The sequence below is a fragment of the Heteronotia binoei genome, chromosome 15 (genome assembly GCF_032191835.1).
Source record: "Heteronotia binoei isolate CCM8104 ecotype False Entrance Well chromosome 15, APGP_CSIRO_Hbin_v1, whole genome shotgun sequence".
Classification (NCBI taxonomy): domain Eukaryota; kingdom Metazoa; phylum Chordata; class Lepidosauria; order Squamata; family Gekkonidae; genus Heteronotia; species Heteronotia binoei.
Window position 1 is genome coordinate 38,472,102 of NC_083237.1, and position 144,179 is coordinate 38,616,280.

At 45.7% G+C, this 144,179-nt stretch overlaps 7 protein-coding genes and 1 pseudogene across 7 annotated transcripts; 6 read left to right on the forward strand and 2 right to left on the reverse strand.

Moving 5' to 3' along the window:
- The first annotated feature begins 3,662 nt into the window (after positions 1–3,662).
- Positions 3,663–15,076, forward strand: LOC132583452 (olfactory receptor 6M1-like; annotated as a pseudogene).
- A 7,063-nt stretch (positions 15,077–22,139) lies between these two features.
- LOC132583453 (vomeronasal type-2 receptor 26-like) lies at positions 22,140–29,679 on the forward strand. The gene is made up of 4 exons (XM_060255090.1): positions 22,140–22,175; positions 27,255–27,482; positions 28,260–28,386; positions 28,769–29,679. The coding sequence occupies exons 1-4, from the start codon at positions 22,140–22,142 to the stop codon at positions 29,677–29,679; spliced, it is 1,302 nt and encodes a 433-aa protein (XP_060111073.1).
- A 28,797-nt stretch (positions 29,680–58,476) lies between these two features.
- LOC132584492 (olfactory receptor 6N1-like) lies at positions 58,477–59,415 on the forward strand. Its single transcript, XM_060256382.1, has one exon. The coding sequence runs from the start codon at positions 58,477–58,479 to the stop codon at positions 59,413–59,415; it is 939 nt and encodes a 312-aa protein (XP_060112365.1).
- Positions 59,416–69,355: 9,940 nt separating this feature from the next.
- On the reverse strand, positions 69,356–70,288 carry LOC132583454 (olfactory receptor 11L1). Its single transcript, XM_060255091.1, has one exon. The coding sequence runs from the start codon at positions 70,283–70,285 to the stop codon at positions 69,356–69,358; it is 930 nt and encodes a 309-aa protein (XP_060111074.1). The 5' UTR covers positions 70,286–70,288.
- A 19,344-nt stretch (positions 70,289–89,632) lies between these two features.
- LOC132584180 (olfactory receptor 5V1-like) lies at positions 89,633–90,572 on the forward strand. The gene has a single exon (XM_060255985.1). The coding sequence runs from the start codon at positions 89,633–89,635 to the stop codon at positions 90,557–90,559; it is 927 nt and encodes a 308-aa protein (XP_060111968.1). The 3' UTR covers positions 90,560–90,572.
- Positions 90,573–102,911: 12,339 nt separating this feature from the next.
- LOC132583455 (olfactory receptor 5V1-like) lies at positions 102,912–103,829 on the forward strand. Its single transcript, XM_060255092.1, has one exon. The coding sequence runs from the start codon at positions 102,912–102,914 to the stop codon at positions 103,827–103,829; it is 918 nt and encodes a 305-aa protein (XP_060111075.1).
- Positions 103,830–131,261: 27,432 nt separating this feature from the next.
- On the reverse strand, positions 131,262–132,197 carry LOC132584026 (olfactory receptor-like protein OLF3). The gene has a single exon (XM_060255798.1). The coding sequence runs from the start codon at positions 132,195–132,197 to the stop codon at positions 131,262–131,264; it is 936 nt and encodes a 311-aa protein (XP_060111781.1).
- A 9,925-nt stretch (positions 132,198–142,122) lies between these two features.
- LOC132583456 (olfactory receptor 5P51-like) lies at positions 142,123–143,088 on the forward strand. The gene has a single exon (XM_060255093.1). It carries the CDS (start codon positions 142,123–142,125, stop codon positions 143,086–143,088), a length of 966 nt encoding a protein of 321 aa, XP_060111076.1.
- Positions 143,089–144,179: the final 1,091 nt, after the last annotated feature.

Below are 144,179 nucleotides of genomic sequence, written 5' to 3' on the forward strand. Positions count from 1 at the left end.
GCAGCTAGCACCATATGTATCCCCCCAGGACCTAGCTACAGTGATCCATGCAATGGTCACTTCCAGACTAGACTACTATAACTCGCTCTACACTGGCTTACCCTTGAGACTGATCCCGAAACTGCAGCGGGTGCAGAATGCGGAGGCTCGCCTGCTGACTGCACCACCTTTACGGGTGGGCATTCGGCTGGCGCTTCGCACTCTGCACTGTCTGCCCATTGAGCACCAGATCCGACTTGCAGGGCGCATTTGATTCAATAGATAGAGCCCAACTATGGATTAAGCTAGGTTACCTGGGAATGGACCCTCGTCTGCTGTTTCTCTTGAGGAAACTTCATTCTAATACTTTTTTGCCAAGTGAAATTTTCTTCTAGTGGTGACTTGACTAGCAAAATTCCCATCTTAAAGGGGATTAAACAAGGTTGCGTGCTGGCCCCGCATCTTTTTAATTTATTTTTAACTGTCCTGGTACAATTTTTGAACCCTATTAATGGTCATCCGCCTAAACTAGCAGGCCGAGCAGTCCCCTTATTACTTTATGCCAATGATACTACTATCCTCCCTTGCACGTGTGGGCCTGAAAAGGTATTTGAATGCCTTCTATGACTACTGTAATTGTAATTCATTCTCTATCAATTACGCCAAATCTAAAGTAGTTGTCTTTTCAAATTGCTGGCACCCACAGAGATGGTTTATTGGCAACTCAACAATTGAGCAAACAATTTTTTTTAAATACTTGGGGATCACTTTTAATCACAAATTAAGCTGGGTTTCACATCGTAACAACACCGTCAACTTGACTAAATTTTCGGTTGCTCAAATTAAACAGTTTTCCTTTGCAAGGGGCAACCAATTAGTTCCGGCAGCAATTAAGGTGTTCAAAGCTAAAACTCTAGCCCAAATTCTCTATGGTATCCCTATATGGATCTCAGCATTTAACAGGAAAGTGGAGGGCATTCAAGCCTCATTCTTTAGACAGATTCTTGATATGCCAAAATGTGTGTCCTACTTTGCTCTCTGCTCTGAAGTGGATCAGTTTTTGGTGGAGACAAAAGCCTGGATTGCAGTGTTTAAATTCTGGCTCAAAATTCACTTTAGAACAGATCCTAACAGCCTTCTTGATTGTATGAAAAGATACCCATATATTTCATCCTGGTCAGCAGTTCTCATGTCCAAACTTAACCAGTTGGGGATAGATGATTTTTTTTTTTACTTCTTATGAGTCATATATCTTCAGATGTATTAAATTGAGACTGTTGGAGTTGGAGGAAACGAAACTATGGCCAACAGACCCTTATATTTGCTCCCCAGCTTCCTTAGGTTTTTATGCTTTCTGCGGCAAAATACCCCATTATCTATCAGACTTAACCATTCCAAGTAATTGCAGGGCATTTATGTTGACTAGACTAAATGTGTTTCCCTCCAAAGTTTTACAAGGGAGATATCATCGAGTCCCTTTAGGTGAAGTGAATATTCCTGTGAAGTGAATATTCCCGACTCAGTTCAGCATATATTGTTTGATTGTTCCTTTTATCATAATCTCCGTAAAGATTTATTTTGCAATCTTTCTTTCTCCCCAGATTTGTCTATTCTGCCACCCTGTTATTATTTATTGAATGATACTGAGGGGGAGGTTAGCGAGGCTGTGGCAAAATTTTTGGCTGACATCCTTAAATTTAAATCTGACCATATATGAATGCATCTGTAAGCTGGGTTATCTCCAATGTTTACATTTTTATATTCTGTGTATTTTTATTTGCAACTTTTATGCCATTAAAGGTTTGATATGGAGCACCGGATCCACTTCAAGGTTTTTGTTTTAAAGTTTAAAGCCTTACGCGGCCTGGGACCAACATACCTGCAGGACTGTCTCCTTCCATATATGACCGGGAGATCGTTACATTCGGACTCCCAACATTTGTTGGTCGTCCCTGGCCCAGAGATGCTCACCTTGCCTCAACTAGGGCTAGGGCTTTTTCAGTCCTGGCCCTGACCTGGTGGAATCAGCTTCCTACAGAGATCCGGGCCCTACCTGGCTTATTAGCCTTCTGTAGGGCCTGTAAAATGGAGCTGTTCCACCAGGCTTTTAGTTGAGTCTGTGGGCGTCTATTCTTGATCTCAAAGATTTCAGGTTTTCACGGCTGGTAACATCATTAGGGTTTGTAGAATCTTTCGGGCATCAAACAAGGGTTGAGCTCTGCCTGTCATCCCCAGATGGACAGGCAGATGGAACGCGTGAACGCGTTGTTGGAACAATACTTACGGTGCTATGTGAACCACCAGCAGTCTAACTGGGTGGATTTATTGCCATTTGCCGAGTATGGTTACAACAACAGCGTGCACAGCTCAACCAAAGCTTCCCCATTTCAGATTGTAAATGGGTACAAGGGGAATCCTGTTCCTTTACTACCGGGTGGGGAACAAACTCGTGATCCTACTTTGTTTGAACAATGGTGGGGAAAACTGGGGAGCAGTTGGAAGGGAATTCAGGAAAATCTGGAAGCAGCCAAGGAGGCGTACAAAAAACAGTACGATGAATCCCATGTGCCAGTCTGGGATATCAAAGTGGGGGATTCTGTGTTTGTGTCAACCAAGAACCTCCCGTTGAACCAACCCTTCAAAAAGTTGGCCTATAAATTCTTGGGCCCCTTTAAGATCAAAAGGGTAACAAACAAGGTGACGGTGGAGTTGGAATTGCCCAAAATGTTTAGTAAAATGCATCCTGTCTTTCATTGCAGTCTTTTGCGAAGAGACCCAGGGGGTTTACCCTGACACCCTCGACCCCCAGCTCCACAACCTATCCAGATTTGGAATCAGAGTCATCATGAAGTGCAGGAGATATTAGATTCAAAAATGAAACGTAGGACTTTGTATTATTTGATTGAGTGGAAACACTTCCCAGCAAGTGAAAATGAATGGGTAGCTGAAAAAGATGTATCAGATCCAGATTTGGTTAATAAATTTCATCGAGCTTTCCCTCAGAAACCCCGAGGCTGATTTTAGGGGGGGGGGCAGTATGTCAAGCATGGTTGATTACTATTGATAATTGATTTGTTTTAAGGTCCTGCCTAAACCTAGTCTGTGAATTGTCATGGAGGACCTATTCCTATTAGTTTGTTATTCTTTCCCTTTTCCGCGTCCCGCTTTATGGCTGTTAATTAAGAATAGTGAGAAGGGAACCAAGTAATCAGCACCTTCCCATATATCCTCCTAAGGGAGGACGAGATATCTGGAAAAGGCAAGGACAAAGTCCTGATAACGCCATGGGAAAGTAGACAGTTTTGATAGTTTATGTGTGAATGCTACCCCACAGCCCCATCCCTTTTGAAGTAAGCCTTAAAAGTATTGTATCAATGTATCAGTTTCATTACTCTCAGGAAATGGCTTTGCCTAAAGTATCGGTCTATCAATAAACGTAGTCTTTGTATCAACTTCGACTCATCATAGAACCCGCATGCTTGACAGCGACATCAAGTAAGCATTTCACTTGTTGCCAGTACACCCGGAAGATTTTGATCTCCTGGGATTTTCCTTTGAGGGAAAATATTACATGGATAGGGCCCTACCCATGGGATGCTCGGTATCTTGCGCCGCTTTTGAGCGGTGTAGTTCCTTTGTGGAATGGGCGCTTTGGATTAAGTCTGGGTTGAACAACATGGTGCATGGATGACTATTTTTTCGTGGGCTCGGCTGGGTCTGTGCAATGTGCTAGGTTATTATGGTCATTTGAGAACCTGGCAGGGGAGCTAGGGGTCCAGTTGGCCCATGAAAAAACAGAGGGGCCCAGCTCAGTGATTACCTTTTTAGGTATCAAGCTGGACACTATTCAGCAAGCTTCACAGCTGCCTGCAGATAAAGTGGAGGGTCTGAGGGATCGTTTAGCTTCTCTTAAGAAGCAGCACAAGGTGTCGCTTTTGGAGCTGCAGCAGTTAGTGGGGCACCTCAACTTTGTATGCAAGGTTGTTGTGCCTGGTAGGGCCTTCTTGAGGCGGCTATGTGATGCCATGGGGTCCCTGCGGCTTCCTCATCATAGAGTTTGGATGACCACAGGTATGCGGAGGGACATGGAGGTTTGGGAGGAATTTTTGGAATCCTTTAATTGGATTTCATTTTGGCGGGAGGAATTGAAGATAGAAGTGGAGCTTCAAATTTCCTCTGATGCAGCGGGTGCCACTGGTTTTGGAGTATATTTCCAGAGACACTGGTGCGCTGAGCAGTGGCCCGCTGCTTGGTTGGCCAGTGGACTCTGGCAGTTTGTCTTTGGGGGGAGCAGCTGGCCAGCAATACAGTTCATTTCTGGTGTGATAACATGGCTATTGTACATGTTATCAACTCCCTGTCATCCAAGTCTCTAGCGGTTATTAATCTTGTGCGGGCATTCATGTTGCAATGCCTTCGTTTGGACATTCTGTTCCTGGCAAGGCATGTTCCAGGAGTGTGCAATGGGGTGGCGGACGCTCTATCATCAACAGATCGAGCGTTTTCGCCAGCTTGCTCCGGAAGAAGATCTGCAGCCAACACGAATGCCACTGGACCTTTGGCAGCTTGGGAAGCTGAAGCCGGTAGAGCAATTCAATTAGCTCTGGCACCGAGCACTCGGAAAGCTTATGATAGGGCGGTGGCGCAATTCCGGGTTTTTAGGAACCTGTCGGGGCTTCCGGATAGCTGGAAGGTCCCGGTGGCTCACATATTGCAATTCTGCATTCATCAGAAGGGCAGAGGGTTGGGGCTCAAGTCAATTAAGCGACAATTGGCTGCTCTTTCATTTATAAGTAAATCGCAGGGCCTTGCTGAGGGCACTGGCAACTTCAGAGTGAGGAAGATGCTGGAAGGCTGGGCAAGGGAACGCGGGCCGCGGGTGGATGCCCGTCAGCCCCTATATCCTTCAGTGTTGAAGGGGCTTTACAGGGTTTGGCCTGATGTATGTTTATCTTCCTTCGAGGGCCTCTTTGGTGGCCTTTTTCGGCGTACTGCGGATTAGTGAGTCGGTGGTGCAGTCGAAAAAGGATTCCTCGGAACGGGTACAAATATCCCTCTGGTCCCAAAAGATGTTAAAAACAAGAATTCCTCATGTACCAGAACTTTATTTATTAAATATTTGTCAAATCACATTACCCAAGAAAATAAAAAGGCTGTTACTGCATATTATAACTATAGCTAGGATATTGTATGCGAAGTACTGGAAAAAGCCGCAAACGCCAAACAAGAATGAATTTTTGTCTAAATTAATGGAAGCAGCTGAAATGGATATGTTAACCTGCAGACTGAAAGGAGGAAATATGGAAGAATGTAAAGAGACATGGAGTCCGATGTATTTATGGGCTAAAACATTAGGATTCGAAACGATATGAAAATGTTGAAAGTTATAGTCTTTTATTGACTCAATCGCTCCATTAGGTGTTGTATGTTAGTAGGTTGTATGTTAGTAGGTTGATGTTGATGTTGATATGTAAATGTATATATTTAGTATGTAAGGTGTATGTCTATGTTAAATGTTTAACAATAAAAAGTAAATTCTTTTCAAAAAAAAGAAAAGAAAAAGGATACCTCGAAACGGGTGCTTCAGGCTGAGGACGTCAAACTTGAAGGTGGGCAAGCTCGGGTGACAGTAAGGCGGTCCAAGACGGACCAGCATCAGAGAGGCACAGTAATTACAATTGGGCGGTATGTTTCACCAGAGCTGTGCCCCGTCACTGCATTAGAGCGGTATATATTGCTCAGGGGGGAGGGCGATGGCCCCTTGTTTTGCCATAGTGGTGGTTCTCCCCTAACTATATACCAATTTTGGGCAGTGACAGGGAAGGCACTGGCAAAGTTGGGGTTCGGGGGGGTTTAAATTCACTACTCATTCATTTCGAATTGTGCCACATCCACCGCGGCAGCTATGGGCTACACCCCTCTGGCCATACAGTGGTTGGGCCATTGGCGGTCGGCTGAGTATCGGTCATATGTTCGCCCGTTGGCCTTTCAGTGAGATCGGGGGTGGGGGGGTGGGGGGGTGGGCAGATAGTTGCTATGTTGCCTGTTGGCATGTATTTTCTGGGTTGTGACTCTTTTCTGTTTTTCAAGTGCTGTGGCTCATAGGGAGAGGCGTCGAATCCTCATCTGCGGGCACAGTATGATTTTTTGGGCTGCCCACCAGGCCAGGAGATCACCAGTAGGCACCCAGCTGGGTCTCAGTGAGTGGGCGACTGTGGAGTGGCTGGGTTGCCGCAGCCTGCGTTGGCCAGGGATCATGCCACTGTTGTTCAGTGGGAGGTGTGCACCTCCTCCACACATTTTGGTCATCCACCTTGGTGATAATGACCTTGGGTTTATGAAAGGGAAGGCCCTTTCGTTACAGGCGCAGGATGTTATGCGGGCCATTAAGCAGAGATGGCCAGGAGTTCTGTTGGTGTGGTCAGCAATTCTGCCACGCAGAGTCTGGCGGTATGCTTTGTCCCCTGCTGGGATAGAACGCGCCAGGCGTAAGGCCAATAGGGCCTTGCAGAAATCCCTGTGACTTTCTGCAATTTATAGTCTGTAGGGTGTTTCGCAGAGCTGGGTACCAAGATTGGTGGATGAAAATGCCTTCTTCCTTTCTGTTAAAATTGTGCTGGTGTTTGTAAATCTCAATAGCTTCTCTGTTCAGGCAGGTATGATAATGTGAGACCGTAGAAAGGACTTCAGTTCTTTCAAAGTGGATGACGTGGTCTCCTTCTTGAAGTGCATGTTCAGCTACAGCTGATTTTTCTGGCTGAAACAAGCGACAGTGTCTCTTGTGTTCGGTGAGTCGGGTGTTGATACTGCGTTGGGTAGTGCCAATGTAGACTGCACTACAGGAGCAGGGTATTTTGTAGACTCCAGGGGTTGAAAGTGGATCTCTCATATCTTTGGCCGAGCGCAGCATGTGGCGGATCTGTTGTGTAGGCTTGAAGACTGTGTCAACATTGTGGCGTTTGAGAATTTTGCCAATGCAGTCGGTGACAGATTTTATGTAGGGCAGGAAGGCTGTACCTACATTTGTGTGTGGCTCGGGATTTGGTGTGGATGGTCTCCTGGGATGGAGGGCTCTTCTAATTTCTTGTTGGGAGTATCCACTGGCCTGCAGTGACTGGTTGAGGTGGTGTAGTTCCTGCTGGAGTTGGCTTGGTTCACAGATGCGTGATGCACGGTAGATGAGGGTTTTTACAACTGTACGTTTTTGGCGAGGATGATTATTGGAATTCTTATTTAGATAGCGGTCAGTGTGTGTGGGTTTCCTGAATACAGTGTGGCCGAGTTTTCTGTCATCCTTCCTGGTAATGAGGACATCAAGAAAGGCAAGTTGACCATTGTTTTCTTTCTCCACGGTGAACTGGATACGAGGATGGACTGAATTCAGATGAAGGAGAAAGTTATTCAAAGCAGCCTCTCCATGACTCCAGATGGCTCTCCATGACTTCATCCACCAATCTTGGTACCCAGCTCTGCAAAACACCCTACAGGCTATAAATTGCAGAAAGTCACAGAACAACCAGAACATTCCACAGAACAATCAGCACAGTCAACAACCATCTTCCTTATCTTCACACCCCTTCCAACCCTCCCAGCAATTAACATAGAAGAATGGTCACATTCAACAGCCAGTTTCCTTATCACTACCCTTCCAGGAAGCCCCACCAAACAATGGGCACATCCACAAACCAATTGCCGTTTCACCACACCCCCTCCAGCCTAGAAATAGCAGCTCTCCAGCAGTCCTGGCCCAACTCAATGCACAACAGCCAAGAAGGTCAGAGCGCCTGCTCCAGCTGCAACGCCACTGAGGATGTTCTCCGCAGCTGAGAACGAAATGTCTGGAAGGAAAACTTTCTCCAGTAGAACACGGCACTTGAGCCCGAAAGATTCTACAAACCCTAATGATGTTATCAGCCGTAAAAACCTGAAATCTTTGATAAAAAAAACTTCCTATTGGTGCTCATGATTTATGACCGCTACTTAGCCATTTGTAACCCTTTGATTTACACCACTCTAATGAACTCAAGAACTTGCAGAAATTTTTCTTTTGGGTGCTGGATTGGAGGGTTACTGGCACCAATATCACCAACTATTATGCTCTGTAGGCTGCCATTTTGTGGACCAAATATAATCAACCATTTCTTCTGTGATCTAACTCCAGTCCTGACTCTTCCATGTGGAAACAAGTCATTCACTGAATTTTTCTTCTTTTTGTTCATTTGTTCAATGGTATTAGGCTGCTTCTCTTTGATAGTGGTGTCTTATGTTAACGTCATTGTTTCCATATTGAGGATGCCATCCACTGGAGGAAGACAATCGTGAGCCTGCTCTGTTTACCTCCTTGGGAGGGAGGAGTCAGAGCTCGCCCATTTGGGCGTGCAATGTGGGGGGTGGGGCTAGCCGCTTTAACAGCTAGCTCCACCTTCCCCCCTGGCAGTCCTTCGATGATTGGGTGAGGGATCGGCTGTGGGTCGTTGTTGGCGTGGTCGGGAGCCAGAGTGGTGTCAGAGGAGTCCTTTTCAGGGTGAGGGGAGTTCGGACGGCGTTGCGGCGGCGTTGGGAGCGCAGAATGGAGTCGGAGGCTTCATTGTTGGCCGAGGAGCGGGCAGACAGCATGCTTGGCTGTGGCGTTTGCGGAGCTTATGAGTGGCTGAGTCTTAGCTGGGCTGGGGTGGTTGGTTGAGTAGGGGAAGGGCCATTGGGCCCCCCCTTTTTATTGCAGCTCTGGCCTGGCTGCCTGTACTGGTTTTTATTAGATAGGTGTTGGCGTTTATGTGGGCTTTGGCTTGGGTTTTTTTTTTACTTGGGAGTTGGGGAGGTCTGTTTCCCCCCCCCCCCTTTGTTTAGTGGGAAATAGATGGCCTGAGAGAGTTAGGGCTCATTGGTAGAGCATCTGCTTGGTTGGCAGATCATCACAGGTTTAGTACCTGGCATCTCCAGCTGGAAAGGGTTCAGGCAGGCTGTGAGGAGAACATCAGCCTGAGACTCTTGAGAGTTGCTGCCAGTATGGGCGGGCCGATAGGGGGCCATTGGTGTCTCATTTTAATTGTGTCTCTGGGCAGAAAGTGGGTGGTGGCCATTTTAAACCTCTGCTTTGAGGTAAAGAGCTATTGAAGGCATTGGAGGGCGGCCATTTTGAGGCCCGTTCTGGTTTGAAGGGCAGCAGCCATTTTGGGAGGTGGCAGTGGTGTCTTGGTTTTCTTGGTTTGTAATTGGGGGTTTCTGCTTGAGTGGAGGCCATTTTAGGTTCCTGGAAGGGGAAGGAAAGGTGTGAAAGGCAGTTGGGCGGCCATTTTAAGTCCCTTTTCAGTGGAGGAGGGTGGCGGCCATTTTAGAAGTGTTCTTAGGCATTAGTTGGCGCAGTTAATCTTGTAAAAGATGGCTGGGGGTAAGGGCTCAGGTAAGTCTAAAGAACTTTAGCAGGTAAGAAGCCTGCGCCTAGGCCATCTAAGGTACCTCCTAAGAGACCATCTCCCCCATCATCTTCTTTGGATGAGGAGGGTGAAGCAGCGGTGGATTCTAATATTTTAAGCAGGTTGAGGGTGCTGGAACAGGCGTTGGGTGTCCCTTCTCTGGGGGGGGGGGAGCAGAAAGCAATCCAAACAGGCGAGGCAGGCTAATATTCTCACCAGACTGTCTATGCTTGAGGGCAGGTCTGGTGGAGTCATGCCTGGCTGGGATGTTGGTCCCTGTGGTCCTGATGCGGGTTTGGTGGCAGCGGCTGGAATGTCTGGTGGCGGTTTGCCATTGGTGCCTGCTGGATTTGGAGGTAGTTTTGGTGATACCTTGCAAATTGGGTCTAGGCAGGATTGGCCATGGGGGCCTGCTTCAGCGGCCGGGCAGGGTACTTCAGGGGTGCACTCAGGGGTGCCTGCATCTTCTGGAGTGGGATTAATGCAAAATTGGGCATGGCCAGGGGGGCAGGGTATACCTTGGGCGTGTCCAGCTGCAGGGCAGATGAATTTGGCAGGTCCTGTTATGGGGGCACCTTCTCTGTATGGGATGGTGCCTTTTGCAGCCTTGCCCTTTGGGGAGGTTGCTTTGCTGCTGGGGGATCACCTGATACCGGCCACCAGGGAGAAGATTTTAAAAGGGGAATATATAGACATATTTTCTCTTCTGTATTGTGAGCTAGAGAAAAAGGATAAGGAAGAATTAGATGATAAGGAGAAGGAGAAGTTAAAGAAGAGGAAGGTGGACAGGACCTGGGTGAATTGGCTTCGTGGGTTCTATATTTATGCCGGGGTGATTGCCAGGGCACAGCCGTGGCGGGCGGCGTCCTTGTTCCAGTACCTGGACATAATATATAAAAGGCTATACTGCCTTTAATGGACCAGCCTGGCTGCAATATGACCAGGAATTTCGGATGAGGGCTGCCCTGTATCTGTCTCTTTAGTGGGATCGGATCCATCAGCAGCTTTGGCTGCAGGTGATGTCCCTGGCTAGGCCTAGGTGATGTTGCTGGCTAGGTCCCTGGCTAGGCCTAATTTGGGTGATCGCTCTGACCTACTTGGTAAGTATGTCGTCCACTGCTGCTTTGGTTTCATCAGGCTCTCCCCGCGGTACAGCGGGGCAGGCTGTTCAATCCCGCTTGCTCTGCTGGGATTTTGGAGCCTTCGGGGTATGCAATAGGAAAGCGTGCCAGTTTAAGCACGAGTGCCCCATGTGCAGGGTATCCCACTCTTTTGATGAAAGCCCTAAAGCCCGGGAGTGCAGGAATTCAAAGAAACTTGGAGGGAGCGGGGTGGCCTTTCTGGCCAAAAAAGTGACCCAGCCCAGTAAGGGTGGGACCTCTTGAGCAGTGGCTGGCAAGGTATCCTAGACGGGTTGATAGGTTGTATTTGTTGGAAGGTTTTAAGTTTGGGTTTAGGATCCCTTTTCAGGGGTCTAGAGTTCAGTTTATGTCTGGAAACCTTAAGTCAGTTCAGGGTTTGGAAAAGGTTGTGAGGGACAAGATTGCCCAGGAGCTGGCTGAGGGAAGGATTTTGGGCCCCTTTTCACATCCTCCAGTGAGCACTCTTAGAGTCTCACCTTTGGGTGTGGTCCCTAAAAAGACGCCTGGTGAATTTAGTCTGATTCATCATTTTTCTTTTCCTAAGGGTAGGTCTGTGAACGATGGGATTCCGGAGCACTTGTGCTCTGTACGGTACACCAGCTTCGACCAGGCTATTGCCGTGGTCAGGCGTTGTGGGGTGGGGGCAGAATTGGCAAAATGCGATATTAAGTCTGCATTTCGCCTTTTACCTGTCCACCCCGATGATTTTGAGCTCTTAGGGGTTTTGTTTGAGGGCCAATTTTACATGGATAGAGCACTGCCAATGGGCTGCTCTGTGTCATGTGCTGCTTTCGAGCGTTTCAGCACATTTTTAGAATGGGCTGTACGGGAGAAAGTGGGTCTGCAGGATGTCGTTCATTATTTGGATGACTACCTGTTTGTGGGTCCCGAAGGGATGGGGCGCTGTGGGCGGCTGCTGGCTGGTTTTGCTGAGCTGGCTGCTGAGCTCGGTGTACCTTTGGCGCCTGAGAAGACTGAAGGTCCGGCCCAGAGGCTGACCTTTTTGGGGATAGAGATCGATACTATAACACAATTGTGCCTTTGTAGAAGATAGTGGAGTTGAGGTCTAGGATTGGTACCTTTCTTCTTAAGAAGAAGGTTACCTTGTTGGAATTGCAGCAGCTAGTGGGGCACCTCAACTTTGCATGCAATGTGGTTGCTCCTGGAAGGGCTTTTCTTAGGAGGCTGTGTGATGCTATGGCAGGGCTACGCCTGCCTCAGCACAGAACAAGGGTTACCTGCAGCATGAGGGATGATTTGAGGGTTTGGCAGGAATTTTTGGAGTCTTTTAAAGGAGTCTCCTTTTGGAGGGAGGACTTGAGGCTCGAGGCCGAGCTCCAGGTCAGGTCTGATGCTGCTGGTTCTTTGGGTTTTGGGGTTTATTTCCGCGGACATTGGTGCGCAGATAGTTGGCCTGATTCGTGGGCACAGGTAAGAATGAACCGGGATCTCACGTTTCTCGAGTTCTTTCCCATTTTAGTTGCGGTTTGGCTGTGGAAGAAGGATATGGCCAATCACACCGTTCATTTTTGGTGTGATAATATGGTGGTGGTCCACGTCATTAATTCCCTCTCATCCAAATCTGGGCGGGTTATGAGATCGGTGAGGGCGGCTGAATATTTTGTTTTTAGCCAAACATGTTCCTGGGGAAAGTAACAGGGTGGCTGATGCTCTATCTCATAAACAGATGGAGAGATTTTGTCAGCTGGCACCGAAGGCAGACGGAGAGCCATTGCCAATGCCCCAGGAGCTTTGGCTGATTGGAGAGCCGAAGCCTGCCAAGTGATAGGTCTAGCCATTGCACCTAGCACTCGGGAGTCTTATGAATGGACTGTGCAGCAGTTTGAAGACTTTAGGGCTGAGGTAGGGTATCGCAGGGTTTGGCCCCTTCTGGTGGAGGAATTGCTCCATTACTGTGAGTTGCTGAGAGGTAAGAGGTTGGCAGTACGATCCATCAGGGGGCGCTTGTCTGCTCTGGCTTTTGCCAGCAAGGTGCTGGGTTATAGGGAGGATTCAGCGGACTTTCGTCTGCGAAAGATGTTGGAGGGGTGGTCTAGAGAGGCCGGTCTCAGGATTGATACGCAGAATCCTGTGTCTCCGTTGATTCTGAAGGGGCTTTACAGGGTTTGGCCTGATGTATGTTTATCTTCCTTCGAGGGCCTCTTTGGTGGTTGATTCTGCGTGGTTTGAAGAGGGTATGGGTCTTGGTGTGTGCTTCATCTTTCGAAGCATGTTTGTTTCATGTTGCATCCTTGTTGGCCTTTTTCGGGGCTCTTAGGGTGAGTGAGCTGGTGGCTCAGTCTAGAAATGACGTCTACGGAAGGGCTCTGTGGTTGGGGGATTTGCAGCTGTCTGGGGGTAAGGCAGTCATTACTGTCCGTCGTTCCAAGATGGATCATTTGCAGCGTGGTACTGTGCTTGAGCTTGGTAGTTGTTCGGAGCTTGAGCTGTGTCCGGTTACCGTGTTGGCTGCTTATTTAGCAGTCAGGGGGCCCAAAGATGGGTTTTTGTTTTTACATTTGGATGGTAACCCATTAACGAGACACCAGTTTTTGGCCATGACATCCCGGGCTTTGGGAGAGCTGGGGTTGTCAGGAGTGCTGTTTGGGATCCACTCCTTTAGGATCAGGGCGGCTTCTACGGCGGCTGCCATGGGGTATCTTTCCACCTCAATTCAGAGGTTGGGCCAGTGGCATTCATCGGCCTATAAGGCATATGTGCGACCTTTTTTCAGGCTGTGAGTGACTTGGGGGTTGGAAGCCTATTGGTTCTGTTTGTGTTTAACTGTTTTTTTCTCTTTAGATGCTGTTGTTCTTGGCCAGAGAAGCCGGAGCCGAGTTCTCATCTGCGGCCACAGCCACGTATTTTGGGCCGCTCTTCAAGCATGGAGAACTGCGGCTGGCTCTCAGCTGGGACTCAGCCAGCATACTGTTATCGAATGGCTGGGGCGCCAGGGCCTTCAGTGGCCGGGCCTGCTGCCTTTATTGTTTAATGACAGAGCGGGTCCTCCTCCTCAGATCTTAATTGTTCACCTGGGAGGTAACGATCTGGGGGTTATTGAAGGGCAAGGCCTTAGTTTGGCAAGCCCGTGACGATTTCCAGCACATTCGGGAGTGTTGGCCAGGGACCATCTGTCAGAACTTGTAACTTTCCTATATGCCGTTAGCCTAACCGACTCCATATTGAAAGCAAATACTAACCCAGGCAGCTTGCCCAAAATACTAACCAGTTCCCTTGCTGTGTGTGCCTGTGCATTTCAAACAAACTGTGATCACTGAAGTGTAACAGATAGCCCAGGGTCAACATCTGCAGATGGCCTTTGAAGCCAGGCCGGCCCACACTTTCTCAGCGGGATCCCATCCTCCTTGCCTGATAACAACCCTGAGAAACAGACTGTTGTCTCTACCCGTGTGAGCGATCGGTTTATTGTTGTCAACAGAATCACATAAAGTGTATCGAATACTGGCTGTCTGTTATCAGTGTTATTCTGCACCTCAAGCTCTGGAGTTCTCTAATAAATGCCTATACTTGCAACTAAGTCTTGGGCCTTTCTTGAAGTTCTGCCAGTTCTGACATTATAACACTGATAACAGATCATGTGGTCAGCCATGCTGCCCCGCCTGGTGTGACGTTGTGTTTTGGACCCTGCAGCTATAGAAAGGCCAACAAGGCTAACAAGGAGGTTAAAAAGGTGCTGGAGAGGGGGTTGGGCCACTTTTTGGCTCATCCGGACATTTCGGTGAAATGTCCTGACCTCTACAGGGGGTATGGGGTCCATCTCTCGAAAAAGGGTAATATGCTTTTCCTGAGAGATTTGCAGCAAGGGTTGCCGGTGGCTTTGGGCCTCCCGGTGGGCACTAAGCCCTAAGTAGAGACTTGGCCTTAGTACTGGAAGGTTTTTGGGGTTTAGGACACTATATGGCTAGGGGAGGACTGTGAAGCATCCCTCTTTTGGGAAATTTGGGTTCTGGCATGATCAACCTTGGGGTTTGGAGACCCGGGTTGGAGATTGCAGACTGTCCAGGAGGCTCGGCTAGAGGGTGCCTTTCCGTCGAGATGTGCATCTGGGTTTGGGCCCTCTGGTGTGGGCCTCCCTGCTGGGCCTGCCTGGAGGGAGCTGAGTTGCCCAGCTCTGGCTGGGGGGCTGGGTCTCTTGCCCGTTAATGGCAGGGGAGTGGTCGTGGTGACCCCTAGCCCTGGCCAGGCCACTGGTGGGGTGCCCTTGCTGTTTATGCTGTTAATTAATAGTGGCCCAAATTTTATTCCAATGCATTGTGTCTGACTCTTCATTTCGACTTTGGGGAGCAAAAAGCATTTTCAACTTGTAGTGCCCATCTTATTGTTGTATCCATATATTATGGCTATGTCATGTATATGTTTGTTAGGCCTTCAGTAAGGAACATCTTTGATTCAGACAAAGTAGTATATGTCCTTTATTGTGTGGTGACACCATTTCTGAACCCTTTAATTTACAGCCTGAGGAATAACAAGGTTCATGAAATGTTTAAATTAATGATTGCTAAGACAAAAGCTATAATCTGATTATTCTCTTATTTTCATTTTTTAATTCCCTCTACACTCTTTTTCTAGAGGTCGCATGATGAAATGCATTTTCTCATTAACAGCAGCCCATCTTTGCAAGACTTTACCATGAGATTGACAACAGACAGTTAATTATTCTTGCTGGCTTTTCAGAATTTTGCAGCAGCTTTTGAATTGGCTTCTTCTCTCAGAAGAACATTTACACTGATATGTGAAACTGAAGTGGTTCTTGGAGTATCAAAATGATATCCTGTGTAAATAGACTTGTTCTTGAAGTATCAAAATGATATCCTGTGTAAATTTTAATAGAAAAAATGGAGCAAATGCAGTATATAAGGTATAGTGCAATAGCACCACCTCCATAGATATTTGTGCAAGTGTTAAAAGCTTTGGAAAACAAATGTTTAATGTGCATTCCTTTACAAGAGATATAAGTATTTGTGTAAACATTTTTCCCATGAGATATTTCTCACAGCACCTCTGGTAGACTGTGATCCAAGCATATAAACATTGATATGGTACTTTGATATGGTACTATATTAGCCTTAAGTGGTAAACACCAGCATTATGAATTTGGAGGCACAGCAGAAGGAAAAACACTAAAGGTACACACTTTTCATGGCTAGCCTGTTCTCATCAGATCTCAGAAGCTAAGCAGGATCTGTTCTGGTTAATAATTGGAAGGGAGACTACCAAAGAATACCATAGTCATGATGCATAGGCAGACAATGTCAAACCTTATCTGAATATCTCTTGCCTTGAAAACTCTATGGGGTCACCAAATGTCAACTGTGACTTGATGGCAACAACAACATTACTGTCAGAACTGGAGAACTTCAAATGAGACGCGTTACTTTGTTTCAAAAGTTGAAGCGTTTATTGAGAACTACATTCAGCAAAGAAGCAAAGTGACTCTGATAACCAGTATGGCTATCAGCGCATTCTTTATACAGGAGTAACAGAAACAATAAAGCCTTTTCTCACACTTAGGGAGACAGTTGTCTGTTCCCAGGCCCCTTATCTCCAAGGCGGAGGAAGGAACCCTGCTGCTTTGCTCTGGCAAGCCGGCTTCAAAGGACACCTGCAGATGCTTCCCAGAGCCTATCAGTCACCCTTCAGTGGTTTGGGTTTGTTTGAAATGCAAAGGCATTTGGTTAGTAGACATAAAGACAAAAGCACTTGGTTAGTAAACCTTTCCAATATGGAGTCGGTCAGGCTAACAGTACCCAATTCAGCATACAGGAAAGTTACACGTTCTGACAATTACAGTGAATTTCAAATCCACTTTGTGATGTCTGTGCTATTAACTATTATAAAAGATAAAAGCGTTTAGTAATGTTTGTTACAACAGCTATATTATACATGTTTGATGGATATATTATTAACATCCTGCTTCATGTAGGCTACATGTAGTAGAAGGTCATAGGAGATACAACCCACTACTGGACACTTTTGATTGTTGACTGGGCCAACTATTGCTCAGGACTAGAGATTCAGGAGTTGGATCCAGATTAAATTTTCCAGTGCTGGAATAGTACCTTTCTATCTCTATCCTCACACTCATTTCCATAAAATACTGCTTCTTAGGAATAGGAGATCCTGAGGAATAAGAAAGATCCTGAGAAATTGTGTGTGTGTGTGTGGGGGGGGGGTCTGCCCCAAGAAGGGAGAAGAATTGGAATTTGCCAGTTTATCTCAGATCCAATCCATGTTGCTCAGTGTTTTAGCTCTTATTGTTCAAAGCAAATTAGATATATCAAATTATGCAGCAAAAATGGAATTTAAGGTAGGCATTACCTAATGATAATGTGATGTTTATTGCATCATGATAGGGACTTCTATATTCATTATTTACTTAGCACAAATAAATCATGTTCAATTGAACTGGTGTTCCATTAAGTGCTTTGTAGCTTAGAAGATGTTGGAGTGCCCTCTTTCATCAACAGTATTCCACAACATTGATGTCATGATAGATATATATCATCACCAGTATTTGTCTAGTTCAGAAGAATATGGAAATCAACATTAATATATATATATATATATATATATATATATATATATATATATATATATATATATATATATATATATATATATATATATATATATATTACTGTGTCTACTTAAAGTTGTTCACTTAAAAAAAAGAACTCTATCAAATTGTTATAAACTTGCTTTCCCCCAGAATTTCTGTTTCCTACATGCTGGCAGAAACTAGACTCAGGGAATAGAACCTGCCTTGCAATTATCACAATGATTATCTACACAGCTAGACTTGTCCTCACCTGCCATGCTAATAACAACATATATAATGAATGCATATAAAGGAACTAAGTTGCTGGACATTAGGTCTATAAATGCACTATCCATGTTTTTGAAGAGGAGCTTCCTTTTGACTTATGTGGAATTATGTCAGTTTCTACCTGACATTCAGTCCCCAAAGGGTCTGCTATAGCTTGAGTGCTGGAACATTAGATTCAAGTGAGCTACCTTGATTTTGGTAATCATGGGAGGACAGTTCTTTGGACTTAGTATGGCATTTTTTCTACTTTTATTGCAGCTTCTTCTTATGCCTTCCTCTGTGTGCAAAATATACGGGAACACAAATCACATGATAATCAAAGCCTTTGAGCATGAGCATGAATATTATGCTTCAGGGCATCATATTGTAGGTGGAATTCTCTCTCACATAATATATATATTTGAGAGGGATGATTTCAAGCAATTTCCCAAGCCAAATTATAAGCATTTAGTATCGTAAGTATTTGGTTTTGTTTCACTGAATGAACAGGGCAAAAGTTTTATCTCTCCATATTGTAAAGATTTTATTCCATTGCATGTTGAATAGTATCTATGTTGTAAAACAGCATGCTACTTATATACGAAGAGTCCAAGGAAATTGCAAGGTATTGATTTTCTGCATGGCATTTCATGCCAGGCTCTTAGAAAGCACTGATCTGCAACTTAATTCCAAATCCTCAATAACAAAAACTGCATTGTAGTTATACTGCTTCCATATGGTCTTAAAATATTTCACAGGGATCGAATGATATATATTTCTCCCCAAACCTCCCGAAAAGTGTTGGAAGTTCCCTTATCCCAAACTAATGGGATTCTGAAATTTCAATAGGCAAATTTTCATTTCATCTTATCTTTAACATTCTGTTATCTGGTCTTAAAGACAATGTACAGATATTTGGTGAATATATATTCCCTTAAAAAAAAAAAAAACCTTTTGAAAGAGTGGAAAAGCGGTGATGAGTTGCACCAATATTCCCACTGCCTGTGCCAAGTAAACAGACCTATCCTTGTGAATGGTGAAGAGTGTGGAATCCTTACTGGAGAGGGGAGGATGGACACTTTGTCCATATGACTTTATCTGGAAATGACAACCCTGAGCAAACTCAGGAGCAATGTTTCCCCTTTGGGAACATGGAATCTATTTTTATGCTGAACTGAATTGGAGACAGAAAATTTTTTATCCTTCATAGAAGGGGGGGGGGAAGTCAACTTCCGTGCTCAGGATGTAATTTCCAATTAAGGCAACTCCAACACCCCTTTCTATTCTGAATTGTAAGGTACATCAATAGAAAGATTGGCAGATCAATGGATGGCAGAGAACAGGTAAAGATATTTAAATATAGGTGTAGCATTTCAATTGACATCTTCAAGGAGGGCTCAGATGACCCAGATTACCAAGAGTGTCCTAAAACTGGTATCAGCTATTCTAAGATTTTTCTACCTAAAAGGGGGGGTTACATATTCCATAAACAATTAATGATTTCCAAGGTAGAATGACACAATCTCCTGTACAGTTCGGAAATCTATTTATATGAAAACTTTAATCCTTTGGAAGGCATTCAAACTAAATTCCTTTGATGTGAACTTGGTTGTTGTACACCACATGCAATATTTAAATTAGAATTGGGGCAGATGTCACTTGAAGCTCATAGTTGGCATCAAGCTATAAGTTTTTGGCTTAAGCTAAACCTTAGTCCATTGAGATTAATCCCCTTAATTCTTTTGGATAGCTACATTCACATTGGGTGGATGCAGTTAAGAATAAAATAGAACTTCTCAGCTTTCCCCCCATAACAATATGCCATCTTGCGTTCTTGGGAGCTAAAGATATACTTAAATAACAAATATGGGATACCGCTCTTCAAGATCTGATTTCTGGCACATCTCTATCAGATGGTAGAGAATCACAGCCACAATGCTGTGCCAGCAAACAATCGTTATGGTTTAGAAGTCCCAAAATACTGCAGAACTTTCACCCTACTCTGTTTTAACTGACTGTTCTCAGTCAGTATCTCCCTACTGGAAGGAAGATACTCACACACTCGTTGCTTTCACTGTCTGTGCTCCTACCAATTGAACACAGTCAAAACAGTGGCACATATGTTATTATATTGTCCATTTTATAAAGACATTCATTCCACATATCTAATCTCACCCCTTCTCCATCTAAGTTCCCAGGAAGATCTGAAAAATTCTACATAGTCTCCTTGCTGACCACTCTAATGAAACCACTTCTAAAGCGGCCAAATCTTGTGTTGACACTTTGTCTGTTTAAAACAATTCATTATACTGTAATATATTGTAATAGCACATTATCATTTGTTATTAAAAATTAATACATATACATTACATTTTCTCCATCCCTCCCCCTCTTTTGGTGACCCCCAGCAGTTTATTTTATTTAATTTGTTAAAAAGGTAAAACTTTATCTACTAAAGAATCTTACTTCATAAAAAAACATCAAAAAGAAAAGAAAAAAACCCATAGTTTATAATTATAATCCATCTTCATAATAGTCCTTAAATCATTAACAACCCCCCCGAAAAGGATATATTCCAATAATCTCGCTTTTTTACTATAAACCATATAAAATTTCTTTAGAGATTAACCATTGTCAAAAATCGCCAAATATCCTTTAACATTCCATTGTTTTTCAACATACTTTTGGAACTTTGCCCATTCATTTTTAAACTTCTCTAAATCTTGTTCTTTTAAGACTCTTATAAACTTGTCCATTTCACTCCAATAAATAATTTTCAAAATCCACTCCCACATTTCTGGTATTTTGTCTTGTTTCCACATCTGCGCTTATAATGTCCGTGCCGCTGAAAGCATATACCAAATTATCATTCTATCTTGTTTTAAAAATGTTTCCATTTGTAATCCCAACAAAAGAATGTCTGGTGCCTTCTTAATATTATATCCCAAAATTTTCGAAATCTCTTGCTGAATCATTTGCCAAAATTGTTTTGCCTTTTCACAAGTCCACCACATATGGTAGAAAAATCCTTCTTGTTTTTTACATTTCCAACATCTATCCGACACCTGATTGTTCATTTTTGCCAGTTTCTTAGGTGTCATATACCACCTATATAACATTTTAAAGCAATTTTCCTTAATTTTATAACATGTAGATATTTCCATAGAGTTCTTCCATAAATGTTCCCATGACTCCATCTGTATTTTTTATTTATATTTATCACCCATTTTATCATTTGTGATTTAACTACTTCATCTTCCATAGACCATTTCAGTAATAGTTTATATGTCATTGAAATCAGGTTTTCATTCTCCCCAAAAAGCATCCCTCCAGTTCTGTTTGTTCTTGTCTTATTCAATATTTATTTATTTTATTTATTTTATGATTTTTATCCCGCCCTTCCCAACAAGTGGCTCAGGGTGGCTCACAGCACAAAGTTCCACATAAGTACAATTTAAGCATAAAAACAGTTAAGATAATTAATACATTTAAAATTTTAAGACATTTAAACCATTTAAAACATTGGGGACAGCAACCTCTATTATAACTACACCTGGTTTCTTGTACCAGCTAGTCATAAGCCAGCCGGAAAAGGGTTGTCTTACAGGCCCTGTGGAACTGGGCAAGGTCCCACAGGGCCCTTACCTCTTCCGGCAGCTGGTTCTACCAGGAGGGGGCCATAACAGAAAAGGCCCGGTCCCTGGTAGATTTTAAGATTTATTTCTTAATGTCCTGTTCAAGCAAACTCTTTATTTGTTGCAATTGAAACCAATTATATTTATACTGTATTTCCTCGGCCGATTTTTATTCCACCTATCCTCCTTGAATTTTTAAAAGCTGTTTATATGATAGTGCCAACAGAAGTAATAAAATTGTATTCAGATATTAAAGAAGAGAAGTGTTGACACTTTGTTCATAAGAAAGCAGATATCCCAAACTTTTAAATAACTTCTATGTACAATCAATTACAGTGCCATAAGCTATGAATTTTCATCTCTGTATATTAACTTTACCTTTGTATATAAACTGCGCTATTAAATTGTTGTTGACTGATCTCTTAATTGTAATACATACTGTTGTTGATGATAAATAGGAAGCAGGGAACTAGAAAGGAAGGAGGCCTGAGGGTGGAAGCAGCTCTCAATCCCTTGTATGAGCCTGATCTAAATTTAGGAAGGTCTTCATTAAGCTCATAATGGAGACAGACTTTCCAAAATCCTTCCATTCTCAATTTACACCATCTGGTACTGGACCAAATGAGCTATGCCATGGATCAGTGGTAGAACACCTGCCTTGTATCAGAGGGTCCCAGTCCCCAGAATCTCCAGCTAAAAGTGTCAGGTAGTTGATGATGTGAAAGACCTCTTCCTGAGATTTCATATAGCTGTTGCAAGTCAAAGTACACAGTGGTGATCTTGATAAACCAGTAGTCTGACTCGGTATAAGGTAGCTATGTTCTCTTTCAAGGAACTTAAGTTTATGTCTTACTGTTAACATTATTATATATATATTTTTTATTACAGGTTCATGCGTAAGAATTATCAGCATGACCTGGCTTTTTTGTTTGCAATAAATGAAATCAATGAGAACTCTGTACTCCTGCCCAATATCAGCCTGGGGTTCCATATAATGGAAAATTATTTTAATATTAAGTTTACTTATATGAACACTATAGATCTTCTCTCCACTCAGCATGCTGGAATCCCTAATTACAAATGTGACAAGAAGGATAATCTCTTGGTCATCATTGGGGGACTGAGCTCTGCTTCATCTACTGCAATGGCAACTCTCTTGGGCCTCTACAAGATTCCACAAGTAAGTGTGCATTTGATGTGGCAGTTTTACAAATACATTCAAATGGGAAATGCCTCTTCTCTCTCTTTTTCTACAAGGAAATGCACTTCATTTTTCTTGGAAATACACTTTGAAAATTTGGAGTTTGGATTGTTTTTTAATGGTTACTTAGTGCTGTTGTGTTATGTTTTTTCATGTTGTATCTTTTCTGTGTCCTCTGCAGTAAATCACACATTAGTTCTTTACAGGTCTTCACATGGTTTTGGAACCATGTCTTCTAAAGAGAGTGTGAATATAGGAGGCATTTTTCACAACAAAGCAAACTTGTCTAAGACATACTATAAGGATGCTACTGTGAGGCAGAAATGAATGAAAAGAGCCAGACATTATGTTCTTCCCATATCAAACAAGGCTGAAATTAAAATGAAAGCAATAAAGTCGCCAGATTAGTTTATATCCTCATATCTTTTAATTAATCAGATGAAACTTTGATTTGGATCCAGATAGCTTTTTCACTCAATCACAACAAATTCTTTTCTGTAGCAGACATCCTGTCCTACATGACTTTTTACCATGCCAGTCCCATGACTCCTAGTATAACCATCTTGGGGAATCAGAAGAGAATTCTGATCCTTTTCCCACTATCAGAAAAAATGCTGATTGGATCCAGCTCTTTGTGAGCTCTATAAATGCCAACATTGACTTGTGTGTGTGTAAAGAGTCATCAAGCTGCAACTGACTTATGACAACCCCAGCAAGGTGCTTTCAAGGCAAGTGGAAGCAGGTGTGATTTGCCATTGCCTTCTTCTGCAGAGTATTCCTTGTTGGTCTCCCTTCCAAGTAACAGCCTTGATTAGCTTTCAAGATTTGACGAGATTGGGTTATATCATACTGCCTTCCCTCCAAAATATTAACGTTCATTAATTTAATGCAAATTATTTTTAAAAAAATAAACACAGATTTAATCTCTGATACATCCAATATCTAGTAAGAAATATTTTATGAGATAAAAACAAAGCTGTAAATCAGTATTACCCAGTACTACTCTGTATTGGAATTACAGTATTTATCAATGCTAAAGGTGATCACAGAGTGCTTTGTCCTCTATGAGTATATCCTATGGTATCCCATGGAGCATTGTAGTCCCATAAACATTACCATCTGTCAAGTCGGCAGATTCAATAACGAGTCGATGCAGATACAAATAATCTAGTTTATTGATACTGGTTACTTGTGGCCTAAGCCAGAGCTTGAAAAGACTGAAGACCGTATATTAGATACATTGCATATAAGGAGCACTTCAAAGGGATTCCTACGGGCCGGGAAATCTTGCAAGGGGAACATTCACACATAGATGTTACCAATACATTCTCATGTTGATTAGAGGCCAGTGGCCTTGATTCTCTCAGGCTTCCTGTCTCCCCCGGGCCTGAGCTGAGAAGGTTCAGATAAGACTTTTCACACATCACCATTTCAAAGCAGGGACATTCTCTACGGTAGGGAGGGGGGAACAGGAGAGAGTTAGCTAGCAGCATTTGGTTACACTTTGGTTCTACCCAGCATGCTCTTCAAGTGAGCCAGAGTTAAAGCCAGACTTGACACCATCATTCTTGAAATCAGCTTTTTACATCCTGTAAAATGCAATACTAAAAAAGTTATGAACAGGAAGACAAAGACAATAAAATGAATTAAAAATACATAAAATAAAATCCATTCTCATAGCACACTTATGAAATTTAACTGTCATCAAACAAAAATCCCTTTTGGCATATTTAGCCATTTGAGAAAATACATTTAAGGCACTTTTATTTCCATATTTTTAATGAGAGCTTAGAAGTTTAATGAAACAAGTTCATAAAACATTTCAGAATACAACTCGTCTCAGTTGCTACCATGTTTATTTTCAGATCAGTTATGGCTCTTTGGCCCATGAACTGAGTGATAAGATTCAATATCCCTTTTTTTTCCATATGATACCAAACCAGGATCTTCAGTTATCAGGGATTGTACAATTACTTCTGCATTTTCACTGGACTTGGATTGGAGTAATAGTTTTTGATGATAGTAATGGAAACAATTTTTTGCAGACTATTACACCAGTGTTCACAAAAAATGGTATCTGTATAGCCTTCACACTTAGAATTTCTTACATGAAGTTTGGTTCCTATGATGCTGGATTGAAGGAAACAACTGAATCTTTAAGTCAGGGCATTGTCAATGCCATCCTCATCTATGGAGATTCTCAGAGTTCTTTGCATGTATCATCCCTCCCAAGTGGGAAGGTCTGGATTTCAACAGCACAGTGGGATTTTGCGGCCAACTATATTTCAGATAAATTCCATGGTGCTTTGTCCTTCATTATGAATTCTAAGGAGGTTCCAAAATTTCAGGAATTTCTACAAAACCTCCAAGTACGTGAAAGAGATTGCATTGTCCAAAGACTTTGGGAACTGATATTTAGGTGTTGGAAAGCAGTATGTTCATCAACACATAAAATGTTTGATAGCCCTGAATGTACTGGCCTGGAGAATCTTAAGGACCTACCTGGAAATGTGTTTGAAATGGAAATGTCTTTCTATAGCTACACTATTTATAATGCTGTTTATGCAGTGGCACATGCTTTGCATGTCATGTATTCATTGAACTCCAGACATAAAGCTATGCACAATGGAAACAGACTGAGCACTTGGAACATACAGCCTTGGGAGGTAATGATGTTCTCCTTCACAAAGTATTGTATCATTATGTTTGCATATTATGCCTAAAAGCTGCTTTGAATAATAAAACTGGCTTAATAAATAATAATGTTACTGAGTTAATTCATATCATCAAAATCAATAAAAGTTAACTTCCATTATCAAAACACACCCCAGTCATCATCTCACTAAGTAGAATGATGAGTTGCCAGGTCTGGACTACTGGGATAATGCTGTTGTCCTTTCATGTAACCTTAGTGATTAAATGGATATTTGAGGAGATAAGAGTTGGGAGTAAGTGACATATAAATCCCACAACACATTTATATGGCTGCTGATATCACAGATGTGTTCTGTGTTGCATGCTGAAACATAGTATCAACTGTTAAAACAAATTGCTATTCCACGTAGGAAGAAGCTGTATAGCAGATTCCATTCCAAAGTAAAATGTTGCAGGCAAATGCCCCAAATACAGCCTCTTGTTTCCCTAGCAGCTTCCATATGGCGCATAACCCAATTAGAAATGCAAGGAAGATCTAAAAATGTGGGTGAGCAGAGTTCACCAGTAGGAGGAAGTCTTTAGCTGGTAGCTGAGCTTCAAAATACAAACTTTGTTCATTTTGTCCCAGAACAAAATTCTGTTAGAGTTACACACTCTCTGAAAGGACATTCCTCATTGCCCCCCCAGGCGGAATAACGAGGCAGACACAAAGTTGGGTTAAAGGGCCACTTTATTAACTTAACGGCAAGGGCAAAACATGGGGACAGGTCAAGCCAGGGGTCAACACCGACCACCTCCTTGACCCGAAACTGGGCGAGCCCCCTAAGCCCCGGGTGTGAGCCAACCAAACGGCTCAGACCCGGCCAGCCCGGCAACTTGATCACCACTCACCTGAGCTCCGCCATCCCCACAGACAGCAGCCTGGGATGCGGACGCTCACCACATGCCGGGATCCTACAGACTCCCTGGAGCCAACCTTGGGCCGTACAGCTTGCGGTTCCCCAGGACAGTCATGCACCAAATGGCGCGATGCTACGGGAGCTCACCAATCCCCAAAACATAATGCCAACCACAAACTGCCAGTGACCGACCTATATAACGGCACCGCCCTTCCAAATGCCAACACCAAACATCAGCAGTACAGGGTAGGCAAAAACACCCCCGAACAAGGCCAATCGTCCGAGGGCGAAAAATTCCTACCCGGTCCCTATAAACAGGCGACCAGCCTCTGCCTGTACTGCTTGAAGGGCGGGCGGGCCGAGAGCGATTTCCAACTGCGTGCTAGGGGGCGGGGGCAGCCTTTTATCTGCATGGGGAGGCAATGGGCGGCCCCCAGCCTCAGCAGTCAATGGACTGCCCGGCTGGGAAGGGGCCGAATTGTTTCTGTTTTCTTCATTAGTGGATACAGACCATGAGTGCTTTTGTACAACTTTGGATAGGCTTCCAGTTACAATCCCTTCTGGAATATAAACCATTAGCTGGTGTCACAGATGATTTTCTTTCTTCCTGGGTAGTCTATTTAATGTTCTCTTTGTGGGAAAATCCTTACACATAGTTTGGAAAGCTCCTACCCTTCTATAATGGACAAAAATGATCAGGTTATAAATATGCTGATTTTCCATTCTGTTTGCAACATGTCCCATTCAAGTTACTGATTTAAGTTGCAATGGGGACCTGTAGTGGTTTCCCTCATTCATCTTTCCTCAATTTTTTCTTCAGCAACATTGTGAATTAGATTTGGCTGGGAATATGTGACTTGTGCAAGGTCACCCAGCAAGCTTCCATGGAAGAGTGAGGATTGAGTCTTGGGCCTCCCAAATCCTTGTCTAGTGCTATCTTTTTTCACCTGAATAACTAAAATTTGGTGGGATTAAAAGGATGACAGAATCCACTTTTATCACTAAAAAAAAAAAAAAAAGTCACCAGATCTGCTTAGAGTCTTGATCAATTCCATAAAGCCTGCAAGACTACCCTTTTCCAAATGGCCTTCGCTTAATGTGGATTTAGACTACTAATCCGGCCATCATAAATTACTGAGGAGAACATCTAGAATATAGCACTATAAATATTAGTTTAATTGTAAATTTGATGGTTTTAATTATAATGATTTTAATTAGCAAATTATTAATATCGTACCGAGATAAGTTTTTATATTGTAATTTGTAATTTTTATATGTTGTGAGCCACCCTGAGCCTGCTTTGGTGGGGAGGGTGGGATATAAATAAAATATATTATTATTATTGTTATTATTTAAAAAAGCTGTAGTAAGGAGGGAGAGTGAGTTGAGCAGAAAATCTGACTCATTTCTACCCCCTGGTATTTCTTAGCACATGAGCATCTAATCTCTGGTGTGACTCTTGTGGCCTATTTTGTAGTCTCTGTGGTGTTTTCATTTCATTTAGGTTCATACTTTTCTGAAAAATGTCCGGTTTAACAATAGCGCTGGGGATGAAGTGTTTTTTAATGAAAACAGAGAAGTGGAAGCAAATTTTGATATTATAAACTGGGTCATGTTAAGAAATAGCACTTTTCATAAAGTGAAAGTTGGGAGAATGAATCCCAAAGCTCCTTCTGGCAAGGAATTTAGCATTAATGAGACAATAATTCAGTGGCCAAGAGGATTTAACAAGGTGAGAATGGACAATCATGATTTGAGTCTGAAGTGACCTATTATACCACTTCTTGGAAAACCAGTTTAGAGTACTGTACTGCAATTTTATATTTGTATGCTATTTTAAGCACCATATATAATATCATAACTTCATAATCCCACATTTGCAATGGTTTCCTCCATTATCCACATATCAGGTTTTGCTTTGGGTTTTCTTGTCACTGTCAACCTATCTCTCACCCAGTTTTCAAGCCCTACAGGATCATATCCCATTAATGACTTAAAACAAATATTACAGAGACATTAAGAGATCACCATAGAGAATGGCTGTCAGATGGATTTCATGTTTGAAAAAATGTAATTAAAAATCATTATATCAAATAATATGGGTTGGCTCCTATAACTCCACTAATCTGGATACTGTTCACCAACCAAGATCCTATGGAATGATGGTTCCGTTGAATCTTGCTCCAATAGAAATAAAAAGTCTCCCTGAAACAGACAGATCTTTTTTTCCCATCAGAGGAAGTGTCTATCCAAGAAAAATAATGGAGGAAGACTTTGTGTATTGTGGGAAACTGAGTAGAAGAGTATAATAGTGCTTAGTGGAAGGAAGTCATAGGATCCAATTAAAAGATCATTCCAATAGGTAATTTTGTGAATGGTCAAGATATCCATCTAGAAGGTGCTTCTTTGAGATTCAAAGCTGCTGATAGTCTAGGTTAATCATAACAGATGTAGATCAATAGATCAGAAACCAGTTCATAAGTATCTTCTATATGTGAATTGTCTTCAGACAACACCACGTTCCACTTGCACTGAAAACTGCTATCCAGGTTACAACAAAATAGTCAAGGAGGGGGACTCTGTTTGTTGTTATGGTTGTTCAATGTGTCCAGAAGGAGCCATTGCTAACAAAACAGGTCAGTGCCCTTTTCATATATAAGCTTGAGGATAAGATAAATTTTAATGTGGTCCATTAAAAATGGCAAAGAAGCTAGAACATAGTAATTAATATTTTTGTTCAAATTCCTGAATAGGTGCATGTCAGATTTACAAATCACAATTTAATAGTATCAAAAAGAATGCAAAATGTTTCACTGTATTCACTAAGAACAAACAATGACTTTTTCACCACATGGTATTTTTAACTACTGTAATTTTTTCTATGGAAAGAGTAAATTCCATAAATTCCCTGAGCCTGCCTTTGGCGGGGGAGGGCGGGATACAAAAATAAATTTACCTTACCTTACCTTAAATTCGAGGGGGGGGGATGTTATAACGTATCATGTCTATGCTTTTCAGATTCAAAGGAGTGCATTAAATGCCCGGATGACCAGTATCCTAACAAAAAGAAAGATGACTGCATTCCTAAAGTAATTACTTTCATCTCCTATAAAGAACCTTTGGGGAGAATTTTGGCTGCTTTTGCTATCTTCTTTTTCTGTACCACTCTTTGGATTCTAGGAATCTTTACTAAGCACAGGAATACACCAATAGTCAAAGCCAACAACAAGGGCCTTACATACATTCTCCTCATCTGCCTCCTGCTTTGTTTTCTCTGCTCCTTACTTTTCATTGGATTGCCTGGAAAGGTAACCTGTCTTCTCCGAAAAGCAGCTTTTGGCATCATCTTTGCTGTTGCTGTATCCTGTGTGCTGGCCAAAACCATCACTGTTGTTTTAGCATTCATGGTTACAAAACCAGGAAGCAAGATGAAAAGATGGTTGGGAAAGAAATTATCATGTGTCATTGTCCTCACATGCTCTCTTGTCCAAGTGGGTATCTTTGGGGGTTGGCTGGGAACCTTTCCTCCTTTTCCAGAACTTGACATGCACTCCCAGCCTGGACAGATTGTAGTGCAATGTAATGAAGGTTCAGTCACCATGTTTTATGCTGTGCTTGCCTACATGGGTCTTTTAGCTCTTGCCAGTTTCATTGTGGCTTTTCTTGCCAGAAAATTGCCTGACACTTTTAATGAAGCCAAATTTATAGCCTTTAGCATGATGGTCTTTTGCAGTGTTTGGGTATCTTTTGTGCCAACCTACATGAGTACCAAAGGAAAATATATGGCAGCTGTGGAGATCTTCTCCATCTTGGTCTCAAGTAGTGGCTTGCTAGGTTTTATATTTCTTCCTAAATGTTACATTATTGTTTTAAGACCAGGGTTGAACAGCAGGAAACTATTTAGGAGGAAAGCAATAATTTCTCATTAACAAGATAGTTTTTGTGGGATTTTTGTTGCTATAGTGATTAGCTTTTCATATTTTGAGATATTTTGTTTTATATTTTATATTTTATATCTTATACTTTATCCTTTTTCCAAATCAAACCATCTTACCCTTAGCTGCAAATGCAAGACATATCTTTGAATGGATGGAAGGGTAGCACTTTGCCCCCGCAGTCGGAATGAAGAGACTGACACTTTATTTATGGTAAAATGGGCCACTTTATTGAACATAACAACTCGTACGGCAAGCCCCGGAGTCACCACGTGACCCTTCCCTGTCCAGATATGGGCGAGCCACCCTGCCCCTGGCCTGAGCCACCGCTTTGGCTCATGCCAGGCCGGCCAGGCCAGTAATGCTACCCCACCTTGGCATCATCACCCAGGAAGAGCCAATCCAGTGGGGAGGCAAGACACGATCGGCATTATGCAACATTGAGCCGTGGAGCCCATCTGCCGCTCCTGCCGTTTGCCCGCACTCAACTGGTGCTGTTCCCTGGGTGCTCACCTGTGCTTCTGCAAACCCCTTGCCCATTCTGCCAATGCCAAGCCTCCACTTAGGCATTAGCGCCCCACCAGACGGCCCAAAGCCGCCCGAAGCCCTTGCTGAAGGTCATTTAAAAAGGCTCGGTTACCAGCATCCGAAAGATGTACTCCATCCAGCCTATAAATAGCGTCATCTTCTACTTTTATTGCCGGATGGGCCAAAAACATCCCTAAACCCCCTCCATTTCCTTCTGCAGGGCCCAGTTGGCTTTTCTCCTGGTCCTTTCAATGCCTGCAGGGTTCCAGGCATCCCGCCATACCCTCCGAGGGAGAATCGCTGAGCACACCAGGCGGACCCCAGGCCACCTCCGCACAATAACCTGCAGGTCCGCCACTGCTTGTAAGGAAAGGGCCTTACCTTTCATCCATCCAAGGTTATTACCACCCAGGTGTATGACCAATATATCTGGAGGAGGGGCCCTCCTCCCATGAAACAAGAGAGGCAGCAAGCCGGGCCAACAAAGAACCCCTGCAGCCTAGCCACTCAACCACAGCCCATTCACTGAGCCCCAATTGGGAACCAACTGGAGACCTCCTTGCGTAGTGGGCTGCCCAGAACACCATACTGTGCTCACAGACGAGGATCCTCAGTCTCTCTTGACGAGCCACAGCACCTGAAAGGAAACAACAGTCAAACATGAACTTAACAGGCCCAAACAGGCCCAAACCATTAACAGAAATCACTGCCCTTCAAACTGTATGCCATAAAGGGCGCAAATAGGAATGATAAGCCACTGAATGCCACCTGCCCACCCGTTGTATAACTGGGCCAGGGTATCCCATTGCTGCCGCTGTTGAGGCACCCCCAATTCTGAAAGAGTGGGTCCCAAACTTAACCCCTTTAAGACCTAATTTGTCCAAAGCCCTTTTAGTCACTGTCCAAAATTGAAATTTAGTTATGCTTAAACAATGGCCCCTCCGCCTCCCCCCTAACTGCCACATACTGTCGGAAGGCACGAACCAGGCACAACTCAGTCACCCCGCACGGCACCAGACCCTGCTGATCAGTTTTGGATCACCTAATGACCAAAACTAACTGATCACCCTTGCGTAGATACATTGCTGGCCCTAAGATACATTGCTGGCCCTAAGGGCACAGTCGGTCTGGTCCCCCCGGGACTGTGCCACCAACTCCCCTACTCCCCAACTCCACCAACTCCCCTACTCGCAATGCTCCAAAAAATGCCATCAATGCAGCTGCACGGAACAGGGCAACTTCATATTTTGACCCACCAACCAAATCCTGCCCAATCCCTTGAGCAGGGAGGGGGAAATAGGCTGACGTGAATCGGCCCTCGCCACCCTTTCCTGAGACCACCCTTCAAGCATTTTTTCTAACTTTGAAGTCCCCAGTGGCCTCAGTAAATCCTCGGGCCTTACTAACAAAGGCGATAGCTGCCAACTGCCCTCTCATGGATTTAACCGCCAAGCCCCGTTCTTGTTGACTCACCAAAAACTGCATCAGATGGGGTATCAGCACTGGCCAAAAGTCCTGCAACCCCCCTGCAGCCCTAAATCCCATGAACTGCCAGACTGCCCTCCCGTAGGCTTTACTAGTACTTGGAGCCAAAGCTAAACCGATTGCCCTACCGGCTTTGACCCTCCAAGCTGCCACAGGTCCAAGGGCATCCTGACCAGCCTGGGGTCGGCATCTGGAGCCAGCTGGTGAAAACGTTCCATCTGTTGGTGAGACAGAGCATCTGCCACACCATAACAGACACTGGGAACGTGTTTGGTCATAAACAAAATATTCAATTGAAGGCAGCGAAGCATAAATGCTCTGACCAAGTTCATAACTGGTGCAGATCTGGATGACAATGAGTTAATCACATGAACTACAATGTCAGGCGGGGGTTCATTGAAGCTCGCAAATAAGCAGACTTAGTATTTGAAACAAAGTTGCATTTATTGGATACTTCAGAGTTACTCCAGCTTGGTAAGCATTGGAATCATTGGCATTTAACATTCTACATCAAAGCGATTGCCTCTACCCCCAATTCCCAAAACAAAAGGCTGCTTTTGCATGTGAGAGTTTTCTCAATGTTCCCCCCTTATCTTTTCAGCTGGTGGTTACATTTTCTCGGAGGCAATGTTCTTGCTGCCTCTAGGGAGGAGGTGAGAATCTGGCACATACTTTCTACTTCAAAGAGGACTTGGCAACCTTTGATATTCCTGGGAAGCTACTCTCTACTTTCCCCCCCTCCCTCTTTACTATTCTGATCCCGGTGTTAGTGAGCACATCTAGGCATTAATCAATATGGTTAGTAAACAGCATTTGGCAATAATATTAATGAACAGAGCCTGACATACTGCCCCCCCTAAGCTCTTGCTCGGGGTTTGTCTGGGTGCAGTAGGTAAAATTGCTTAAGCAGTTGCGGAGCATTTAGATCAGAGGCTTTAATGCATTTGTTGCAGCTAGGCGGAAATTGCGCCAGCGCACTAAGTAGTAAAGCACCCCCCTTTGGATCTTAGAGTCTAGGATTTCCTTGACTTTGTGGTGCTTCTGCCCCTTCACCAAGATGGGCTTGGGCTCCGGACCATGAGGGTGCCACCTCGACCCACCCAGATCTCGATGCAAAAGGCTGCAATGGAAAGCAGGGTGCACTTTAATAAATAGTTTGGGCAAGTCCAGTTCTACAGTAACTTGGTTGATCACTCTCTTTATTTTAAAAGGTCCCAGGAACTTGTAGGCTAGCTTTTTGGAGGTCTGCAGCAATGACAAGTTCTTGGTTGAAAGAAACACTGTCTCCCCACTTTGAAGTCCCAGCTCGGGCTATGCTTTTTGTCAAACTGGGCTTTGTAATCCCTTTTTGCCACCTCTAGGTTCTCCTGGATTACGTTCCAAGTCTTTTCCAGTGGCCCCACCACTGTTGACAGTCTGTGGGCTCAGAATCGTCTGCCACCCCTGGCAGTGAAGGGAACAGCTTTCCCTTGTAGCCATTCACTGCCTGGAAGGGAGTCATTTTGGTGGAGCTGTGAAGGCTGTTGTTATACCCGTACTCTGCAAACGTCAGCAGCTCCACCCAATTAGACTGCTGGAAATTTATATAGCATCTTAAGTACTGTTCTAGAAGCCCGTTCATCCGTTCACTTTGCCCGTCGGTTTGCGGGTGGTAGGCTGCGCTCAGTCCTTGTTCCATCCCCACCAATTTACAAAACTCCCACCAGAAGTTGGCAACGAATTGTGGCCCGCGGCCGATAATGACCTTATCGGGAAATGAGTGGACCCGGACCACGTGCAGGAAGAATAAATACGCTAGTTCCTTAGCCGTAGGTAGCTTGCGGCACGGGACAAAGTGGGCTTGCTTACAGAAAGTATCCACCAGGACAAGGATCATTGTCCGCCCTTGGGAGGGGGGCAGTTCTACAATAAAGTCCATTGACACCACCAACCAGGGCCTCTCAGCTGTGGGGAGGGGCTGCAGCTGTCCCGGCACTTTGCCCCCCCTTCTCTTGGCCATGAGGCACATTGGGCAGGTTTGCACAAAATCGGAAATGTCCTTTTTCATTTGGGGCCACCAAAACTGCCGGTTCACCAGGTGGAGGTTTTTTACATAACCGAAGTGACCAGAGAGCTTGTTAGTGTGGCAGTACTGTAAAACTTCCAACCGCAAGCTCTTGGGGACGTACAGTTTTCCTTCATAGTACCAGAACCCTCCCTCTCCTTTTAGCAATCCATCTGGTCGGTCCTCTCCCTCCTTCTCGCTTTCCACTATCAGTCTATTCCCCCCCCCCCAAGGGTTGGGTCCTTTGGGGGTCACTTTTGCGTGGGTTTGCACCACTCCTGCTACTGCTTCGGGGGGGTATTAGGGAGTCTATCACTTCCTCTTGCTGGCTTTCATGCTGGGGAAGCCTCGAGAGGGCATCAGCTAGAAAGTTCTTTGCTCCAAGGATGTGCCGCAGGGTGAAGTCAAATTTGACAAAGAAGCCTGCCCATTGGATCTGCTTCCCCATTAGCTTACGGTGCCCCATGAGTGCTTCCAAGTTTTTATGGTCTGTCCAAATTTCAAACGGCACCCGTGCCCCCTCCAACCAAGACCGCCAAGTTTTTAAGGCGAAAGTCACTGTGAATGTTTCCTTGTCCCACACTGACCAATTGCGTTGCTCTTGGGAAAATTTTTTAGACATGTAGGCGCATGGCCGCAATTTGCCCCCCTTGTCTTTCTGCATTAATATGGCTCCTACGGCCACGTCGGAAGTGTCACATTGAACCACGAAGAGTTTAAGTTCGTCAGGGTGCACTAGCACTGGCTCACTCGTGAACAGTCTCTTAAGGGTGTTAAATGCCTTTTGGCACTCCCGAGTCCAGATTAGTTTGGCGCCCGGCTTCTTAGCGTCCAGTCCCTTCCCCTTTGTTTTTAGGAGGTCCGTGAGGGGTACGGCCACTTTGGCGAACCCCTGAATGAACGACCTATAGAAATTTGTGAACCTGAGAAATGATTGTAGCTGTCTACGTGTCCTCGGGGGTTCCCAGTCTAGTACTGCTTGTATTTTCGCTGGATCCATGGCCAAACCCTTTCCAGACACACTGAACCCCAGGGAGTCCAGTTCCTCCTTGTGGAAGTCGCATTTGGACAGCTTAGCATACAGCTTGTTCTGATATAGGGTGGTGAGGACCTTCCGCACCAGTTTCACATGCGAGGGGAGGTCTTGGAATAAATAATGATGTCATCCAGGTACACCACCACCCCCTTGTACAGGTACTCCCTCAGTACTTTATTGATAAGGTTCATGAACACCCCCGGGGCCACTTGTAGTCCGAAAGGCATCACTAGGTACTCGAACTGGCCCATGGGAGTGTTGAAAGCTGTCTTCCATTCGTCCCCTTCCTTAATCCTTACTCGGAAGTAGGCATCTCATAGATCCAGTTTGGTAAAGATGGACCCTTCTGAGTCTGCGCTTAACAAGTCCTTAATTAGGAGAATCGGGTAAGCGTTGGACATAGAGATCCTGTTTATCCCACGAAAATCAGTACAAAGCCTAAGGCTCCCATCCTTCTTCTTTCAGAAGAGAACCGGGCAGCGTGAGGTGCTGTGGCGGGGCGGATGAAACCCCGCTTGAAGTTTTTCTCCAGGAACTTTGCCTCACTAACCTGTTACATTTCTTTGAGGGGGTGAACAAACATGTGGACAAAGGAGACCCGATAGATGTTGTTTACCTTGACTTCCAGAAAGCTTTTGATAAAGTTCCTCATCAAAGGCTCCTTAGAAAGCTTGAGAGTCATGGAGTAAAAGGACAGGTCCTCTTGTGGATCAAAAACTGGCTGAGTAATAGGAAGCAGAGAGTGAGTATAAATGGGCAGTCTTTGCAGTGGAGGACGGTAAGCAGTGGGGTGCCGCAGGGCTCGGTACTGGGTCCCATGCTCTTTAACTTGTTCATAAATGATTTAAAGTTGGGAGTGAGCAGTGAAGTGGCCAAGTTTGCGGATGACACTAAATTGTTCAGGGTGGTGAGAACCAGAGAGGATTGTGAGGAACTCCAAAGGGATCTGTTGAGGCTGGGTGAGTGGGCGTCAACGTGGCAGATGCGGTTCAATGTGGCCAAGTGCAAAGTAATGCACATTGGGGCCAAGAATCCCAGCTACAAATACAAGTTGATGGGGTGTGAACTGGCAGAGACTGACCAAGAGAGAGATCTTGGGGTCGTGGTAGATAACTCACTGAAAATGTCAAGACAGTGTGCGTTTGCAATAAAAAAGGCCAACGCCATGCTGGGAATTATTAGGAAGGGAATTGAAAACAAATCAGCCAGTATCATAATGCCCCTGTATAAATCGATGGTGCGGTCTCATTTGGAGTACTGTGTGCAGTTCTGGTCGCCGCACCTCAAAAAGGATATTATAGCATTGGAGAAAGTCCAGAAAAGGGCAACTAGAATGATTAAAGGGTTGGAACACTTTCCCTATGGAGAAAGGTTGAAACGCTTGGGGCTCTTTAGCTTGGAGAAACGTCGACTGCGGGGTGACATGATAGAGGTTTACAAGATAATGCATGGGATGGAGAAAGTAGAGAAAGAAGTACTTTTTTTCCCTTTCTCACAATACAAGAACTCGTGGGCATTCGATGAAATTGCTGAGAAGACAGGTTAAAACTGATAAAAGGAAGTACTTCTTCACCCAAAGGGTGATTAACATGTGGAATTCACTGCCACAGGAGGTGGTGGCGGCCACAAGTATAGTCACCTTCAAGAGGGGTTTAGATAAAAACATGGAGCACAGGTCCATCAGGGGCTATTAGCCACAGTGTGTGTGTGTTTATATAAAAATTTTTTGCCACTGTGTGACACAGAGTGATGGACTGGATGGGCCATTGGCCTGATCCAGCATGGCTTCTCTTATGTTCTTATGTTCCTAAGTTCCACTTTCTTCACCCACCCCATGGAATATAGCTTCGCCTTTGAGAGAGACTGGCCTGGAATTAGTTCGATGGCACAGTCTGTGTCCCGGTGGGGGTGCAGTTCATCGACCTCAACCTCACTAAACGCCCCCCGCAGGTCCTGGTACTCACGAGGAATGGTGTGGACTTCTTCGACCAATACGCACAGCCTCTCGTTCTTCGGCGGGGCTTTGGGCCCCCACTGCTCCCGCCAGGGGTGAGGTTTGCAGTGCCTGTCGGTGAAGTCTATGGTCTGCACCCCCCCACTGAATATCCAGTTGGTGCCTGGCCAGCCACCCCACCCCGAGCACTTGGTTGAAGGAAGAGGAGGGGGCTATCACGAAAATTTCCAAGTCCCAGTGATCGTCGATCCCCACGGGGATCCTTTGGGTCTCTTCCACACAGGGCTCACCCTTCATTACTGTCCTGTCCACTTGCTCAAACTGGATCAGGCGGGGGAGGGGTTCTTGGGGCAGTTCTAACATCTCTACCAGTTGGGGAGGGGGTGATGATTTCCCTCGTACATCCTGAATCTATAAGGGCTCTGGCATGCACAAATCTTTTCATCTTCGCATTCAATAAAGTCAGTGGAACAAACAAAAGGGAGCCAGATATGCTCACCCTCAGTGGTGCCATAACTTCCACTGCCGTCCGGCACCCTTCAGTGCAGGTCGTTCCCGTTTCCCGCTGGCTCGGTTTCCCAGGGGTCCTCCCCCAGGTCTTCCAGCATTATAGAATCCTCATTTAGCACCATCGATAGAGCGGTGCTTCTCCAACTTGGCTCTTTAGGTCGTGTTGGTTTCTTGGCCCCCACTGCTCCCGGCTTTGGTGTTAAGGTGGGCCCGCGGGGAGGGGGCTCTGGGCAGTTGGCCACCAGGTGGTTTGGGTCTCCGCACCGGTAGCATCTGTGGGTCAAGGGAGGGGGGTTTGCTGCTCCCCCTCCCCCCTGGGCCTTTTTGGCTTCCGGCTCAGCTTAGGCTCCCGCCCGGCTTTGCCCCCTTGTTGCTGCTGGCATTGGAGGGCCACCATTTTCATGTTGGTTTCGACCTCACCCGCTGGTTGTATCCACCCGACCAACGTGGTGGGTCTCGCTTGCCCCAGGGCCCGATCTAGTAGGCTAGCGTTTAGGCCCCATTGGTACACCATTATTTTCATCATCTCACTCCAGCCCGGGATCTTGGCGCAGTGGGTCCGGAACTCAGCAGTGTATTCCCGGATGGTCATCGTCCCCTGCTGTAGGTTCTGGAGCATTGCGATGGCCCTCATCTCTTGTAGAAGGTCCTCGTACTGGGACAGTAGGGCTTGGAGGAAGCCCCCCACAGTGTCTAGCTTGGGCCCCCTGGTCTCGTACAGGCTCACATACCATCTTTGAGCAGCCCCCTTCATCTTCGACCCCAAGTAATCCACACAGCTGAACTCATCTGGGAAGGTGTCCCCCCAGTACAGCATGTAGCTGTTCGCTTGAATTATGAAGTACTCTACTCCCTCGGGGTTCCTGTTGAATGTGGCGTCTAGTTCTCAGGATTTTGCTTACCTCCCTGGCCCGGCTGGGGCCGCCGGCACGCCTGGGGTGGCCGGAGCCACAGGTGCGGTCGGGGGTGCTGGGCCCGGTCGATCTGCTTCTGGACTTAAGAACATAAGAGAAGCCATGTTGGATCAGGCCAACAGCCCATCCAGTCCAACACTCTGTGTCACACAGTGGCAAAAAAATTTATATATACACAAACACTGTGGCTAATAGCCACTGATGGACCTGTGCTCCATATTTTTATCTAAACCCTTCTTGAAGGTGGCTATGCTTGTGGCCGCCACCACCTCCTGTGGCAGTGAATTCCACATGTTAATCACCGTTTGGGTGAAGAAGTACTTCCTTTTATCCGTTTTAACCTGTCTGCTCAGCAATTTCATCGAATGCCCACGAGTTCTTGTATTGTGAGAAAGGGGGAAAAGTACTTCTTTCTCTACCTTCTCCATCCCATGCATTATCTTGTAAACCTCTATCATGTCACCCCACAATCGACGTTCCTCCAAGCTAAAAAGTCCCAAGTGTTTCAACCTTTCTTCAGGTTGCAGCATCAAGGCCATGTTCTCCTTCATCTCGCATCTCAGGCCCCGGGCTATGGTGGACACCTCTCCCCGTAGTGCCTCAATGGGTTCCGGGTCCTTCGGGGAGGGGTTGTCATCCTCATCCTCCGACTCTGATCCCTGCTGCTGGTCATTGGGGTTGGGAGACCGCTCCCCTTTGTATGTGCCCGGCGGTGAATCGCTGCTGCCCCACCGGGTTCCCCTTTGGTCCCAGTCGGTTGAGGATGGCCTCATGCCAGATCGCAGCCTCATCCATTAGGGTAGTTGAGGTGAGGGGGTACCACTCTCTCGGGGTGATGAAGAGTTCCTGTATGTGCGTCGTCCCCCCTAGTTTGGCCGGTCTCCTCTCAGTAATGTGCCGCACCGGGGACTTCGGGATGTTAAACGGTTCTGAAGGCTCTCAGTCGCCTGATGCCTTTTCAGCCATCCGCTACAAAGTTACCCGCGCTGATAAACCTTCATAGGGATCAGTTCCAAAATGTCAGGCGGGGGTTCATTGAAGCTCGCAAATAAGTAGACTTAGTATTTGAAACAAAGTTGCATTTATTGGATACTTCAGAGTTACTCCAGCTTGGTAGGCATTGGAACTGATGGAGATCAGTTCAAATCATTGGCATTTAACATTCTACATCAAAGCGATTGCCTCTACCCCCAATTCCCAAAACAAAAGGCTCCTTTTGCATTTGAGAGTTTTCTTAACGTTCCCCCCTTATCTTTTCAGTTGGTGGTTACATTTTCCCAGAGGCAATGTCCTTGCTGCCTCTAGGGAGGAGGTGAGAATCTGGCACATATTTTCTACTTCAGAGAGGACTTGGCAACCTTTGATATTCCTGGGAAGCTACTCTCTACTTTCCCCCCTCCCTCTTTACTATTCTGATCCCGGTGTTAGTGAGCACATCTAGGCATTAATCAATATGGTTAGTAAACAGCATTTGGCAATAGTATTAATAAACAGAGCCTGACGCACATGGTTGGCTAGTTCTTCTCCCCAGAGCCACAATGCTACCACAATGGTAAAAAATTCCAAAAACGTTAAATCCCTGCAAAGCCGACTAGCCAACCATTCCTTGGGCCACCTTTCAGCACACCAGTGCCCCCTAAAGTAAACAGAAACCAACAGAATCTGCCGCATCTGAAGTTATCTGCCCCCAAAACCAACAGAATCTGCCGCATCTGAAGTTATCTGGAGGTCGGCTTCAATTCGCATGTCCTCCCTCCAAAAATAAATCCCATTAAAAGATTCCAAAAATTTTTCCCATACCACAAGGTCCTTCTGTATGCCAACAGTTACTCTCATTCTATGATGAGGTAAACGGAGTGACCCCATCACATCACATAGCCATCTCAGGAATGCCCTTCCCGGGGCGACTACTCTGCATGCAAAATTAAGATGTCCTATGAGTTGCTGCAGCTCCAACAAAGACACCCTTCACTGCCTTTTGATCACCACTATGTGATTTCTAAGACTCTGGACCTTATCATCAGGAAGCTGAGACGCTTGCTGAATAGTATCCAGTTCAATACCCCAAAATGTCAAAACCGAAGCTGGACCTTTGGTTTTCTCATGGGCCAACGGGACACCTAGCTCCACAGCCAACTGGACAAATGTGTCCATCAGTCTGGCACACTGCCCAGAACCTGCTGGGCCCACAAAGAGAAAGTTGTCAAGGTAATGAACTGTTTCCTTTAACCCAGACTTAACTCGGAGCGCCCATTCCAAAAAGGAACTGAACCGCTCAAAGGCCACACAGGAAATTGAACAACCCATTGGCAGGGCACGATCCATGAAGTATTTCTCATCAAACTTAAAACCTAGCAACTCAAAATCCCCAGGATGTACAAGTAACAGACGAAATTCCAACTTAATATTGCATTTCGCCATCTCTGCACCCCTACCGCACCCCCTCACTCCTCTGACCGCCTGGTCAAAGGAAGTGTATTGCACTGAACACAGGTGATCAAGAATGGAATCATTTACTGAGCCCCCTTTTGGATAAGACAAGTGGTGAATGAGCCGATACTCGCCAGGTGCCTTCTTAGGCACCACCCCCAGGGGAGATACCTTCAGATTGGGCACCAGAGGAGCATCGAAGGGGCCAATCACTCGACCCTCTCTACATTCCTTCGCTATCTTATCCCGCACCACATGCTCCATACCCCTAACGGACTGAAGATTTGATGCCAAACAAGGCGTCCACGTATCCTGATATGGAACCGAAATCCAAAGATAAATCCTTCAAGTAAATAGACTCCGTCTGCCACTGCAAGGTACCCCTGTAATAATCTTCTAAGAACCTTCAACCGAATTGGGCTTGGACCCTTTTCCAGCCTGGGGAGTATTTCTCCCGCCCCCAGCTCACTTGGTGCTGCTCCGCGTCTTGGCTCTCGTGAAGGCAGAAAAGGCATGAGACCCCCCGCAAAGCGGGCATTCATGCTTGAATTTACAGGTTTTCCTTGAACAAACCCCTTGCGATGTAAACTCCTAGCACAACAGCCGGGGTTGAACCAACTGGCCTGCCGTTACGCAGGCTACCTACGTGCTCTGCACTGTCTGAACGATATGCCCACTGTCTGCCCTATCCCCGGCATTGGATTTGGCTGGAGACATAAGTTGAAGCCACAGCCGTTGGTTTATCTGATTCCATGGCAAGGAAGGGTTAATTGCTGCCCTCATACGGAAGGCTTCATCATACTGCAACCAGGCTGCACCGACAAAATCAGTGTACGCCCGATAAATGATGTCGCAGTATTGAAATAAAGGTGCTGCCCTAAATGGCTGCGCCCGTGCAATAACCCCGGCATAAATAAAAAAACCAGGCAGCCAGTTGGCCCATGTCCTGTTGACCTTCCTGTGCTTCAATTTTTCTTTCTCCTTCTCATCGAGGTCCTCCTTCTCCTCCAGCTCCCTGTATAACAGGCTGAATACACCTATATATTTGCCTTGAAGAATCTTCTCTCAGGTAGCCGGAGTTAACTGGTCCCCTAGTGGTATCGCTGTATCACCAAAGGGGAGAGCCGGAAACGGCACTGACCCGTAAGGGTTAGGCAAATAACCCCATGTGGTCCACTGTCCATTAGGCCATCCCACCTGCTGTCACATCAACATCTGCCCCCCATGGTAGCACACCCATAGACAGCTGACCAGAAACCCCTTGTGAAGGGGATGTTGATGCCAACCCGCTGTGGGGCTGGTTACCCCCACACACACACCAACCTGACCCATGTTATAGTGAGAAGGCACAAACGATGCCCATGAAGGCCCTGGTTGACTGGGGTATGACCGCAATGCCCCCTGCCCCAACAATTGTGATGAAATCCCCACTGCACCCTGTCCTACTGGTGTTGCCGGACCACCCAAAGTGGCCCAAAGCCATGTAGGAACTTGTTGCGGCTGCGGATACTTACCATCCCCCATAGCTGGCATAACCACTACGGCAACAGGTGCAGAAGGAACGGGTAACTCCTGTTCTACCGCCCCATCTTGACCTTCCAACCCATCGTCCGACTCAGCTCGATGTCCGGCTCCTGTTCCGGGGCTCGGTCTGCCGGCCGCTCCCGACTGCTGGCCTCCTGCAAAGCGGAAAGTCGCACAAGAACCTTCTGTTCAAAAGACATTTTATCCGCCCGCCCAGGCACTTTGTACCGTCCAGACTTAGCCAGCAATGCCCCTGAAGAGCCCCTTTCCCGCTCAAGGGCCCCAAGCTGTTCAAAAATTGTCTGCCTCATCCGTCTCGCATCTTCCGTCCCCTTATTGGGGTTAGCCACCCGCACCCTCTTCTTGGGCGGTTTAGCTGGCTGTTTTCCCTTAGAGAGTCCCTGTCCTTTCTTAGGTGCCATCTTCCTCTAAAAGGCAAGCAGGGAAGGGGGTGGGTGGGTGTTATATAGTCACTCACATTATTCACCCCTTTACAAATAATGGCCTGCTATATACACCCACTTGGGGGGGGGGGCAATGTGTGGCCCGACAGCAATTGTGAGCAGAAGCGGGGGTGGGGTGGGGGTGTCACTGAACCTCCACACCCCAAATGGCCACAGTACCCTGGCGCTTATAGGAACCCCCCGGTGACTACACCACTGCGAGGGCCCCAAGACTGCCCGGGCCTCACAACCAGGGCCGCAATCAGCCCTGAACACGACCACCGATGCTACCACTGCGACGGAAGGCCAATGCGCCCGCTCCTGCTGTACCCCGATCACCGCCTGATGCTCAAACCCGGCTGAAAACGCTGCCAGAACTGGCTCCTCCAGCCCATCTGCGCACCACCGCCGTACTGCTGCCTCTCCGCCGGCCCGGACACAAGAATGAAGCTCCTGACAAGGCATGTCCGTCCTTGCCGAGAGCTCAAATGAACTGCGCCACACAGGGGCGGGGCCAGGACTCTTATAGTCCTGACTTCCGCCCCCAACAATGTCCCAGATGCCCGGGAAGAATTGCAGCCTCCACCTCCGATGAGGCGGCAAATGCGGCCCCTCAGCCTATTGCCACTATTGTGGTGCGGCCGTGGAAGGGCCGAATTATTGCTAGTCTACATGAAATATTAATGTTCCAGAATGCCTGTGGCCCAGATCAATAGTTAGCTCATCCATGCCAAAAGGTGTTTGTGCAGGATAACATTATGTACAAGAGCTTCAATAAATCTGTGTATGCACTTTTTCCATTTGATATTTTTCACAGCCCCACTGATTGCCCTATGATCCCAGAAACACACTGGTTGAAGCAATTCTTCAGGCATTTTGGATTAAGTCATATTGGGCTATCCTTTATAATAAACCCACTTTCAGCATGGAAAATCCATGCCACCTGTGGTTGGGACTGGGTGGGACTGCACTGCATCAAGCTTTGGCCCATCAAACTATCAATCAAGAATACTTACATGCCAATGGTTGAGTCTGCTTCTCTCTCCCGCGCAAGTGGCTGTTGTTACCCAGCAAAGCTGGTTCTGTCAGTGAAAGTCAAACCTTAGTTCTGGCAGTTACTGGCTTTCCCTACACTCCCATTGGCTGAGCTGCCTGTTGCACTGATTCACAGAGGAGAGAAAGAAATCCTTCCTTTGATTGGCTGAGGGAGCGAGGAGAGGGAGACAGCTAGAAAAAGGCTTCCTTTGATTGGCTGAGGACTCCTCCCTATCCTCCTCTGGAAGGGAAAAAATGGTGTCCTGTACCAACGGACCATATACAGAGAGAGAGAAAGAGGGAGGGAAAGCAACAGGCAAAGAGAGACAGATATCCTGTGCTTAATACCAACAACATTGTCAGAGAGAGACTGCTGGTCTGAAAGGTATCACTACAGGCCTCTGAGGCAGAAATCACTGGTGCCAGTCCTGACTATGGCTGCCAGTTCCAGGTTCTGTAGTGGAGTCTGAGGAGGACATAAGAGTTACAGCTTCAGAGTAGGATCTGCCAGACACAGGATTTTGCTGTGGAAGCTGACTGGGTGATTTTGGATCAGTCACAGACTTCCAGCATAACCCTCCTCACAGGGTTGTGAGAGGAGATTGATGCAACTGCTTTGGTCCCCTCCCCCCACTGTGGAGAAAAACTGTCCTTTATCTATCTAAAGGCTGCAAGGAGGGGGAAAGTGATGGAAAACTGAAGTCAGAGGGGCATATAAATGGAAGGAGTTAGGGTTGCCAACTCCAGGTTAGGAAATTCCTGGAAATTTAAGGGGTGGGGCCTGGAGAGGGTGGAGTTTGAGGAGGGGTGGGACCTCAGACAGATACAATGTCAGTTCCTCCTGGGGAATCACTGTTGCCAATTCCCAAATGAGGGCTGGAAATCACTCAGAATTACAAGTGTTCTTTAGATGACAGAGATCAGCTCCCCTTGAGGTGTGCGGGAAAGTGAATGCCTTCACTTGTGGGTGGGATGACAGCAAGGGTGGAGGGTCACTCACCCAGAGACTTGTTCTAGAGCCCATTGTATTTTTATTCGCAATTGACCTTATTCTTAGTAAATACATAAACCATGATTTTATATTGGATACCAAAGTAAATTGGAGCTGAACTGAAAAAATACACCGGAATTATGTGCCCTCCATGTTATTTAAGTGTTAGCATTACTCATTCACATTTATAACAACTGAAGTGTCCATGGAATTTATAAAGGCAGTCCCACACTACATATGTTACTGGATATTTCAGATGACCAGAATGTCAGAACTGGAACGAACTTCAGACGATTCCAAGACTTGTTGCAAAGTATAGAATCTTTATTAGAGAACTGCAGTGCTAGAGCTACGAGATAACAGTAATGCTGAGCCCGGCATTTGGTTACATTTTATGCCTTCAGCAAAAGTATAATAAAACAATTATTCACACAGGTTACAGACAAGCGTCTCCTTTCCCAGCTTTGTTATCAGGAGGGAGGATGCTCTCCCATCTCAAAGGCCAAACGGCCCGGCTTCAAAGGGCACCTGTGGATGTTGACCAGAGCCTATCTGTTACCCTTCAGTGAGCACAGAGTATTTGGAATATTTGCAAGGCACTTGTGTTAATTGCTTAGGCTATATATTCTGGGTTAGAGTTAGGTTACAACATGGAGTCAGTTTGGCTAACAATAGGCAAAGAAAGTTACAAGTTCTGACATACTGCCCCCCCTAAGCTCTTCGCCTTGGGCTTGTGTGGGTACAGTAAGTGGAATTTTTTGAGCAATTGCGGAGCGGATACATCACAGTCTTTCACCCATTCATCACAGCTTGGGGGAAAGTACTTCCACCTGATAAGATAGTACAGAACCCCCCGCTGGATCTTGGAATCTAGGATTTCCTGAACTTCATGGTGGCTCTGGCCCCTCACTCGAGTAGGAGGTGGTTCTGGAAGGCGAGGGTGATAGGATGTGGCTCCAGGATCTTTGCGAAGCAGGCTGCAATGAAACACAGGGTGGATCTTACTCAGTAATTTGGGCAGTTCCAGTTCTACGGTCACCTTATTGATGACCTTTTTAATCTTGAAGGGCCCTAGATATTTGGAGGCCAGTTTGCGGCAGCCTTGAGGGAGGGGGAGATTCTTGGTTGACAGAAATACTGTCTCCCCCTCCTTCAACTCCCATTGAGGGGTGTGCTTTTTGTCAAAGTGCCGTTTGTACTCTTCCTTCGCCTCCTCCAGGTTTTCTTGAATTACCTTCCACCCCTTACGCATTCCCTCCCACCACTGTTCGCATGAAGTGGGTTCTGGGGCTCCCGATGGTAGAGGGAGAGTTGGGAAGGGTTTCCCTTCGTAACCATTGACAATTTGGAAGGGGGAGGTCTTCGTGGAGCTGTGGAGGCTGTTGTTGTAGCCGTACTCCGCAAAGGGGAGCAATTCTACCCAATTCGTCTGCTGGTAATTTATATAGCACCTGAGGTACTGCTCCAGAAGCCCGTTAACCCTCTCAGTCTGTCCGTCGGTCTGGGGGTGGTAGGCGGAGCTAAGCCCCTGCTCGATGCCGGCAATTTTACAGAACTCCCGCCAGAAGTTGGCAACGAACTGCGGCCCGCGGTCGCTAATGACCTTGTCTGGGAACGAGTGGAGGCGGACCATGTGGTTAAAGAATAGCTGTGCCAATTTCTTTGCGGTGGGGAGTTTTTTACAGGGGATGAAATGGGCTTGCTTTGAAAATGTATCTACCACCACAAGAATCACTGTCTTCCCTTGGGAAGGTGGGAGTTCGACTATGAAATCCATGGAGACGATGGCCCAAGGGCGGCTCGCCGTAGGGAGGGGGACTAAGTGCCCAGGCGGTCCCCCCCCCTCCGTTTTGACATGATGCAGGTGGGGCAGACGACCACAAATTCGGACACATCCCTTTTCAGTTTGGGCCACCAGAACTGTCTGGTGAGTAAATTAAGTGTTTTCACGTACCCAAAGTGCCCTGCTATGCGGCTGGAGTGGCATTGCTCTAAAACGTAGATTTTCCCATTATGGAACCAAAGTCCTCCCTCCCCCTTTTCGAGGCCCTCGGGGTGGTTGTTTCCTTCTAATTCAGTCTCGATGGCAAAGCGCTCCTTTTGCTGAGGGTCGGGGGTCCCAGTTTGTTTCCCCGACCGGGTGGTCACTCCCCCGGCAACAGCCGAGGGGGGAATGAGGGAGTCAATTATCTCCTCTCTTTGGCTTTCGTGCTGTGGCATGCGCGATAGCGCGTCAGCCAAGAAGTTTTTTGTGCCGGGGATGTGTTTCAGCACGAAGTCGAATTTGGCAAAAAACCCTGCCCAGCGGATTTGCTTTGCGGTCAGTTTGCGGCGGCCGGTGAGGGCTTCGAGGTTTTTGTGGTCAGTCCAAATCTCGAAAGGGACCCGGGCCCCCTCTAGCCAGGATCGCCAGGTTTTTAGGGCGAACGTGACCGCGAATGTTTCTTTGTCCCACACTGACCAATTCCTTTGTTCATTGGAAAATTTGTGGGAAATGTAGGCGCAGGGCCGGAGCTCCCCCTCATCATTTTTCTGCATTAATATGGCTCCTACGGCGACGTCGGAGGCATCGCATTGCACCACGAAGGGTTTCAGTTCGTTTGGGTGGGCAAGTATCGGTTCGGAGGTGAATAGCTGTTTGAGCTCATAGAAAGCTTGGTGGCACTCGGGCGACCAGATTAGGCGCGCCCCGGGCTTTTTTGCCTCCTCCCCTTTCCCTTTGGTTTTTAGGAGCTCGGTGAGTGGGAGCATGACCTGGGCGAACCCCTTTATGAACCCGCGGTAAAAATTTGCGAACCCGATGAAAGATTGGAGCTGCTGTCGGGTTCGGGGAGGTTCCCACTCTAATACGGCTTGGATTTTCGCAGGGTCCATGGCCAGTCCCTCCCCCGACACTCGGAACCCCAGGTAGTCTAGTTCCGTTTTGTTAAATTCACATTTGGACAGTTTGGCATACAATTTGTTCTGATACAGGGTGGTTAACACTTTACGTACTAGCAGCACATGCGATTTGAGATCTTTCGAATAAATAATGATGTCATCAAGGTACACCACCACCCCCTTATACAAATCTTCCCGCAGTACTTCATTTATGAAATTCATGAACACCCCTGGCGCCCCTTGTAGTCCAAAGGGCATAACTAGGTATTCGAACTGTCCCATTGGCGTGTTGAATGCCGTTTTCCATTCATCCCCCTCCTTGATCCGCACGCGGAAGTATGCGTCGCGGAGGTCGAGTTTGGTGAAGACTTTGCCTTTGGCTACGGTGCTTAGGAGGTCCTTTATCAGTGGGATCGGGTAATTGTTGGACATAGAGATCCCGTTTATCCTGCGAAAATCTGTGCAAAGCCTCAAATTCCCGTCCTTCTTCTTGCGAAAGATGACGGGGGCCGCGTGGGGGGCCGTGGCGGGCCGGATGAACCCCCGTTTCAAGTTCTTGTCAATAAATTTTCTCAGTTCCTCCTTCTTCGCCCAACCCATCGAATAGAGTTTGGCTTTGGGTAGTTCTTGCCCTGGTATTAATTCGATGGCGCAGTCGGTGGGGCGGTGGGGCGGTGGGGGGGCAGTTCATCCTAAAGGGCTCGCTAAAAGCCCTTTTCAAGTCCCGGTACTCTTTTGGGATTGTCCCTACTTCCTCAAGTGTGAGGCAAATCCTTTCGTTTTGGGGAGGTGCTTTGGGACCCCACTCGGTTCTCCAGTGGTGGTGCTCGCAGCGCCAGTCGGGGAAGCGCACGATCTGCTCCGCCCAACGTATATCTTGTTGATGCCTTGCGAGCCACCCTGCTCCCACCACCACATCGAAGGAGGAGGAGGGGGCTATTACAAAAGTTTCTATTCCCCAGTGCTCTTCCGTCCCCATGGGGGTTGCTTGGGTTTCCTGGGTACAGGGTTCCCCACTCATGACCGACCCGTCCATTTGTTCGAATTGGATCGGGTGGGGTAGGGGGGATGTGGCTAGGCCTAGCACCTCTACCAAACATGGGGTGATAATGTCTCGGGTGCACCCGGAGTCTATTAGGGATTGGGTGTGCATGAAGCGTTTGAGGTTAGGGTTCAGTAGGGTCACGGCCATAAACAAAAGTCCCCCGGTAGTTCTCACCGTTACTGGTGCCGGCGTCTCCCGGACCTGCTTTGCGGCACCGATTAAAGCAGGTCATTGTTGTTTTCCGCCGACTTTTGATCCCACGACTCCTCGCTCGATTCTGCAATGGTGGTAACTTCCTCGTCAATCGCCATGGACACGGCGACGGTGCCCCGACTGGGCTCTTTGGAGCGGCTCCCTCCTTTCTTCTGCACGGTCACGGGGCCCTTGGGCGGGGTGGGGGTCGGCGTCTGCTTCACGGGGCAGTTGGCAGCCAGGTGGCCCGGGTCTCCGCATCGGAAGCATTTCCGGGCGGTGGTCACGGGGGTAGATGTTGTGGGGGGCCGCCTCCCGTCGGTCTTGCTGGGTGCTGGGCTCGGTTTCCCCCCTTTCTTGCCTTGCTGCTGGCGGCGAATCCCGACATGTTGTAGGTCGGTTTCTACCTCTCCCGCCAGCTGGATCCACCCCACCAGGGTGTCGGGTCGCCCCTGGTGGTAGCACCGGTCGAGGATGTTCGCATTCAGCCCGTTCTTGAACACGGTGTACTTCATCACCTCGTTCCATCCCCTCGCAGCCGCACAATGCCCCATGAATTCGGTGGCGTATTCGCGGGTCGTGCGGTTCCCTTGCTCGATCCTTTGAAGGGCCTCGATGGCTTTCTCTTCCCGTAGGGGATCCCCGTACTGCCGTAGCATCGCCTGGAGGAAATCGGCCACCGTGGCTAGCTCGGGCTTGCGCCCGGGCTGCTCCCTTCAGCCGGGATGCGATGTGGTCGACTCGGCTCGCTTCCATGGGGTAACTCGCTCCCCAGTGGGTGAAGAAATTGTTGCATTGGATGGTGAAGTACTCCACTTCGTCTCCATCCCCGTCGAACGTGATTTTCAGTTCTCGGGTCCCCCCTCCGTCGGCTCCGCCTTGTCCCCCGGGTGCCGCTGGCGCTGGTGCCCTCGGAGCCGAGGGAGCCGGAAGTGTCGGTGCCACGGGTGCTGCCGGGGCCGCTGGCACTGGTGGCGGCATGGGGGGTGCCGGTCCCGCTGGTGGAGGGACCGGCGGGGCTGCGGGTGGTGGCCCGGCCAGGCCTCCTCCCCCACCGTCACCCGGACCAGCAGGAACCAGGTGTGGCGGCGGCGGGGCCGCGGGCACGCCTCCCTGCAGGGCGCGGATCTGGTCGCGGATCGCGCCCAGGTTCTACTGCATTTCTTCCGCCATTTGCACCCGGGACATGTGGACCTGGTCGTGGATGTCCCTCACCCAATCGAACAGCTCGTTGCGTAGTGCTCGGATCGGGTACCCACCGCCATAGGTGGAGGAGCTGGTGCCGGTCCCTTCTTCTCTGTCTTCGTCCTCTTCGTCTCCCCCTGCGCCGGTGGCGAGAACCCGGTACCGTTGCTCTGCGGCTTCCATTGCTGCCGTGGACAGATCTGTATTCTCTAAGAATGGGCACAACTGAACCAACCTTAACTGGTATGAAGAATTCCTGACAATCTCATCAACTTGCCTATCTAGGAAAGTTTTTGTTCAAGGAATGTTCCCCAGCAGATTGCATAGCTATTTCAGAGACATACAAACAATCCTAATTTAATTTTATTTCCATATCTGGTCTTTGTGAGTCTTTTAATTTCTCCAGTTTTCACTTACTATCTTTTTTTACTAGTTTTTCGATTTATATCCTGCCCTATCCCGCAAGTGAGCTCATGGCAGCTTACAACATTTAAAAACTTCCAACATTAAAAAACCACATCCAAACAAAACAGTATCATAATTACAGAATTGTCAAATTAGATCAAAAACTTTATGACTTTTACCTTTACTAACATCATTTATAGAAGTGACTAACTAATGTTAAAATGTATACACTTAACAGAAAGAGATTAAAATGGTGACTTTCAAATAAAAAACATTGAGGGGGGAGCACAGCTGAATTCCCTATATTCCTGAGCTAAGTCAACTCTACACAAGCCACAATATTCTTCATCTTGTCTATAAGAGATCATCCGAATGGGAACTAGGTTACAAAAACCAGCAAGTCAATCTCCTTTGTTCAAGCCATCTCCTTTGCCTTTTCATTACCCACAGCCCTAATAGCTATAAAACTACAATGGTCTGTAAGGTCCTGGTTTAGGAGAGCCATTTAGAACCTTTCAAAACAACCAGGTGAAACGAGCCACACCTCACAGTGCTGGAGAGGTAGCTTGAATCTTTTTTCGCATTTGCTTCAAATATGTGCTGATACTCACAGATTAGTGGTTTACCAGATTTACTGAACACCCAACTCAGAGCCCATATACACAGAAACAGATAAATCATTCATGACACTGATTATATATAAATTCATCCAGCACACCTCAAAGGATTCATACAGATATCCTGCAGTTTTACTGCTGGGTGTTTTTATATCAACATTTAACATGACAAAGATACCATCTTTACATGCTAGCAGTGATTAGAAATTGCATAGCAATGATAATGATGAAACAGGGCCCCCTCCTCAGCTATGAGGTTCACTATATACCCTTTAAGTCACACCACTTCTACCAATCAATTGTGATTGGCCTGGGTCACCTGGGGTCTGCTCTACTCTTTACATTGTGAGGGTTCTGTTGCATGGGCAATGGTCCATGTTTAGCATTACGCTTGGGGTATCAATGATAAGAAGCCAAAGGTCACACTAGCATCCTCCTTTTATCTCTGGAGTGTCTCAAGTAGGGTGGCCATAATGTCTGAAGGCCAGCCAGGGACACCATTGGGGGGGGGAGGTAGGGGTGCGCGCCGCCGTAAACAGGAAGTGACGTCACTTCCGGTGACGGCACTTCCGGTGATGTCATGCCACCGCCGGAAACAGGAAGTGACATCACTTCCTGTGACATCATTTTCCCTGCGCCACCTGCCGGAAACAGGAAGCCGGGAATTGGGGGCCAGAACCGGGACTTTCCCGGGAGACCGGGACGGTCTGGCCACCCTAGCTCAAGCTAACTGGTGCCAGATAATATCAACTGTGTCAGAATTCTTGGAACATAGCTATCTCATGACTAGGAGGTGCTGCTTGCCTCTAGGGGTACCCCCTCTTGAGCTAAGGGGACCCCAAGTTATGGAAACAAAATGGATCAGAAACAGGCAAGGAAATATTCCATTCAAAATGGAGTAGAACCAGTAGAGAACTTGTTCTGGACATTACCTCCCTCCTAGTCTGGCTATTCTTCCCTCCCCCTCCCAACTGATTGATGCAATTATTGTTTCTGTCCTAATCTTCTGCTACTGATTAATCAGTCATCTCCCTGACTCTCTACTGCAACTCAGCTTCTCTTTGTTTAATTCTATGGCAATGTCTGACACCATACAAATCCTTTATCTTCTAAGTCTACTCTTCCTGGGGGTATCTTTGCTAAACTGCCCAAACAATTAACACATATCCTGACCTATTATACCCCATCATGCAGACATTACTAAACGAGCCCTACTATTGTTTTACCTGGAGATCCATCCACATGACCAGAGTCAGCTCTACTCATTGGCTTGAGGTGGGTACCCAATCAGGCACCCAGGAAAGACATATCACAGCACACCACAAGCCAGCCTCATTCCTGGGAGGGCCTCATCCCTTTCAAAGATTATAAACATGAGAGCAAGTTTCACTTCCTGGTTCAGTCTGAGCACATGTAACCAGACTGTACCCTCCCCCCCCTTGCTCTAAGTAAGTGGGTCCCTCAGACATGGCACATGGCAGTGCTTGTTTGCATCTTCAAGTTCCAATGGACGTCCTTCAGCTTCAAGTCCCAGTCTTGTCTTTCCCCTTGGACTCTGCTATTCTTCACTCCTTTATTTCTTATGCCTTGTGTGCGTGCCTATATAATTTATGTGTAAAGAGAGTGATTGTATTGCAACACCTACATTATTTTAAGTAAACATTTTAAATTTGCACTTATGTGTAGAGTCATTTCTTAAGCACCCGACCTTTGTATTATCGGTTAAAGATTCCAGCTCATTAAAAGATCTATTTGGGTATTCCTGCTAATTTCCCCCTCCAAAAAGGAGACCCAAAGCAATTCCAGTAGCAATCTCTCAGGAAATTAATCTCCAGCCTATTGGTTAACATCCCATATTCCAATCTGGTACTCAAAAAGTGCTGAGTATGGGGGTTGAGAGAAGAAAGAAAAATGAGGATGCCTAAAGTTCTGCTCCAAAAGAAGGCCTTAAACCAGAAGAAAAACAGAGCTGCCTCTAATAAACCTTCAGTAAACCAAGGGGCTACTTGGGCTCTAACAGCTGAGAGAGGATGCCAAGGAAAAATTGTGTCAACTGCCTGATCATTTTTGCATTCCAGAACTCAAACAAGGGCTTGAAAGGAGCATCAACAGTAAAATCTTCTAGAGACTTCAAAAATCTATTTGGATTAATCTGGCTTGGGGGGAGGAAAGGAAAGGTCCCCTGTGCAAACACCAGTCGTTTTCGACTATTGGGTGACATCGCATCACAACATTTTTTTTATGGCCATTGCCTTCCCCAGTCATCTACACTTTCCCCCCAGCAAGCTGGGTACTCATTTTACCGACGGAAGGATGGAAGGCTGAGTCAACCTGGAGCAGGCTACCTGAATCCAGCTTCCACCAGAATCAAACTCAGGTCGTGAGCAGAAAGTTCAGACTGCAGTACTGCAGCTTTACCACTCTGCACCATGGGGCTCCCTTGGCTTGAGGGAGGGGGTCATTTTAATCAATTCTACCACTCCCAGCAAGTACTGGTATCTCAATAACTTCAAGCCTGAGCAAATAATACACTCTGCATGACAAATAAACCATCAACAACATTCTCTGATCACATCCATCCCACCCAAACCAAAATACCAGATTGAAAGTTTGACCTGCACAATATGTTATTACCTGAGACTATTATTACCTGAAACAATTATTACCCCTAATTCTAATGGAGTCTATGCTATTCTTAGCTGCTCCCAACAAGACAGCCTCAGCTTGAATGTTGAAGTCCCTCAGGACAACCAGTCTAGGGGGCATCAACATCTCTCTCAATATCACCTCTGTCAGCTCAAACAGGCAGAGTATTGGGCACTGGGGTAATGTTACACCAACATAATCCCAGTTCTATCTTTTAGTTCCAACACTGGGTACACAGTCTGGAATCTAGAAGTATCATGGATGACATAATGTGTGTGGGGGGAACAAATCCATATAGATTACAGCATCACCCAGCCACCACGGCTATGCCAAAATATTACCAAGTATCCTGGGGGACGTACCCTGGGGGACCCCTTCTCCAGCCCAACATCAGTGATTTTGATTGTATATTTTTTATAATATTGCTTTATTTAGTTGTCTGCCCTTTCCCTTGGTATATTTTGCAACACTGACTGATAGTACAGTCACTTTCAAATCAGTTTTGTGAATTATGCACTATGGGCTATTGTCACTGGAGCAAATTGTATTTGTTGGGATTGATGGCATCCAGAGTGATAGGCTCTTGATATTAATTACAGTGGTCTATTCTACATGCTAATAGTGATCAGATGTTCTTTTCTCCAGGAATAGCCACATTGCTGAATAACCCCAGTTTATAAAAGCATTTTCCTCCTACTTGCAGAAGCAGGGAGAATGAATGATCCAGAAGAGATGTGTAAAAATGCCCCCCTTTTGTTTTTATATCAATCACTTTTTAATTTTACTCCTTTCAATCCCAATATTCTGTTTGATGACATTTTAATGTAATTTGTGCATTAACATTTATGTGGCTTATATATGTAATAAGTAATCTTCAAAATGATAACATTTAAAAAAATAATGGGAAAATAGAACAAAAAGAAATAGAAATGGTATGGACATACTTATCAGTCCATTTTTTCCTCTCTCAAGGATTAGAAAAAGGGGGATTTTAAAGTCAAAATAGTGGGACTGTTAAATTTAGTACCATTCCTGAATTTGAATTCAGTAATGCTTGGTGCTTTTGTAGGAACTTCAATATGTTACATGAAACAAATCATAGCAACAGATCTGTGTATTCTTGTCTTCCATCCAAGAAGTTTCCATACATACACTAAGACTGACAACATCTCTGAGGACTTGCATATTGCTAGGTTATGAGCAGATTTTACTTAAACAACAAATGGAAGTGAAAGAGAAAGTTTCTTTTTAGGTGAAACATGACAGATTTTGAGAAATTTCAAACATGTTTTGGTAGAATTCAGAGGGTTTTACAACTCCCATCTTGTCACAGAATTCAGAGGAGTTTAACAAGTCCCATCTTTTCACTATGAACAGTGGGCTTTATCAGAGGCCAGTATGGCTTCAGTTGGGTTCACTTCACATTCTGTATTCTAGCAGTTTATTGGCACAGACATTTGATAATAAGAATGTTGATAGGACAGATCACATGAAACATTACTATAAATAAAACAATTATTTGAGTGTATGTATTACATTATGAGCCTTGATTTGGATAGCCCAAGCTATCCTGGTTTTGTCAGATCTCAGAAGTTAAGCAGGGTTGGTCTTGCTAATATTGGACAGGAGACTACCAAGGAATACCAGGATTGTGACACAGAGGCAGACAATGGCAAGCCACCTCTGAATGCCTCTTGGCTTAAAAATCCTACAGAGTTGCCATAAATCAGCTGTAGTTTGCTGTAATTTAAGGATGAAATTTTGTTCTCAATAGATCTGAACAAAAGACATGTGCTTGAGAAGGTCAAAAGATTAGGAAAAGTGGTCTTTTGGTTTGTCTCATATGGATTCCTTCTGTTGATCTATTTCCTGTGTTTCATGGCAGTGGGTGCTAGATAGATATTTTGAGCGATGCTCACATTAATTTACTCTCAATTCCACTAGCAATTTGGTATATAGTTAATATAATGTACAATAAACATTCCTGGAATGATTGCATGGTTCCCATTGGCCCATTTAGTAATAATCCCAAAATGAAAACTCATGATGTTTATTTCATATATATATTTACATGGATGTCTCATTAATTAGACCCCATGAGTTAGCATGGGATCTCTATGGAAATCTACTACATTTTAAAATAATGATATTGAAAACACAGATGAATACATGCTTTGGACAGTAGAATTTCATTCTCAAAACCTCACAGTATTTTTTTTTCAGAAATGTGGAAAATTATTGTCAATTAATATTGATGGATCTCTAACCTGGACATGTATTGCCTGTTTTCAGAAGAAGAATTAACTTCCTTTGTACTTACCTTTATTCTTAATCATTTTCTAGATCAGCTTCCACTACATCTTTCTCACTGCAAATATTTACACCTCCTTGTCTGTAATAAAATGTTACATTAGATACCTACACAGGTCAGGTAGCAGATCACACAGATCATTGAGCAAGCCACTATGGAAGACACAGAAATAACATTACTGTAGTCAACTTTTCAAGAATTAAAGTAAGTAGGATTTTTTTGGTACTTTATTTCAAGGCTAGAAATGGTGACTGACAAACCTTGCAATGATCTCTCACCCATGAAACTTATGAGTTTAAACAGAAGATAATATAAACATTAGCTTAAACTTGAGCTCACAGGAGATCTTCAAGTATTCCATTCATATATGAAGACAGTTTTTCTTTTCATTGTGGCTATAAGAATCTCACTGTCATGGTCCTCAACAACATGGTCACCAAAACATTGTTTCTTCTTCAATGTTTTGGATCAGTCATAGGAAATTCTTCATGAAGGCTGCTTAAAGTTGAAAAATCTGGTTTTTAATTTGTGAAAAGACATTATTAAAGAGCAAGTCTAAGCGGTTAATATGAGATTGAAGCTCTGAGGCACCCAAGTGGTTTAGGCCCATCATATGGTGATCTCAGTGTTAGCTGTTTGTTCCAGACAGATTAGTTGGTAGCAAGGTAAAGAGAATATTCTTGCAGCCTCATTTTTCATTGTAAATAGGACACCCTCCATTTGTACGTGCAGATATATGGGAGCTATTTCCAAGATGTAACTGCACACCATTGAAAGGTTTTTGCACAGGATGTCACCTTGTGGGTAGTGCAGACTGTCCAGATTTTTTAAAAGGTACTGCAGAAACAGTGGGTGAAGATCACCACAGCAGGATTATTGTTATACTCTAACGACACAGATTATCATTTTAGAAGATTAGGCTGTGGTTCAGGGACACAGCATATGCTTTGTATGGAGAAAGGCCCATGGTCCAATCCCTGACATCTATAGTTAAGAGGATCAAATAGCACATGATATGACAGACCTGAGACCCTACATATCCTATCCTCATTGTAGAGACCCTATCCTCATTGTAGAGGATAATTACTTTGATAAAATGGAAGTCTGACTCAGTAAAAGGCAGCATGATGTTATGTTTAATGGCTGTGGGGTTGCTGTTAATGGTTACGAAAAAGGTGCAAATGACAGTCATCAGTGAGGTTTGCACAGCTCTCAGCTTCATGTAAATTGCCTGGCTGTATCATAGAAAACCAAGCATAGCAGGTAACAGAACTAAAATGGCAGAAGGAAAGGGTTATACTGGGTTCTTTTGAGAAGCCCCTCTATTATCTTCCACCTATGCCTACAAAGAGAGTGGTAGTGTCCAACCAAGTAAAACACCAAAGATGGAAACAGATTGAAAACTAAACTCAGGGTAAATTGTCTTTTAAATACTGAAAAGTTTTGTTATTAATTTCAAATCTATTTTGAGTTTCTTCAATGCCAAATCTTGTTCTCATTATTAGTATTGTCTTGGTGGCAATGTTTTCCTTTAAAAATGTCTTTCAACATTATAAAAGTATCCTTTGAATTTTAAGATTTATGACTTAAGAAGGGAGGGCTTGTGTCATGCAAGGGCATAGGACGGTTCCACCTGCTCTAGAATTTTGCCCTTGAGGGTCAGGTCATCCACTGTTGAGGGGGTAAGAACAAGTTGAGTCTCACATTCACAATGTGCTTAGGTTTGGCACTGTTAAAGTTATGAACATCACCTGTCGGAGTCTTCCCACTAAGACTCAAATTTCCACTGCATGGGCTGTTTATGTTGATTGAGGTGTGAAAGTATTTCAGAAAGTTGCTTTTATGGATAGACACATTACCAAATTCAATAGCATACATTAATAGTAATTGGTAGTAAATTAATAGTAGTAATCTAATCAAAGTGGTATGATATAATACGTTAGAATTCATTGTTTGATTAACTAGTGATTAAAATAATGTTCATAAAATAGTGAAATACATGATGGAGATTGGTACCACATCAACACTATCTCACAGCATCTGCTTCATGAAAACTGTGGACTTTCATTAGTGTTTTCCAGTTTTGAAAAGCTGCAATAGTTTCTGATATGTGGGAGATCATTAAAACTGAATAGCTATAATTTGTTCCAACTGTGGTTCATAGGAATTAATGTGAATATGAGATTTTACTGAAAACTTTATTCTACTAGAATTCCATCAGTGCTGTCTGAAATGAGATATGTTATTTCTTGAATCTGTTCTTAATATATTTTATCAGCTTAATTAACTTTCAGTGTTTAAATATATATTGTTTCATATTTTATATTTCATCTATTTGCTTTATCTATTTTGAGGTGTATTTTTTTAGCCACACACTGAATTATTACTTTGTCCTTTTCCTTGGCTTAGTTTGTTTAATGCAATAAAACAATGAAATTAATGAAATTTAAAACATTTTTGTAAATATTGTGAACACTATACTATAGACTATTGTTTCTGGAATTAGCATTCAGACTTTTTGTTACATGGGGCTTGCTTTTAAAAAAGACATTATTAATGAATTAATAATTTACCAAAAACCTCATTGCCTCTGTTTTTATTTCCTAAAATACAGGAATGCTATCAAAGAACCAGACTTCTGTAAAAGAATTCATCCTCATCGGTTTCTCTAACCCTCCAGGAGTACAGATTTTTCTCCTCACACTCTTCTTGCTGGTCTACATAATGACCATTGCTGGAAACATTATGATCATCACTATTGTCCAGCTTCACCAGCAGCTCCACACTCCTATGTACTTATTCCTCAGTCACTTGGCCTTGATTGAGATTGGACATATGACTAATACCATCCCCAAGATGCTGGTGGACTTCTTAAAAGAGAACAAGGTTATCAGTGTTGTGGGTTGCTTCACACAGCTTTATTTTAACCTCTTCCTGGGGCTGACAGAAAACTTCCTGCTGGTACTCATGGCTTATGATCGCTACTTAGCTATCTGTAAACCTCTGAACTACACCACCCTAATGAATGCTAGAGTTTGCAGACATTTTGCCCTTGGGTGCTGGATTGGAGGGTTGCTTGCACCTGTGTTTCCAGTGATTATGCTCTGTAGGCTGCATTTTTGTGAACCCAATATAATCAACCATTTCTTCTGTGATCTAGCTCCGGTTCTGACTCTTCCATGTGGGAACAAGTCATTCACTGAATTGTCCTTCTTTATGTGCATTTCTTCAATGGTGCTGGGTTGCTTTTCCTTGATAGTATTGTCTTACACTAAAATTATTGCCACCATACTGAGGATACCATCCCCCAGAGGAAGGCATAAAGCATTTTCCACTTGTAGTGCACATCTTGTTGTTGTATCCATATATTATGGCTCTGTCATGTATATGTATGTTAGGCCTTCAGTGAGGGACATCCGCAATTCAGACAAGGTTGTATCTGTCTTTTATTGTGTGGTGACACCATTTCTGAACCCTTTCATCTATAGTCTGAGGAACAATAAGGTTCATGAAGCTTTCAAATTAATGATTGGTAAGATAAAAGCTACAATCTAAATATTTTATTTGATTTTTTCTTCCAATTCTACTTCTAAGGATCTCATGGTGAGATTTCATATTGCCTCACAACCATAACAACCTTATGAAATTGCTGTGAATGAGAAAATGTAATCTTACATTTTGAGATATCTAAGAGTAGGGATTTCAACCTTATCCTACTCCAATATGTTACCCACAGCACCATAGTATATTAACTGCAACAAATTCATGGTATTGTCAAATAAAGTAGAAAGCTCCTTGTGTGCAGGGCTTCATTAAAGTGACATATTCAATTGATTCAAAATTTAAATCCATTTTCAGACACTTTTGTTAGTAGAACCCAAACATTTGTGTTTCTGAGTTTAGAACCAGGGGTGCACAAACTCCAAACAGTTCAGGTGACAACCTGCTCTCTTGTAACAAGAAGCAAGCGGATTTTTCAGTGAGCAGTTTGACTGTTGGGAATGTTTCCTTTCTGTTTCCCTTCCTAACCACACACTACAGCACAGCTAGCTTTTTATGGATTTGCATTGTCACTCGGCCTGATTGAGTTCTACTACTGCCCTCCCCCTAGTCTGCTCTGCATAACTTTTCCACTCAGCAGGCAATTGTTTAAACAGATAATTAAACAAGTCATAAACCATATAAACCAGTATTAAAATTGTATCATTTGGTGTTTATTTGAACAGCCCCTAGTGCTGCTAATGGCTGCTAATCAGTTAGAATTGGTGGCAGCATCTTTGTGCATTCTTAGTTTTGGAAAAACCTGATCCAAACCTGTATGACAGGCCTTTGTGGCTGTTTGGCACAAACCAAATAGACTGGCTCATTGGCTCATGCCTTTCTGATATTTCCAAAGGTGCTACATTCAACTGCTGAAAACATTTGGGGCAAAATTTGCAACATCCCTACTTAGAACCACATGCAAGACATAGGTATATGAAGTATAAATAAGGGCTTAGATAGTGAAGGAACGAAGTTCCCCAGAGGCTTAGTGATTTCAAGCAGGAGACCTTAAGAGCATGATGGGATGAGATTTATTCATTTGTTTAATTTTGTTTCATAGTTTGCATTAGTACAGCAAAAATTCTGCCTTCCTGTCTTCAGCATCCTGGTTGTGCCAAGGCTGGGTCCCTTGGCCATAACATCCCATTGCTAAATGCCAGAAGGAAATAGGGGGTGGGAGTGGCAACAGCTGCCATTCAGGATTTAATCTTGGAGAAGCAAAATGACCTGACATGTTTATTAAGAGGAAGAGGAAGAAGACTGTAGATTTATACCCTGCCCTTCATTCTGAATCAGAGTCTCTGAGGAGCTTACATTCTCCTTTATCTTCTTCTCTCACAACAGACACCCTGTGAGGTAGGTGGGGCTGAGAGCTCTCTCATAGAAGCTGCCTTTTCAAGGACAAACTCTGTGCGATCTAACCCAAGTCCCTTTCAGCAGCTGCAAGTGGAGGAGTGGGGTATCATACCCAGTTCTCCCAGAGAAGAGTCTGCATACTTAACCACTACACCAAACTGATGAAGTTGGGGGTAAAAATCTGACTCAGATATGCCCTTGAGATTCCTCTGTACAGTAGTATGCTAGATCAGGGGAATGGGGATGTGGGGTCATAACAGTCTGTCATGATTCTATCTACTTCTCAAGGTGCCTCATCCAATATTCTACCAATTTTTAATGTGTGTTCTTGAAAGTGGGTGCCCAAGACAGGGTAGGGATTCTGCCAGTGCACAATCCACCCTGCTGCCCAGCCACATCTCTTCTTGAGCTGATCTTGGTGTTGATGGAGACTTCGAGACTCATCCTGGATTATTTCAATGTCCATGCCAAGCTCAAACTGTTAGGAGTGTCTTTGGTTTTATTGACCTACATGGTAACTACCCATGGGCCTGCTCAAAGTAATCACTGGCCCCACACATTTAACAGGACACACACTGGATTTGCTCTACAGTGCTGATGGGGGGATGATCTGGAGGCAAGGAGGATAAAGCTTACTCCCTTTTCATGGACACATCACTATCTGATTGAGTTTAGATGTATTGCTTTTATTTCCTTCTGCCAGGGTGGTGAATCCTTTAATATGGTCTGCCATGGTACCTGATAGATCATGATTATTTCTTATAGGTACTTGGAGATTTCCTCACCTTGGCTGCTGGTGATTCTGTTCAGGCCCTGACCGGGCCCTGACTAATCTCTGGAATATGGACATGTGCTATTGATATAATTACCACAAAGTACCCCCCCCCCTTGCTTCCACTGACAGAGCCATTTAGTCTCCTTGGAAAGAAGAGAAAGGGAGGTAGGGAAGGGATGAAGAGGAAAAAGAAGAAACAGACGGGGGAAAATAAATAAAAATCACATCATTAGGATTTGATTTTGTAGTGACAGATTCTGGAAGTCTCTGGTTCTATACTAATAACTGGTACAATCTTTCAGTTCCATTGCACTGTCAAGTCTGCAGATTCAATGATGAGTCGGTGTAGATACAAAGACTCTATTTTATTGATACTGATACTTGTGGCCGAAGCCAGGTCTTGAAAAGACTAAAGAACATACAGTAGATACATTGCATATAAGGTACACTTCAAAGGGATTCCTACGGAAGGCGGAATAGTGCAGAGGACATTCACACATAGATGTTACAAATACATTCTCATGTTGATTAGAGGCCCATTTGGCCTTGATACTCCCAGGCTCCTTCCTCTCCCCCAAGCCTGAGCTGAGAAGGCACAGATAAGACTTTTCACACATTACCATTTCAAAGCAGTAACAGATCTCTAATGGGAGGGGAGAAGAGGAAAGGATGAGCTAGCAGCATTTGGTTACATTTTGGTTCTACCCAGCATGCTCTTTGCCTGAGCCAGAGTTATAGACAGACTTGACATACTGCCCCCCCTAAGCCGCCTCCACCGCCCTTTGGGAATATTTTTGATGAAACTTTCGTATCCGATCTGGGGCTGAGATATCTTTCTCAGCCACCCACTCATTTTCGCTAGAGGGGAAGTGTTTCCATTTTATTAGGTAATACAAGATTCCCCTTTTGACTTTAGAGTCCAGAATTTTTTATACTTCGTGGTGGCTCTGGTTCCCAATCAGGATGGGTTGGGAGGCTGGGGCTCAAGGATGCCAAACGGAAGCTCCGGGGTCTCGACGGAGTAAGCTGCAATGAAATACAGGGTGCACTTTACTAAACATTTTTGGTAGCTCCAACTCTACCATTACTTGGTTAATGACTCTCTTGATTTTAAATGGCCCCACGAATTTGTAGGCTAGTTTTTTGGAGGGCTGGATAAGGGACAACTTCTTGGTAGATACAAATACTGAATCTCCCACTTTAAAATCCCAAGCTGGAACATGGGATTTATCATACTGCTTTTTGTAAGTTTCTTTAGCCGTCTCCAAATTCTCCTGGATTGTTTTCCAACTTCCACTCAGTTTCTGCCACCATTGTTTAAGAGAGGTGGTTCGGGGGAGGGGGCCCCTCCGGAAGCAATGGGATTGGCTTCCCCTCATACCCGTACACTGTTTGGAAGGGGGAGGCCTTGGTGGAACATGCTGTTATTGTACCCATACTTGCCGAAGGGGAGTAGGTCTACCCAGTCGGACTGTTGGTGGTTAATGAAACAGCGTAAATATTGCTCTAGAAGCCCGTTCACGCGTTCCGTCTGTCCATCCGTCTGTGGGTGGTAGGCGGAACTCAAGCCTTGCTCCATACCTGCCAGCTTACAGAACTCCTGCCAGAAGTTGGCAACGAACTGTGGGCCGCAGTCACTAATAACCTTCTCTGGGAATGAATGAAGTTTGACCATGTGATTGAAGAACAGATGGGCTAATTTCTTGGCAGTGGGAAGTTGGGTGCAAGGGGTGAAATGGGCTTGTTTGGGAAAAGTGTCCACCACCACCATTATCACAGTTTTGCCATGAGAGGGTGGCAGTTCCACAATGAAGTCCATTGACACTATGGGCCACGGTCTTTTGGCCGTCTCTAGAGGTTTGAGAAGTCCTGGTGGCTTCCCACCCCTCCTCTTGGCCATGATGCATATCGGGCAGGAGGCTATGAATTCCGACACGTCCTTTTTCATGGATGGCCACCAAAATTGTCTACTGATTAGGTGGAGCGTTTTTATGTAGCCCAAGTGCCCTGCCAGTTTATTTGAGTGGCAGAACTGTAACACCTCCACTCTTAAGCTTTTGGGGACATACAGCTTGTCTCCTTTGTACCATAATCCGTCTCCCCTTTTTTGGATTTTCCCCGGGCGGTCATCCCCTTTCTTTTCTGTCTCGGTGGCTAGCCTCTCGGTCCCCCAGCCCTCCAGGCTCCGTTTCTTTTGGGACCGAGTTGTTATGATGGCGGCCACTTGCGAGGGGGGAACTAGGGAGTCCACTACCTCTTCCCTCTGACTTTCGTGTTGAGGGAGGCGAGAGAGGGCATCCGCAAAGAAGTTTTTTGTCCCCGGGATGTGTCTCAGCCTGAAATCAAATTTAGAGAAGAATCTCACCCACCTAATCTGCTTCTCACTTAACTTCCTCTTGCCAGATTTCAAACGGCACCTTGGCCCCCTCTAACCATGATCGCCATGCTTTTAGCACGAAAGTCACTGCGAAAGCCTCTTTGTCCCAGACCGACCAGTTTCTCTGCTCGGAAGAGAACTTTCTGGAAATATAGGTGCATGGTTTTAGTCGCCCTTTCCCATTCTTTTGCATGAGTATGGCTCTGACAGCCACATCAGAAGCGTCACATTGCACAATGAAGGGTTGTCGTTCATCGGGGTGGCTCAGGATCGGCTCACTAGTAAATAGGCACTTCAATTTGTCGAAAGCCAACTGGCATTTTGGGCTCCAATTGAGGCGGGATCCCGGCCATTTGGCCTCTGGCCCTCTCCCCTTGGTCTTTAGCAACTCAATTAAGGGGAGGGCGATCTGGGTGAATCCGAGGAAGGATTGGAGCTGTCTACGTGTCCTCAGGGGGTCCCAGTCCAACACTGTTTGTACTTTGGCCGGGCCCATTGCCAACCCCTTTCCCGACACCCGAAATCCCAAATAGTCCAATTCACTCTTATGAAACTCGCATTTAAACAGTTTGGCATACAGATGGTGCTTCATTAACGTGCTAAGCACCTCCCTCATTAATTTCACATGGGACTGTTCATCTGATGAATAAATGATGATGTCATCCAGGTACACCACCACCCCCTTGAACAGGTATTTTCTGAGCACATCATTTATAAAGTTCATGAATACCCCGGGGGCCCCTTGCAGCCCGAAAGGCATGACCAAGTATTCGAACTGTCCCATTGGCGTATTGAACGCTGTTTTCCACTCATCCCCCTCTTTGATGCGCACTCGGAAGTACACGTCCCCCAAGTCCAATCTTTCCCTCTGACACTGTGCTTAATACATCCCAGATGAGGGGGATGGGGTAGGCGTTGGTTGTTGAGATCGCGTTAATCCCACGAAAATCCGTGCAAAGTCTAAGCGAGCCGTCCTTCTTTTTCCTAAAAAGTACCGGAGCGGCGTGGGGGGCCATGGCTGGCCTAATAAAACCCCTCTCCAAGTTATGATCTAAGAACTTGCGGAGTTCCTTCTTTTCCGCCCATCCCATGGGATACAGTTTAGCCCTGGGTAGGGTTTGCCCTGGGATAAGCTCTATGGCGCAATCGGTGTCCCGGTGCGGGGGTAATTGGTTCGTTCCTTGTTTGCTAAACACCCCCATCAAGTCCTGGTATGCTTTAGGGATGGCGTGGACTTCCTCCACTGACATGCACACTCTCTCTCTGGCTACTGAAGCCCTTGGGCCCCAGGCGGGGTTCCAGAAGTGGGTTCGGCAGAGGGGGTCCACGAACCTAATAGTCTGCTCCCCCCACCGTATGCGGGGTTCATGTTTTGCTAGCCAGCCCACCCCCAATAAAACCGGGTAGGAGCACAAGGGGGCAATTACGAAGGATTCTTGATCCCAGTGCTCCTCAATCCCCATCGGTAAGAACTGAGTCTTTAGTTTGCACAGCTCCCCCCGCATTACCGACCCATCCATTTGCTCAAATTGCATCATGCATGGTAAAGGCGAGCTCTCTAGTCCCAGAGCCTCCACCAGGTTGGGCGTGATTAGTTCCCAGTTGCACCCTGAGTTTATTAGGGCCCGGACCTGCATGAACCTCTTCAGTTTAGTGTTCAGCAGTCTCACTACCACAAAGTACAATCGTCCTGTCACTCTCACCCTCAGTGGTGCCTGCTCCTCCTCGACCTGCTGGTTGGCACCCTTCAGAGCAGGTCGTTCTCATTTTCTGACGACTCGTAGGCCCACGCTAGATTGCTCAGCTCCGCCGATAGGCACACTTCCTCTTCCGGCTCCTCCACTGTGGCGAGGCTGCTCTTCACCGCTTCCTTAGGGTGGCTGGGTGGCTTCTTTGGGGTCGGGGTGCTTGCCTTTGGTCCCCCTGATGGATTCTTGAGGGGGGCTGGACAGTTGGAGGCAAGGTGGCTCGAATTGCCGCAACGGAAGCACTTTCAGGGACCAGCAGGCTTTCCCCTGGCAGTTTTTTTGGGCTCAACTTTGGGGGGAGCTTTCTGCGGCCCCTTGCCGGATTGGTGTTGATGTTGCATGGCCACCCGCTTCATGTTGGTCTTGACCTCCCCGGCCAATTGTATCCAGCCCACCAGCATGGCGGGTCTGGCTTGGATAAGGGCCCGATCCAGGATGCCGGCGTTCAGGCCCCGAGTGAAGTGTTCGATCTTCATCAGTTCACTCCACCCCTGCACCTTGGCTGCATTGGTTTGGAACTCAGCGGCGTACTCTCGGATGGTTCTTGAGCCCTGCTGCATATCCCTCAGGGCGGCCAGAGCTCAAGTTTCCTGGAGGGGGTCTTTCTCCTGGGCCAGTAGAGCCTGAATGAAGGTTTGCACATAGTCCAGTTCCGGGCTCATGGCCTCGTACAGGCTTACATAACACCTCTTCGTGGCCCCCTTCAGCTTCGACCCCAGGTAATCGACTCTGCTGAACTCATCAGGGAATGTGTTCCCCCAGTAGTGCATATAGCTATTCGCCTGGATGGCAAAATATTCCACTTCATCTGGATCCCCATCAAAGGTGGCTTCCAGTTCACGCCCTCTCCCCCCGTCTCTAGGGGCACGGGGCACAGCTGGCTATAGCGCTGGCCCCACCGGCTGGGGCATTGCTGGGGCTTGCGGCAGGACCGGGGGTGGGGGTGGGTGGACCGGCGGCAGTTGATGGGATCTCCACAGGCCGGCTATCCCCAAGGCGCGAGATATCTGGGAGGTCATAGCCTGCATCTTATCCTTCAGGTCTTTGACTGCCCCATCGACTTCCTTTTGGACCATGACCCGAAAGAGGCGAGCGTCTTTTTCATGCATGTCCTTCGGCAGCGACTCTTCTGCCCCCTTCTCCTCAGATTCGGGATCGTCCTTCGGTACCTGGACAATGAGGATGGTGTCGACCTCGCCCCGCTCTAAGGTGCCCAGGTTGGTGGGCTCCATCTCAGTCATCCGCATCTTCCTCATGTGGCGGGTCAAGATCACTTCCCTGCGAGCAGGCACCTCGTCCATGGTAGTGGTTGAGGTCCGTGGCTGCCACTGTCAAGGGGTGACCATGAGCTGGAACTGCGGAGGGGAAACCGCGGCTCTCCTGGTGTCTAGGACGTGCCAGGGTGCCACCGGCTCTTCCTCCGAGTTAGGAAACTCCCCGTCTCCTGGAATCTTTTCGGCCATCAGGTTACAAAGTTGCCAGGGTGGTTGAGCTCCAAAAGGGAGTCTTTTCAAAATGTCAAGTCTGCAGATTCGATGATGAGTCGGTGTAGATACAAAGACTCTATTTTATTGATACTGATACTTGTGGCCGAAGCCAGGTCTTGAAAAGACTAAAGAACATACAGTAGATACATTGCATATAAGGTACACTTCAAAGGGATTCCTATGGAAGGGGGAATTGTGCAGAGGACATTCACACATAGATGTTACAAATACATTCTCATGTTGATTAGAGGCCCATTTGGCCTTGATACTCCCAGGCTCCTTCCTCTCCCCCAAGCCTGAGCTGAGAAGGCACAGATAAGACTTTTCACACATTACCATTTCAAAGCAGTAACAGATCTCTAATGGGAGGGGGGAAGAGGAAAGGATGAGCTAGCAGCATTTGGTTATATTTTGGTTCTACCCAGCATGCTCTTTGCCTGAGCCAGAGTTATAGACAGACTTGATATGCACACAATTTTGGATTGCCTTCAAACCCAGAATTAAGACATGAGACTCCAATAATAGATTAAACTAAGGTTTATTAAACTTTAGCAGCTACCCTGTTTGACTTATTCTCTTGGCCCTTTAGTACTGGTTCCTTTAAATGTTTCTCAGAGTGATTGACAGTAGGGGTGTGCATTCAGATTTTAACAATCGGCAACAGTGTCCACAATTCCCTGTTTAATTTCAAAACAGAAATATTTCAAATGAAATGAGAGAATGCTGGATACTGTTACAGATTGGAAACATCTGAATGCATGTCCTGAGTTTATAGCAGTTGGACAATCTCATCTTGGCTAAAAATAGACAAAAGCAATGCTACCACAATTTGCTTCTCCTTGTCTCATATGCTGGGAGATCTGTTCATCAGCATAATTCCTCTATAATAATGAACATAAGGGTTCAAGTGATGCTGCCCATCATGAATGAAGTTCCCTCACCAGACCCCCTGGGTACTGAAGGTGCCTGATTTGGGTGTTCTTAGATGTTTCAGGATGCTTAATCATCTTAGTTATCTTAAGAACAAATGAAGAGGCCTGTTGGATCAAAACAGTGGTCCATCTAGTCCAGCATCCTGTTTTACACAGCAGCCGACCAGTTCCTCTTGAGGTCCAACGAAAGGGCATAAAAGCAGTAGGATTCAGATGCTAATCGACTCTGAACATGGAGGTTTGCTTTAATCACCATGACTAGTAGCCACTGATAGACCTATTCTCCATGAATCTAATTCCCTTTTAAAGCTATCTTCAAATACATAAAATGCACTAATTCTGCCTAATCAATCCTACTGAGATTAAACTTTTTAAAATTTAACTCCCTACTCTCAATATACAGTGTGAAGGAGATAAAAGAAACCCCTCTCCCAGACAATTTGAGAAGAACCCCATAAAATCCTCTCTGTCCCCCTAGCAACCAGATAGACCATATTGCTATTCTGAAAGGTGGGAAGAATTCGGCCCCTCCCCAGCCAAGCGGAACATCATTTGCTGAGGCTGGGGGCTGCCCATTGCCTCCCCGGCTGGATAGAGGCAGCCGATTGTTACTTCCGGGTGGGGGTGAGGCACGGCCTTAAGAGGCCGGCCCCGCCCCCTGACCACGCAGTTCGAAATCGCTCTCAGAGGGAGCAGAGCAGCGTCTGCTTCTTCCGGAGCACTTATAGCATCAGGGGCCTGGGCTCATTGCCTTTTGGAGTGCGTGGCTGCAGCGCGGGGGCAGCAGCATGTAAGGTGGCATTATTTTCGGCTGCGTTTTGGCAGTGGAGAGTGGAGCTCAGGGGCCTTGGTCTTAGGCAGTAGCTCGTTTAAGGCTGTTAAACATCTAAGAAATGTCAAGGCTGTTAAAAAGCATTTATCTGCAGATCCATGCATGAATTTTGCAACAGATCTAGATGCATGACCCCCTCAGCAGGTCCAAACGTTGTTTCATTGGATTTATATTAATCTTATATTACAAATTTTTAAAAAAATTATACATGAGTAAATACACAGAAAGTTAACCATGAACAATGGTCTTATTATGAATTCATATATTTAGTTGACATGATAGCAATCACTTTATAAGCTTACCTCATCATCATCAGAAGAAGAAGAAGATTTATGGCCCATACTGTAAGAATGCATTGATGTGTAAGATGTAATCGTAATGGGACAACATTATATGTGATTGCGTATAATATCAAATAGAGAGAATGAATAGAATTCCTGTTCCTCTACAAGGCACATTTCCTTTTGAGCAGTTTCTGAAGGCTTTCCTTAAAGTCCTTGTTTCTCAGGCTATAAATGACAGGATTTAGAAGTGGTGTTACTACAGTGTAAAATATAGAGACAACCTTATTCAGCTCTGAAGAAAGGCTAGCACTGGGCCGAACGTACATAGAGATCATGGTACCATAATATATCACCACCACAGCCAGATGTGAACCACAGGTGGAGAAAGTCTTTTTCCTCCCAGAAGCAGAGGGAATTTTCAGGATTGTCATGATAATGAAAGCATAAGACACCAAGGTAAGCAAGAAGCAAGTGAAAAGGACCAATACTGAAAGCACAAATATAGTTATCTCTGTGATGAAAGTGTCAGAACAAGAGAGCTTCAGCAATGGTGGGATGTCACAGAAGAAGTGATCAATTTTGTTGGACCTGCAGAAACGTAGTCTGGAGATCATCAGGGATGGTAGCAGTCCTGTGAAGAGGCCAACCACCCAAGACCCTACTGCTAAACGGCAGCAGAACTGTGTGCTCATAGCTACTGTATAGTGCAGTGGGTCACAGATTGCCAGGTACCGATCATATGCCATCACAGCCAGGAGAAAGCATTCTGTAGCCCCAAAGAAGACAAAACAGTAAAGTTGTGTCATGCAGCCAGTAAAGGAGATAATCTTACTGTTTATGATCAGACTGCTGAGCATCTTGGGCACTATGGTTGTGGTATACCAGATCTCTAGAAAAGAAAGATTTTGGAGGAAAGCATACATAGGAGAATGAAGACCTGGCTCCAGCTTGACCACTGAGATGATGACCATATTTCCTGTGATGGTTAAGATGTAAATAACAAAGAACATAATGAAGAGTAGGCTCTGCCATCCTGGAAGGTTTTGGAAACCCAGGAGTTGGAATTCAGTTATAGTTGTATAGTTTGCCATTTCCTTCACTACTTTTGAGTGCTCCTGCAGACATAGGCCAGTCATAAATTCTGTCATGAATGACCATTCAGAAAATTTTTTCTTCTTTCTAGAAAGAAAGACAGAATAACAAGAGTGGTACTAGCAGTAACAGTGGTATTTACTGATCTGCACCTCTGGTCACTAAAATTCAATTTTAAAAACCTGAAAGAAAAAGAAACTGTTGCAATATAAGAACTTTGCTGGATCAAATCTAACTAGTGGTCTTAAGGTTTCTAGGAGGCTACCAGGCAGAGGATCATGAAGGCTTGTTCTTCTTGTTATTATAGAGTTACCAATTTACTTTCTATGGGAGATTCAACTGTGTGAATTAGAATCCATGTAAAGAAAGATACCAGATCTCAGAAAATCTTCATAAATCTATGTTTTGCATGAGATTATATTTTTTGTCATATAGTGTCAATAGGCTCCCTAAGTACAATGTGTAGGCTTTCCAATTTCAGATATCTGAATTAAATACATAATATACTTTGTTGAAACAGAATACTTAACACTACATTTATTATGTGTTCATCCTTGTTTTAATATATGAGTCAGTAAAACTGTTGGAGAATATCAACTTTCTTAATTAAATGAGGCTCTTTACTTTTACCACTGCCCCCTTGACTCTCCATAATTCTGTACTGGAGGTGTATCATTCTTTAGCACCTCATAATGTTCTCTTTCTCTTAGCTTTTGCATCCATTTAACACATACAAGTGGAAGAACTCATATTAGAGGCGCCATTTAACTATGACATCCATAACTGTAAAACTGAAGGTTCCATCCAATTTATCATTGATTTCTTACAAGATGTGTATATATACTAATTAGCATTCTTCAAAAATGATACTAAGAAGCCCTAGCGGAAGGTGGGATCCAGCCAACATTTTGCACAATATTGCCCAATATAGCTAATGACCATGCAAATCACATAGTTCTCATCCTAGCATTTTTCAGTGGTCAAAGTGCACCCCCTCAATTTTTTAATCAGTGGAAAACTGTGATTCCAAATTCTCTGAATCTCCCTCTGACTTAATCTTCTTGCTTGCACTGAACAAAATCAAAGAACTTCACTCACTGATATGATTGGGATGTATGTCATTTCAAGAAACTAGGCTGCATTTCTGTTACCCATAGGATTCTTCAGTAAGAAATATTCTTGTAGCTGATTCTAAGTCTTACACTTTATTCACTGATGATTTGCCACACCAAGTCCATTTGTGCAGAACAGCAACATTTCTTCCTGTTTGACTGCACAGAAGAGAAAATGGATGGGAGACATCTATATATTAATTATTTTAGCCATTTATTTTTACAGCCAGGATCATACCAAAATTTGTCAGATCTATGTGCAACTCATTATCATATTAAATATATAATCTCAGTGAAAATAGGGTTTCCAACTTCCAGGTAGGCACTAGTGATTTTCCAAAATTACAACTGATTTCCAGATTACACAGATCAGTTCCTCTAGGGAATATGGATGCCTTGGAGGGTAGGCTCTATGGCATTATATCCCACTGAGGTATCTCTTCTCATTGAAATCTCCTCCAAATATCCAGTAATTTCAGAACTGAGAGATGGCAACACTAGCACAAAGGACACTAATTGTCAGATACTTTGTTGGTAACACAGTCTAAGATTTCTTTATTGTGCATAAAAATGGGATCTCACTGGAACAAAAGTAAACCTTTGAGTTTCACAGGGGAAATAGCTATTGAATAAGGAGGTCCTAATATTGCAGTTACTTTCATACCCCCAAATATATATTTGTGGCATCCATCTAAAGATTGGCCACTGATAGAAATGTTACTAGCAAGGTTAAAAAAAATGACTCACCAATGAAATAGTATCCAAACTGCTTTCCAAAGAAGGAGGAAAAACAACAGCCTGCTTATCGACATTGCTTGATCGCATATCACCAACCAATTTGAATTTGTAGTTCATTTAGTTGAGTACTCAAGAGCTATAGAGTATAGTGGAGCTCAATTTTGTCTTCTGCAGTTGCTCAGTACTTCCAGTAATAGATGCAGAAGCACTGTGGCTTTCAAGCCTTGGATGACCCCTATGGGATCCTATCTCTGTAGGAGCTGAAGAATCCTCCAGATGCACATCATGAAAATAAGAGCCCAGGTGTTTGGCATTAATGAAGAAACTGTGACCAAAACACTTAAGGGTAAAAAGAAAAACACAATAGGAATGGTAGAAAAAAGATTCTAGATTGCAAAATCTCACCAAGACCTGGGTAAAATGTTGACATTTATATGAACATATTAAGAACAATAATATGAACACCAGGATAGCCTGGTGGATAAGGAAGTGTCTAGTATCCTGTTTCACACAGTGGGCAAAAAGTTGCCCTGGTAGGCTAACCAGGGCCTTTGTCTAATGTTACCTCCTAACACTGGTGTTCAAAATATAGAGGTTTCCTTTAATCACCATGGCCAGTGAGTGGATTTATCACCATGAATCTTTCTAATTTCTTTTATAAAGCTTTATATATTCATGACCACCATGACTGGGACCCAGTATGAGATAGGTTGACTCAATAAAGGAAGCCATGGCCTTCAGTTTGCAAGACCTGAGCAAGACTGTTCACAATAGGGCATTTAATTCACAGGGTCACCATAAGTCAGAAGCAACTTGATGGTAAATAATACAGACAAATAGAATGACTACAGAGAAGGTTAAAGAATTTTGCAAGCTTAGTTCAATTTGCATATCTCTATTTCAATTCTGTTTTATCCTTGTGCAAACTGACCATGACTTCTATTGGCCACCACGACTTCCACTGGCTGCGAATTCCCCAATTTAATTATTCATGAAGTAAAATGTAACTCTTTTGTCATGAAACTATTGCTCATCAACTTTATTAGGTGCCCCTAAGTCCTAGCACTAGGACACAAAGTTTATATCCACTTCCTTGTTTAGTTTTTGAGTTCTGATGAGATCACTCTAGCCTGGGATATCCAGGTCAGATCTCTGAGAACATTACATTATCTGAAATCCTGTTAAGGTATATTTCTGCTTGGACTTCCAAGTCTTGCTAAGTTTGCCTCTGCCTGGCTCTCCTAGCAGAAACCTGTTTGTGCTAATCCAGTATCCTAAACTGTATGGCAAAGAATGACACTTGATCATCAGCTTCTTCTGACTGCAATCCATCTACAAGTTTTGATCAGGACAGTCAAACTGTCAACATACTGCTCACCTGAGTTCAAACATCTGGGACATGTTCCATCATAGTTTAAAAGCCAATTGTGAATATAGAGTATCATATAGCTTTCTTGGGGTGTCCCTGGCTCATACTGCCACTACTGGTAATGCCCCCCAACCTGCCCTTGGTCACATTCTTAAATGCCACAAAGCATAAATATTTCACAGTGACTTAGAAATGTGAGGGGTCTATCTCCTTTTACCGCTTAAGGCCACCAATCAAAACGTTTTCTGTGAAATGTGGTTTTCTGTAATATGGTCTGCAAGGCAAGAGATCTATGGAGTTTGCAATTGTGTCACAACCCTGGTATTCCTTGGAGGCCTTCAATCCAATCTATCAAGGGCCAACTCTGCTTAGCCTCCAAGATCTGACAAGATTGGGCTAGTCTTTGCTATCCAGGTCAGGGGATTCTGCAAATAGATTTAAATGAATAAAGTTGGGAGCTTGAATTTTCCTGACATACCCATTTGGAGCCAGTACTGTACAATGGTCAACTAGGATATGAGAAAGTCAGATTCAAATGGGTGACCATATGCACTTTCAACCTAACCTACCTCACAGAGTTGTTTTTGAGTATAAAATGGAGGAGAGAAGAATAATATGTTTCTCTGGTTACCATTGGAGAGAAAGTTGGTATATAAAGGAAATAAACAAGCTATGATGAAACCAATTGAAGGCCACCACACAGTGGTTTATGAACCCAAGTGAGAATGTTGAGATCAGAGTCCAATTCAGGCAGGGATGGCCTGAACCTGTTAGAGAAAGGTACTTTGACTGAGGTCTCAGACCCAACCTCTGGTATGTATAAATTTAGCATAAGATATAAACAGTTGTTTGCACATATGCCCTGAACATGCTGCAGGTATTCATCATTTTTTTTGTAGTGTTCATGAGTCCAAATAGGAGTCTTATAGTCATCTCTGCATATCCCACCCCCACCCCCAACAAGCAGAATGAAGAAGATGACAGGAAGAAAGTTTATTCATTTTGGTGTTCAGAGAGTTTTATTGATAACAAGGAGTGCCAAAAGGACAAATAAGTGGGTTCTAGATTAAATCAAGCCAGAACACTACCTACATTCTAAAATGATGAAATTTTGTTCACATTATGAGAAGACAAGACTCACTGAAAAAGATAATAATGCTAAGAAAAGTTGAAGGCAGTAGGAAAAATGGAAGACCCAACATGAGAAGGGTTGACTCAATATAGGAAGCCATGGCTTTCAGCTTACAGGACCTGAGAAAGACTTTCACAATAGGACATTTTGGAGGTCATTAATTCATAGCATTAATTCTCTGCACACATAAGTCAGAAGCAACTTGATGGTATATATTACAGACAAATAGAATGTGTACGGAGAAGGTTAGTGAATTTTGCAAATTTAGTTCAATGTTCATATCTGTTTCAATTCTGCTTTGTCTTTTGTTTTGTTTTGTTTTTCTTAAAACATGCAGGTTTTCAGGGTAACTTGTACAATGGCCTTTGTACAGGTTTTCAGGGTACAGGTTTTCAGGGTAACTTGTACAATGGCCTTTGTACAGGTTTTCCCCCCATCAACATTTTATTGAATTTATGTAGAACAAACAATAACAACATAAAGAATAGTAATTAACATCCAAATAATTGCAAAAAGTCATACTCGACTGTGTGACTGAACAACAACAATAATAAGCTCGTGGATTACATGTATGACTTAAGTATCAAGATTGTGAGTAGGTCTGTAGTGTAACTTGTGTTTAGGTTTTCTGGGCAACTTGTACATTACCACTCTACTACAAAGCTTTGTTTAATGGGTTCTTTTGCCAGTAGAAGATCCACTTTAGTTGGCAAAAGGGAAATTTCAAACTTTGCTGAGTGGAGTGGTATGATATATACCATAATAAAGAAAGCATATTGTACCTACAAGTAGGGATGTACACAGAAAAAAACATCAAATTACTTAATAGCACATCAGTTTGTGGGGGGGGGAGGGGTGGGCTCCCTCTTGGGTATCCTGCCCCCCCAGGGAAAGTGTATGCGCAATACATAGCCTCTCCTCTCCCAGTGTAGTGAACGCCGCGTGGTCACTGTCTGGCTATGCCTGGCAGATGGTCACTGCAATGGCCTCTCCTGCATTACTGCATCCGTGGCAACACCTTCCCGCTGGTCCCCCCCGTTTCTCACAGAGTTTGCCACGTCAGGGTGCGACCGAATGTCCAGCGGTATAACCGGATGGGCAGGCTGGGCCCACCAACCTCGCCAGCCAAGAGAAGGAAAACTCTAACATCAAACCTGGGCAGATAGAGCTTGTTAATGTAACACTTACCACCTGGAGGACTCGCTGCCGGCATCCCGGCTTACTGGGCCATGGCAGATGACCCCAAGGTGAAAGCTGGAGCCAGTACCGCGCACACTGTGCTTCACCTAAAAATTCCTCTGCGCAGGCCTGAAGGGCATATCCACATCCACAACCCACAACACACCAAGTCCTGCAGCGATGGGCAAGGGGCGAAACGGCAGGTGGAAGATGCCACTGGAAGCCGCAGTCCCGATCCTGCATGTAGGCGGTTCAGGGTATTGGTCGCCTGATGCTGACCCGGAGATGAAAGCATCTTTCGGCAGCACCCTGAATGACCAAGCAGCCTTATCTAGGGACAGCACTGCTTGCTCCACACGGAGAGGGGCCTAGAAAAGGTGGCCTAAACAAAGCTCGTCTCCCCCACCCCAGTTGGCTAGCCGTGGTCAACGGGCATCCTTACTTGCGGTCGAAAAATAACAACAAAGAAAAGGCATGCACCTGCCTCACAATGTGTGCAAAGACTAAAGCTTGCGTGTTGGAACATGAGAACCATGCTTGACACAGTAGACTGTGGTCACCCTGAACGACGCTCTGCTCTAGTTGCCCACGAACTTCTCAGGTTGAATATTGACATAGCAGCTCTCAGTGAGGTCCGTTTCCCTGAGGAAGGTAGTCTTCAAGAACATGGTGCTGGCTATACCCTCTACTGGTCGGGTAAGTCAAAGGCTGAGAGCCGCCTTTCTGGCGTTGGCTTCATGGTCAGGAACTCCATTGCCTCCAAACTCGAAAACCTGCCAACAGGTCACTCAGATCGCATCATGTCCATGCGCCTCCCAATTCAAAACAAGCAACATGCAACACTCTTCAGTGTGTATGCCCCAACCCTTCAAGCAGATCCTGCAGAAAAGAACAAGTTCTATGCTGATCTACGCAACCTCGTACGGAAGACCCCTACAGAGGACAAGGTGATCATCCTTGGCGACTTCAATGCCAGAGTAGGTAAAGACTTGGAAGCCTGGAAAGGAGTACTTGGCAAACATGGCATTGGTAACTGCAATGATAACGGGCGCCTCCTGCTAGAATTCTGCACGGAGCACCAGCTCACCATCACCAACACTATCTTCCAGCAGAAGAACAGTCTGAAGACAAGCTGGATGCACCCACGGTCCAAGCACTGGCACCTTATCGACTACATTCTGGTGCGCCAGAGAGACCTTCGAGATGTCTTACACACCCGAGTAATGCCCAGTGCAGAATATCATACGGATCATCGTCTTGTACGCTGCAATCTCCGTCTTCACTTTAAACCCACACCCAGGAGAGGAGGTATCCCTCGGAGGATGCTTCAGGTTGGCAGCCTTCAGTCAGCCGAAGTTAAAGCTGCCTTCCAGGCAAAACTCCAGTCAAAAATTGAGAACCCCAGTTGCCCCACAGACCCTTCTCCAGAAGCACTCTGGGAACACCTAAAAACTACCATCCTGTCGATCTCTGAAGAAGTCCTCGGGTTCTCCACAAGAAAGAACAAGGACTGGTTTGACGAGAACAATCAAGAAATCCAAGAATTACTAGCGAAAAAGAGATCTGCCTACCAAGCACATCTTGCTCAGCCCTCCTCTCCCGGGAAAAAAGCAATCTTTCGCGTTGCATGTAGCAACCTCCAACGCAAGCTTCGAGACATTCAGAATGAGTGGTGGGCCAAGCTTTCAGAGAGAACCCAGCTGTGTGCAGACACTGGTGATTTAAGAGGGTTCTACGAAGCCCTGAAGGCAGTATATGGCCCATCATATCAGGCTCAGAGTCCCTTGCATAGTGCAGACGGCCAAGTGCTCCTCACAGACAAGGCATCCATACTGAACCGGTGGTCGGAGTATTTTCAGGTTCTCTTCAGTGCCAACCGTGTAGTTCAAGATTCAGCAATCCACCTCACCCCACTTCAACCGGTGAAAACAGAGTTGGATGAGATCCCCACCCTAGAAGAGACTGTTAAAGCCATCAAGCAACTGAAAAGTGGCAAGGCAGCGGGAGTTGATGGAATCCCCCCAGAGATCTGGAAGCATGGGGGCACAGTACTACATAGCACACTTCACAAAGTACTTGTCACCTGCTGGGAACAAGGCAAACTACCACAGGACTTTCGCGATGCAATCATCATCACTCTACACAAGAACAAAGGGGAAAAGTCAGACTGCTCCAACTACCAGGGGATAACCCTGCTCTCCATCGCAGGCAAAATCCTTGCCAGAATACTCCTGAACAGACTGGTGCCCGCCATTGCAGAAGAACTCCTCCCAGAGAGCCAGTGCGGCTTCAGAGCTAACAGGAGCACCACCGACATGGTATTTGTTCTCAGGCAGCTCCAAGACAAATGCAGGGAACAGAACAAGGGTCTATATGTCACTTTTGTCGACCTTACCAAAGCTTTCGATACCGTTAGCAGGAAAGGCCTGTGGCAAATCTTGGAACGTTTAGGATGTCCCCCAAGGTTCCTCAGCATGATCATCCAGCTACATGAAGACCAGCGAGGCCAAGTCAGACACTGCAACGACCTCTCGGAGCCCTTCCCAATAGGCACAGGTGTAAAGCAAGGCTGCGTTCTCGCGCCAACTCTCTTTATGATCTTCTTTAGCATGATGCCTCAAAGAGCCGCAGTATATCTAGATGATGAAGATGGTGTCTATACCCGCTATCGCACCGATGGCAGCCTGTTCAACCTGAGGCGACTAAAGGCTCACTCCAAGCCAATTCGGCCCCTTCCCGGCCGAGCAGTCCATTGACTGCTGAGGCTGGGGGCCGCCCATTGCCTCCCCGCGCGGTGGAGAGGCAATGAGATCTTCCTGAGGGAGGGGGCTGGGGGCAGCCTTAAAAGGCTGCCTCCGCCCCTTAGCACGCAGCAGAAATTCGCTTCCAGTCGGTTCAGTCACCTACCGGTTGACTGTAGGCCGTTGGGAGCGAGGCGTCCTCGGCGTGCTCCTCGCCTGGGAAGGGGTTTCTTCGGGGAAACAGCTGATCGGCGGTTTGACGCGGCAGCTCCCGGCGGCGGTATCTCTTCGCGATCGGAGGAGCGGACGTCGTCGCAGCAGCGGTTTGACGGTCCCCTTCCCTGTGTCAGGCCTTTTCCTCTGCTTCCCGCGCCTGTTCAGGCGCGGTCGGACTGAGCGGCTGGTTGCGGCGGCGCGCGTCGCCTTAAACGGAGGGAGTTCTTTTAGCTGAAGGGTAGCTGAGGCCCTGGGCTATTTTTGGTGCGGCGCGGCAGGGTCTTGGGCGCCCACCCCCCCCCCTCTCTTTCTTGCCTGCTCAGGCCTTGACAACGACGCAGCTGCGTTAGCGTTGGGTAGGTGGCGTTTGTCAGGCTGCTGTTAATAGCGGCCCTCCCATTTTCCTTGTTGGCAGGCCTGGGCGGGCCAGTTGGAGTGGGGTTAGGGTGTGTGGCTTGTGTACGGGCATCGGTGGGGCCTGTTTCACCCCCCCCCTCTTTCTAGGGGGTAGTTGTGGTTTGCCCCTCCTCTTCTATATATTAAAAAAAAAAAAAAAAAAAGAGGAAGAGAGAGGAAGAAAAGAAAAAAAAAAAAAAATGGGTCCTAAGAAGGGGCAGGGCAACAAGAAAGGGAAGCAGCCTGCTAAAAAGCCTGCCAAGAGGCCGCTCCCAGAAGCGCCCCCGCAGGACGATGGTGACGAGGCTCAGACTAGGCAGGCCATTATGGCTCAACTTGAGGCATTGGAGGAGGCTCGGGGTCTGGCTGGCCCTTCCCGGAGGACCACCGGCTTGTTGGGATCCGGTCGAGCGGCCACCATTTCCTTCCAGAAAGAGGTGCTGGCTCGCCTTTCTGTGTTGCAGGAAGCTGGAGGAAGCAGTGGTGAGGCGAAGGATGGTGCGCCTCGGGAAGAGCAGCAGAGTGAGGAGCCCGATGCTGTGGTGGTTGTGCCTCCGTTGACTGAAGGTAAGTCACCCGTGTCTCAGCAGGGGATGACGTGGCCTTGGGGCCCATGGGGGCCCAATGTAGCTTCAACATCCAAGCCGGTGGGCGTACCCCAGGCTCCAGGTGCCAATTATGCGACTGCGCCACTTTTTGGGCAGCAGGTCGCTCCTACTCTTATGCCGCAGGCTGGTACTTCTTCTGCAGGGTCGGCCTCTCAGAGTCCTTGTTTCCCTTGGGGGTTAGCGCCTGGAAATGAAGGTTGTGGGGGCGGTTTTGGAACCGGTAGTCAGGGCCCGGCTTTGAGTGTGCTGCCATGGGGATGGCAGCAGATCCCGGCGGTGTCTTCACCATGGTCCGGGCATCATGGTGCTATCTGGGGGTTCCCATCTCACCCGCCTGTTCCATACGGTTCTTTGGATTTTCATGCTTTGCCCTTTGGGGATCCAGCCATGCCTCTGGGCGACCATTTAACTGCGGCGACCAGGGAAAAAATCCTTAAAGGCGAATACGTGGATGTATTCAGCTTGTTGTATAGGGAATTGGAGAAGAAATCGAAAGATGAGCTTGACGAGAAAGATAAGGAGAAGCTCAAGCGTCGTAAGGTAGATAGAACGTGGGCAAATTGGCTGCCCGGGTTTCTCATTTATGCGGGCGTTATTGCCAGGGCCCAGCCGTGGAGAGCAGCTCCACTTTTTCAGTATTGTGATATAATATATCGGGCGTATAACGATTTTGCTGGCGGGGCTTGGCTTCAATATGATGAGCAGTTCCGCATGCGCGCGGCGGTTAACCCTTTCCTTCAGTGGAATCAAATTAACCAGCAGCTTTGGCTGCAGCTCATGGCACCCGCGAAGCCGAATGTTGGGGAGCGATCCGACAGCGGTCATTTAGTGCAAAAGTCAGCAGTAACAACCTTTCCTGGGGCCCGCGCAGCCGCGGGGCAGTCGGTTCAGCCACGGCTGCTTTGCTGGGAGTTCACCTCCCAAGGTTCCTGCTCCAGGAAGGCCTGCAAATATAGGCATGAGTGCCCGATTTGCTCGGGCCCCCACGCCTTCACGGCATGCACTCGATCTAAACAGAGATGGCCCAATAAGCGGACCGGTGGTGGTACCGGGCAACACCCTCCAAAAGGGCCCCAGCCCCATTCGTCTGAGGGCCCTTAGGCAGTGGTTGCAATTTTATCCCCATAGGGATGATGCGCGTTACTTGGCGGAAGGGTTTTTAGTTGGCTTTCGAATTCCATACGATGGCCCTCGTTGTTCATTTTTCTCTTCCAATTTGCGTTCAGTCAAGGGGTTGGAAAGTGTTGTTAGGAAAAAGATTAGTAAAGAGTGTGCTGAAGGCCGTGTTTTGGGCCCGTTTGAGTCTCCTCCCCTGCCGAACTTGCGGGTGTCCCCCTTGGGAGTGGTACCCAAGAAAGCAGCAGGTGAATACCGGTTGATTCACCATCTTTCTTACCCTAGGGGTCGATCTGTGAATGATTCTATCCCACCTGAGCTGTGTTCGGTAAAATATACTTCTTTTGACCGAGCAGTCCAGATAGTTCGGCGGTGCGGGCTGGGTGCTGAGTTGGCAAAGTGCGATATAAAATCAGCCTTTCGCCTCCTCCCAGTGCACCCGAGAGACTTTGAATTACTAGGTTTTGCGTTTGAGGGACGTTATTATGTAGACAGGGCTCTTCCTATGGGGTGCTCAATTTCTTGTTCTGCGTTCGAGCGTTTCAGTTCTTTTTTGGAGTGGGCCTTACGGTTTAAGACGGGAATTCGGGACACCGTTCATTATTTAGACGATTTTCTCTTTGTGGGCCCCGCGGACTCGGGGCAGTGCCTGTTTTTGTTAACGGCTTTCGAGGATTTGGCTACGGAGTTGGGGGTTCCGTTGGCTCCTGAGAAAACCGAGGGTCCTACCACGGTGCTTACTTTTCTGGGCATTGAGCTTGATACGGTACGCCAGTTTTCTAGGCTACCTGAGGACAAGCGGGTGAGCCTTCTGACACGGATCCGAGCGGTTTTGGTTAAGCGCAAGGTCACCCTGCTGGAGCTACAGCAGCTCGTAGGCCACTTGAATTTCGCCTGTAAAGTGGTGGCCCCGGGCAGGGCCTTTTTACGGCAATTTTGTGAGGGCATGGTTAACCTTCGCTTACCGCATCATGTTACCCGTGTCACTAGGAACATGCGGGAAGACCTTCAGGTTTGGGTAACATTTTTACAGGATTTCAACGGCATTTCCTTTTGGCGGAGGGATATGCAGCTGGAAGCCGAGCTGCAGATAGTTTCTGATGCTGCCGGTTCTATTGGTTTCGGGGTATATTTTAGGGGGCACTGGTGTGCCGAGCACTGGCCGCAGGAGTGGTTAGGCACGGAGTTGTGTCGGAACTTAACGTTCCTGGAGTTTTTTCCGATCGTCGTTGCCGTATTTCTTTGGGGCGAAGCTCTGGCCAATTGTTCGGTTCATTTCTGGTGTGACAACCTGGCCGTCGTCCATGTTGTCAATAGGTTGACCTCTAAGTCCCCGGCAGTTATGCGGTTAGTTAGGGTTTTTACCTTACGTTGTTTGAAATTAAATATTCTGTTTTTGGCTAAGCACGTTCCTGGCATTTGTAACGGGGTGGCGGACGCTCTGTCTCGCCAACAGATGGACCGTTTCCGTCAGTTAGCCCCGGAGGCCGACCTGTTGCCCCAGCGCATCCCGGCGGAGTTATGGCTGATTGGAGGAAAGAAGTGAGCCGGGCGATTCATATGGCCATAGCGCCCAGCACGAAGAGGTCATATGACCGGGCGGCCAGCCAGTTTGTGTCTTTCAGGAAAGGGGCAGGTTTGCCGGATGCGTGGCCCGTTCCGGTCGAACAGTTGTTGCAATTCTGCGTGCACCAAAAGCAGCGGGGTTTGTCGGTCAGGTCTATAAAAGGCCAGATGGCGGCCCTGGCTTTCATGAGTAAGGCCGGTGGTTATTGCGATGCCACTAAGGATTTTCGCATCCAAAAAATGTTTGAGGGTTGGTCTCGGGAGGCGGGGCCTCGGGTCGACGGGAGGCAGCCTATTTCGCCTTTGATCTTGCGGGGGCTTCGTGCTTCTTGGGCCCGGGTTTGTGGGTCAGCGTACGAGGAGGCCCTTTTCCATGGTGCCTCATTGACGGCCTTTTTTGGAGCCTTTAGGGTATCCGAGCTGGTTACACTTTCCCGTAGCGACGTTTCCGCGAGGGCCCTGCAGTTTAGGGATGTCACCTTGTTCAGTGACCGGGTGGAGTTTAAGGTCCGCCGTTCAAAGACGGATCAGAGACAGCAGGGCTGTACCGTTAGGATTGGGACCTGCGCTGAAAGTGAATTATGTCCAGTTACAGCGCTCAAACATTACATGGAATGGCGGGGCGGATCTGATGGGCCGCTTTTTCGCCATGCAGACGAGGCCCCCTTGACAAAGTACCAATTTTGGGCTGTCACCAGCCGTGCCTTGCAGTTGCTGGGCCTCGGTGATCAGAAATTTGGTACTCATTCCTTCAGGATCGGCGCTGCTTCTACAGCTGCGGCGCTCGGATACGGGGGTGAGGATATTCGCAGAGTCGGTCGGTGGAGGTCAGGGGCTTATCGTACTTATATAAGGCCTCTCAGGTCATAAGGCCGGCGTGTGCTACTTCCTTAGTCTCAAGTAACTGTGATGTGTTAAGTGTTATTTCTCGTTTCAGTTCTAATAGTTTTTTCTTCTAGGGGCGGTGGCTGGCGATTCAAGGAGGAGGATTCTGATTTGTGGCCACAGCATTGTCTTTTGGGCGGCTCACCAGGCCCGTCGGACTCCGATTGGTTCACAACTGGGCCTGAGCGACAGAGCGGTGATCACCTGGCAAGGCCGCCGTGGAATGAGGTGGCCTGGGCTCCTGCCTCTGTTGTTCAGGGAGCTAGTCGGCCCTCCTCCGCAGATTCTTGTAATTCATCTGGGAGAGAACGACTTGGGTTTGGTCAAGGGCAAGGCCCTTTCGATTCAGGCCCAGTCGGACCTAGCTTTGATTAAACAGCGGTGGCCTGGTGTCCTTATTCTGTGGTCGGCCATGTTGCCGCGCCGCGTTTGGCGGTCAGCATGGGACCCGGAAGGTTTGGAGCGGGCTAGAATAAAGGCCAACCGGGCCTTGCGTAAGGCCCTTGTTGGTGGGCTTGGAGATTATGTGCCCCATCCTTTGATTCTTTCGAGTTTGCCCGAATTGTACCGGGATGACGGGGTACACCTGTCGGAAAAGGGCAATCATTTGTTTTTGAATGACTTGCGGCAAGGGCTGGTTCGAGTCTTGTAGTTGGGGTACAGTGGCCTAAGCTGAGGCTTGGCTCTGTCCTTGGCAGTTTGTGGTTGGCATTATGTTTTGGGGATTGGTGAGCTCCCGTAGCATCGCGCCATTTGGTGCATGACTCTCCTGGGGAACCGCAAGCTGTACGGCCCAAGGTTGGCTCCAGGGAGTCCGAGGATCCCGGCAAGTGCTGAGTGTCTGCGTCCCAGGCTGCTGTCTGTGGGGATGGCGGAGCTCAGGTGAGCGGTGATCAAGTTGCTGGGCTGGCCGGGTCTGAGCCGTTTTGGTTGGCTCACACCCGGGGCTTAGGGGGCTCGCCCAGTTTCGGGTCAAGGAGGTGGTCGCGGTTGACCCCTGGCTTGACCTGTCCCCATGTTTGCCCTTGCCGTTAAGTTAATAAAAGTGGCCCTTTAACCCAATTTTGTGTCTGCCTCGTTATTCCGCCTGGGGGGGCAATTCGGCCCCTTCCCGGCCGAGCAGTCCATTGACTGCTGAGGCTGGGGGCCGCCCATTGCCTCCCCGCGCGGTGGAGAGGCAATGAGATCTTCCTGAGGGAGGGGGCTGGGGGCAGCCTTAAAAGGCTGCCTCCGCCCCTTAGCACGCAGCAGAAATTCGCTTCCAGCCCGCCCGCCCGCCCTTCAAGCAGTGCAGGCACAGGCTGGTCGCCTGTTTTTTAGGGGCCGGGTAGGAATTTTTCGCCCTCGAATGATTGGCCTGGGTTCGGGGGTGTTTTTGCCTACCCTGTACTGCTGTTGTTGGTGTTGGCATTTGGAACGGCGGTGCTGTTTATGTAGGTTGGTCACTGGCAGTTTGTGGTTGGCATTATGTTTTGGGGATTGGTGAGCTCCCGTAGCATCGCGCCATTTGGTGCATGACTCTCCTGGGGAACCGCAAGCTGTACGGCCCAAGGTTGGCTCCAGGGAGTCCGAGGATCCCGGCAAGTGCTGAGTGTCTGCGTCCCAGGCTGCTGTCTGTGGGGATGGCGGAGCTCAGGTGAGCGGTGATCAAGTTGCTGGGCTGGCCGGGTCTGAGCCGTTTTGGTTGGCTCACACCCGGGGCTTAGGGGGCTCGCCCAGTTTCGGGTCAAGGAGGTGGTCGCGGTTGACCCCTGGCTTGACCTGTCCCCATGTTTGCCCTTGCCGTTAAGTTAATAAAAGTGGCCCTTTAACCCAATTTTGTGTCTGCCTCGTTATTCCGCCTGGGGGGGCAATGGAAAAACTTTTCCGAGAGCTACTGTTTGCTGATGATGCTGCACTTGTCTCCCACTCGGTATCAGCTCTGCAGCATATGACGTCCTGCTTTGCAGAGGCTGCCAAGCTATTTGGCCTAGAAGTTAGTCTGAAGAAGACAGAAGTTCTCCACAAGCCTGCACCCCAGGAAGATTATCACCCTCCCTGCATCACTGTGGGTGAATCAGTTCTGAAGACAGTCCAGCAGTTCAGCTACCTGGGGTGCATCATCTCCTCAGATGCCAAGATCGACAAGGAGATTGACAACAGGCTGGCAAAGGCAAACCGTGCATTTGGCCGACTGCACAAAAGAGTGTGGAGCAACAAGCATCTGAAAAAAGGCACAAAGAGCAATGTTTACAAAGCGGTTGTGATGACAACCCTCATTTACGGCTCCGAATCGTAGGTTTTATACCGTCATCACCTGCGACTCCTTGAGCGCTTTCATCAACGCTGCCTTCGCACCATCCTCATCCACTGGAGTGACTTTGTGGCCAACACTGAAGTCCTCAAGAGGGCGGAGGTTACAAGCATCGAGGCACTGCTGTTGAAGACGCAGCTGCGTTGGGCAGGGCATATTTCTAGGATGGAAAACCACCACATTCCCAAGATTGCTCTGTATGGCAAACTTTCCACTGGCCATCGAAATAGAGGGGCACCGAAGAAGAGGTAGAAGGACTCCTTGAAGAAATCCCTTGGCACCTGTCGCATCAACCATCACCAGTGGTCTGACCTAGCCTCAGATCGCAAAGCATGGAGGCACACCATCCACCAGGCTGTCTCTTCCTTTGAGAACGCAGGCATAGCTGGTCTTGAAGACAAAAGGAGATTGAGGAAGAATCGCACTGCTACAGCACCAACCCAAATCAGACTTTTCCCTGCAGCCACTGTGGGCGGATCTGTCTGTCCCGCATTGGTCTTGTCAGCCACCAGCGAGCCACCAGCGGCGGATCTGTCTGTCCCGCATTGGTATTGTCAGCCACCAGCGAGCCTGCAGCAGACGTGGACTACTGCACCCTTCTTAAATCTTTGTTCGCGAAGTCAAGCCGAGAGAGAGAGAGATCAGTTTGCCATCAACAAATTTGTCCACAGGTTGGTGGGGAAACAAAGGCGGTTTTCCCACTGACCTTACTCTGGAGCGACGTCCCTCTTCACCACGCAGCATCTGTGCAGATTTCCCACCAACTGCTGTGCACAGCCAGGAAGTGCCGTGGCTTTTGCGTCGCAGATGTAGATCGTTAAAAACCAGTTTACATCTGCGACGCAAAAGCTGCGGCTCTTCCTGGTTGTGTGCAGCAGTTGGTGGAAAATCCGCGCAGACGCTGCGCAGTGAAGAGGGACATCGCTCTGGAGTAAGGTCAGTGGGAAAACAGCCAAAGAGTAAGTGATAACAGCTCAACTTTGATGGAAACTTTCTCTCCAGGCAAAGACTCACTTTCTTCCGTCTCTTCAAAAGGAATAGGTCCATCCACATATCACTAGATCTTCCACTTTTGTTGGGCTATAGCAATCATTCACCTCCTGGACTGTCTTGTCTAAACACACACACACAATCCAGTTATGAACGACTGCTATAGCACACCAATGGAGTGTCAGATCCATCGAGATGTGAATGCAGCTTATGTTTGTAGCAATGCATTGACACTACTGCAATTTCTGCACACAATCCAAGCTGGATCATTGTATCCATTTTACTGGGCCCTCTCAGCTAGAAGACTGAGTTTTTATTGCTAGGCTACAACAGTGCACAATCTGCAGTGATTAATCAGTGGACTACCCCTGTTTGGTAAGAAGTACTATCAAATGGTTTTAAACAGGGTTCTGCCAAAATATTCTTTGCTGATGTTTAGGATGAATTTGATGGGTTATACAGTGAGAAATGTACATTTAACCTTCTTAATGTGGTTCTGTCCTCATGTAGTTACAGTTACAGATTAAACAAAGTTGCATCACAGGTCAGGAAGACAGGAGGAATTCAGCACTCAAACTCTTCTACCTTCCAGTCCAGTGCTGTGAGCTGCCAGGAAACTGGATGAAACTGCCTGTGATGCACGGTGGATTTTAGCTAGCCATATTTTTCTTCAATTTTGATTGCTTTCCTTAATTATTATTTTAAACTTAAAAACTGTCTCTTAAAGCTATGAGAGAAAACTCTTTCTTGTATTCTTTGTTTGAAACTTTTTATTGGCATGTAGAAATGTTTAATTTTCTTTTTCTTACAACATAACCTAGGATTCATCCCTGTCTTTAATTAATACTTAACTGTTTTCTGTCTAATCACTCCTCATGGGAATAGGCTACAATCCCTACTCATCAACCCAATATATGGAAGGATGTTTGGTTTAAGTACCCCTCTGGTACCATATTCCATGTGATTGACTCATCCTCTCATTAGCTAACAAGACACTATTACCACCCAACTAAAACGTAAAATTTCAATCCACATTAAACAAATAAATGTGATTCTGTTGTGACAGAAAGCAAACAGACTTGGGTGTTGGCTGCAATGGATCTACTTGGAGATCTTTAGGAAGGCAGCCACAATGCTTGAACTTTTTGGCTCCCTCTTCACTTGAAGAAATCACCTGAGTTACGCTATGATCTGAAAACTCAGAGCTATGTGTAAGTGAAGATGAATCCTGCTGGAAAATATATTTGGCACAAGGCAAAGTAGAAATGTTTATACCTTCTATTCTTATTCGTCTTCATTTGTATGCATTTTCTGCTTAGTGCCTTTTAGAATCCCATGCACACTTTTGATTTACTATTATGATGAAGATATTTTACCTTCTGAACTGTGCTCTCATAATCTGCCTATATGGATGTTTTAGTTATGCCTACCAGATTTGTTTGTCTCTTAATATCTTTTTTAAAAAAAATCTGCGAAAGACTGAACAGGCATCGATAGCAAACAAAGAGTTGAAGTCTTATGTGTCTGCCGTCTTCTATTTAAATACTGAGGTGGAGGTAGTTTTTTTTTTTTTTTTTTAAGGTTTTGACATTGATGGGATATAGGTGGGATAGCTCTTCTGGCACTACAGGGACCAGTTGCCTTAAAGTATAGAGCAACTGCATAGTCCTCTGTCCCACACCCAGCATTCTTGATGGCTCATAGCAAAGTACAGGAATACAGGGAACATTTATTTATTTATTTTTAAATAGTTTAATAGAAAATCAGAAGACTCTTAATTTTTCCATTTCTGTCTCTGTTCTGATGTGTGTGGGTTTTTTTGTTTTTGTTTTTTTGGGGGGGAGAGCATTTACAAAATGAACAAAGTTTGTTTAATGTGGTGGAGAAGAGAGAACAATCCTTCAGTGAAAGGGTGCAATATAAAATGTGCTTACCTTTAAAGAGCAGAATAAACTTCCCCACTCCAGGTATTGATTAATGGGAAGCCAGATTCACAGTCCACAACTGAGACTGCAAAGGTTTTTGTATCTTCTCAGACTTAGACTCATCAGATAATCTCCAACAACATGGATATTATTTCAAGTCTCATGAACTGTTATGTCTATACAAAGGTTACCTTCCATAGAATTCCTATTTGGTAACACTTAATTTCATGTGATTTTGTGGCTGTCAACAATCTGAATACTCCTTATAGTATTTTCTTGAGATGGATTTTTTTAAAATGGCTAATGCCCATAAAGGCATAATACCCTTTCTCCAAGTGATATTAAGCTTAACTAAAAGTAAGTAAAAACACACAAACAACGGCCAGGGGTTGTTTCTATCTAGAAATTCATTAAAAGAGCTGTACTTGATATTCTCATAACTATACTTACTGAAATAAATCTAGTTCAAGAAAAGCAGCATTTCTAAATGACTCAGAGGTTGACTTCACACTAGTTTCAGGAATATCAGTGCTTCCTCAGCAAACTGATAACATATGGATGAAATAGCCACATCTCTGAATACTTATGAATATGCATGAGGAATTCCAAGCCCAATGAGGGCTTCCTAAGAGCTTGGATATAAGAACTGAAAGAACTGAGTGTGTTGTCCACACATACTGAATGTAATGAGAATCACATATGTAGCACAGCTATTACATCTCTAGTATCAAGTATGGAGTAACCCTAAAGCATTCCACCCCCCCCCCCAAAAAAACCCTATACATATAAAAGGTATGCATTATGCTTTATATTCTTCCTCTGTCTCAGATGATTCTTGCATCTATCGTTTCCCACTTCTCTTTCAGACTCTTCTCATTCAGCAGGTACAACAAACCACATTGGGAATGTGACAAATAGGAAAGTTCCACTATGTGCATAATCTCCCAAATGCAGCCTGTAGGATTGCAGTATTCACACAAGCACAGTATGCTTTTTACAAATGTACTATTGTATAAGTAGAGACACTACTGATTGACTTCTTTTTGGTTACAAAAATTTCATTTTGTTTTCAGGCCATATATGAAGGCACAAAATCAAAGTGAGCTGACAGAATTCATCATCCTTGGCTTTAAAAATATCCAAGAGGGACATTTCTTACTCTTTAGTGGGTTTTTAATCACCTATATATTCACTGTAATGTGGAATACTTTTATTATTATCTTAGCCATGGTGGACCAGAGGCTTAGAACTCCCATGTATTTCTTCCTTGGCAACCTCTCCTTTCTTGACATCTGCTACACAACCACCACAATCCCCCAAATGCTGGCACATCTCCTCTCAGAGAAAAGTAGCATCTCCTATATGCGCTGTGCGCTCCAGCTCTATTTTTTCTTCTCCTTTGTGGGTACGGAATGCCTTCTTCTGGCAGTGATGGCATTTGACCGCTACGTTGCCATATGCAACCCTTTGCGCTACTCTTTGATTGTCAGCAGAAATATTTGCCTTCAGCTAGTCATAGCCTGCTGGGTTGGTGGTTTCCTCAATTCTACAGTGCACACTGTCTTTGCCTTCCAACTTCCCTTCTGTGGGGACAATCACATTGATGCTTTCTACTGTGACATTCCACCTTTGCTGAAGCTGTCATGTGGGGACATTTCTCTCAATCAAATGCTGTTGCTATTCATTGGCTTATTCATAGCATGGACACCACTTTTCTGTATAATTGTTTCTTATGTTTACATCATTTCATCTGTTTTGAAGATGTGTTCCACAGAAGGAAGACAAAAGGCTTTCTCTACCTGCTCCTCTCATCTCACTGTGGTTCTTCTGTATTATGGTAGTTGCATTTTCACTTATTTGAGACCCATTCCCACTGGGTCATCAGTAAATGCCAAACTCATCCCTCTCATGTATAGCATTCTGACCCCATTGCTAAATCCTATTATATATACTTTGCGCAACAAGGATGTAAAGAAAGCCTGGCAAAGTTTACTTGGAATAATTTGAACATTCAGAATAATAGGGCTGTTCCTACCATCTTTTTCTTTCATATCACACAGTTCTCCTCACCCCACTATGCAGGTTCCACAATCCACACTACAATATTTTCTGTGGTCAAAAGGGATTGTTTCTCCTTCTTGCATTATAGATACCCAAGTAGCAGCCATCCCATAATTTTGACATGCATTTTAATGTGAATAGCCAGTGTTCTGCTGTGGTTAGAATATCATACTAGGAGAGACCAAATCCTCCTCAAGCCATGGAGTGACCTTTTGATCAATCACTCTGTCTCATACTAATTTATCCCACAAGGTGGTAAGTGTAAAATAATGCCAGTACGAGGATAACCATGTATGCCACCATAAGCTTCTTAGAATCAGGATAAATAGTGCTGAGAAATAATTTATGTAATACATTCCAAATTTATCTGTTTAATACTTATATGCCACTCTTTGTCTGCTGGCTTTTAAAGCGGTTTACAATAAAAATAAAAGAAATATTTGAAACAAATACAAGATGGTCCTGTAAATTCTTATGCTTATAGGACTATGTAATATGGTTACAGAGCGTTAATTAAAAATGCAGTCATCAAGAACATAAACATTGTTCTGTCTTCATGTTTATTTCTGTTTGTAACAGAAGCATATCATGTGTTTTAAGACGAGAAATACAGTTGTCATTCATGTGTTTGAAGGAGACCTTGATCACCTCCATGTAGTGAAAAACCAAACTTTTACTCTCTCCTTTGCTACAGCTGGGGCTTTTTCTGAGAGGGAATGCACAGAAACACAGTTCTGGCTGGCTTGGCATCAGGGGGCATGGTCTAATATGGAAATGAGCTCCTGTTGGGCTCTTTCTATTAAAAAAAAGTCCTGGCTACAGCAATATCACTTAAGATCCTGTACTCTTCTATGGCCCATAAGGATCCACTTTTGCAGGTTCCAGTGATAATGGAAGCATAACATTTTTAGACCCAAAGGCAAACTATTGACATTAGATGGTGGAAATGATTTGTAAAGTACTGATGCCACTCTTCATCAATGTATTGTACTAACACCTTCTCCCAAGACCTGACACAACCATTTATGTGGGTTTGTTGTTGTTCAGTCACACAGTCGAGTCCGACTCTTTGCAACCCCACAGACCAAGTCACACCAGGCACTCCTGTCTTCCACCATCCTCCGAAGTCTGCTCAAATTTGTGTTTGTTACATCAGTAAGGCTATCCAGCCATCTCATCTTTTGCTGTCCCCTTCTTCCTTTGCCTTCTGTCCCAGCATCGGGGTCTTCTCCAGTGAGTGCTCCCTTCTCATTTGGTGGCCAAAGTATTTGAGCTTCAGCATCTGACCTTCCAGGAAACAGTCTGGGTTGATATAAATTATATATATTAAAATAAATTAAATAAGCAGGGTGGCTAGTATATATCAGGACACAAATGTTATATTTACCATATGGCATAAAGTGAAACCTACCACAATGAAGAAGTATAATTTAGTCAAAGGTGAGGAAAGATCATATGGGTTGGAAAAAATATGTTATTGTGTTTCCTACTACCTCAAATGTGAGAGTTTGTGGGGGAAGGACTTCATTATTGCACTGCAGCTCCCATCACCACCCTGAAGCTGGTGTCCAACTGTCAAAATCCCAGCTGTATTTTCTGATTATTATCTGCAATGGAAAGGTTTCTCGGTTCTGGCAAGCATAACTCACCAGAGCATAAAGCTAGATGTTTCAAAACTGGGCACCAGGGTCAACATGATCATGGTTGCTGCATGCCAAAAATATTGAGAATCAGAGCATTTGTTGTTGTTGTTCAGTTGCACAGTCAAGTCCAACTCTTTGCAACCCCATGGACCAAGTCACATCAGGCCCTCCTGTCTTCCACATTCTCCAAAGTCTGCTTAAATTCATGTTAGTTACATCAGTAACACTGTTCAGTCATCTCATCTTTTGCCATCCCTTTCTTCTTTTGCCTTCTGTTTTTCCCAGCAACAGAGTCTTCTCCAGTGAGTGCTCCCTTCTCATTTGGTGGCCAAAGTATTTGAGCTTCAGCTTCAGCATCAGCATCTGACCTTCCAGGGAACAGTCAGTGCTGATTTCCCTTAGGACTGACTTACTGACCCATATTATATCCTGACATAACACCTGGCCTTCTGTGCTATTTGTAATGAAAATTAACATTGTGTGTTTGCGGCAAGCATAATTAAGAAGAAAATAAAACTGAGGGGCTCAAAATTGTCCACTGGCTTCATGGTGATTATTTGAGATGCTGTGTCCATTGGGCATTGGAACACCATGTTCTAGATTATCCTCAGACCTCCACCTCATTATAAGTTATGGATGATGTGGTTGTTTCTGGCCGGTATAACTTGTTTGAAAATAAAACTAGAAGACTCAAAATTTGTGACAGGCTTCAGGATAATTATGGGAGTTGCAGTGCTAAACATGAATGAGATCAGAACATCTTAGTTTATACAGCATTCAGAACACCCACTGCTTCATGTTTTGCTTTGGAAGCTATGGTTGTTTCTGTCAGGCAATTAGATTTCAAAGTAACCAGTCCTTGAGTTGAAACAAAGTAAGGTTTTATTTGATAATCCATATGCAGTGAACAGGAAGATTGGGACTGATACGAAGTTACAATGCAGAGCATACTTGAAGGTAGCACATCAAAGGTTTTCTAAACAAAGCTACAAATTCTAAACAATGCTGTATTCACGTGTGAAGATTCACACTGTTCTATTCCCTTATCTCCCCCCTGTGGTTTTTCTTCCTGGGACTAGCCTGAGAACTTGTCCCTGGAGGCACTTTATCTTCAAAGGCCAAATTCTTGCATTTGCTAGTAATCGTGAGAGAGGCCCAAGCTGGGCACCAGCAGTATTCTACTTTGATGTGCCTAGCTTATTTTATGGTTAGTAACATTGGTTAGGCATTGTACCTACATTTATTAAGCATCTTTTATTCAGAGAAATCAACATTGCCTGACAGTTTCAGGCAGGCATAACTCATTAAAAAATAGAGCTAAGAATCTCTAAACTAGCTACCAGCTTTAAGATGATCTTGGGAGCTGCAGTGCCACCAATGAAGTAAATCGGAAAATCTTTGCCAAGGCTATTATGATAAACTACCACCTCCTTGCTATTTCAAATGGAAGCTAATTTACTGTGTTGTTGAAGGCATAACTCATCTAAAAATAATGTTAGGAGTCCCAAAACTGACTACTACTTTCAGAATGGTTGTGGAAATTGCAGTGCCAAAAAAGAAAGGAACTGGTACATCCTGGCAAAGATTACCCTCACAACACTCCTCTGCCATTTGCAACAGATACAAAAATTTGCTTCCAAGAAGTCAGGCAAGTGCAGGCAGCACAGATGGGGCGTGTGGAAAATATCCCCGCTGTGACAAAGAGGGTTTAACAACTACCCTGATCTATCAGAGCCTGTGTGGGTCTAGTGGTCCGAACATCAAACTAGTATCAAGGAGATTAAAGTTCTAATCCCCCGTCAACTGAGGAAGATTCCAGCCTGACTTTGAGCCAGTAACACAGTCACACAGACCCACCTCTGAGGGTTGCTCTGAGGTGAAAATAGAGAAGGGAACATGTAAGCTGTGTTCTCTCCCAATTTGAGAGAAAGGTGGTGAATGATGTTGGTTTGGGCTGCAGTTCATAAAAGACAGCTAATTGCTCTTATTGTTACTTCATCTGCAATTGTTTTTGAAGGAGGCAGAATTGTGAATTCATTATCAAAAGTCATTAGTTTGTTAAGTGGACTGGACCAACACAACATCCAAATAATCTCTAATAATGAGAGTACAAGTGTTTGGAATGTATGAGGTATGTGTTTACAAAAAGGAGAAAAACTCTTGGGGAGAAGCTCCCAAAGCAATACTTGTAGATATAAAGAAATAAATGCTATAATCAGTTTCCAGCACACAATAACAAAACAGGGATGAAGAGCCATATTCCAGTCACAGGTAAAGAAAGATATTATGGGTTGTGGTAAATATGATCAAACAGGTGACAATATTAGCTCATGAAAGAAATGCTAATCAATTGTATGGTATGGAATATGATCTTTGATTGTGATAGATCATGTGGAGTGCAATTCCATGCAGGATTACACCCTTCCAAGTCTTCTAAATTAAATGAAGTTAGAAGGGTGTACATCTGATTTTTGTATTATTAATGTAAATTTGTATAAGCCGCTTTGGAGACATCATCTGTAAAAACAGAATAAAGATATCTTTGTAATAATCATAAATTCTCTAATTAACTGTATTTTTGACTAATTTGATAATACCACCATTATTACTGATATGCTAGTAGTTGTACCTGGAGATGTAAGTGAATAATGTTACTTTTCTCCATTCCTCTATCTTAGTACAAGGAGCAAAATATCTAAGATCATCCATATTAATCAACAAATAATTCTTTTAAATCCGCTGTTTTAAAGTGTATGTTACATCAGAATATTCGCTGCTCTATGTTTGGAAAACAAAGAGAAATTCTTTGGGGTTGAAAATCCCTGAATTACCTCTTATCATAGATATGCATACAGAAGCAACAATTACTAAACTGTAAACCAACAAACCCTCCTGGAGTGGGGGGGGGAGAGCTAAGTTTGGCAGATTTTGTGGGTGGTTTGGTGGATAGGTTCCGTGGACCAGAATGAGAACATCAAGCTGCTTATTTGGATTGATAATTTGGATTGGACATTTTGTGCATCTTTACTAGATTATTCTAAACCAAGGACAATGCCATCTCAAATTAGTTGAGCCTCACATGTTGTTGAAATTACATGGAGCTTTTTATACACGTGCAGCACAGCTGATTTAAGAGAGCTGACACTGAGAACAGAAACAGGAATTCAAGATCAGACACAGACACCTCATAGAATTATTTCTGATTTCTCCTGGAGGGTGGGGTGGGGACAGGAACTGGGTTCAGACATACAGATGTCACTCTCCCCTCCAGAAATGTCTTACTCCTGCCTGTTATTCTTCTCAAACATTTTTCTTCCTCTGAAATTCCTTGGAGGTATGTTCCTTGCTCCAAATTTGCTTTCATATGCCACAGTGGGTAAACTTCAGCAACAATTTTAGAGCCAGCTGCTATATTCACTAAGCAGAGAATTTCTTCATCAGCCATGCACACCCAACTGGATATCTGATGCTGATAAGGAACAGATGACATCCACAATTCAGCTTTGATAACAACTTGAATGAATGCTTATTTATTCTTTTATTTTATTTAAAATATTTTTGTGCCTCCTTTTCACCCACATATGGTCTCTCCAAGGTGGCAAACATCAAAACACAACCATTAAAACAATAAAACAGCTTTTAAAATGTATATGTGAAGTATTTAACAATGCGATAAGAACATATAAATAATGTACAAACACAAGACAACTGTGTACAGCCAATAATAGTTTCTTGGGTATGCCAAATGAAACAAACAAACAGTCTTCACCTGCTGGTGGAAAATAATAACTAAAGGATACAGATGACTGGGAAGGGGATTCCAGAGTTTTGGCCATGAACAAGAAAGTCCTTTTTCAGGTTGTGACTCATGAAGCCTCTGATGGTAGGATAATGGGAGAAGACTGTTGCTTGAAATCTTAAATTAGAAATGTGAGAAATGTATTTCAGATATTTTTCTTATTGACTGAAGACATTTTGCTTTTCTTTAAGTTTTTCAAATTCTTCTTCTGAGTAAGAGACTTCAAATTTCACAATAGGTAGTATTTAATGGTACCTCTGGAACAGGGAACCAGACCCAATAGGTTTTTTGTATCAGTGAATTTCCTAATGGAACATTTCACCGTCAAAAAGTGCAGAAATTACTCTGTTGTTGTTTTTTGAGCCAGTGTACACAGCTGAATAAAGGTTTTGTAATTTAAATTATAATTTTTGAAGTATGACACAATTATTACTTATATATAACTTATAACATCTATAACTTATAATTTGTATTTCAAAATTATAACTTCTGAAGTATACAAAGAAATCTGCCTGAATCTCAGTACTTGGTAGGGTAGTCATCCTCCAGGTGGAGCCCGGAGATCTCCTGGAATTACATTTGATATTCAGATGACATAGGTCCAGGGCTCATTTTGTAGCAGGAGCCCCTTTGCATATTAGGTTACACACCCCTGATGTAGCCAATCCTCCAAAAGGTTACAGGACTCTTCTTACAGGGTCTACTATAAGCTCCTGGAGTATTGGCTGCATCAGGGGTGTGTGGTCTAATATGCCAAGGAGCTCCTGCTATAAAATGAGCCCTGCATAGGTCACTTCCCCTGCTGCTTTGGAGACTAGACTTTATGGCGCTATACCTTCCTCAGCTCCCTCCCTCTCTAAACCCCCCTTCTCCAAGTTCCAACCCCCAAATCTCTTTGGATTTCCCCAGCCAGAGTTGGCAACCTTAGTAATTGGCAATCTCTATTTGCCTCAGCTATTGCGGTTGTTTTCTCCCCTAGCATAAAAAGTGACAGTCATGCCCTTTTGTAACTAAGGAACTACACATTAGTTTCAGTTATGTGATTCTGTCAGATTATGTTTTATGCATATCTACTTGCTTAGGTTATAAAGTGAAGTGGAATATCAGCATGAAATATGAGAGAAGTTTTCTTAACCTTGTCACTGCTATTAATTTTTTCGCTTAAACTTCCACCTCTCCCAGATTCAGAAGCTTGCAGCCTGCAGCGTAGCTGCTAGGCTGCTTCTGCGCTGTTTGCCTCCCTGGGAGGGAAGAGTCAGAAGTCGCCCATTTGGGCGCGCAATGTGAGGGGCGGGGCTAGCCGCTTTAACAGCTAGCTCCACGTTCCCCTCAGTTCATTCTGTTGTTGATCGGATTTGGACGAAGTTTGGGGGCTTCGCTGCAGGCTCTTCTGATCAGACAGTCGGGAGCCTGTTGCTGCGTCGGCAGGCCGCTCTTCGGACTGAGGATCGTTTCAGCAGCGTTTGTGGCGGCGGCAGTGACAACACCATCTGGCTGAGTTTCAGGGAGCGTTGGGCTGCGGGTGGTCGCCCTGTTGGTGAAGGGGTCATTGGTGTCTTGGGCGAGTTGTGTGGCTCCAGGGGTCTCTGAGTGGGGGGGTTTCTTAGGAGGTGGGGTGGTCTGCCTCCCCCCCTTTTTATTTTTGTGGAAGAGGACGGCCTGGAGGGACTGGGGCTCTGTGGGCAATCTCCACCATCTCCAGCTATAAAGGGTGCAGGCAGATGGGCTTGGAAAACCTCAGCCTGCGACTCTGCCGGCCAGGAGGGACAGGGGCTCAGTGGTCATCTTCAGCATCTCCTGCTATAAGGGGGTGCAGGCAGTTAGGTGTGAAAAACCTCAGCCTGCATCCCTGAATATCTCATTTTGAGGCTCAGGTCTGCCCCCCCCCTTTCTGTTTAGGGGACCAGATTGCCTTGGTGGGTTTGAGGGGACCTTTGGTGGCTATCTAGTCCTGTTGCTGGGGGAAGTTTAGGCAGCCATTTTCTGCCCTTTCTTGGAGGGAGATAGGGCATTTAAGAGAATAGTGGCAGCCATTTTGTGTGTCTTCCCTGGGGAAAGGGAGTGCAGCCATTTTGCTTACTTAGTGAGAGAGTGGAGCAGCCATCTTAGGTCTCCTTTCTTGTGGGGTGCGGCAGCCATTTTAGGACTGGATTAGAGCCCCGTGGCGCAGAGTGGTAAAGTTGCAGTACTGCAGTCGGAGCCATATGCGCACGACCTGAGTTTGATCCCGGCGGAAGCTGGGTACAGGTAGCTGGCTCCAGGTTGACTCAGCTCTCCATCTTGGGGATGGAGGGTTGCTTAGTGGTAGAGCATCTGCTTGGTAAGCAGAAGGCCCCAGGTTCAATCCCTGGCATCTCCAACTTAAAGGGTCCAGGCAAATAGGTGTGAGAACCTTAGCTTTCGACCCTGGAGAGCCACTGCCGGTTGGAGGAGATAATGCTGACTTTGACGTACCGAGGGTCTGATTCAGTGTAAGGCAGCGTCATATGTTCATATGTTTTATTTCGGAGGTGATTGTTTGCTCAGACAATTCTGTGCCAATATAGCTGGGGGTGTGGGCTCAGGCAAGCTTAAAGGCAACAAGCCTGCACCCATACCATCTAGAGGCCTGCTAGGAGGCCACCACCCTCATCATCTTCGGAGGATGAGGATGGAGCAGCAGTAGAATCTAGTATACTACACAGGCTGAGGGCGCCTGAGCAGGCGTTAGGTGTCCCTTCTCCAAGGGCGGGGGGGGGGGAGGGATGAGGCAATCCAAGAAGGCAAGGCAAGTTAACATTCTCACCAGGCTGTCTATACTTGAGGGCAGGTATGGTGGAATCGTGCCTGGCAGGGATGTCGATCTCAGTGGTCCTGATGCAGGTGCGGTGGATGCAGCTGGGGCGTCCGGTGTTGGTTTGCCAGTGGTTCCTGCTGGCCTTGGAGGTAGGTTTTGTGATAACTTACAGGTGAGGCCTGGGCAGGTTTGGCCCTGGGATGTATGGGGGCCTGCTTTGGCGGCTGGGCAGGGTACTTCAGGAGTGAATACTGTGGTGCCTGCTTCTTCCAGGGGTGAGTACCGCAAAATTGGGCATGGACAGGTATGCATACCTTGTCGGGGATCAGATGGAGGGTAGATGAACTTGGCGGGACCAGCTAGGGGGCACCTTCTCCTTGGGATGGTGCCTTTTGCAGCCTTGCCCTCTGGGGAGGTTGCTTTACCGCTTGGGGATCATCTGCTTCCTGCCACCAGGGTAAAATTTTGAAGGGGAAATATGTGGATTTTTTTTTTCTCTTCTCTATCGTGAGTTTTTTTTAAAAAAAAAAAAGGATACGGAGGAATTTGATGAAAAAGTGAAGTAGAAGTTAAAGCAGCGAAGAGTGGACAGGACCTGGGCAAACTGGGTTCCTGGGTTCTGTATTTATGCTATGGTGATTGCCAGGGCACAGCCGTGGTGGGCGGCGTCCCTGTTCCAGTACATGGATATAATCTACAAGGGCTATACGGCCTTTAGCGGGCCAGCCTGGTTACAATATGCCCAGGAATTTCGAATGAGGGCTGCCCTGTATCCGTCTCTTCATGGGATCGGATCCATCAGCAGCTTTGGCTGCAGGTGATGGCCCCGCTTGCTGTGCTGGGAATTAGGAGTCCCTGGGGTATGTGATAGGACGGCGTGCCAGCTTAAGCACGAATGTCCCTTGCGCAGGGGATCCCACTCTTTTGGTGACTGCCCTAATGCTCGGGGGTGTAGGAGTGCAAAGAAGCCTGGAGGAGGCGGAGGAGCCTTTCCGGCTGAGAAACGGACCCAGCCCGATATGGGTGGGATCTCGAGCAGTGGCTGATGAGGTACCCTCAAAGGGTTGATAGTTGGTATTTGTTAGAGGGTTTAAAGTGGGTTTCGGATCCTTTTCCAGGGTCCTCGAGTTCCATTTATGTCAGGTAACCTTTAAGTTTGTTTGGGGTTTGGAATAGGTTGTGAGGGATAAGATGGCCAAGGGGCTGGCTGAGGGAAGGATTAAAGTGGTCGTTCCTGGTAGGGCTTTTCTTAGGAGGCTTTGTGATGCTATGGCAGGATTACGCTTGCTTCAGCATAGGACTAGGGTTACGTGCAGCATGAGGGATGATTCAAGGGTTTGGCAGGAATTTTTGGAGTCTTTTAATGGAGTCTCCTTTTGGGGGGAGGAATTGAGGCTTAGCTCCAAGTCATGTCTGAGGCTGCTGGTTCCTTGGGTTCTGGTGTTTATTTCCATGGACATTGGTGCACGGCTAGCTGGCCTGATTTGTGGGCAAGGGTAGGGGTGAACTGGGATCTCACATTTCTCGAGTTTTTTCCCATCTTAGTTGCAGTTTGGCTGTGGGGGAAGGATATGGCCAATCACACCGTTCATTTTTGGTGTGATAATATGGCAGTGGTCCACGTCATTAATTCCCTTTCATCCAAATCTGGGTAGGTTATGAGATTGGTGAGGGCCTTCACTCTGCGTTGTTTGCAGCTTAATATTCTGTTTTAGCCAAACTTGTTCCTGGGGTAAGTAATGGGGTGGCTGATGCTCTATCTCGTAAACAGATGGAGAGATTTCATCAGCTGGCCCCAGAGGCAGACAAGTGCCAATGCCCCAGGAGCTATGGCTGATTGGAGAGCCGAAGCCTGCAGAGCGATAGGTCTAGCTATTGCGCCTAGCACGCGGAAGTCTTACAAATGGGCTGTGCGGCAGTTTGAAGACTTTAGGGCTGTGGTAGGGTGCCGCAGGGTGTGGCCCCTTCCGGTGGAGGTATTACTCCATTACTGTGTTTTGCTGAGAGGTAAGGGGTTGGCAGTGCGATCCATTAGGGGGCGCCTGTCTGCGTTGGCTTTGCCAGCAAGCCACTAGGGTTACAGGGAAAACACGGCGGACTTTTGTCTGCGAAAGATGTGGGAGGGGTGGTCCAGAGAGGCCAGTCCCAGGGTTGATACGTGGAGTCCTGTGTCTCCTTCGATTTTACATGGTTGGATGAGGGTCTGGGACGTGGTGTGTGCTTCGCATTTTGAAGCATGTTTGTTCCATGCTGCATCCTTGTTAGCCTTTTTGGGGGGCTCTTAGGGTGAGCAAGCTGTGACGAGACACCAGTCTTGGGCGGTGACGGCCCGGGCTTTTTGTGAGCTGGGGTTGTCAGGGTTGCAGTTTTGGGACCCACTCCTTTAGGACTGGGGCGGCCCCTACAGCGGTGGTCATGGGGATACTGCTACTTCTATTCTGAGGCTGGGTCGGTGGCGTTCATTGGCCTATAAGGCCTATGTACAACCTTTTGGTTGTTGGAATGTTATTGGTTCTGTTTGTGTTAACTGTTTTTTCTCTTTAGATGCTGCTGTTCCTGGCCAGAGGAGCCAGAGCCGAGTTCTCATCTGCGGCCATAGACACGTGTTTTGGGCCGCTCTGCAGGCACGGAGAACTGCGGTTGGCTCTCAGCTGGGACTCAGCCAGCATGCCATTATCGAATGGCGGGGGCGCCGGGGCCTTCAGTGGCCGGGCTTGCTGCCATTTTGGTTCAATTATAGAGCGGGTCCTCCTCCTCAGATCTTAATTATTTACCTGGGAGGTAATGATCTGGGGTTGTTGAAGGGCAAGGCCTTGGTATGGCAGGCCCGTGATGATTTCCAGCACATTCGGGAGCGATGGCCGGGGACCATCATAGTGTGGTCAGCCATGCTGCCCCGCCTGGTATGGCGTTGTTCTTTGGACCCTGCAGTTATAGAAAGGGCTAGATATAAGGCCAACAAGGAAATTAAAAAGCTGCTGGAAAGGGGTTTGGGCCACTTTTTGCCCCATCCGGATATTTTGGTAAGATGTCCTGGCCTCTACAGAGGGGATGGGGTCCATCTCTCGGAAAAGGGTAATATGCTTTTCCTGAGAGATTTGCAGCAAGGGTTGCGGGTGGCTTTGGGCCTCCCGGTGGGCGCTAAGCCCTAAGTAGAGACTTGGCCTTAGTAGTGGCAGGTTTTTGGGGTTTAGGACACTATGCGGCTAGGGGAGGACTGCGAAGCATCCCCCTTTTGGGGAATTTGGGGTCTGGCATGAACAACCTGGGGTTTGAAGACCCGGGTTTGGAGATTGCAGACTGTCCAGGAGGCTCGGCTAGAGGGGGCCTTTCTGGCGAGACGTGCATCTGGGTTTGGGGCCCTCTAATGCGTGCCTCCCTGCTGGGCCTGCCTGGAGGGAGCTGAGTCTGGCTGGGGGGCTGGGTCTCTCGCCCGTTAATGGCAGGGGAGCGGTCGCGGTGACCCCTAGCCCTGGCCAGGCCGCTGGTGGGGTACCCTTGCTGTTTATACTATTAGTTAATAAAGTGGCCCAATTTTATTCCAATGCATTGTGTCTGACTCTTTATTCCGACCTTGGGGGGCAATATTTCATCGCAGATGGATGGGGAAAAAAAACTCTAAAATTTGAAGGAATGGAAAGCCATGGCAAACTGCATAATGTAATTATTGAGGAAAGTTGGAAACTCTGTTTAAGCTGGAATTCAGGAGGGAAGGCCTGCAAGGCAACACATCAAAAGAAATCAATTTATCTCCAATTTTACTTCACAATAGCGGAATCTTCTGTATTAGTTATGCATGTGTAAAAGCAGACTATGTACATAACGTTGTCTCATTTCCATGGCAGAAAATAGCAGAGGAGCATAGATAGAAATATTAAAAGAAATCAATCACTTTGTGCATGCAGCATTCTTGCATAAGGTAGAATGAGAATCATTTCCTCTAAAAGAAAATTACATCAGAAATATTTATCTGTTATTGCATGCCTTTTAAATTGTAAATTCTAGTACTGTGACTTTTGGATTTATTGCCATTCTTTTCACTGTTCCCTATAGAAATTCACATCTTGTTTTGGTCACGATATGGTGGCACACAATGAAACTGTCTTCACTGAGTTCATCATACTGGGATTTAAACATCTCAAGAAAGTGCATCTCTTGCTCTTCACTGGATTCTTCATCACTTATCTGTTCACCATGTTGTGGAATGCCTTCATCATTACCATGGCAATTATAGACCAGAAACTGAGAACTCCTATGTATTTCTTTCTTGGCAACCTCTCCTTTCTTGACATCTGCTACACCTCTACTACAATCCCCCAGATGTTGGCTCATCTTCTATCTGAAAGGAACACTATCCCTTACATGGGCTGTGTATTTCAGGTCTATTTTTTCTTCTCTTTTGTGGGTACAGAATGCCTTCTTCTGGCAGTCATGGCCTTTGACCGTTATGTTGCCATATGCAACCCTTTACGCTACACATTGATTATTGGTAAAGATATTTGTCTCCAGCTAGCCACAGCCTGCTGGGCTGGTGGTTTCCTCAACTCTGTGGTGCATACCACATTTGCCTTCCAACTACCTTTTTGTGGGGACAACCGCATTGATGCTTTCTACTGTGACATCCCACAACTGCTGAAGCTGTCTTGTGGCGATACTTCTCTCAACCAACTCCTGTTGTTATCCATAGGCCTATTTATAGCTTGGACTCCATTAATTTGTATACTTTTATCATACACATACATAATTTCAACTGTCTTGAAGATACAGTCATCTGAAGGGAGACAAAAAGCATTCTCCACCTGCTCCTCTCACATCACTGTGGTTCTTTTATATTACGGCAGTTCCATCTTCACCTACTCAACTTCTAATAGTAGTCATACTTCCAATCATGCCAAACTCATTCCAGTGATATACAGTGTCTTGACACCACTGTTAAATCCTATTATCTATACTTTGAGGAACAAAGATGTGAAAAAATGCCTGGAAAAGCATGATTAGAAAGAGTTGAATTTTGTAGGTCATGTACATTCATATTTATTCTGTTTTTTTAAGTATTTACTTGGTAAAACAACTCCTTAAACCCATATCAGGGGAAATTGTTCTGTTCCAGATGAAAATACTGTGCCACTTCCTATCCAATGAACTTTACATTGTGGAGCACATTTGCATGTTATGTCCTTAGCACAAATGTGATATTTTAGACACAGACATGTGGAGTTTTTATTTACACATCTGCATGCTATAAAATATATCATGATCACAGTAAGTACAGCCATGTTATCTGCCAAAGCAAATCCTGTCCTTTTTTCATCACAGTCACAAAGATTATCAGTCACACAGATATGCGTACACATATGGCATCAGTTTCACACAAGGAATCAAGAACCTGGCATTGCATGTAGCTTGACCTGAACACTGTTATTAACAATGGATCTGTTTGCTTACTGTGTGGTTTTGATGGTTTGTCATGTTTGATTCTGCTTTGGACCAAAAATATGATAGTTGTTGGCAGTGATATGATCATAAACATAAGAACCAGAGGTTTAGACTATTGTTGGAGAGTATATTATCCCAAATGTATATGATTGTCAAATAGGGATGCCAGTCTCCAGGTGGGACCTGGGGATCTCTTGAAGTTACAGCTCATCTCCAGACTATAGACATCAGTTCCTCTGGAGAAAATGGATGCTTGGTGGGTGGTCTATGTAGGATTGTACCCCACTGAGCTCTCTGATCTCCCAAGTTACATCCCCAAATCTCCAGGAATTTCACAACTTGGATCTGGCAACCCTAACTCCCCATCGTCTGCCAGTGGCCAGGGGGATTTGGCAACCCTACTGTTAAATTATGTACTTATGTAGGCCTAATTATGTTTGGCTGCTTTCTTTTATATTTAAACGTATTGTTATTGTGTCTAGGACCTTACTTTCTAAATAGAGTTCTCTGAATAAAGTACAGTACAAATAAGAACCAACAGACTTTCTTACATTTGAGAGTGTTAGGGTTTTGTGTTTTATTGCTATCATGACATAGAAACTCCATAGAAGTTCCATCAGCCCTTGTATCCAGTCAGGTCAGAAGGTGAGAGGGGTATTGCAAAGAAGGGCTCATTGGAGTCAGGTTATATAGTCAGGGCTCATTGGAGTCAACTATATAGAGGTATAATGCAACATGTAATCAGCTTCATTAGAACCAGGAGATATGTGTAGGGGTGGAAAGAAAATTAGCATCTGTAATGAGATAAAAATCTACTGGGGGAGTCAGTTATCCTGAAATTGCTAATTTATTGTAGTTTGGCAAGTGGAGGTGGTGGTGGGGGGTGGGCTCCCTCTGGGTATCCTACCCACCCAGGGAAAGTGTATGCGCAATACATAGCCTCTCCTCTCCCGGTGTAGTGAATGCCGCGTGGTCACTGTCTGGCTATGCCTGGCAGATGGTCACTGCAATGGCCTCTCCTGCATTACTGCATCCGTAGCAACACCTTCTCGCTGGTCCCCCCCGTTTTTCACAGAGTTTGCTACGTCATGGTGCGACCGAATTGTCCGGCGGTATAACCAGATGGGCAGGCTCGGCCCACCAACCTTGCCAGCCTAAGAGAAGGAAAACTCTAACATCAAACCCGGGCAGATAGAGCTCATTAATGTAACACCTACCACCTGGAGGACTCGCTGCTGGCGTCCCGGCTTACTGGGCCATGGCAGATGACCCCCAGGTGAAAGGGTGGAGCCAGTACCGCGCACACTGGGCTTCAACTAAAAAATTCCTCTGCGCAGGCCTGAAGGGCATATCCACATACACAACCCACAACGCATCAAGTCCTGCAGCGATGGGCAAGGGGCGAAACGGCAGGTGGAAGGTGCCACTGGAAGCCGCAGTCCCGATCCTGCATGTAGGCGGTTCAGGGTATTGGTCGCCTGATGCTAACCCGGAGACGAAAGCATTTTTCGGCAGCACCCTGAATGACCAAGCAGCCTTATCTAGGGACAGCACTGCTTGCTCCACACGGAGAGGGGCCTAGAAAAGGTGGCCTAAACAAAGCTCGTCTCCTCCACCCCAGTTGGCTAGCCGCAGTCAACGGGCATCCTTACTTGCGGTCAAAAAATAACAACAAAGAAAAGGCATGCACCTGCCTCACAAAGTGTGCAAAGAGTAAAGCTTGCGTGTTGGAACATCAGAACCATGCTTGACACAGTAGACAGTGGTCGCCCTGAACGACGCTCTGCTCTAGTTGCCCACGAACTTCTCAGGTTGAATATCGACATAGCAGCTCTCAGTGAGGTCCGTTTCCCTGAGGAAGGTAGTCTTCAAGAACACGGTGCTGGCTAAACCCTCTACTGGTCAGGTAAGTCAAAGGCTGAGAGCCGCTTTCTGGCGTTGGCTTCATGGTCAGGAACTCCATTGCCTCCAAACTTGAAAACCTGCCAACAGGTCACTCAGATCGCATCATGTCAATGCGCCTCCCACTTCAAAACAAGCAGCATGCAACACTCTTCAGTGTGTATGCCCCAACCCTTCAAGCAGATCCTGCAGAAAAGAACAAGTTCTATGCTGATCTACACAACCTCGTACGGAAGACCCCTACAGAGGACAAGGTGATCATCCTTGGCGACTTCAATGCCAGAGTAGGTAAAGACTCGGAAGCCTGGAAAGGAGTACTTGGCAAACACGGCATTGGCAACTGCAATGACAATGGGCGCCTCCTGCTAGAATTCTGCATGGAGTACCAGCTCACCATCACCAACACTATCGTCCAGCAGAAGAACAGTCTGAAGACAACCTGGATGCACCCACGGTCCAAGCACTGGCACCTTATCGACTACATTCTGGTGCGCCAGAGAGACCTTCGAGATATCTTAAACACCCGAGTAATGCCCAGTGCAGAATGTCATACGGATCATCGTCTTGTACGCTGCAATCTCCGTCTTCACTTTAAACCCACACCCAGGAGAGGAGGTGTCCCTCGGAGGAAGTTTCAGGTTGGCAGTCTCCAGTCAGCCGAAGTTAAACCTGCCTTCCAGGAAAAACTCCAGTCAAGAATTGAGGACCCCAGTTGCCCCACAGACCCTTCTCCAGAAGCACTCTGGGAACACCTAAAAACTACCGTCCTGCAGATCTCTGAAGAAGTCCTCGGGTTCTCCACAAGGAAGAACAAGGACTGGTTTGATGAGAACAATCAAGAGATCCAAGATTTACTGGCGAAAAAGAGATCTGCCTACCAAGCACATCTTGCTCAGCCCTCCTGTCCTGGGAAAAAAGCAACCTTTCGCGCTGTATGTAGCAACCTCCAGTGCAAGCTTCGAGACATTCAGAACGAGTGGTGGACCAAGCTTGCTGAGAGAACCCAGCTGTGTGCAGACACTGGTGATTTAAGAGGGTTCTACGAAGCCCTGAAGGCAGTATATGGTCCATCATATCAGACTCAGAGTCCCTTGCGTAGTGCAGACGGCCAAGTGCTCCTCACAGACAAGGCATCCATACTGAACCGGTGGTCGGAGTATTTTCAGGTTCTCTTCAGTGCCAACCGCGTAGTTCAAGATTCAGCAATTCACCTCACCCCACTTCAACCAGTGAAAACAGAGTTGGATGAGATCCCCACTCTAGAAGAGACTGTTAAAGCCATCAAGCAACTGAAAAGTGGCAAGGCAGCAGGAGTTGATGGAATTCCACCAGAGATCTGGAAGCATGGGGGCACAGTACTACATAGCTCACTTCACAAAGTACTTGTCACCTGCTGGGAACAAGGCAAATTACCACAGGACTTTCGCGATGCAATCATCATCACCCTATACAAGAACAAAGGGGAAAAGTCAGACTGCTCCAACTACCGGGGGATAACCCTGCTCTCCATCGCAGGCAAAATCCTTGCCAGAATACTCCTGAACAGACTGGTGCCCGCCATTGCAGAAGAACTCCTCCCAGAGAGCCAGTGCGGCTTCAGAGGTAACAGGAGCACCACCGACATGGTATTTGTTCTCAGGCAGCTCCAAGAGAAATGCAGGGAACAAAACAAGGCTCTGTATGTGACTTTTGTCGACCTTACCAAAGCTTTCGATACCGTTAGCAGGAAAGGCCTGTGGCAAATCTTGGAATGTTTAGGATGTCCCCCAAGGTTCCTCAGCATGATCATCCAGCTACACGAAGACCAACGAGGCCAAGTCAGACACTGCAACGACCTCTCGGAGCCCTTCCCAATAGGCACAGGTGTAAAGGAAGGCTGCGTTCTTGCGCCAACTCTCTTTACGATCTTCTTTAGCATGATGCTTCAAAGAGCCGCAGTAGATCTAGATGATGACGATGGTGTCTACATCCGCTATCGCACCGATGGCAGCCTGTTCAACCTGAGGCAACTAAAGGCCCACTCCAAGACAATGGAAAAACTCATTCGAGAGCTGCTGTTTGCTGATGATGCTGCACTCGTCTCCCACTCGGTATCAGCTCTGCAGCATATGACGTCCTGCTTTGCAGAGGCTGCCAAGCTATTCGGCCTAGAAGTTAGTCTGAAGAAGACAGAAGTTCTCCACCAGCCTGCACCCCAGGAAGATTATCACCCTCCCTGCATCACTGTGGGTGAATCAGTTCTGAAGACAGTCCAGCAGTTCAGCTACCTGGGGTGCATCATCTCCTCAGATGCCAAGATCGACAAGGAGATTGACAACAGGCTGGCAAAGGCAAACCGTGCCTTTGGCCGACTGCACAAAAGAGTGTGGAGCAACAAGCATCTGAAAAAAAGCACAAAGATCAATGTTTACAAAGCAGTTGTGATGACAACCCTCATCTACGGCTCCGAATCGTGGGTTTTATACCGTCATCACCTGCGACTCCTTGAGCGCTTTCATCAGCGCTGCCTTCGCAACATCCTCAACATCCACTGGAGTGACTTTGTGACCAACACTGAAGTTCTCAAGCGGGCGGAGGTTACCAGCATCGAGGCACTGCTGTTGAAGATGCAGCTGCGCTGGGCAGGGCATATTTCTAGGATGGAAAACCACCGCCTTCCCAAGATTGCCCTGTATGGCGAACTCTCCACCGGCCATCGAAATAGAGGGGCACCAAAGAAGAGGTACAAGGACTCCTTGAAGAAATCCCTTGGCACCTGTCGCATCAACCATCACCAGTGGTCTGACCTAGCCTCAGATCGCAATGCATGGAGGCACACCATCCACCAGGCTGTCTCTTCTTTTGAGAACGCACGCATAGCTGGTCTTGAGGACAAAAGGAGATTGAGGAAGAATTGCACTGCTACAGCACCAACCCTAAATCAGACTTTTCCCTGCAGCCACTGTGGCCGGACCTGCCTCTCCCACATTGGTCTTGTCAGCCACCAGCAAGCCTGCAGCAGACGTGGACTATTGCACCCTTCTTAAATCTTCGTTCGCGAAGCCAAGCCGAGAGAGAGAGAGACATAGAAACTAAAATGCAGTGCATTCACAAGTTTCCTAATTACTGTTATTTTTACAATGCCTACCAGAACCAGAGCTGCCCTAGTCTCTCAGCTAAACACACTAAAGATGGAGTTCAGAGACCTAGAACAGAATAGCCTTGGAAAGAGGCAGGAAACAAAGAAGTAACACAATAACATGTTCCTTTGTCGTTTGGGAAGCATCTAAGCTATATCAGCGAACATTTTGTCTTAAGGCCCAGGTGTGGAAATATCTGAGATTGTCCAACTTCAGAGCAAGAAGATACAGTTCATTGATGGAGTGTATTTGTTGAAGGCCGTCAGATATTCATATGTATGAGAAACTTGTAATCACTATTTTTATATAGACTGATATGAGATAGCAAGAACCAGATATGTCGTTGAGGTGTACATCTTGCAAGGAATTAAATGATCTGATACAGGACAGTTAACTAGGTGCCGTGGACCTCTCAGAGGGCGTTTTCGCACTGATCTTAATCGGCAGCGACGCCCCTCTTTAGCGCGCAGGATCTGCCCGGATTTTGCACCAATTGCCGCGGAGCACCCGGAAGAGCTGGAAAGTCCCGCGGCTTTTGCGGCGCAAATGGAAACTGGGTTTTGGCGGTTTCCATTTGCGCCGGAAAAGTCGCAGGACTTTCCGGCTCTTCCGGGAGCTCCGCGGCAATTGGTACGAAATCTGGGCAGATCCTGCGCGCTGAAGAGGGGCGTCGCTGCCGATTAAGGTCAGTGCGAAAACGCCCAGAGACTTGTGAAAGCATAGACTCCTTAGAGGAAGAGGGACCCAATGTAGCTAGCCTGTAGTAAACAGATGTAGAGCAACAGGGGGATGAGATTCAGCTGCTTTTTGACCTTCAACCAAAAGTGAATGCAGTGTCGGCTCAACCCTTTGCCTCTAATCTGGCAACCGAAGGCCTGCCAGCTGTTCCCACTTCTCTATGGTTGCCAGAGCCTTTTGAATTGTTGCAGAAAAAGGTTCAGGCTGGTTTTACAGATTAGGTGTATGAGTCCATGCCTTGCAGTCCAATGCCAACTGCTGGTTGACACTGATGATGTGTCAATGCCAGAGTCAGCTACATACAATGCCAGAAGTTACAAAGACTCATGAGGGGGAACTCCTGGGCATGGACCCAATGTCTTCCAAAATGCTGAAGTGCTGTGACTAACCAGTAGATTCCTTTGTAATTCCACTGTTTCTGGCTTTGTTCTTTTGGAACTGTTTCCTGGTTACTCTATTTTCTGGATTGATTAAGGTGGGCAACTGACACTGAGTTCTCTGCATCTACCCCCCTGCCCCTCGGGGTTTGCCCTTCAGGTTGGCTGCACAAGCTGAAACCCAACACCAGAGACCTATAGCCTTATTCAGGAAATTAGATGTCTAGAGTTCTTAAGTGCACACTTATATTGGAATCAAGCCTGACTAGAGTCATCCAAAGTGTTATGGTGTTACTGAGAGTGGTTGTGATTGTGTATGATTTGTACTAGACATGTGTCTGGACCAAACACACTATAGCAGGGGTGGCCAATGGTAGCTCTCCAGATGTTTTTGCCTACAACTCCCATCAGCCCCAGCCAGCATGGCTGATGGCTGGAGCTGATGGGAGTTGTGGGCAAAAACATCTGGAGAGCTACCGTTGGCCACCCCTGCACTATAGGGCAGTCTAAGCATAAGAAACAAAAGTTCATTCTCTCTCCTCTCACTCAGAGCACAATACCAATGCTAATTTTGACCCTTCATAGTCCCGGCCTACAAACCTGAAGAACCACCTCCATATATTGTCAGAACTTATAACTTTCCTATGTGCTGTTAGCCAGACCAACTCCATGCTGTAACCTGATACTAACCCATGCTATGCTGTATAAACAACTAACACAAGATCCCAGGGCCTGGCAATATTCTGTGATCACTGAAGGGTAACCGATAGCCTAGGGTCCACATCTGCAGGTGGCCTTTTGAAGCCAGGCCGCTTGGCCTTCACAGCAGGAGAGCATCCTCCCTTCTGATAACAGGGCCTGGGAAGGAGACACTTGTCTGCAATCCGTGTGAAAGATGACTTTATCGTATCTCTTCTGACTGCATAAAATGTAACCAAATGCCAGTACTGGCATTACTGTTATCTCGTACCTCCAGCACTATAGTTCTCAATAAAGATCCTATACTTTGTAACGAGTTTGGGAATCGTCTGAAGTTCTTCAAGTTCTGACATTATAACAGTAATCTCTTTCTGGGATTTATCCGAACTGGCAACCTGGCTGGATGGCAGCAAAGGCTCCAGACAACGGAGAACCCAACACTCCCCCAGAGGAGAGGCCACTAGACCCTGGGGTGAACACGGTGAGACGAAAGATCAAAGACCCCGCTCATTTTTCTACGGACGCCTTCCCCTTGCGGAGTTGGAGCCCAAGAAAATCCACGGCTGCAATGGACACCGCGGACCTGAGGTACCGGGCCCTCGCCACCGGCGCGGGGGGAGGCGAGGAGGACGCTGACAGAGAAGAAGGCCCCGGGGCCGGCTCCGGAGGCGGGGACCCGATCCGGGCCCTACGCAATGAGCTGTTCGACTGGGTGAAAGACATCCACGACCAAGTCCACATGTCCCGGGTGCAGATGGCCGAGGAAATGCAGCAGAACCTGGGCGCAATCCGCGACCAAATCCGCGCCCTGCAGGGGGCCTTACCCGCAGCTCCTGCAGCGCCACCGCCGGCCCCGGCGCCACCAGTACCGGTTGGACCTGGTGACGGAGGAGGGGGGCCCAGCGGTGCCACAACCTATCGCCCTGCCGGTACCACCGCCCGCCGCCCCCGTAGCACCGGGACCCCCCGCGGTGCCACCCGCCCCGGCGGGCCCAGGAGCTCCAGCCACCCCGGCAGCCCCAGTCCTCGCGGGGCCGCCACTGGCAGCGCTGGCTGCCCCGGTGGGAGCGGAAGGGGGGGGAACCCGAGAATTGAAGATCACGTTCGATGGAGATGGAGACGAAGTGGAATACTTCACCATCCAGTGCAACAATTTCTTCACACACTGGGGAGCAAGCTACCCCACGGAGGCGAGTCGGGTGGACCACATCGCTTCCAGGTTGAAGGGGGCAGCGCGAAAATGGTACGTGGGGTTGTACGCCAGGCGCAAACCCGAGTTAGCCACGGTGGCCGACTTCCTCCAAGCCATGCTGCGCCAGTACGGGGACCCCCTACGAGAGGAGAAAGCTATTGAGGCCCTACAGAGAATCGAGCAAGGGAACCGCACGACCCGCGAATACGCCACCGAGTTCATGGGGCACTGCGCGGCAGCGAGGGGATGGAGCGAGGTGATGAAGTACACAGCGTTCAAAAATGGGCTGAACGTGAACATCCTCGACCGGTGCTACAGCCAAGGGCGACCCGACACCTTGGTGGGATGGATCCAGCTGGTGGGAGAAGTGGAGACCAACTTGCAGCATGTCGGGATGCGCCGCCAGCAACAACTGAGCAAGAAAGGGGGGAAATCGGGCCTCACCGGCAAGACCGAAGGGAAGCGGTCCCCCACGACCTCCACCCCCATTGCAACCAGCAGGAAGTGCTTCAGGTGCGGCGACTCTGGGCACCTGGCCGCCAACTGCCCCGTGAAGCAGACACCAACCCCCACCCAGCCCAAGTCGTCCACGGGCACCCCGAAGAAAGGGGGGGCTGCGCCAAGGAGCCCAGTCGGGGCACCGTCGCTGCTTCCATGGCGATTGACGAGGATGTTACCACCATTGAGGAGTCAAGCGAGGAGTCCTGGGACACAGAGCTGGCGGAAAACGACAACGACCTGCTTTAATCGGTGCCGCAAAGCAGGTCCGGGAGACACCGGCACCAGTAACGCTGAGAACTACCGGGGGGCTATTGTTCATGGCGGTGACTTTACTGAACCCTAGCCTAAAACGCTTCATGCACACCCGCGCCCTGATAGACTCTGGGTGCACACGGGACATTATCACCCCGTGCCTGGTTGAGGCGCTGGGCCTTAAACGATCCCCCCTGCCCCACCCGATCCAATTCGAGCAGATGGACGGGTCGGTGATGAAAGGGGAACCGTGCACCCAAGAGACCCAAGCGACCCCTATGGGGACGGAGGACCACTGGGGGATAGAGACCTTTGTTATAGCACCCTCATCCTCTTTCGACGTGGTGGTGGGGGCGGGGTGGCTAGCAAGGCATCAGCCGGACATACGGTGGGAAGAGCAAATTGTGCACTTCCCTGACTGGCAATGCGAGCACCACCACTGGAGAACCGACTGGGGCTCCAAAGCACCACCCCAAAACGAAAGACTGTGCCTCACTATGGAGGAGGTGGGGGCGATCCCGATGGAGTACCGAGACCTAAAAAAGGCCTTTAGCGAGCGGGAGGCGGATGAGCTACCCCCCCACCGCCCTACCAACTGCGCCATCGAACTGATACCAGGGCAGGAACTACCAAAAGCTAAACTCTACTCGATGGGCTGGGTGGAGAAGGAGGAACTAAAAAAGTTTATTGACAAAAACTTAAAGCGGGGGTTCATCAGGCCGGCCACGGCCCCCCACGCTGCCCCCGTCCTATTCCGCAAGAAAAAGGATGGCAGTTTTAGGCTTTGCACAGATTTTCGCGGGATAAACGGGATTTCTATGTCCAACGCCTACCCGATCCCCCTGATAAAGGACCTGTTGAGCACCATGGCCGAGGGCAAGGTGTTTACCAAACTCGACCTCCGCGACGCGTACTTCCGCGTGCGGATCAAGGAGGGTGATGAGTGGAAAACGGCGTTCAACATGCCCATGGGACACTTTGAGTACTTAGTAATGCCTTTTGGACTATAGGGAGCGCCAGGGGTGTTCATGAACTTTATAAATGAAGTGTTGAGAGAATACCTGTACAAGGGGGTGGTGGTGTACCTGGATGACATCATTATTTACTCGAAAGACCTTGAATCGCATGTACCGTTAGTGAGAAAAGTGTTAACCACCTTGTATCAAAACAAACTGTATGCTAAACTGTCCAAATGTGAGTTCCACAAAACGGAACTAGACTATCTAGGTTTCAGGGTGTCGGGGGAGGGACTGGCCATGGACCCCGCCAAGATCCAAGCGGTGTTAGACTGGGAGCCGCCCCGAACCCAACGGCAGCTCCAATCTTTCATCGGGTTCGCAAATTTCTACCGCGGATTCATCAAGGGCTTCGCCCAGGTCATGCTCCCACTCACCGAGCTCCTAAAGACGAAAGGGAGGGGGGAGGAAGCAAAGAAACCAGGCGCACGCCTAACGTGGTCGCCCGAATGCCAACGGGCGTTCGATGAACTCAAGAGGTTATTTACATCCGAACCTGTCCTAGCCCACCCCAATGAGTTAAAACCCTTCGTGGTTCAATGCGACGCCTCCGACGTCGCGGTGGGGGCCATACTGATGCAGAAAGATGAAGCAGGGGGGCTCCGACCATGCGCCTACATCTCGCACAAGTTTTCTAACAAACAGAGAAATTGGTCGGTATGGGACAAGGAGGCATTTGCAGTCACGTTTGCCCTAAAAACATGGCGGTCGTGGTTAGAGGGAGCCCGTGTCCCCTTCAAAATCTGGACTGACCACAAAAACCTAGAAGCCCTGACCGGCCGCCGAAAAATGACTGCAAAACAGATTCGCTGGGCGGGTTTTTTCGCCAAATTTGACTTCGTGCTGAAACACATTCCTGGCACCAAAAACTTTTTAGCCGACGCATTGTCCCGCATGCCCCAGCATGACAGTCAAAAGGAAGAAGTGATAGACTCCCTCATTCCCCCCTCAGTAGTAGCCGGAGGAGTCACCACCCGCTCAGGGAAACAAACGGGAGCCCCCGAGCCCCAACAAAAAGAGCGCTTCGCAGCGGAAGCAGAGGCGGAAGGGGATGAGCGGCCCGAAGGGCTCGAGAAAGGGGAGGGGGGACTTTGGCTCCACAATGGCAAGATTTACGTACCCAAAAGCCTGAGGAAAAACGTGCTGGAACAGTGCCACTCCAGTCGCATAGCCGGGCATTTCGGTTACGTAAAAACACTGAACTTAGTGAGTAGACAATTCTGGTGGCCCAAGCTAAAAAGAGATGTGTCGGAATTTGTCATCTCTTGCCCTACTTGCATCATGGCCAAACGCAAGGGGGGGGGGAAGCCGCCAGGTCACTTGGTCCCCCTCCCCACGGCGGCCAGACCCTGGGCGGTCGTCTCTATGGACTTTATAGTAGAGCTACCGCCCTCCCAAGGGAAAACCATCATCTTGGTGGTCGTGGACACATTCTCAAAACAAGCCCACTTCATCCCGTGCAAAAAACTCCCCACGGCTAAGAAGCTGGCTCAACTATTCTTTAACCACGTGGTCCGCCTTCACTCATTTCCAGACAAGGTCATTAATGACCACGGGCCGCAGTTCGTTGCCAACTTCTGGCGGGAGTTTTGTAAAATTGCAGGCATCGAGCAGGGGCTTAGCTCTGCCTACCACCCCCAGACAGATGGAGAGGGTGAATGGACTTCTGGAGCAGTATCTCCGCTGCTATGTCAACTACCAACAGACAAACTGGGTCGAGCTGCTAGCCTTCGCAGAATATGGGTACAACAACAGCCTACATAGCTCCACAAAAACCTCCCCCTTCCAAATAGTGAATGGTTACGAAGGGAAGCCCTTCCCGCATCTCCCTCTCCCAGCAGGGTCCCCCGAACCAACGTCCTGCCAACAGTGGTGGGAGGGAGTGCGCGAGGGTTGGAAGGTGATACAAGAAAACCTGGAGGAAGCGAAGGAGGAGTACAAACGCCATTTTGACAAAAAACACTCCCCCCAATGGGAGCTCAAGGAGGGGGAAACGGTGTTCTTATCGACCAAAAACCTCCCTCTGCCTCAAGGGTGTCGCAATTTAACCTCCAAGTACCTTGGTCCCTTTAAGATCAAAAGAGTAATCAACAAGGTAACCGTAGAATTAGAGCTACCCAAGTTTCTGAGTAAGATCCACCCTGTTTTTCATTGCAGCCTTCTTCGCAAAGATCCTGGAGCTACATCATGGCACCCTCACCCTCCAGAGCCACCTCCTACTCGAGTGAAGGGCCAGAGCCACCATGAGGTGCAGGAGATCCTGGACTCCATGGTCAGATGAGGGGTGTTGTACTACCTTATTAGGTGGAAATACTTCCCCCCGAGCTGTGACGAATGGGTCAAAGCCAAAGATGTATCCGCCCCGCAATTGCTCAAGAAATTCCACCTACTGTACCCACACAAGCCCAAGGCGAAGAGCTTAGGGGGGGGGCAGTATGTCAGAACTTGTAACTTTCCTATGTGCTGTTAGCCAGACCAACTCCATGCTGTAACCTGATACTAACTCATGCTATGCTGTATAAACAACTAACACAAGATCCCAGGGCCTGGCAATATTCTGTGATCACTGAAGGGTAACCGATAGCCTAGGGTCCACATCTGCAGGTGGCCTTTTGAAGCCAGGCCGCTTGGCCTTCACAGCAGGAGAGCATCCTCCCTTCTGATAACAGGGCCTGGGAAGGAGACACTTGTCTGCAATCCGTGTGAAAGATGACTTTATGGTATCTCTTCTGACTGCATAAAATGTAACCAAATGCCAGTACTGACATTACTGTTATCTCATACCTCCAGCACTATAGTTCTCAATAAAGATCCTATGCTTTGTAACGAGTTTGGGAATCGTCTGAAGTTCTTCAAGTTCTGACATATATACCCACATACAAGTTGAGTTCAACTAACAGAACATTACTGAGGATTCTTTGGCTGCATATGTGAGGATGTAACCTTTTACTGTAAAGGTTCCAGTAATCCAGATGTTCAGAATGACCTCTCTCTCATATCATTTCTCACTCATGTCATTCTGGAGAGCACACACAACTACTTTCTTGTTACATTTTTTTGTGTTTTATTAAGACTGGACTTTTTTTTCTTTGTTGATTTCTAAGTTTGAATTTGAGTTTCCTTATTGTTGTCATTAATTTTTTGTTGGCATTGTTGTAAAACTACTTCAAAGTATTCCAGAGAATGAGAATGCCAATATTGAGATGAATTCATAAATAAGCTACTTTCCAATATCAAGGACTAGACTTTAAGCACACTTTTCATTAAAACTTCCTCTGAGATTTTTATTTTAATTAATTGACCTAGGAAGTATAAAAGGCTTTTGAACTGAGGCCCCCCAGTTTAATATCTTTGGATATTCAGTTGCTGAAATGTTCTTTCAACATGGACAGAGCAATAGGATCATATTTACTTGTCAGATTCCTCCTTTTACATGTTTTAGATCACACTTATTCACTGGTCATGACCCTGGGATTTGCAACTGATTTGTTTTTTGCATCCCCAGTTTCAGTCCCATACAAAATGAGTGTTTCTTAAAATGATTTTTTTTAAAAAAATGCTTCTCTAAACATACAATTTAATGTGGGTTTTTTGGGGGGGTGGAATGAAACCATTAAACTGGGTCAACCTTTCTGTTATCAGTATAATCACTTTTTTATTTTATGCCCTAATTTTCATTCAAGACTAGTATCCATAGTGGCTTGCAGCAATTCATAGTCATTTCAAAGATAACAGTATATGATATGTGGATATGTGTATGGCATGGAGATGGGAGGAGCTTTGTATCTCACAACTCTGATTTTGTGGGATTTTTCGCTTTCTCTTGCATTTGGATTAGCTCTTGCCTGTCTGCTTAGCTACCTTTTTCCTTCTTCACATTTTGAACTATAACCAATTGCTAAAACAACCTATAATTGCAATATTCGGCCCCCACCCAGCCGAGCGTCCGATCAGATGCTTAGGCTGGGGGCCGTCCATTGCCTCCCCCGAAGGAGAAGACAGTGGACTCTTCCTTTCTGTAGGGGGCGGGGGCGGCCTTATAAGGCTGGCCCCGCCTCCCGTGGCGCAGTTCCGAAGCGCAATCTCGGCCGATCAGCTGCACATCAGCTGTGCAGTCTGCGTGGCCCTGAGCGCGTGTTTGTCTTTGGCGTGTTTTTACATGTCAGAAAGCTGTGCGCACTGCGGCAGCGGTGCTAGGGGCCGCGGCCCAGCTGATTCCTCCCCTCTTGGGGGCTAACTTTGGCCGCGCATCATGAGGAGCGTCGGGCGTTGTTGACCGAGTCCCATCATCGGTGGGACTGATTCGACGGAGCAGCGGCTGCTGGTTTGGGAAGGTTCCTGGAGAGGCTGGGGAGGGGGGTCCTCGGCTTGGCATGTATAGGGTCCTGGGTTCGGTCCCCAGCATCTTCAGTTTAAAAGAGTCCAGGCATTGAGTGAGGGAGGACATCGGCCGGGGACTATGGAGAGTCTCTGCCAGTCTGAACAATGAGCCTTTAATCTCTCTCCCCCCCCCCCACTCAGCTCATATTAGGCCTTACCAGGCGGCCCAGGAAAGCTTTATTTGAGTTTAGTAGAGCCAGCTCTGTGGGAAATTGGGGGAGTGTAACACCACCCCTGCTCATCTTTTGGTCCTTGTTTGATTGCTTAGGCTAGCTCAGTTTCATTAGACCCTGGTAGCCGGGCAAGGTTAGTCCTGGTGAGGACTTTGATGAGAGACCACCAAGAAGGCCCAGTGTAGGCCTGTATAAAGATAGGCAGTGGCTAAGCGTTTTGACCAGGATGGTCCGGTCTGGCCTGAATCTCACCATGTCTCAGAAGCTAAGCAGGGTTGACCCTGGTTATTACTTGGATGGGACACCACCAAGGAATGTTCAGGGTTGCTATGTAGAGGCAAACCACTTTATACTAAAGGTCGCGAAAGGTGGCCGGGGTAGGTGTAGTTGGTCAGAGCCCCCTCCCCCCATTTACACATTACTTATTGTGCTTGCGGGGCGTTTATTAGGGGCTTGGGCCATTTTGGGCTGTAGGCTTAGCAACTACAGGGGGCCTAAGAAGGCCTCAGGGCAGCCCTATGTGGGCAGTTACCCATCCACATAGTCAATATGGCTCAGTGGCAGAGCATCTGCTTGGTAAGCAAAAGGTCCCAGGTTCAGTCCCTGGCATCTCCAAAAAAGGGCCCATGCAAATAGGTGTAAAAAACCTCAGCTGAGACCCTGGAGAGCCATTGCCAGTCTGGGTAGACAATACTGACTTTGATGGACCAAGGGTCTGATTCAGTATAAGGCAGCTTCATATGTTCATATGTTTAGGGCCTTTAGTTATGACACCAAATCAGTTCAGCGATTCCCCTTCTTTTCTTGGCAGCCAGGGTCAAGGGTAGTAAGGCAGGTCGGTAGCGTGGGGGTCGCCGGGCCTTTAGTGGTGGGGACTGTGCTGCCGTGGGGTTGGCAGAACCCCCCCCCTTTGCCTTCTGCTTGGGTTATGCAACAGGTGGGGGTTGGTGATTCCTCCTCACCCCCCAGTCCCTTATAGCGCAGTGGCTTTTCATGCGCTACCCTTTGGGTAGCCGGCTACGCTGCTGGGTGATCATCTTCAGTGGCTAGAGAGAAGTGATTAAAAGCGGAATACGTTGAGTTTTCAGCCTTTTATACAGGGAATTGGGAAAGAAGTCCACAGGGGATCGGGACAAGAAGGACAAGGAGAAGTTGCAGTGGAGAAAGGTCGATAGGCCATGGTCGAATTGGCTACCGGGATTCCTCATTTACGCAGGGGTTATTGCCAGGGCCTAGCCGTGGAGGGCCGCCCCCCCTTTTTTCTTCCAGTATTGCAATATTATTTATCGTGCATATAACGATTTTTCAGGGGGGGGGCGTGGCTGCAGTATGATGAGCAATTCCGTATGCGAGCGGTTGTTAATCCTGGTCTCCCGTGGGACTGGATTGATCGGCGGCTTTGGTTGCTCATCTGGTTCAGAAGATGGTTCATTCTGCTAGCACCCGCATGGCTGCGGGGCAGTCAGTTCAGCCACGGCTGCTTTGCTGGGAGTTTTCCTCCCAATGTGTGTGCGCCAGAAAGGCCTGCGGGTGCAGGCATGAATGTCCGTTGTGGGGCGGCCCCTATGCCTTTCGGCTGGTATTAGGTCCAAGCCATAAGGGGCCAGCAAGTGGCTGGGGGTGGGCCCAGCCAGCATCCTGGAAAAGGGGCCCAGCCCCATGCAGTTGGGGGTTCTTAGAGAGTGGTTGCAGGATTATCTGCGTGTGGATGCGAGACGTTCATTAGGGGAAGAGTTTTTATGTGGGTTTAGAATTCCTTATTAAGCTCCTCGTGCCTCGTTTTTCTTGCTCGAATTTGTGGTCAGTGCACGGTTTGGAGCGCGTGGTTAGGGCTAAGATTAGTAGGGAACGCGCTGAGGGGCGAGTCCTTGGTCCTTTTCGGCCCCTCTGGTGCCAAAATTGCGGGTGTCATCTTTGGGTATTGTCCCTAAGAAGGCCGCGGGTGAATTTCGTCTTATCCATCAATTATCCTACCTCAGGGGGCCTTGGTCAATGACGCCATTCCAGCTGAGTTGTGTTCTCTGGGTAATGTTCATGATGGTTAACAGCATTTTGACGGTTGGTGGTGGAGTCGGGTGTTCGCTTGGCTAAGGAGAAGATAGAGGGCCCAACTACAGTTTTGACTGTTTTGGGGGTTGAGTTGGATACTGTGCGCCAGCAATCCCGGTTGCCGCTATATAGGTTGGAGAATCAGTGGGCGTGAGCATCGGCTGTGAAAGTTAAGCGTAAGGTCACCCTCCTCGAGCTACAGCAGCTTGTGGGCCAACTGAACTTAACATGTGGGAGACTTTTTTGAGGGATTTAATGGCATTTTGTTTCTGGAGAGGTGTTATGCAGTTGGAGGCTGAGTTGCAGATTGTTTTGGATGCTGCTGACTCTATTGGCTTTGGGTGTATTTTCGGGGGCATTGGTGAGCCGAACGTTGGCCAAGGGAGTGGTTGGGCTCTGAGTTAGGCCGTAAGTTGACTTTTGGAGTTCTTTTGGGTCACTCCCTGGCCAATCACATGGTGCATTTTTGGGTGTGACAACATGGCGGTCGTCCATGTCGTCAACAATCTTACCTATAGGTCCCCACTGGTCATGTGGCTTGTTAGGGTGTTTATACTGCACTGTCTTAAGTTAAAGGTTTTGTTTTTGGCAAAGCACGTACCAGGCATTAGTAACAGAGTGGTGGATGCCCTGTCTCGCCAGCAGATGGTGTGCTTTTGTTAACTAGCTCCGGACTTTTTTCTGCGCACATCCCAGTGGAATTGTGGCTGGTTGGACGGTTGAAGTTAGATGGCAATTCACCGTGCCATAGCACCTAGCACGAAAAGTCATATGATAGGGCGGTTAGTCAGTTTTCTGTTTTCAGGAAAGTGCTGTGTTCGTGAGGCTTGGCCAGCTCTGGTGGAGCACCTGCTGCAGTTTTGTGTTTTGCAGAAGCGGGGGGGGGGGGCTCGCGGTAATATCCATCAAGGGCCAGCTTGCAGCGGTGGCCTTCCTCAGCAGGGCCCGGGGGTAGCCGGAGGCGGCTAAAGATTTCCGTATTGCAAAAATGTTGGAAGGTTGGTTACGGGAGGCAGGGTGACCGGGGGTCGTCGACAGCCGATTTCCCATCTTTCCTCCATGGGCTACATGCTACCTGGGGCTGGTTTGTGCCACTTTGACGGCCTTTTTTCGGGGGGTGCGGGTGCCTGAGCTAGTGGTGCTCTCCCGCACTGATTCTTTGGCTAGGGCACTCCAGGTGGGGGATGTTAAGCTCTTGGGGGGCTAGGTTTCTTTGCTGGTTTGTCGATTCAAGACAGATCAGAGGCAAAGGGTTTGCACGGTCAAATTAGGATCTTGCTCGGAAAAAGAGGTTGTATCTGGTGGCGGCCCTCGAATATTATGTTGAGTTGAGTGGGTCGGCGGAGGGTCCATTGTTTTCTCTTTTTTTAATATGTATATTTTATTGTTATTATTGATTGTCCATTTCTCTTACACTCTTCCTCTCGTTCCATTTAACATGTTTTCCCCATCCCACCCCCCTTAGTCTATATGTCATCTTCCAGCCAGGGACAAAGGACTTGGAGCTTCCACTGAATGTCTGCTTTCTTTTCTTCTTTTGCCCACTTCAGGTAGATCAGCCACTTTTCCTTAATCCTTGTTCTTCTTTCCTCCCATGACCCTTCCTGAGTCATTGTGGCAGCTATGTCTGACTGAACAAAATCAAAAAGATAATCATGCCAAATTCTTTCCTCCCATTTACTTTTATCCTTCCATCCTACCGCCATTACCGCTTTGCCCGCTGATATCATTACTTTTAATAAGTCTTGATTATTCTTCCCTATTATCCCATTCCCTAGTATACTCATCTTCATCAATTCAAAGTCTATTCTCGGTTCAACCTGAAAAAACTTCTTTATCATTCCCGCTACCATTTTCCATAATCTATTAGCTTCAGGGCACTCCCACCACATGTGGGTGTACCATCCCTTCTCTTTCTTACAGTGCCAACATTTAGGGCTCAACCCAGGAAACATGTTCGCTAAGGTAGCCAGAGTTCTATACCATTTAGTAAAGAATTTCAATTCCATTTCCCTAACTTTGTAAATTTTAACTTTTTTTAAACCTTCCATTAACTTTTCTACTGTTCGTTTAGTTATTTGGCCTTCTGAACTCCATATCCGTTGAAGGTGACCTATTACTCCTTCGGTGTCTGAAGTCATACTCCTATATAAAATGCTTAATATTCCTTTTTTTGTTTTACTCATTAATTTATAAATCTTTTCCATAGGTTCCTCTTCATTTATATTACTTTTCTCCACTTTCTTTTTAACTTTAGTATACAATCCTACAGCTTTAAGCCAATGTTGTACCCCTACTGCTTCTTGCAAGTTTTGTAATGGTTTTAACTTATCCATTATTAACAAATCTTCTACCCTTCTGTATCCTTTAAGACTGTGTAATTCCCTCCACCTATAATCCCTGTCTTCCTCCATTAACATTTCTAATGGTGTCCATCTAGATACCCGATTTAACCATTTTGGCTGCCACTTCTTCACACCATTAACCCACTCTTCCTTGGTCCCTCATTTAAGTTAAAGTCCCTCTCCTCCATATTCGTAAAGATACCATGTTTTCCTACTCTGTTATTAGCCTCATTCTCAAACCTTACCCATTTCGGATCATCTTCCCTCTCTATCTCTAATAATGCTTTAAGCTGAAAAGCTTCATAGTAATTAGTTATATCCAGAATTCCCCATCCCAAATCCGATTGATGATTGTATACTAGCTTTTTTGCAATTCTAGATTTCTTATTTCCAAATATCCATTCCCTTATTTTAGTATTCTAGTTACTCATTTTTCATTTATCAATCTCCAATGGTATCGTTTGAAATAAATATAATAACCTTGGCATCCAAAACATCGATACACTTCTTATTTTAGTGGTCAGACTCATATGTCTTACCCCCCACTGCTGCATATCCTTCGCTATCTTCTCCCATACTTTTTTATAATTACCCTCCACTATCCTATTAATATTTTATATATTTCTATTCCTAAATATTTAAATTTCTTAACTCCCATCCCCATATTAGTTAACCTATTAATTTCTTTCCTTTCCTCCAAATTAACGTTGAAATACATTATTTCTGATTTTTCCATATTAATTCTTAAACCTGACGATGCTTCAAAATTATCCAATATAATTTTCGTTTCCCTAATAGCCTCTTTCGGGTTCAACATTATCATAATGATGTCATCTGCAAATAAGTTAATTTTCATTTCCTCCTTACCTATCCTACAACCTTCTATTCTACCTGCATTCCTAATCCTTTCTGCCAATTGTTCTATTGCCATTATAAATAAGGTTGGGGAGAGCGGGCACCCCTGCCTTACCCCTCTCCCAAAAGGGAATTGTTCTGTGTGTTCATTATTTACCCTTACTACTGCTGTACCCTCCCTATAAACCTCCTGTATAGCTTTTAAAAATAATGAACCTATCCCATACTTCATCATTGTGGACCACAGGAACTCATGGGACAACGTATCAAATGCCTTATATACATCCGATTTAAGCAATCCCAATTGCCCAGAATGTCTATGATGAAGTACATTTAGTATATTCCTTATAGGATCTGCTATACTCCTATTCTTCATGAATCCATATTGGTCCTCTTTTATTATACCAGGTAATATATTTCGTAGTCTATTTGCCAATATTTTAGCAAATATTTTGTAATCCTGATTAAGTAAACTTATTGGTCTATATGAGCCAACTTCCCGAGGGTCTTTCTGAGGTTTTAATATTATATTTATCTCGGCCTTCCTCCAAAAGTCGGGAGCCTTCCCTCCTTTCAATATCATATTAAACACCTGTTGTAGTTCCGGGATCAATATCTCCTTCATTTCTTTGTAAAAATCTGCAGTAAATCCATCTGGCCCCAGGGATTTACCTAATTTTAAACTGCTCACTACCTCCTCTATTTCCTGAAGTGTGATTTCCTTCTCCAAACTCTCTTTATCTAAGTCTTTCAAACATTCCCCACTTCTTTCCGTAAAATCTGTTATATCTCTCCTGGCATATAACGCCTTATAAAACTCTTGAAATGCTTGCCTGATTTCTCTCGAATTCTGCATAATATCTCCTTGTGTTCTAATACTTTTTACCCTTTGCTTTCCTTTCCTAGTCTTAAGTTAGCCAGTCTCCTAACAGAATTTATTGAGTCCCTTTGAAACTCATTCCTTACCATAGTTTGCTTCTTCCATAATGTCCTAAAGTCAAGAGAGCCCAATTGCTTCCCAATCTCTTCAATCTTTTTTTTTCCTTTCAGGGCAAAATCTTATGCCTTGACTACTCTGTAGTGCACCTAATTCCTGGAGTTTCTGTGTTTTATTAGCATACCATTCTTTTTCCTTCATCATACAGTGTCCTCTTAGTACTGCCTTTGCCGCCTCCCACAGAATATCCGTGGCCACTGTTCCCCTTTTTTCTCTGAAATATTGCTTCACCTGATTTTCCATGTAATGTCTATCTTCTTTTTTTTGCTAAAACCATACTATTAAATCTCCATATCCTTCTAATTTGCTCATGTCTTGTCTCCAATTCTATAATCAGTGGGGCATGATCTGAGATCCATATTGGATGAGTTGTTATTTTCCTCAGTTCCCAATTATTTGATTTTTTAAGAAATATATAATCAATACAAGAAGCTGTTTTATGTCTACTTGAAAAGTGTGTTGGCTTGGGGACTAAACTCAAAGCTTCGTGTGCTTCTATCAAGTTCCTTTTTTCCCACTGCCTTACCCTCTCTTTAGTCATATCTATATTGAAGTCTCCTGCTATTATGACTTCTCCCTCTGGGAATCTCTGAACATTTTGCATTACCTTATTCAAAAATTTCCTCTGTCCTGTATTTGGGGTATATATATTTATCAAGGTTATCACCTTATTTTGAAACTTGCCTTTAATAAACAAATATCTTTCCTCCCTATCACTAACTAGATCTAGTAACCGGATATCAATCCTTGTATGTGCTAAAATTGCTACTCCTCTCGCTTTGGCCCTACTCTTTGCTTCAGCTAACACCTTCCACCCTGGGTGCTTGATCAATGGTTTAGTGTCATCCTTTGCCTTATGTGTTTCCTGTACGCATATTATATCTCTATTTTGTTGCTTTGCAAATCTTGCTAATCTGTATCTTTTCAAATCTGAACCTAGCCCATTGACATTCAATGAGAGCATTTTCTTTTTTTTTTCTTTTTTTTTATAAAGAAAAATTTTATTAAGAAAAGGAATTAACACACAAGAAATACACAAGAAAATGAGAGCATTTTCAAAGCTTTAACCATATTTGTAACCCTTCTCTCCCTTCCCTGGCTGAATAGTAACTTCTAATGTACATGTCTCCCTTCTCCCTTTCCCCCTCCTTCCCCCTTTCCCCTAACCCCTTGCCCCCTCCTTTCTTCAGGTACAGAGCTTGCATTTGGGGTGATCTCTCTCCCCTCCCTGTACCTTGGGGTGGGCACATCTCCTCTCCCTCCTATATTTTTTATCCTTTCCTTCATTTAAGACCATAACACCCCTCCCTCTTATTTATGGGGTACTTCCCTTTCTTAGAAGCTTCTTCCTTGAACATCTTATGATCGCGTCCTCTGTTGTTTCTTCTGACGTGTAGAAGGCTCTTCCTCTGGTTTCTCTACGCTTGACCCCTCTGTTGGTTGAGTTCCTATTTCCCCTGGGTGAAGATCCAACTTCTCCAGGAGTTTTGCCGCTTCAGCTGGATTCCTTGCTGTAAGTCTTTTGCCTTCTTTATAAATCACAATACTGGCTGGGTCTCTCTCTCTCTCTCAGCTTGACTTTGCGAACGAAGATTTAAGAAGGGTGCAGTAGTCCACGTCTGCTGCAGGCTCACTGGTGGCTGACAAGATCAATGCGGGAAAGGCAGGTCTGCCCACAGTGGCTGCAGGGAAAAGTCTTATTTGGGGTTGATGCTGTAGCAGTACAATTCTTCCTCAATCTCCTTTTGTCTTCAAGACCAGCTATGTGTGCGTTCTCAAAGGAAGAGACAGCCTGGTGGATGGTGTGCCTCCATGCTTTGTGATCTGAGGCTAAGTCAGACCACTGGTGATGGTTAATGCAACAGGTACCAAGGGATTTCTTCAAGGAGTCCTTGTACCTCTTCTTTGGTGCCCCTCTATTTTGATGGCCGGTGGAAAGTTCGCCATACAGGGCAATCTTGGGAAGGTGGTGGTTTTCCATCCTGGAGATATGCCCTGCCCAGCGCAGCTGCGTCTTTAACAGCAATGCCTCAATGCTTGTAACCTCCGCCCGCTTGAGGACTTCAGTGTTGGTCACAAAGTCAATCCAGTGGATGTTGAGGATGGTGTGAAGGCAGCGCTGATGAAAGCGCTCAAGGAGTTGCAGGTGATGACGGTATAAAACCCACGATTCGGAGCCGTAGATGAGGGTTGTCATCACAACCGCTTTGTAAACATTGATCTTCGTGCCTCTTTTCAGATGCTCCACACCCTTTTATGCAGTCGGCCAAATGCACGGTTTGCCTTTGCCAGTCTATTGTCAATCTCCTTGTCGATCTTGGCGTCTGAGGAGATGATGCACCCCAGGTAGCTGAACATGGGTAAGCCCATGTAAACAGTATCTTGTTCTGAAAAAGCTTGTCTGCAAATGGCTTCGTTCGTCTCTTTTCTTTCAGCGTTTCATTACAAAAGTCTTGTCTTACAAATACTTTTTTCCCTTTATATTCCAATCCTTTCTTTTTCTTCAAGGCCAGGAACACTTGTTGCTGAACTTTTTCTCTTGCAAATTTCATTATTACCGGTCTGGGCTCCCCTCCAGTCCTCCTACTTCTTATCCTGTGAACTCTTTCTATGTGGTCGGCATTAATCGTTATCCCTGTCTCTTGTTCTGAAATCCATTTTATCAAACCATCTTCCAAATGTCGTGAATCAATATCTTCTGAAGCGCCCTCCTCGCTCTGTCTGAAAGCCCCTTGATCTGTTCCTTCAAATAAGTTATGTCTTGCTTATTTGGTGAGGCCATCTTGTCTGCCTGGCTAGCCAGCTCTTTAACATCTTTTAACTCCTTATTTAACTGACTAACCTCATTTTTTACTTCGGCAGTGGCTTCTTGTATCTTGTTATGAGATTTTAACATTAACGCCTGAAATTGTGCCATCTGTTCTGAAAGCTGTTTAACCGTTGTGGCAGCCATTTCTGAGCTGTTAATCACCACCCCTACTCCTTTATCTCACTAACAAAATACTCCCTACTTCTGACTGCTATTTCTTGTCTCAACATGCCTTTTGCCTCTTTAACTACTCTGCAAGTTATTTATGCCCCCGTAACCACAATATTTACATTCCTTTTGGTCTTAATCTCTTTCTTGTCTCAGAGAGGGACGAGCCAAGGCTTCTTGCTCTAGAGCATGTGCATTCCCCAGGTCCATTGTTTTCTCATAACAACTCCACCCCCTTGACTAAATTTCAATTTTGAACCATTACAAGTCAGGCTTGGGTAAAATTGGCCTGAGTGGCATGAAATTTGGTACTCATTTATCTAGGATTGGGGCAGCATCATCAGCTGCTGCTGGTGGAGATCTGGGGCTTATCGGACCTACACACGGCCTTTACGATCGTAGGGTGATTACCCATTAATTCACCTTTATACAGCTTAAGTTTGTACTGTTGGAATGTGTCCTAGTGGTTTTTCTTTTCTAGGTGCTGTGGCTGGTGTGGAAAAGAGGAGGCTCCTCATTGGTGGCCACAGTATCATCTGTTGGGTGGCACGTCATGCTCGTTGGGCACCAGTCGGTTCTCAGTGAGGCCTGAGTGAGCAGGCTATCATTGAGTTGCAGGGCCGACAGGGCATGAGGTGGTCGGGGCTCATTCCACCTCCCTGGTGGGAGAGGAGGGGCCCCCTGCTCCATTTGTTGGTGATTCACTTGTGGGATAATGATTTGGGCTTACTCTAGGGTAAGGCCCTTTCACTTCAGGCACGGGATGGTTTCACCATTATTGGTAGTAGGTGGCCAGGTGTCTCATCCTGTGGTCGGACATGCCACCACGCCGGCAGTGGTGGACGGTTTGGGACCTAGCAGGTTTGGTGTGGGCCCGGTAGAAGGCTAGCAGGGCCTTGCAGATAGCCCTGGAGAGAGGGTTGGGATTTTATGTGTCAGATCCATCCATAAAGGCCTGTTGCGAGGATTAGTACAGGTTGGATGGGGTCCATCTTTCGTTAAAGGGCAACGAGGCCTTTTGGCTGAGTTAAGGCAAGGGGCTAGAACATGTTCTCGGTTAGGTGGGGGACAGTTGCCTAAGCTGAGGCTTGGCTCTGTCTGTGGCTGTTTATTGTTGGAAACATGTTGTGTGGGGTATTGGTGAGCTCCCGCGGCACTGCACCATTTGGGTGAATGGCATCCCTGGGGTGACCATTAAGCTGTATGGCCCAAGGTTGGCTCCAGGGAGCCTTGGGATCCCGTCACTTGGAATTGTCCACATTCCAGGCTGTACGGCTTGGGGGATGGTGGAGCGCAGGTGAATGGGATCTTGTGCCTGGCCGGCTGGGTTTGAGCCGTTGGGTTGGCTCCCACCCAGGGCCTGGGGCTCGCCCAGTTCTAGGTTAAGGAGGTGGTCTGGTTGACCCCTGGCTTAACCTGACTCCACTGTTTTCCCCTTGCTGTTTAAAATAATAAAGTGGCCCTTTAATCCATATTTTGTCGTCTGTCTTGTTATTCCGACTGTGGTGGCAGTGTGATATTCATCAGCAGCTTGAATACTGAATGTGCAGTTCTGCCTCCTGCTATAAATGGATGATTTGAAAAGTGGTTGTGCTGCATTGCTGGGATAGAAGTCTATCTAACAATCAGCAATGTTAGCAACATGGAACATTCAAATTCATAGCCCGGTTTGGGAATATTAATATGCATGTGTTAGGACTGAGTGCATATCCCTCTTGTGAGCTTCTTGGTGGAGCATGTGATTCTTCAAAGGGAGAAAGAAGATATAGGCCTAGATAGACCTTTGTGTAACTCAATTAGGGCTGGGCATTCTGGAATTTCCAAGTTGCACATATACATGAAAATCACTGTTCTGAGTCATTATTTTGATTTTCCAGAACAGTTACACAAATACGGAATTCTTAAGCATTACAACTCCGCCTCCCTCAACAGTGTAGCTTTTCATGTTGGATGCTTATCATGACCATCAAATTATTTATTTATTTATTTAGTAGGCTTATATTCCACCCTTTCCCATAACGGGCTCAGGGAGGATCACAACATGAACTGAACAAGAATAAAAAACCTACAATTTAAATTTAAAAACAAAACAATAAAATTAGCAAACCAACAACAATAGAACAATAGAATGAAATAAGGTGCATCACAGGCAGAAAGGGCACATTTCACAGAATACAGCAGTTTTTGACCCAAGAAGAAGTGGTGATAATAAATAAGATAGCACCATAGTGAAACATGATGTCACAACAAGGCTGAAAAGTATGATGTCACAACAAGGGAGGCCAACTGATACAATAGTTGCTGGAATAGGATGCCTACTGCCTCAGCCATTCTACTGTCTGGCAGAATAGCTCCATCTTACAGGCCCTATGAAATGGTAGTAACTCAGGTAGGGCCTGGATCTCCATAGGGAGCTGATTCCACCAGGCAGGGGCCAGAGCTGAGAAAGCCCTTGCCCTGGTTGAGGCAAGATGGACATCCTTTGGACCAGGGGTGGTCAGGAGGTGTTGTGTAGTAGATTGCAATGACCTCTGGGGCATATATGGGGAAAGTTGGTTTCTCAAGTATGTCAGTTCCAGGCTGTGTAAGGCTGTTTCAACACAAGTTTTGTTTTACTTTGATTCTCCAAATCTCCCAGGCAGTGACCTGAATAAGGTGGCTCCTGACTGGCAGAAACCAGGAGCAGATCCTGGCAGTGCTGTGGTTCTGGCTTATTCCTTCTTTTCTTCCAGCTTTTTAGGGACAGAGACTTTTTAAATGACAAAAATGCCCATGTTAATCTTGTTCAGTAACCAATACAATTTTACCCTTGGTCCAGTTTTGCTGAAACTTGAGTGATCTTGGGTGAACAGATAGCACTAGCTCTTCTAAAAATCTGGCATCATTTGTTGAAAACCAGTCACTATTATTCCCCAAAATGTCCCCCATAGATAATAATAGCAGAACTATTGTTTTCTTTTGTTTCCAAAGGGAAACAAATAACACACCACAACAAGAAAGGATGACAAACAGTTTTCAGTGGATAGATTTTTTTAATTATTACTATTGTCCATCAGTCACTATAAAAAGTAGAAAATGAAATGAATGCTTACAATTTTGTTTTATTTCCCATGCTTGTGGGCAGTGGAATTTCCTCCAACAGAAATCAGTGGAGAGAAATGTTCTTGTGCCAAGAGGCACCTGTTCTGTAAAGTCAAACACTTTTATTTGTTTGAAATTTAGGAAGTATTTAGATTGGCGAGACAACTGTGTTCTGTGCAGAACTCATGCATTCTGCTCTTCATGAAATGCCATGAACCATCACAAAATGCATCAAAAAAGTTCATGGTGGTTCTTCGGTTTACAGACATTGCTTCAGAAACCATTAACCGGCCAGTGTCCTTAATTGTGACATCCTCCTATATGATGGCTCTCTGTCTTTCTCAAAGGACACCTTTCCCCAACGCTTTGGTCAGAGCACCTTTTACTTCCTTGTTTCTTAGGCTGTATATAATAGGGTTGAGCATGGGAGTCACTACTGCATAAAAAATAGAAACCATCTTGTCCTGATTGGGTGAAGTGTTGGATTTGGGGCTCATGTAAGCAAAGATTGCTGTGCCATAGCAGAGAGTGACCACAGTCATGTGAGAAGTGCAGGTGGAGAAGGCTCGGTGCCGGCCTTCTGAGGAGTGGATGTGCAGAATGGTATTGATGATATACACATAGGATAGCATCACCACAACACATGGGATAAGCAGTACAAAGACTCCTGCCACAACAATTACAATCTCATTGAGAAAAGTATCTGAACAGGCTACCTTGATAACAGCAAGAAGTTCACAGGCAAAATGGTTGATGGTACTAAAACTGCAGAAATGAAGGCGCATGGTGAATGCAGTCTGCATCAAAGCATTGAGGAAACCACCAATCCAGCACATTGTGGCTATTTGGATGCACACTCTCTTGTTCATTATAGTCATATAATGCAAAGGATGACAGACTGCAACATATCTGTCATAAGCCATAGCTGCTAACAGAATAAACTCAATGCCTCCCAGGGACAATGAGATGTAGAGCTGAGCCATACAACAATTAAAAGAGATAGTTTTGTAACTGGTAAGGGAGTGAGCTAGCAACTGAGGAACCACACTAGTGGTATAACAAATGTCCAGGAAAGAGAGATTACTCAAGAAGAAATACATAGGTGTGCTGAGCCGTGGATCAATACGAATTACTATGATGATGAGCAAGTTGCCCGCCAGGGTGACAAGGTACATGGAGAAGAATACTGCAAAGAGAAATAGGTTGGTGCTTCTCTCTTTAGAGAATCCCAGGAACACAAATTCTTTGGCACTTGTTTGATTGTATTGCCCCATCATGTAGATAATCCAAAACCTGAGAGAACAACAACAACAAAAACCCACCGAATTTAATTGGGACATGTCCTGCCCTGGCTAAGGCTTTGAAAAACTACAAGATTTCAGTGGGATTCTATTTTAGCTTGGAAAAGGCAACTAACTATCTGTTGTCTAGTATCTATGTCATCAAAAACATAACCCCAACACCAGAGTCACAGAGCAATTTGTTTTTAAAAGTTTATAAGTGTGTGTGTGTGTCTATTAGTTTATGAGATGATGAATTTGTGTACATATAAATGTGTATATGTCACTAATAGATTACAGACAGGCTGATACCTGAGGGGGATACAATCCTGGTTTGTACTAATTTTCAGTTTGAAGGTGTGTAAATGAAGTTGTATAGCCAAGTTCATAAATACTTTGAAACCATGCTTTTTTCATGTTAAAATGGTATATATGTTTTCTTCTGATTTGTCCAAACAAAAAGGTACAGACAAGTGAGAACATAATGTATGTGCTGGACATCCCACGTAATTCCCTGCTGATTAGTAGTTTTCAGCTGGAATAATTTACCATAATGGAGGCAGTCTTACTTGGAACCTTAAAACAATGGAAACAAAAAAAATAATTCTGCCTGTTGCCAAATTAAAATGTGTACTTTCCACCTAACATTTACTTAATGACTGAAAGAACATAAGACCATTAAGTAAAATTGTATATGTTAACACAGTTATTACTGCCAATAGATGTATTCATTTTCAAGGCCGAAATGTCTACATATTATCCAAGTAATAATTACATATATATCTAGTATTAGAGACAGAACACTGGACTTGTATGCCCTAAACATATTTTAGCTTGTTTTGCAACTGAGAACATAAAGGGGGAAAAAATAAATTGAGACCTGACCATTAAAAAAAACGCATATTGAGACAGACAACAGAGAAAGATAGCTTTTTAAAAAATCTATACTTAGAAACATTTCCAAATGATTATCTAGAATCAGAAGATATCTATCTCAGCCCAATTCTCTGCCTAATTACAGCTGCAACTCCACTTGATGTCTCATAATATTCAGCATAGCCTTGCGGGTAGTTAAAGAGGACATCTCCTTTTTATCAACAGATAACCTGGCTAGATTCAACTCACTATCTGCATAAGTATGCATAGGATTACCTCTTCAAATGAGGAGGTTAAACTGAGGGTGGTAGCATTTTTTAGAATGTTATTTGATACAAATTCTTGTCCCATTTTCAGCAACTTTTCAAAATAAGTGAGTAACAAGGTGCTGCTCTTGCCAAGTGCTGGTGCTCTGTTTTGCAGTTGTCAAGACACTAATAATAATTGTTTTACTCTTAAACCATATTGTGCCCGCTAAGCTCCCCTTTCATAGCAAAAAAGTATGCAAAATTTATTTATTTATTTTAAAATGTGCCGCATCCACAAGGTGGCAAACATGAAAATATTGCAAAATTAAAACACCATTAAATAAATTATCTATAAAATATGGTGGTGGAGGGTGCCATCAAGTTGCAGTTGTCTTACAGGAACCCCAAAGGGGTTTTGAGACAAGAGGAAAATGGAAGTATGGTTTGCCATTTCCTGCCTCTGAGTAGCAACTCTAGACTTCCTTGGTGCTCTCCCATCCCATGACCAAACCTGCTTAGCTTCCAAGTTCTGTAAAGATCAGGCTAGCCTGAGCCATCCATATCAGAGAAGGTAAAATATACAATTCAATTAAAAGTACAAAAGCACACACACACAACACAGTGAGAAAGGAGGGCCAATGACAGTTACTAATGGCATACCAAGCAATATAAAAGGCAAGTCTTCACTTGCTGAAAAAAGACATTCACAGAAGGAGACAGATAAATTTTGGTGCCACAGCTGAATCTGTCTTTCTTCAGGTTGCCATCCATCTGCAAATTCATCATAGTCCCAACCCATGGAATGAGAAACAGACTAAAGCAACAACATTGAGTGGTAGCACTTTAGTGTGCACCTGTGTTTTAATTCCAGACATGGTAATCCAGATATTTCTGAAATCTGGAGCCCTGTGAACTACTGCTTAAGTGCATTTTTGCTAATGGAAGCAACAGATTAACATCATAGCAAAAAATATATGTGGTAAAGTTCTTCCATTCTCCGCCATCTGTACAGCCATGGAAATTTAGTCTCTGCTGAGCTGTCCTGAAAGAAGAGGCAAAGCAAAGGCAAAGTACTATACTATTGGAATCAACTGTTGTTTTAAGGGGTGAGAGATTACCATGAGAAGACCTCTTTGTCAGTTGTCCTGAAAAATCAAAACTAGAAATGAAGCTCTATACTAATCATACCACTGAAGCCTTCTCAGTTGGATCCCACTTCCACCCCACAACTTACCTCTACTATTTTGAAACCCTTTTGCAAAAGGAAGAAAGGATTCACTGCAGAAGATATTTAAGAAATCTGAGTTCCCATAAAATGTACATGTGATATAGAACTTAATTGATTTCAAGGGCAAAGTAAATTGGGCAGCTTCTATTTCCCCATAGGGCAATTAACTCTGGAGCAACTTGAGTTTTGTTAGAAACTCCAGCATCAAAGGCAGTTTAGAGTTGCTGTTCCAGGTCTCAAATTCACGCAGTCAAATGAAACGTTTCTTTGTGTTTAAGCCCAACCCATATTTCTGCTGTGCAACTGAAAGCACAAATCTGAACAATGGCCCAGTCTCCATCTATAACAAGAGATAACTGCCCTGGACCCTCTTTGCCTGCTTGATGGGGCGAAGGGTGACGGATGGGGACAATTTGACATTGTGCCAATACTGCAGTGTCCCACTTCTGGATCAAACTGGAAGTGGCATCATGACATTATCAGGATGCTCTAGGATTCACCCAATACTCTTTTGTTAAACATAGACGTTTTGATGAATGCTGGAGAGTCACACTGAAACAATACAATTACTTCCAATTTGAACCAAAAGTGATACTGCAGCATCAGTGTGATGCCAATCAAGTAGCCTCCCCCTCCATTCCCCACCAGATTCCAGTACTCTGTAGACAATATTACTATTGAGAAACTGTTGGATCTAGAACACTTTTTTCACAAGTAAAAAAGGTAGGAGGGGTCTTTTATGGGACCTTAAAAATGCAGGGAACCACAAAAATTATGAAGGAGTGCACTGCTGTCTGAATTGCAGGCCCTTTGGTGCCCTATTCATTGCCCAGACTCTGGGTCTCCCCTCTGGGGGTTGCTGCCAAAAAGGCTCTGGGTGAGTTCAGACTTATCCATCATTTGTCATAATCTAAGGGATCCTCAGTTAATTATGCCATTCCTCCTAAATTTTGCTCAGTTGAAGACACATTGATTGTTCATGCACTAGGGCCACTAAGGGCCTATGGTTCTGAAGCACTCATGGCAAAAAGATTTCAGGGGTTATGGTATGTAGATAAGGCAATGTCCATGGGTTGTGTGGTAGCATTTGAAAAGTTTAGCACCTTCCTAGAATAGGCAGCAAAAGCTAATACCCCACATATCACACATTATTTGGTCAATTTCCTTTTCGTTGGGCCAGTAGATAGTACTGATTGCATGGAGCACTTGGTGACATTCTAGGCCCTGGCAGGGGAGCTGGGAATCCCACTGGCTCACAACAAGATTGAGGGTCCCCCAACTGGATTCCATTCAAGAGGCATCCTGCCTGCCAGAAGAAAAGCTGTTTGTACTGCAAACCCTCATTACGATGGTGCTGGCACACAATAAATATACACTGAGGGAATTGCAGTTATTTATGGGGCATCTTAACTACCTGCTGGGCAGTTACACTAGGGAGGGCTTTTTGTGCATGCTGGCATGGACCTCAGCAAGAACTAAGACTTCTAAGCTCCCACTCAGGGTGGGGGATCTGTAAGCCAAATGCCCTCAAAACGAGGATGGGGAATTGTCAGGTGGGCACCTGGCTTGATCAGGATCTTTTACCTGTGTATACAGGATTCCACGTCCAGAAATTAATGCTTAAAAATATTAGGGACTCTAATTAAGTAAAACAATTAAAATTTATTCCAGAAAAATATAGGCTTACATACAAGATAAAATACTCTTAAACTCATTCATACAGTCCTAAGAAAAAAATAGAGAGAGATATAGAGACAACACATGGGTGATAATTACCTATCATAGTCTTCAAGGAAGGCTCCAATGGTGATGCAAGAGGACAGGGGAAATGGGACCCTCAACTGGCCAAGAACTGGGGATGGATCTAGACAGCGGAGATAGGATACTGCTAGATTCACACATGAGTGGAGCTGTGTCAGAGGCTAAATAGACTACCTTGGACCCTCTGGGATGGGAGGTATGAGGGAGGAGAAAGGGGAGGCTCTGCAGTGACCATAAGGGCTGGACTTCTGCAGTAGCCAATAGCAACTTGATTGGTGGCACCTAATTGGGTACCCATAACTGACCAATGAACAAGCTTGGGCCCGGGTTACCTGATTGGCTGTACAGGTAACTAAGGGGCTAAGGGGGGAGGCTCCAAAATGACAGTTGGGGAGAAGAATGGGAGAAATTACTGGGAGGAGGGGTGCTTAAAATTATTAAACTTATCTAAAAGGGTGACAATAGATGGCCAAATGATTGCCTAGGTTTACACAAAGGATCTTGTCTCTGGCTGAAGATGGTCTTCCTCTTCTTCTGTGTTCTTCTTGCTAACAATCTTTGTCCTGGGTTCCGTTGGACAAATGCTTGGGCGGTCTGGCAGGGTCCACTCCCGGATAAGTTTGATGGTTCCATAGGTGGGTAACATCTGTTGCATACGTGTTTCCCGCTGTGCTGAAATGGAGTCTTGGCACTGCTGGAAGATAGCTGGTATTAGCCTCCCAAAGTGGATTCTATGGTCAAGGCTGAAAACCACATGGCCTGGATAGCTCCTAATGGCACACTTTCTTCCGCTCCAGGATAGAGACGGCGTTCACCCGGATGTGACTGGAAACCATCCGTTCTCCTTGCTGGCACTCTTCCAGGGACATGGAGCGCTGCTTTAGCATTGTGGCTGCTTGTATTCATAAGTCCTTTTCAGTCTGGTAGACAAACCCATGTCCTTCTGGCAGATGTGTGAGAGCTCTGTTTCCAGGCACTCTGGCAACCAGATGGGTGACTACAATGTTCTGGAATTTAGGGGCATTTCCTTACAGATCCCCCAGTTTGCCTCCCCCCAATTCACCAACGCAGAGCAGACTGCCATGAGGATCCCTGCCCCCAAAGAGCTCTGTCATTACATGACATGCCCTACACTATGACATCACGCAAAAGTGACATCATTGCACTGGGCACAATCATGGCAGGGATGCTCTGGCCTTTGGATAAAAACTATATGGTATCCACCTGCCAAAGCCAAGGTAAAACTTAGAAACCCTAGCAAAGACCTCTGCTCTAACCACCATATATGAATAACTAAGGGCATGAAGAATAACTTCAGGGTCTGGCTAGTCTGTTCTGGATATAATGGGGTCATTATTTGACCAGGCCCAGCGCTAGGAGTTCTGGCATCCCAGGCCAAACCCTGTGCCCCTGCCCCCTCCCAGGATCACATCATCAGGTCATGCATGCTTTGTATGAACTCTCAGCCCCTTGGCCAGCCACCTGCACCCACCGCCCCACTGTTGGTCAGGTGCATCTGGGCTGGGTGGCTTGGCAGCCCCTTCCCCTCTCCCCGAGCTGTGGGTGAACTGAAGCACACTGTGCTGGGGCGTGGGCCTGGTTTGGGCCAAGCCCCCTGCCCCCCAGCAGGAAGCAGGTCTAGTTCCTGCCACTGACTTCCTGCCTGTGGAAGGCAGGCTGCAGCCTGAGCTCTCTGCTACCATGCCTCTCCTGCTCTCCTGTGAAGTGGTAAAGGGCTGGGAAGGACCAGGCTGAGCTGTGCATTCGGGTCAGCATGAGCTGATAAGGGGCACCCACCCCTGCAGTGAGGCGGTGCCCCAGGCAGCCGCTTACTTTGCCGACTCCCATGTGCTGGCCCTGCATTTGACAGCAACTGCTTGATTTGGCCAGCTGCATGCAGATACACTACACTCTGATATGGCAGGTATCACCAGTTTTGGCATGTACTACAAGGACCTTTGGTGAGCCCAAAGTTGATCTGCCACTTGGGCAGGGGTGACTTTGCAATGAGACCTTGCCTTCTTGGAGTTGTTCCCCATCCTTATGGTGGCAGTTCTCTGGGGGAGCAGTTTCAGTCAGATTCTGGTGCAATAACAAAGCAGAGGTAAGAGTGGCAAATAAGCAAACTTTGTGATCTGAGAGGGTTATTTACCTGGTACACAGGTTTATCCTTATGTGTTTGTCTGCCAACATAACATTTTCAACAAAAACAGCGTCCAGTGTATAATGTCTAAGAAAAAAAATGCAACGAATATGCAACACTCTGAAATATATGAAACCAGTTACAATAAAGAAAAAGACATTACGTTGTTCATATAATTGTGTATCACATTGTGGTTCCATGAAGATTTGTTTGAATTAAGGGAGAGAGCAGAGAAAGGCTTTGAAACTGCCAGCAAGGTCGATGTGATGAGTTCTCTCCTTTTGTGTACAGGCCTCAGATTCAGTGGGAGCTCACAGGAGCACATCTCCTGAACCTTTCTGAATGTTCCACCTCTTCCTTCTGAGAGTCCCACCTCCTTGTCCATTGAATAGTATGTGCAGCTGCATAACAATCCCTGGATGAGCTCCACCATCTATTTTTTCTTCAAAATGACCCCTTTGTGTATATAAGTGTTTTGCCATGAGTGTTCTGTCTCTTTCTTATGTTGTGGATGTCAGCACGACAAAAACAAGACAAGTGTAGGATATCAAAAGAGCAACGCTTCGGAACAATTTTTGGGATCACTATCCCTTTAAGAAACAGTAACATCTGGATAGACGGAAGTTATTCAATATGGATATTTTTGTGGCTGCACATTCATATCACTTAAGAAATACTTTGTTGTGAGAACACAACATTTTCAGCTCACCACATGGTAGGCATCAATAACAGCATTGTCAATGCCTTGTCTTGCCTTCAGGAGGAGGTGTTTTGCAGCCTGGTACCAAAGACCAACTACTATCCAGGAATATACCATAATGCAGGGAGTATTCCACTCAGTTGTCCCTGCTACCATTCACTCATATTCTTCAGCAGCTGCAGCCTTCTTGGTTTTCTCTGCAGACACTAGTGGTTTGGATGCCTGGCCAGAGTCAAATGAGTCAAGGTCCTCTGGTACATCTACAGGAACAGTGCTCTGCCCCCAGAACCATACAGCACAAGGCTGCCATTTCATTCTTTAGCAAAGTCTATGGCTAAACAAAATCCATGTGAGAAAGGGTTATCATGAGAGGGAGAGCTGGGTAAAACTGAGGGAAAAGCCTGGCTGAATGCAAACTATGCCTCCCATATTACAAGCCTATGAGCAGGGATTTAAGGCCCTGCACTGAATTCATAAATGAAACAAGATGGAAGCCAAGGACTTCTACATCTACAACCCATGTTTTTAGCCACTAAACTGAACTGGTTCAATTAAAGCTAAAGGTAGTCCCTATGCAAGCACCAGTCCTTTCTGACTCCAGGGTGACATTGCATCACAATGTTTTCACGGCAGGCTTTTTAAGGGTTGGTTTGCCATTGTCTTCCCCAGTCATCTACACTTTCCCCCCAGCAAGCTGGGTACTCATTTTACCGACCTTGGGAGGATGGAAGGCTGAGTCAACTTTGAGTCAGCTACCTGAACCCAGTTTCCACCAGGATCGAACACAGGTAATGAGCAGAGAGCTTGGACTGCAGTACTGCAGCTTTACCACTCTGCACCACAGAGCTCCTGTTACTAGCTCAATTACTGGATCCATATTTTCTTTTACTCAATACACTGAATTTATTAGCTCTCAGGGGACTCCAGAAGCCAGTAAAATACTTCAGTAGAATTCAGAAAACAAAATCAGATCTGATGGAAAGAAAGGGTAGAGGACACTGAACTTATTCTAAACCAATATATCAGTTTGGGTGCAAGTATTTTATTTTCCAATTTATTTATTTATTTATTTAAAAATATTTTTGATCTTTAGAATGTGCAGCTTTCAATAATTAGTTTAGCCTGCCTATATCTAAATATAAAAGAACAGATTTAAGAATTGTTAAGAGAACCATATCAAAGAAGGTTTGATTTCTATCTAAGCAATAGTTTTCCAGTGTTATCAGTGTATTTTCTCTTTTCATGTAGCTTTTTACCCACTTTCTGTTTGGCTCCAAGAGGGCAGAGGGTTCTGGCATTGGCAAGACCCAGCACAGGTCAAAAGGCCACAACCTTAGCACTGCAGCCATCCTGACTTGGCACAGAACACCCAGCAGACACCCGACTTGTATCATCAACATCTTTCAGGTAAAAGGGGACTTATGTGACGGATTTCAAAATCTTGGAGCTGGAACTGTCTAGAGTTTTTAACAGAACTTAGAAACACAAAACAAATAGGATGTATATCTTCAAGTAGAACTGAGGTTCATTCCTCTCTGATCTGATCAATGAAAGTGGTGTTCCATCAGGATGATCCTGCATTATACTTTGTTTCTGTACTTTGAAGATCAGTGGCTTGTTTCTCTCAATACTGATATTTAGAATTCAGAACCTTGTAAAATTTACTTGATTCTACTTTTCGACATTGAAGGTCAAAAGTCTTCCATGCTTTTAACTGTAGATATTCTGGTTTGTTTGTTTTAAGTGAAATGACTGAGCTCCTGTGCAGACCACTGGCAATTTCAAAATTAAATATAAAGGTGCCACTGGACTAAAACTTTGTCTAAAAATTGCATGGTGGATATATAAAATCATTTTCTACTTTCAAAACTGTCTCAGATTTGCTTTTAAAATCCCAGGTATATTTATTCAGAAGTGAATCTTATGTTAATCAATAGGGCTTACTCCAAGGAAAGTGTCTTTAGGATCGCAGCCTTAATAACATTCTTAAGAGATTACAGTTCCGTGTGCCATGATGGCAAAAACAATACAGTAGGAAGACCTTGTCCCACTTCGGATGCAGCTATGTCTCAAGTAATTGGGTAGAATCCTGTTACACTTTTGGCCTTCAAAGAGCTTTTTGAATAAGGTCTGTAGTGATTTTTTAAAAGTCTCATAGAGCTTGTGTGAGTCAGATATAGGCAACAATGTGTGTGTTCATTCAGAGGCTTGGATGGAAAAATAGTTTCCTATCTAACACAGTCCATTGGGGGACTGGGATTAAATTTAGCACTTTTTTGAAACCCACAAAAGCTAAAGAAGACTGTTGTGTGTTGTGGTCAGTCTCAGTAATGTTAAGATTTTTTTAGCTAATGTCAACCCTTCTGAGCTCAACCAGAGTGAGAATAGGTTGAATGTAGATTCAGATGGGTAGCTGTGTTGGTCTGAAGCAACAGAACAAAGTTTTAGTCCAGTGGCACCTTTATATTTAATTCTGGGTATAAGCTTACATGTGCACGCACACTTCTTCAGATGCATGCACACAACAGCTTATACCCAGAATTAAACTCTGCTGGTGTTAAAGGTGCCATTAGACTCAAACTTTGTCCAATAAGTTGAATGGTTAGTTATTGCAGATCCTAAACTAGCATTTATAGTAAAGAGTTTTGTTTAGGGATTTGTGAGGAGAATTTCACTAATCTTATCAAAACTCATTTAGCATCCTTGAAACAATGTCTGAATTAATGTTTTTATAGTGAAGCATATGCATATAATCATGTTGTGGGGGGAATCAGCATTCTTATTTGAATTAATTAGGCTTTTCTCAGAGGTCTGTCTTTCTTGAATACTTCTGAAAAGATAAATGAATTCACTGCATATGCTAACTAAATATTTGATATGATTTATATAACTTCCAACAGGAATCACAGTCATCAACAGTGCTGATGAACATCTGAAATGTTGTTTTATTTCCACTTGAAATCAAGATGGAGGACAATATGGTTTTTGACAAATTAAATCACACAGGGATATCAGAATTCATCATTGTTGGATTTCCAGGCAATAAGAATGTACAGGTTTTGTACTTCATCACATTTCTCTTCATCTATTTACTTAGTCTTTCAGGGAACATCACGCTGCTATGCGCACTTAAGGCAGAGTCCAGCCTTCATACACCTATGTACTTCTTCCTAAGCAATCTTGCTGTCCTGGAGATTGGATACACCACAGTCACTCTTCCTAAACTCCTGGCAATCTCTTTAGCAAGAGCAAGGACTATCTCTCTTACAGCTTGCCTAGTGCAGACATACTTCTTTTTCTTTCTGGGTTCCACAGAATGCTTCCTGCTTGCTGTCATGGCTTATGACCGTTATCTGGCCATCTGCAACCCTCTGCGATACTCAGTACTCATGTGCAACAGAATGTGTGTATTCTTAGTTTTGGGTTCCTGGATAACTGGTTTCCTAAATCCTTGGCCAGGTATCATGCTGTTTAGCAGGCTGTATTTCTGTGGCAACATCATCAACCACTTCTTCTGTGATGTTCCACCACTGCTCAGCCTTTCATGCAGCAATACAGATGTTCTAAGAACTACCATCTTCATCAGCTCAATTTTCATAGTGTTAGGCACTGTCCTGCTAACCATGCTTTCTTATGCTTGCATCCTGGCCACCCTCCTAAGGATGTCCTCAGCCAAGGGTCGGCAGAAAGCATTCTCCACCTGCTCTTCCCACCTGACCGTTGTCTCACTCTATTATGGAACAGTGATCTTCACATATGTCAATCCTGCCGCCAAGCAGTCCATGCAGATAAATAAGATGGTATCTTTTATCTACAGTGTAGTGACTCCCATGCTCAATCCCATCATCTACAGCTTGAGAAATGAAGATGTCAAAAAGGCTGTGAAAAGAATGATGATAAGGAAATTCTGTCCTGAAAGGTACACTTCTTAATGTCAAAACAGGAAAGATACTGAAAGATCCAGAAATAGAAACTTTGGATTTTGGATGGTCAATGAAAATTACAGAAAGGTTATTCTTTTTTCCTCCAAACTGTTTTGTCAGTTCTAGACAATGTGTATCCTTTTGTAAAAAAATACAGCAGTCTGAAGTCAGGGATACAGGACAGAGTCTACATGAATGAATCTGTGTTATGTTTACAACAACAACAACAACAAAATCGTACTGGAGTTCTGATTCAGGATCCCCTGACATATTTGATTTGATGCAAGAACAGGGGCTTGGCAAGATTTCAGACATGGGTTTTAAATGTTCCCAATCTCATTTTGGGCCATTTTGTAGTAAAAGCCAAGATTCCCAAGCTAGCCTTACAACTAGGCTCACACACTGAGCTTCCTGCTAAACTGTCAAGTAATACTGGGTTATACCAAGTCAAATCATGTGTCAAGCATTGTATCTTTATCCTTTATTATAGTATTCAGAATATAGAATTGTTACTAACCCTGAATTAAACTTAGGCACATCAAAGTAGCAACCCCCACCTTTCTTCTTTTGCTTGTGCTAACTAATGCAGGAATGTCCTCTTTGAAGATAAGGCTTGTTCTCAGGGACTTGTTCTCAGGCTCAGCCAGGCCTGAACCCAGGATGTGCTAGTTGCAATATAGATTAGGAACCCAGCGTGTGAATTTCACGCGTGAATGTAGAATTGTTTATAGCATCTTTGATGTGCCATTTTAAAGCATGTATTCTAGTGTTACAGAGTATCAGTTCCAATCCCTAGCTTGAATGAGCCACATTGATTATCAATAAACCAAACTTTGTTTCAAGATTCAAGGACTGGTTATTTTGAGATCTCATGCTTGACATCATGACCTCTTGGAATTCTATGGCACTGCTGATATCAGTGGACATAGCATTGGATTTCATGTGGTTTGCTTTTAGTTATCTGCTACTGATTTGCAGTCATGTGATAATATTAATTTTTTCTAGGAATAACATTTCCAAGATTGCACAGAGTGTGCAGTGGGTGTATGGGTGGGAAGTGGAGGAGAGAAGAAAGAAGGAAAAAGTGAAAAATGTTACAT

Coding starts and splice junctions, on each gene's coding strand:
- LOC132584026 (XM_060255798.1), bottom strand. CDS start 132,197: ATGATGGGGCAATACAATCAAACAAGTGCCAAAGAATTTGTGTTCCTG.
- LOC132583456 (XM_060255093.1), top strand. CDS start 142,123: ATGGAGGACAATATGGTTTTTGACAAATTAAATCACACAGGGATATCA.
- LOC132583455 (XM_060255092.1), top strand. CDS start 102,912: ATGGTGGCACACAATGAAACTGTCTTCACTGAGTTCATCATACTGGGA.
- LOC132583453 (XM_060255090.1), top strand. CDS start 22,140: ATGGCAACTCTCTTGGGCCTCTACAAGATTCCACAA. Junction 22,176..27,254: donor GCCTCTACAAGATTCCACAA/GTAAGTGTGCAT, acceptor CATTTCATTTAG/GTTCATACTTTTCTGAAAAA. Junction 28,387..28,768: donor AGCCATTGCTAACAAAACAG/GTCAGTGCCCTT, acceptor TATGCTTTTCAG/ATTCAAAGGAGTGCATTAAA.
- LOC132584180 (XM_060255985.1), top strand. CDS start 89,633: ATGAAGGCACAAAATCAAAGTGAGCTGACAGAATTCATCATCCTTGGC.
- LOC132583454 (XM_060255091.1), bottom strand. CDS start 70,285: ATGGCAAACTATACAACTATAACTGAATTCCAACTCCTGGGTTTCCAA.
- LOC132584492 (XM_060256382.1), top strand. CDS start 58,477: ATGCTATCAAAGAACCAGACTTCTGTAAAAGAATTCATCCTCATCGGT.